Below are 136,778 nucleotides of genomic sequence, written 5' to 3' on the forward strand. Positions count from 1 at the left end.
TGAAGGCAGGGACCACATCACACACCTGTCTGTGGTACCCAGATCCTAGAACACGTGGTACCCAGGTTGTGACATGTGGTGGACTCAACACATAATTCCTGAAATGGCGGAACTGACCAGCAGCCTCTCAAGCGATCCTTTCACCGCTAAGGTTCTTCAATCCCTTCTTATGTGTGGCAACAACCAGCTTCTCTGATACATCACTGGGAGAAATCTGCCAAGGTCTACAGAGTATTCTTTATAAAGGGGAAGTTAATACAAGAATGAAGGTCTACCTTATCCTAGAACATGAACAGTAACAATACATTTATTGAAGGTGCCGTCCAAGGGTCCAAGGGGTAACTCCCCCAGCAGAAACTTTTACAAGGGTCAGTGATGACGCCGCTTCCCGAGTGGTCTAGTGGTTAAGAACCCACCTGCTAATACAGGGGACAGAGGTTCAATCCCTGGCCCGAGAAGATCCCACACACCTCGCAGTAACTAAGCCCACGTGCCGCAACTACTGATCCAGCGCTTTAGAGCCTGGGCTACTGACGCCCTCGAGCCTAGAGCCTGTGCTTGGAAATGAGAAGTTACCTCAGTGTGCGCTGCCTCTAGAGCAGCCCTTGATCGCCGCAAATAGAGAAAACCCGAGCGCAGCAACGAAGACCCAGCGCAGCCAAAAATAAATCAATGAATATTTAAACAAAAACAAGTCAGTGATGATGGTGCCCTTCTCAGGGCTAGGCTGGGCCCAAGGGTGCCCATCTTGAGGGATGCTCCTGGGACTCCCTGCTGATTCTTGTTCAAAACCAGTTTCCTGGCACATGAACAAGACAGGAAGCGAGCAGTCTTGTGGAAGAAGTACAAATGCCAGGAAGTGCTTGCATTGGCCAGCGGTCTCTTGCCGGGCTTCTACCCAGCCCTGCTCTACTTTTTCCGCATCCAGAACCTCCCACTTTGTCCTCCAGTCTCGCTTGGCTCCTTCCTCCTCTGGTCTCCATCTCCTCCATTTCCCTGCTGCCTCCCTGGATATGTGCCTGTTTTCACCTTTTAATAAGAAGCCCCCGGTGCTGCTGGAAAGAGCAGCCTTCATCTGGGCTTTATTCTTAGCAAGAATTGTGGTGAAGCTCACAGAAAACCCTGCCATGGCCTGTGGGGCCAGAAGCAGGCACAGGGAGGTGGCCTCATCCAATGGGGTGCTGGGTGGAGCAAGAAGCACCCAGCAGCCTCTGGGGGGAGTGATGGGGCTGGGTGGGAATTTTTTGGGTGACTGGGATTTTGATGGTGGGGGTTGTCATGGAGATCTCTGGGGATTCAGTTGTTTCTATAAAGTGACGCTTTCAAAAAAACCACAGGGAATCGAATCCATCCGAGATGACAGCAGGTCCCAGGCAGCCTGGTTAAACGTCTCAGGTGGAGGACAAGGGATTGAAAGTACAGATTCCTTCCTAAGAAAAGCTTTTCCCAGGGGATTAGATTGTGAAATAGAAGTGAGGTGGACTGGGCCGCTGCAGTTCCGAGTCAGTCGCCTGATGTGGCGGCTCTGGCCAGAATGGGGTGCGGTGGGGAGCGTGCTCCATCATGCCTCCCACGAGGAGGCAGTCGCTCCCACTGTGGGGGGAGTCTGTCCCCAGGGCCCTCCTCTGTCCTTCCCACTGGGCGTGGATGGTTGTCAAGGCAGAAGGGTGTTTGGAGGAGGTGGGCAGGGAAAGGGCTGCTCACTCACATGCACCAGGCAGTGCTGGGAGGGCTGGGGGCAAGCGAAGAGGAGGTCCGCAGGCCAGGCAGGACAGGGCCTCGTGGTGGAGCAGGGTCAGCAGGGGGGTGACGGCAGATGGGGGGGCCGGGTGTTTGTCCTGCGTCCTCCTCCCCTGCCTGGGCCCCCCACAGGTTGGGGAGGGGGGTGAAGGTGAGAGTAGCCGCTTGCGGGGGGGTGGGGGGAACCAGAGGGACAGAGGTGGTACAGGCAGGCTGAGCCCTGCCCCCCACCAAATGGGTGGCCGAGGGCCTCAGTGACTCCTGCCTTCTCCCCGAGGAGCCCCGGGTTCCTGTGAGGAGTTTGCCAGGGTTTGGGTGGCAGCCAGGCAACAACAGAGGCCTCAGGGTTAGGCCTCAGCTGGGCAGGGGTCTCCTGCAGCCCTGGGCTCGGGGGCTCAGCTTATGCCCGTAGACACATAATCTGCTATGGTCTGGGGATCAAGAAGCCTGGAAACAATAAAATGAGAGGAAGAAGAGGGGAGAGAGAGACTCCCCTTGTTTCTCCGTTCCCCCTAGCTCCCCTCCTTGGAGGCACCTTCTCTGTGAAGCTCTCCTTAACCACCCTGCAGTTTCCAGCGCTTCTTAATCACTCCGCACCATGTCTGGGACCCCTCCTGCAGGGACCGCTTGTCATTCATCCTCTAAGGACCAGAGCAATCTACCGCAGCGGTTCTGTACCCCGCCCCACACACCCCGTGCACATCAGACTGGACAAGGAGGGTCTCTCCTTGTACACATGCGGGCCCCACCTCACAAGGCCCTTTCTGAAGCAAGGTTGCATGGTTTGTAAGCAGCTGTCAGAGATCTGCACCACAATTTGTTAATTCCCCTCCTTTCCTCTGTATCTTGTCCTTCAACAAAAGTCAAGCTCCCTTTTGTATACTTGGTGTCTCACTCTGCCTCACCCACAGGTGCGGGCCAAACTGGGAGAGGCCGAAGGACTTGGGGCACTAGCCTAGGAGGTGGGAGGGACGGAACTGGCGTCTCCTGTACCGGCTTCGGCCCGTACTGGGGAAGAGAGGCGTCGGGTCCGGGCTGGGAGTCACTTTTTCTTTGTTGTGGGCAAGGAAGGTGTCCCTGGGGCGACAGCTCTGCGCGGCACTCACATGGAGTCATCAGAGAAGGGAGGCCTGTGAAGTTGTCTCAAGGGCGGGGGACGGCGAAGGAACGCGGCAGCAGGGCGGGCGAGGGGAGCGGGAGAGGCAGAGGGCGAGGGTGGGGCGGTGCGGCCTGGGGCCCGAGGAGGGAAGGGCCCGAGCAGCCCGCTGCGACTCCTGGGAGAAGCAAGAGGGCGGGGAGCAGGCTGCCGGGCTGGCTGGGAGTGGTGGGGGTAGGGGGTAGGGGTGGGGGGGCAGTCGCTCCAGGCAGCCCCTGGAACCAAAAAGAAGCTGGCTTCCTTCCAGATTCTTCGGCTCCCACCTCAGTACTCCCTCGACTGCTCCCCATCGGTTTCTCTCCTTTGAAACACCGGGAGAGACGTCGCCCTCATATCCCGGGGGCGTCTCCCCCCAGGATGCCTGAAGTAGGAGAGAAAGGGAGCCAGGATGGAGGCTCCAGGAGAGGGGAGAAGGGGCTCCTCCCTGGAGGGGGAAGCGGGTGTTGTCCGTTTCTGCAGGGTGAGCGGTTTCAGGGGTGGGCGCCCGGTCACCAGGGCTGCAGAGGACTCCCCGTGTCCGCCGCACAGAGGGTGGTGGGCACGAGAGGGTGTCATCGAGAAATGCTAAGTGTGCAGTGGGGTGCCCTTTGGGTCGGCAGGTCAGACCCCCAGGCTGACCCCTCCGCTAGGAGGGCCGAGGCTGAGCCAGCCACAGGAGTTGGGGGCGCATAAGGCGACGGAAACAGGAAGTGTGAGGGGCAGAGAGGTCGAAGCGCGGCCGGGGGGCAGCTTTGGTCCCTCCTGGAGAGGGACCCCTCCGCAGCCCGGCGCCACACTGCCCAGATGCAGCCCCTCTCGAGGTGGGCGGGCAGCGAGGGCTTCACCGAACACCCCCAGCCCTCTGCTCTCAACCGCCTCCGGGACGCTGCGGAGCTACAATCCTGGGTAGGGAGGCGGGGTCGCAGGACGTCTGCAGGCAGTTTCTCGCAGCCCTCCCCACCTCCGCGCCTTTTCTCCCCAGCTTCTCAGGCACGGTCAAGGAATCATCCCCCTTCCAAACATCAAGGCCCGCCATGTCTACAGACACACCTTCCTCTTAAGCTACTTTTCCTGTGGTACTGACACCCCTGATCCCAGCCTGGGCATTCAGGTCACAGGGGCAAGCTTGGGAACTGACTTCACACCTTCCACTCTTCCAGCTTCACAGATCGGTCCTATTTTCCTACGTATTTGCTGACTTGAAGATTCAGGAAAATGGGCCCTACACACCATGAATAGCCTTTGACATCTCCTCCCCATTTCCAAGACTGACTCTACATGATTTCTAGGGCTCTCTCCCCAATCTTTGTTTCCATCTCCTTCTAGTACACCCCTGATAAAGAGACACAGAACCGCAGGTTTCAAAGAGGAAAAAAAGCAAATTTGTTGTTGTTGGTAGGAGGGCACGGAGGGGAGGGCTTTTCACCCTCCCCAGCATCTTGTGGACGGGAGGTTGAGGGCAATAGAAAAGGCAGCAGACAGGGGCCAAGCCCCACTCTGTACAATATAGAAGAATCTGATATAGATACTTTGTATAAAAGCCACTTGTCCTGTTTGTGTCTCTTGCTGGCTGGTCAGGCTGGGGGGCTCTGGGGGACAAAGAAGCCAGGCAGGGGGTGGGCCAGGACTCCAGGACACCCCATGGCCCCATTCTCTGGCCGTCCCTGTGGGGTCACTTTGGATCCTTGGTGGGGGCATAGCAGAGCTCCAGTGGTCGGGACACCTTCCAGAACTTCTCATTCACCAGCTCCAGGGTCAGGGAGCCATTCAGCGTCTACAGAGGTGGCGGAAGGGGGAGCAGAAAAGTGAGTTGGAAAAGATGGTAAGATGAGAGGAAAAGCGACCAAACGGAGAGGAAAGACAAAGAAACAATAAACGGGGCACAGCGAGGACACGGGCAAGATGGGGAAGGACAGAAAGTAGACGGAGATGCACAGGAGAGGGCGGGCCGCTGAGGAGGTCGGGCCTGCGGCTGCGCACCCCCGCCCCCGACACTCAGCGGTGCTCACCGTGAAAGCCCCGCCCCCGGGAGCGATGTAGATGGTGTACTGCTTTTCGCTGACGCCCTCCAGACTGGGCAAGGCAGGCTCCTCAGGGCCGTCGGCTCCCCCGGCACCCCCGCCCTCCCCCCCACCCCCATCAGGTCCCGCGGTGGCATCAGAGGGGCCCCCTCCAGGCCCTCCCGGCTCCCCCGCCTCTTGCTGCTGCCTCCGCTCGAGAGCAATGCGCAGGGCCAAGTACTTGGAGAGATGGTCCACGGTGGCATTCCCAGTGGTCTTCACATACCTGGGTAGGAAAGGGGGCAGGCTGAGGGCACAGACGCCTCAAACGGAGCAGCCAAGTGGGAGGTGGGCACAGGGCCGCTGGGCTGGGGGCTCTTTCTGGGTCTGGGCGAGGCCCACTTGTGATGCAGACCATGACCCTTGGTTTCTCAGTGGTCTGGGGAGGACGAGGCTCTCACCTAGTCTGGCAGTATTCTCCCTTCTCCACGAGCAGGGGGTGCGGCCGGAACACGAGCTCGATTTCTCCACCTGGCTCTGGGGGGCTGGGAGCCCCGGGAGGGCTTGGGGGGCCCAGGGTCCCCCCTCCCAGGGTTCCTCCCCGGTCACCCGAGTCTTCAGAGCCGGCGCCCCCACCCACCCCACCAGTGCCACCCCCCCCTGTCCCTACACTGCTGCCCCCTGCGCCCCCTCCTCGGGGTCGCTTGGGAGCAGGGCCTGGGGCAGAGTCCGGGGCCGAGTCTGAGCTCACGTCCTCTCCATCCCCCTCTCCCTCCCCAGGCTCTCCTTCGCCCCCACTCATCGTCGTGGTCTGATCTGACCCGGGCATCGGCCGCCTCACACGCTGGGCCCTGTGGGAGCAAGTGGTCGAGATTAGAAAGCACCAAGGATAAGGGCTTTCGACTTTAAACTGCAGAGAATTAAGAAACCAGGGAAATCTCAACGATGATTCCTAATATTTATTCCATACTAATTATGTGCCAAGCACGTTGCTAAGTGTTTGCACTGATTGCCTCAAATTACACAAATCCTACAGATGCACGTAATTATACCATTTTTTTTATGGCTGACGAAACTGAGGCTTAGAGAGGTTAAATCATTAGTCTGAGATCATAGTCGCTTTGCCTCTCAAAGTGTGGTCTAAGACCCAGTAGCACAGGCTTGAAGAAACACAGAATCCGGGCCCAGCTCCTGACCTACCGAATTAGAATGTACATGTTAAGCAAAACTCAGGTAATTCAAATACACTTTGAAGACTGAGCGACGCTGCCCTAGGAGGTGATTTACTTCCGGCAGTGTGACCCCAAAGCTTGTGCTCAAAAGTCACTCTACTGCTCTAACTTCTAGAAAGTTAGAAGGCGAGGTATTCATCAAGAGTAACAGTGCCAGGGACTCTCTGGTGGCCCAGCGGCTAAGACTCTGCACTCTCACTGCAGGGGACCTGGGCTGATCCCTAGTCAGGGAACTAGATTCCACATGCTATAACTAAGACCCTCTGCAGCCAAATAAATAAGTATTAAGAAAAAAAACCAATAGTAGTGCTAGTTACTAACTAAAAAGCTATGTTCACATCCACGACCTCCAGACATGCAGTCAGATGGTGGTGGGCGCTCACGAGGCTGAGGCCTAGCAGCAGAGACCTCCAGGTGTCTGACCCGTGGCTCCATCCCATCGCCCCGTGTCCACCTCCCTGTGGCCCCCAAACCTGTGCATGGCCTGCATGCGCAGCCCCTCCTCAATGCTAGAGCTCAGCGCCTGCTGGTTGTGCAGGCGGCTGAGGCGGATGAGCACCCGGTCTTGGTGGGCCTCGTACTCCTCCCGGCTGGGGTAGATCTTAGAGATCAGAGCATCGAAGTTGGGGTCCGGCCGCAGAGACCGCTTGGATACCAGCTTCTTTCGGCAGGTAGGGCACTCCTTATTCCTGGGGTGGGAGAAAGGTGGCCCTGAGCCTTCAGTCACTGGGCACGGAGGGCCCGCTCTCTCCCCCTGCCCCCACCTCAAACACATCCCTCCTGTTACCCGCTGCGCAGGGCCGTGACGATGCAGTCAGAGCAGAACCGGTGGAGGCACTCCTTGGTTGTCATCGTGTTCTTCAGCATGTCCAGGCAGATGGGGCACATCAGCTCTGAGTGCAGCGACCGGGGGGAAACCGCAATCTCGGTGCCATCCATGATGGCTTCCTGGAGACGGTGACGAGTGGAAAGGCGGTGGTGGAAAGAGGTAAAAGGGATCTTAGAAACAAGCAGTCCATGAAACTGGAGTCTTGAGAAATGCAGTGAGATGGCAGAATCTGGGTACCCCATTTGGCCACTTGAGGAAGAGAGAAATCCTAAGAGTAGGTGCTTTGAAATAGGATGATCTGAGGTTTGGCGATAGGCCTGGAGATGGGCACGGCACAGATTTTCCTTCTGGGGAAGACTTTAGTCAACAGAATTTCTTCCAGTGCGGTCCTGGGACTGCCTATATCAGAATCCCTTATGGTGCATGCTAAAAATGCAGAGTCTGGGGTCCCATCCCATTACTGTTAGTGTGTGTGTGGGGACGGTGTGTGTGTGATATCCGGCCCAGAATTCCATTTTTAATGCACTCCCAAGGGGAGTCTTAAATGCACACACTTATGATGCGGAACTGAAGACCAGGGAAGTTCATTTCAGCCTGTTTACTATCTTTCAAGCGAAGACAATAATACTTGGCTCTACCTCTCTGGCACGTCAGTTTTGAGGATTAAACGAGCTAAATGTGAAAAGTGATTCCAAAGCAGGGTAGGGAGTGAGAAGCTGGGTAGAAAGGGGCCAAAAGTGGAAAAGCGGCTGTGAGAAGGGGGTCTGCGGATGGAGCCGTCTAGTGAAAGGCAGTTAAGTTGCAGTCGGAGAACCCCTGTCACCTGCGGGGTCCGGTGGAGCTCATACAGGCTCAGTTCCCACGTTTTGCTGGCGTTCTGGGCGTTCGCCGGCGTCGTCATGGTGACCGCACCACCGCTGCCCCGCCGCCGCGCCGGAGAGGTGGGCTGGCGGATGGGGGAAGGGTGTCAGGGGGCCCGGCCCTCGCGCGGACCCCGCCCTCCGGGGCTCCCCGCACCGCGCCCCCGCGCGGCCCCTCACCCGGGTCCCGCCGTCGGCGCCCCAGCCGCCGCAGCGCCGCTCCCGGGACCGGGCTCTCCGGCCGAGGCCGTCCGGTCCCCAGCCGCCGCTCAGACAGCAGCTCGCACCGCCGCCGCCGCCGCCGCCATGGCCCGGGCGCTGGGCCCTGCGTCACTTCCGCCCGCCCGCGCCCCCCCCGGCGGCGGGGACGTCACCCGGAGGCGCGCGCGGGTGGCAGCGCCGTGGACGCCGGTCCCCCGCCACCGCCGCCGCCATGGCCCGGGCGCTGGGCCCTGCGTCACTTCCGCCCGCCCGCGCCCCCCCTCCCCCGGCGGCGGGGACGTCACCCGGAGGCGCGCGCGGGTGGCAGCGCGGTAGACGCCGGTTCCCCGCCCCCGGGGCCCGCGCCGCGCGGGGGCCGCGCTCCTGTCCCCGGGCTGCCGCCGTCCCCTCCCCGAAGCCCCCGTGGGGTCCTCCGCTCCGCAGGGCGGGGCCCGGTGTCGCCGGACCCCGGGGAGGGGCCGCCTCCCCCCGGCCCGTGCCCCCGGCGGCTCTAGGGGCCTGCGTACCCGCTTCCCCCGCACGGCTTCTCCGCAGTCCCAGCCCGGGATCCCAGGGCGGAGGGGGGGAAAGCCGCAGAGGAGTCTCTGCCGCTGCCGTCCTCCGGCCCCGTGAACACGGCCCAGTCCCGACGTGCCCGGGATCCCCTCCCTACCCGGGGGACCTGCGCCGCCCTCCGCCTTGGCTCTCCCTACACCCTCCGACCCGCTCTCCCCCTCGAGGTTTTGGGGCTACGGCTCGGGACGTCCAGACTCAACTCTCGGCCAGAGCTAAAGACTCGAGAATTGCGTTTGGACAATCAGGAGCCGCGGCCCGGGGCGGGGGAGGGAGGCGCCCGGGAGGTACGGGGGGATGAAGGCACCACGCGGAAGCAGGGACACACACGCACCCGCACCAGGTGGGGCCCCTCTCGGGGACCGCGTGTGCGCGTGTCGTGGCGGGGGCGGGGGGCCCGCCAGGGGCCGAATGTCCGGAGCGGGAAGCGGGCTTAAGCCTCCTCCAGGACTTCCCAGTAAAGGAAGGGTCGGGGAAGGAAGAGAAGAGGAAGGGGCAGACCATCCCCATTGAGGGCAGGGGATGAGAGGGGTACGGGGGGCGGGGTGGAGGGAGAGATCCTGATGGGCGTCCTGTCTCCTCCAGCCTGAACTGGGGTGCCAGGACTTGGGTTGCAACTGCCAGGGGGTGGCCTGTCTCTGGGGCAATGCCGCAGTGGGTCCCCTCACCCCCTCCCCCGGTTCCCTCTACTTCCCTGTCCTCTCCTTCAGTCCGTGGCCAGTCCTTATGTGGGCTCCAGAGTCGATTAGCGCGGACCCCCTCCCCTTCTCCTCCTCCCAGCCCCCTCCCTTCCTTCTGCTCTCCTCCAGCCCTTTTCATCGGCTGGCCCACTCCCCTAATCCTGGCCCCCTCCCCTAATCCCCCCATCCGACCCCTGGCCGGCTGCAGCTATTGTAAGGTGGAGAGAAAGGGGAGGGGGGACTCAGAGAAAGGAGAGGGGTGGGGGAGGGCCACCTGTTCCAAGACCCCCTCTCAAGGCTAGACTGGACACCAGGATGGGACCATGAACAAATCACCCTTGGGGACTGTAAGGACCCAGGGAACTGGGGGGAAGGGACTAGGGCTACAGGATCAGTGGCAGGGGGTGGGGCAGAGACCCCTCCCTCCAAAAGACCCAGAGTGTCACGCACACACAGTGACACACACTCTCGCCTCTCACACCCGGCGGCGGGGGTTGCCCTGGGAGACCAGGCAGTGAAAGGGAACAATCCTTCGCAAAAGGGAAAGGAGGGGGAGGTGGGGAAGGGTCTGAGGACTTGGACACAAGAAGAACCGGAGGTGGCAGGGAAGAGGTTTTGGAATTTATTAGGGTCACAAGCACCCCTGCCTCCCATATTCAGCATTCCTGAGCCATACACAGCCACCCCTTTTGTAGCCTGGGAACTCCGAGTCCTCATCAGCAGGAGGCCAGCAGAGCAGCGGGGGAGTGAGCAGAGTCCAGGGTCCTTGAGGCAGTTACATGAAAAGACCTCCTGGGAGGGGCAGAAACATTTGGACAGATGTGTAGGTGGAGACAAACCGGCTGCAGGGGAGGCACCCACTTCTGTCCCTGGCCTCTGGGAACTCCTGCCCTTCCCTCGGTGGCTCCAGACTCCTCTCATTAGCTTTCTCCTATCGTCTGGGTTCGACTTCTCTGCCCTCTTCCTCCCCACGATGGCCTCATACCAGTGACTTCCACTGATGCCCCTGTGATGTATCCACTGTCTTCAGATGCCAAGAATGCGACGACATCTGCCACATCTATGGGAGAGGAGGGGAGAGAGCAGAATCCTCACTCTCACAGGCCCAAAGTAGCTGTCACCTCCCACCAGAATCCTCCCCACCCCCCACTACCAATCTTGGTGAGACCCCCCTCAGATACCATAGACTTTCAGGTCTCTTCATTCAGTGCTCACCCTCAGGGTTCCCCATATGTGCCATTGGGATCATTCCAATCACCTGTAAGGAAACACTCATATGACTGAAAGTTTCTTTTGTGGGTTCCCTGTGCAGTTGTTGACTCTCTGCTGTTTGCCTTGCACTGGGCCCAGCAGCCTCTCTCTGAAGCTGGGAGAGGCTGGCCTCTGAATCATTCTGCCCTCCACCCACAGTCTCCTACCTTGTCCAGCACTTTCTGTGGCACTTTCTGGGTCATGGGTGTTCGAATGAACCCTGGGAGGACACTGTTGCAGCGGATCCCGTGTCTGTGGAAAGGCGAGTGTCTGCTGACTCCAGAGACGACTGAACACTGACCCCTTCCCCTGATTTTTCACATGCCCCCAGGCGTCTGACCAACCGTCCAAGTTCCCGGGCTGCAGACTGGGTCAGCCCAATCACTCCAGCCTTGGATGCAGCATAGTTTGTCTGTCCCATGTTCCCCACCTATGGGTGCGCCGGAGACGTGGGATGAGTCAGGGGTCACAAGGAGGGGCTCTCCTCTCTGTGCCCACTTGACTGGCTCACCTCCTCCCAGCTCAGCCTGACCTTGCCTATGATGCTACTGATGTTGATGATGGAGCCAGGACAGCCGCTGGACACCAGGGTTTGGGCTGCAGCCTGAGTGACTAGAAAGATGCCCTGTGGGTGGAGCGGGAAAGTCACAAGGCAGGAAGGATCAGTTGGGGTGACGGTCCTCCAACTCTCTCCCCAGGCTAGAGGACCCAGAAGTCACGGGTTCAGAGGTCACCACCTTGAGGTTGACAGCTATGACTTTGTCCCAGTTGTCCTCAGACATGTGGAGTAGAAATTCATCCCTGGTGATGCCCGCACAGGACACAACGACAGACGGCGGGCGAGAAAAGCAGGCCTGTGGCGGGGGGTGGGGCGGGGGTTACACACCGAGAAACCGTGTAGAGCCGAGGGCAGTGGAGGCAACATTATAGGGCTTTAAAGGGGCGAGGGCGTCTGGCTTTCACCTGCACTTGCTCCAGCAGGCGCCTGGCGGCCCCTGCCTCGGACACGTCAGCCTGGAAGGCGGCGTGGACTCCGCGGGGCGCCCCCTCCTCGCTCCCCGGCCCTCCCAGCAGCTGCACCGTCTCCCGCGCCGCCGCCCCGTCCAGGTCGCAAGCGGCTACGGCGGCACCCTCGGCGGCGAAGCGCACGCTGACGGCGCGGCCGATGCCGCCGCCCGCACCTGGGACGGGAGAGGACAAGCGGGCGCGGGGTCAGAGGTCAGCGGAGCGCAGAGGTAGTAAGACCCGGGCCGGAGATCAGGGCGACTGCGCGGCCCGACGGCGCGCCCCGGACGTCACGGTGGCACCCCAATCCGCCCGGGAGAGGAGCCCCCCCACCTGTAACCAGGGCCAGCGCGGAGCGCAGTCGGAGCGGAGACGCCATGACAGCCGGCGGCCGGGCGGGGCCCCACGCTGGGCCACTCCGAGCGCAGAGGGGGCGCGGCTAGCGCGGAGCCGAGCCAATCGAAGCCCGGCCGGCGGCCACAGGCGGGGCCGGCCCCCAGCCGCGGGGGCGTGACCAGGCGCCGCTGCTGGGGGGCCTGGGGAGCCAAGGGAAGGGGGCCCCAACCCCCCGAAAAAGACAAAGACTGCGCGTAAAACGCAAGGTTCGAGGGTTTTATTTCCGGTCCTCACCCCTCCTCTATTCAAAGTAATATAAAAGAATAGAAACAAAAAAATCAGGCCATGAGATTAGCAACTAGCCATTCCCGCCCCACCCCCCAATCACTCCCAAATCAGGTCACACGATTGACGTTTATCCCCGACTTCTGCTACTCCCTTTATGGAGGTCTCTGGTCTTCCCTGGAGCCTCCACCAACAGGCGGGAGAGAGGGAGGTGGGCCCTGGAGAAGCCTGTGCGTGGCGGCTTGGTCCTCTGTGAACAGGCAGGGTGGGGGACGTGGGGTAGGCTGCCAGGACTCCTCTCTTCCGGCCTTCCGGCTTTAGTCCTCAAACCCAGCAACATGGTCAGCACGTGCCCAACACTAGGGCCCCTCTGGACTTCATCCTCACCTCTGCAGCCCCTGCATGACTGCCCGATCTTGACAGCCCTCAAGCCAAAGTCACCATTTCCCTAGGATACAACTCTCTCCTTTGGCAGATGTCCTAGGCCAGGACCCCCCAGCCTCCACAGACCCCTGACCTGGAGGGCTTAGAGGCTAGAGGTTTGGGGCTGGTTTACCCCATTTCTCACTCGAGGTGGGCAATCAACACCATCATGACAACTCCCCCCAACAGCCCCAGCACCTCCAGAAGTGACTGCAATGGTGATGCCTCCCTCAGCAGCTCAGGCAACACCGACACTGTTGCTACATAGATAAAGCCACCAGCAGTGAATGGCAGAATCCAGCCAGGACCCGCGCCGCCTGCAACTTCACTGCCCACTGCCCCTCCTTCAGTTAGAAGGGCACAGGCTGTGCCTGCCAGTGCCCCTACTGCCGTCAGTAGTTGTAGACGCATCGCCTGGTGGGCAGAAAAGAGAGAGAGGCACTCATCAACGTCTGAAGGTTATTGGTGGTTTAGACATTGCTGGAATGGTCTAGGAGTGCATGAATAGGGTGCATGTCCTTGGAAACTAAAGAGTAAAGCAAAAAGAGGGGGGGCTAGAATAGACACTTTCTGAAAGATCTTAGAGTTCCCTTTCCACAGACCTTCTGACTCAACAGGTCACGGTAGGGGGCACGGTGTGAATGACCCCTATACTATTCAGATGGTTTCTGGATCACAGCTCAAGAACTACTGAACTGCAAGACAAACATAACTTTTTCCTTTTCACTACTAGAGGATCCACTGTCACCAATACAGGCATACCTCAGAGATACTGTGAATTCAGTCCCAGACCATCACAATAAAGCAAGTCACATGAATTTTTTAGTTTCCCAGTGCATGTAAGTTATATTTACACTATCCTGTAAGTGTGCAGTAGCATTATACCTACAATGTAAGAGCTTAATTTAAAAATACCGATTAAAAAAGGCTAACCATCACCTAAGCCTTCAGCAAGTTGCAATCTTTTTGCTATAGTAACAGCAAAGATCACAGATCAAAGTAACAATAATGAAAATGCTTGAAATGTTGCAAGAACTACCAAACTGTGACTCAGACGTGAAGTAAACAGTGTTGGAAGAAAGGTATCAAAAGACTTGCTCAACAGAGTGTTGCTACAAATTTGTAAAAAATGCAGTATCTGCTAAGTGCAATACAGAAACACAATAAAACAAAGTATGCCTGTAGTACAATTTGTTTCAAACTCATGAGTGGCAGTCTGGTTTGGGGCTAGGTGAGCAGAGGGTAAAGGGCGTCAGGTAACCATGTTTGGTGTACACCATCACCAACCTGCTTTTTGCTGCAGCCAGACTGGACCAAGATGGCAAAGTCTCCGACTTCATGGGGCACCTCATGTAGCAGAACAGTCATTGTGGTCAGGATCCCCAGCCCCCGGCCCCCTCGAAATGAAGCACCAATGGCTAGACCATCCGTGAAGTTGTGTGCCAGGTCTGCAGCCAAGTTCAGGTACCCTGACACACGTAGGTCTTTTACAGGAGAAAGGGAAGATGAAACAGTTAGAGGCATTCATCACCCCTAGTCCCAGCCATGATCAGCCATTATCACATCTCCCCGAGAGACCACTTCATATCCAGCCCCAGTATTTCCCAGACACCTGCCATCACCCACAGCGCTATTTCCAGCAATTCACAACTATGTCTCTGGCCCAAGCCTATGGAACCCTGGCTCTCACCTGACCCTGCTTTCTCCTCTTCAGCGTTCTGAGGTCTCACTGGCCCATCTTTGGGCCTTGTACTCCCCCCCCTCCTCTTCCTCAATGCCCCTGCCTCCTTTTCTTCTTCCTCTGAGCTCTGTTTCTCCTTCGAAGAACGCTCTGTACGTGAAAAAAGGAATTGGTGTAAGCGGAGAACAAAGATCTGCCAATATATCCTCACAAGGCTAGTCTCCTCCCACTTCAGAACCTTAAAATGAGGAGATCCTAAGGTAGGCAATGTGGCTTTCAGAAAAATTGTTCCTGGGCTCACCCTGTCTTCCATGTTCATGACTTTCATGTGTGTGACCATGAGCATGTCCATGTCCGTGACTGTGTCCATGTCCTCCTTTTACATGTCTCACAAATTTCTCCACCACAAGAAAGGCGACAATTCCACTGAGGACCCACAGTCCTACAGAGAGAATGGGGCCCTGGCCTGGGAATAGATGCATTGAGACATTAAGGGAGATGTGGATTCTGGACTCTTCCTCCCCAAGCATAGGAGAAGAACAGGAGAGACAGACCTTCTCCAGCACCCCAACCCGTGTCTCCAGCCGCCCCTTCCTCACCACTGTGGGAATGTCCATGTCCTGGCTGCTCCAGAGGGTGGTGAGAATGAGGTTCTGGAAGAAGAGGGAGAAAAGGCCAGATGAGGGAACCAAGCAAGGGGTGTGTATTTGCAGGAACACTAGAAGGTCAGGGGTCACAAAGGGGAAAGAACAGTCTTGCTCAAAGACTAAAATTCATTAAGATTTGAGGTAGAAGCTAAAGATCACTTACCCAAAGCATGAGGAATGAGATGCAGGAAAGCATCTCCCAAGAGCCCACCAGAAGCAAAACTCAGCAAGATCTGGAGCAAAGAGCGGTGGCGAGCAGAGTTTGACTCCACAGGGATAAGAAAGAGGACGAAAAATGGAGCTGCAGAGATCAGCACCGTGGCCCCCAGTGCCTGGTGAGGGAGAGTCAGGGGTTAAGAGGTGTGGGGTTTCCCAACAATACAGCATCAGCCTCCCTCTGCCCCATCCCCAGGGGACTCACATAGGCCCAGAGAGTGACAGTGTCCAGGTCCTGCTTGACGCCTAGAGCCCCAGACTCCCCATAGCCTCCATGACTGTGCTCATGGTCATGTCCGTGTCCTCGGTGGTGGAGGCTCTCATGGGAGTGGCCGTGACTATGGCCATGGTGCAAATCCTCGTGTGCATGTCCGTGGTCGTGACCGTGGGTATGCCCATGCCAGATGCTCTCGTGAGTGTGGCCGTGGCCATGGGCATGGCTGTGTCCGTGGTGGAAATCCTCATGTGAGTGCCTGTGGCTGTGGCCGTGGAAGTCCTCGTGCAGGTCTTCGTAAAGGTCTCCATGACCCCCGTGTCCGGCCACTAGCAGCCCCAAGGCCGCCCAGGTCAGCAGTCCCACGGCCACCCAGCGGGGGGCCCCCAGGCCCCTGGCCATCACGCTGACCAGAGGGACAGAGACAGTGACTCCACTTGGCCCTCACTTCTACACCCATGCGGGGTCCGCTTTACTCCGTCCGCGCCCACCGTCCACTGCTATGGGCCGCTCCCCCATTCCGTTCTGTTCCCACCCACTGTTCCCGAGACTCTCTTTATCCCGAACCCCTTCCCTGATACAGGGCCCCCGGGACTCCGCTCTAGGCTTCGATCCTCCACTTTATGGACTCTCTGGGCTCTCGTCTCTATGACCCGCAAGGTGAGGAAAAGGGCCTGGAAAGGACAGTAGAGAAAAGCAGGGAATTCTCACCGGCTCCGGGATCCTCTCCTTTCCCGGTTTGCTCGGACGTGGCAGTCCCGCCCCTAGCTCCCGCGAGAACTTGGGAGTCCCGTTCTACCTCGGTCCCAGCACCTTTACCAATATGGCCGCACTCCGGGTGGCGGGGATGCGGACCAGCCCTGGCGCGCATGCGCGGATGTGGAGGTTATTTGAGGGGATGCCGGGCGAGACTGGCTAACAGGCGGGAGAAGACCGCCTCCTCCGTTTCCAACTAGACGAGGGGGCGGGAACTAGCGCGGAGACTTCCCGTCTATACCAAGATGGCTGCCACACTGGCGCTGTCATTTTGCTACAGGGCCGGGCGAAGCGCTTAGTTTGACCCGGTTGAAGCCAGAGTCGTTTTCTCTGGGGCTTCCTCGTGCTCGGCTCGTCCCCCCGAGCGGTCCTCGGGAACCCCTGGTGCCGCTCGGCGTCCCTACACTCAGCTGGGAGTCATGTCTTGGGCTGCGCGCCCGCCCTTCCTCCCCCAGCGGCATGCCGCAGGGCAGTGTGGGCCGGTGGGGGTGCGAAAAGAAATGCATTGTGGGGTCGCGTCCCGGTGGCGGCGGCGGCGGCCCTGGCTGGATCCCGCGGCGGCGGCGGCGGCGGCGGCGGCCGGAGGACAGCAGGTCCCGGAGCCGGAGCCGGGGGAGGCTGGACGGGACGGGATGGGCGACAGCGGGCGGGGTGAGTGAGCCCGCAGACGGGCCCGGGCGCCGAGACCCCGACACCGGCGGCCCTTTCCCCCTCCCGGGCGCTCTCCCGGGCGCCCCCGCCCCCTTGTTTGTAAACACGCGTCCCCTCCTCCCGGGGGCCGCAGTGCCCTGCCCTCGGGGCGGGGCGGCCAGGGGTCGCTTCCGCTCTCCCAGCGGCGGCCGCCGGAGGCCCGGCTGCCCCGCTGTCCCCGGCGCAGGGCCCCGGTCCTCGAGCCTGAGGACCCTGGACTTTGGGAGGCGAGTTCCGCGCCCTCGGCGGGGTCTCTCTCCCCTGCACGTTCGGGCGGCGAGCTGGGAGTGCAGAGGCTGGCGGGTTCCCCCCACGTGCTGCCCCACCCACACGAGACGCCTCCGGCCTGGAGTGGCCAAATTCACTATTTGGAGCTTGCCTCCCCTCAGCTCTCCTCCTCTTGTTTATCAGCCCCTCCTCCCACCACGATTAGGGGTTCAGCCCTTGTTTGGCAGTAGGCTGCCTCTGGACTTGGGAAGGGGTGGAATGGGGGCGCGGTGGGGAAATCAGAGAGAAAGAATGGAAGTCTCCCGTTGGGCGATCCAAGACTCATTTTCTCTTTTTGTCTCTCCTGTCTCTGTGTGTCTGTGCCTGTGTGTACCCTCCCTCACCCCCCAGACTCGCGAAGCCCAGACAGTTCCTCCCCAAATCCCCTTCCCCAGGGGGCCGCTCCCCCTTCTCCTCCCGGACCACCCTTGCCCCCTTCAGCAGCTGCGTCCCTTGGAGGTTCTGGGGCTCCACCCCCACCCTCGATGCCACCCCCACCACTGGGCTCCCCCTTCCCAGTTATCAGCTCTTCTATGGGGTCCCCCGGCCTGCCCCCTCCAGCTCCCCCAGGATTCTCCGGGCCTGTCAGCAGTCCCCAGGTGAGAGGTTGTGACCCACTTAACTGCCGCTCCACTTTCGTTTCCTTGTTTTCCTCCTGACTCCAGATCCTTGTATGAACTTCCCTGGTCCACTGAACTTCTAGTCTTGGCAGGCTTGTGGTCCTTGTGAAACCCCTGGCCCTTCCTGAGGTGCCACTGAACTTTCAGTGCACGCCTCCTCCCCAGTACTATAAAAGAACCTATTATTCTTGATGTCCCTTTTGTCTATCAGTGATTTTTTTGCCTTTTCGGTCCCATCTGCCCTTCTAAGATAAAAGCCCTTTGGGGCCACTGTGTTGCACAATTTCAGGGGACCGTTATGTCTCATCTCTTCGGGGTTGTGCTCCAGGGGTGGCCCTTCCCAGGCACTGCAGCGTAGTGTTCTTTGTAACGTGCAGTGCAGGGCCCAGCCTAGGTGGTAGAGAATGATGTCCGTCCCCTCTGAGAGATTATCCTTCCCAATGAGTCTCCCTGTGACTTCCCTATTTCCCCCATCCCAGATTAACTCAACAGTGTCGCTCCCTGGGGGTGGGTCTGGCCCCCCTGAAGATGTGAAGCCACCAGTCTTAGGGGTCCGGGGCCTGCACTGTCCACCCCCTCCAGGTGGCCCTGGGGCTGGCAAACGGCTATGTGCAATCTGCGGGGACCGAAGCTCAGGTATGGGGCTCAGAGGACTAGCAGGGAGGAAGAGAGTGTGTGTACCACGTATCGTCATCTGGGGGATTCCCAGGGGCTCGTGAGGTTTTGTTTGAGCTAGTGAACTGGGAGAGGCGTGATGAGAATTGAGGAACCTCCGGCTTAGATTTGGTGGGGGGTTGGTCAGAGGGGGGAGGGGACTGGTCTAGGGTTTTTGAACCCTGAGAAGAATGGAACTATATCATCCCTCATATCCTGGTTCGCTAAGTTTGCTGGGGGTCGGGTGGGCAGGAGGAGGTGGACAGGAGCCCTCGGGGCCCAGGGTGTACGTGCAGTCTCACGGCCCTTCCTCTTGTCTCACAGGCAAACACTACGGGGTTTACAGCTGCGAGGGCTGCAAAGGCTTCTTCAAGCGCACCATCCGTAAGGACCTGACCTACTCGTGCCGGGACAACAAGGACTGCACGGTGGACAAGCGCCAGCGGAACCGCTGTCAGTACTGCCGCTACCAGAAGTGCCTGGCTACTGGCATGAAGAGGGAGGGTAAGGGGCCTCCCCTTGTGCCTTGGGGGGGTGGGGGGGAGGGAGCAGTTCCGGGACCGCCCTCTCTGGAAGGCGGGGCCCCTCTCTCTCCCCCAGAGGGCGCTGTTTCATTCCTCTCTCCCATGCACGTCCGCTCTCCTCCCTGGTACCCTGATCTGGTCCCTTGAGTTTCCTTCTTAATGGTTCTGCCACTCGGGCCTGAACCTCTGACCACCACCCACCCCCTCACCCCGGGCTGGTGCTAGGATCACTTTTCCTTCCCCAGGATGGTTTCTCTAGCTCCCCCTCTCTAACCGGATTAGCTTTTCTTCTCTTTGAGCCTGCCTTCCACTCTGGCCTCTTGTCTCCGTGGTATCTGTGTTGGCTTCTCCAGACTCTGGGACTGTGCTCTCTTAAACTGCAGCCTTTACTAAAAGACCCCCAAAACATCCTTCCCTCTTTTTTCTCTCTGTTTTAAGTCTGATTCTGAAATCCTGAGAGAGATGCTTTAGGGAGCTTATATTGGTCACCTGCCTCATTTTAGAGAAGATGAGCCTGAAGCCTGGCTTTCCCAAGGTCATGCAACAAGAGAGTGACAGGCCTGGGATCAGAACCCATGTCCCTGAAGACCCAGGCCCAGTGCACCTTCTCCTGCCGCTTGGTTGAGTCAGAAGAACACCAGATTTGCAGTTAGGAACACTTAAGTTTAGATGTCTGATGTGCCATGTATCGTGTGAACTTGGACAAAGTGTTTTAATGAACTGCCTCAAAATCGTTCTCTTTAAAAATGGGGTCAAGAGCTCACAGGGTGGTTATAATACTGGAGTGAATGTTAAAGCACGCTTGGCATGTTTCTTCGTATGTAGTAGGCCTTCTGTTTGAATGTTAGCTTTCTGTCTAATTTCTCTGTCCACCTCTGTTACTTCTTGGAGTAGTCATCTGTTCTTTCATAACTCCTGTGTCTAGACTGCCACAAATATGCTGTGGTTTCAAGTGACTTCCCCAGTTTCTGTAAATATCTTCTGAGTTAGGCCAGGAGACCCCAGTATAGCCCTAAGGACACTTTGGAATCTCCTCATGGCTGGCTGCTGACTCTCCATTTCTCTCTTCTCCTTCCCCCTCCCCCTTAGCTGTACAGGAGGAGCGTCAGCGGGGGAAGGACAAAGACGGGGATGGGGAGGGTGCCGGGGGCGCCCCCGAGGAGATGCCTGTGGACAGGATCCTGGAGGCGGAGCTCGCTGTGGAGCAGAAGAGTGACCAGGGCGTGGAGGGCCCTGGGGGGACGGGGGGCAGCGGCAGCAGCGTGAGTGCTCTCCTTCCCGCTGGGCTGGGGGCGGGCCCCGGGCTAGGTCTGTGCTGCGCCCCATCCCCGTCCCTCCCCTCACCACCCTTCACACTGCCGGGGGCTGCAAGTGCCCCCAGACACGGTCTCGCATCTGAGGTGGGCACGGCAGCGTCCTCTGTCCTCACTCCCCAAACACCCACAGGCAAGTCCCAAATTAACAGTTGTCTTCCTGAATGCCAGAAGAGCAGGAGTGGGTTCAGATGGGGCCTGAAGAGACTGCAGATAAGGTGCTGGTCAACTTTGCGACCCCATGGGCTGTAGCCCACCAGGCTCTTCTGTCCATGGGATTTTCCAGGCGGGGACTGGAGTGGGTTGTCATTTCCTTCTCCAGAGGATCTTCCCCACCCAGGGATTGAACCTGGGTCTCCTGCTTTGCAGGTGGATTCTTTACTGAATGAGCCACCAGGGAATTGTCCAAAGTGTTTTATGATTGGGGGTTTCCCAGTGTGCTTCCAAACCTCCTGTAACTCTGAGCCCTCATCCCTGCAGCCAAATGACCCCGTGACCAACATCTGCCAGGCAGCTGACAAACAGCTCTTCACGCTTGTTGAGTGGGCGAAGAGGATCCCCCACTTTTCCTCCTTGCCTCTGGATGACCAGGTCATATTGCTACGGGCAGGTCAGTGACCTTGGACCCCTCGGACCTCTTGTCTTTGGACCCCTCTTGGACCTCCTGACCTTCAGGGACCCCAGTGACCTTACCTTACGTTTTCAGGGAGCCAGTCTCGTTGACCTCACCCCCTCTTCTCCCCTTCCTTCAATGTGCTCTCTACCCTGTGGCCTCGTCCCTGGCCCCTGACCCTTGTGGGCACCCCCCCGCCCCCCCCAGGCTGGAACGAGCTGCTTATCGCCTCCTTCTCTCACCGATCCATCGATGTCCGAGATGGCATCCTCCTCGCTACAGGTCTCCATGTGCACCGCAACTCGGCCCATTCCGCAGGCGTGGGAGCCATCTTTGATAGGTCAGTGGCCCTCAGCTGGCATGGCCTGGTGGTCGAGGGGGCGGGGCTGTAGGCTGGTCCGTGTCCAAGGCTGGCTGAGCTGTGACCTTTGAGTGACCTGCAGGTCCCTCTCCAGGGTGCTGACAGAGCTAGTGTCCAAAATGCGGGACATGAGGATGGACAAGACAGAACTTGGCTGCCTGCGGGCAATCATTCTGTTCAATCCAGGTAAGAGGAGGGCTGCCCCTGTTCCTCAAGACCCAGGCAGCCTTGCAGCCGCCTCTTCTTCGGAGACTCCTCAGTTACCCAGCTGCCCCCCTCAACCTAGAAATCTCCCAGCTGACCAAGAGGAACCCACATTCGTTGAAAAACGTTCCCTTTCCGATCCCATCCCCCAGACCCTTTGCGCCCCGCTTCCCTGGCCAGGCATTTGGTGAAGGGTGTGTAGGTGGTGCCCAGAAGGAACATCGTGTGGGCCATGTCTCCTCATTTGTCCTGGTTTGATTGGTCCTCCTTCCTCTTCCTCCTCTCTTCCTGCCATCCCAGATGCCAAGGGCCTCTCCAACCCCAGCGAGGTTGAGGTCCTGCGAGAGAAAGTATATGCATCCCTGGAGACCTACTGCAAACAGAAATACCCTGAGCAACAGGGCCGGTGAGACGGCGCTGAGGGGCCCCGGGCCCGCACCGGGGTGGGGGTGCCACCAGGGCGTGTTCAGGGCCCGCGTGGCCCCAGCTCTTACTCAGCATCTCCCATGCCCTCAGGTTTGCCAAGCTGCTGCTTCGTCTTCCTGCTCTCAGGTCCATAGGCCTTAAGTGTCTAGAGCATCTGTTTTTCTTCAAGCTCATCGGTGACACCCCCATCGACACCTTCCTCATGGAGATGCTTGAGGCTCCCCACCAGCTGGCCTGAGCCCACACGCAGACGTGCTGTTCCTCACGCTGGGGGAGGGCACAGCGGCAAGGGACTCTGGGCCTTGGGGCAGGGTGGGGAGGGACTGTGTTCCTAGAATCTTGATGGGATGGAGGAGCACAGGGCAGAACTGATGCCTCCAGGGGGTGTCCCTAAACCCTGTAAGGGTTTGCTTGAGGGCCCAAGTCAGAGGGACCCAGACCACTGGTGGGCCTCTCCCTGCGGCGGCCTCGAGTCTCCAAATTTGTCTGGCTCTGCCACGGTCTGGGGGGCTTTCAAAACTCCAGCCTGGAGTGGCCTCTCCTCCCCCAGCACAAAGCCCCGTCCTTGCTCCCAGGTCCTTGCTGCTCGTCTTGCCTCACTCGGCATCCCCATCCGAAGAATGGAAAGAGAACTCCCGCAGAGATGGATATTGGGGGGCAGGCCCCCCAAACTGATGGACATGGGAGGAAAGCTCTGCCAGGCCTTCCTCTAACCCAGCCTGGCAGATGGGGGCTTCTCTGGAAGGAGGGGACCCTGTCACTGTCTCCTGGCCAGAGTCCCGTCTCACACTTCCCCACCTCCGGCAGTCAGACTGAGAAGGTCCCAGGCTCTGCGGGGTGAGCCTGGGGCTGCAGAGAAAGGTGGTGGTGGTAGTGGTGAAGGGGTGGTGGGAACCCATCTGCTATTTTTAATTTCCTCGAGGACAGAGACTTGCAGTTAGACTCAAAGAAGTACTGTACTTCCCCAGGTTGACTAAGAGATGCCAGTGGTGGAGGTGGTGTCTGGGAAAGGCAGGGCCTGGGGTGCTCTGGGTTCTCTCCGGCTCTTCTGTCTGTGTTGGGGAAGGGGTCTGGGCTGAGGTCAGGGCCGGGGTGGTGAGTAGTCCTCAGGCCTTTCCCGTCTCAGCTCCCCCTGCAGCCCCGGGCTCACCCTGCAGAGCCTGGGACACTGTCCTGGCCTGATTGAGGGGAGATGGCCGGCCTGCGGAGGTGAGGTGCTGGGGCTGCATGACTTCTGCCCTGCGGCTCTTCTCTCCGGGGTTCCCTTCCCGTATCTTTCACTCACATAAAATTGCTTTCAAATTAAAATCGCTGTTTTCTGGACTGAGGTGACTGTCTTGGGGGTGGGGAGGAGCGCCGCCCCGGGCCGCGGGTGGGAGGGTATCCGGTGGGGCGCGCTCCCTGGACGCCGCGGCTGCCGCTGCAGTTCCTTAGGGCTGGGAGGCGGGCGAGGGGGGGCGGCGGGGGGGTGGACACAAGGGGCGCTTTGTGGTGAGGGAGGGGGCCGAGGGTGCGCCGGGCCGGGGCGGGGCGGCCGTGGAGGAGGGCGGCCGGCTCAAAGGCGCCTTGTTCGCCGGCGCCCTCCCAGCGCCAGCGGGCGGCGGCGCCTCGGCTCGCTCCGGGCGGCCCTTCGGCCGCGCCACGGGCTCCGGGCAGACCCGGCGCCGTGCCCGCCCGTGGGGGCGCCCTGGGCGCGGAGCGCCGCGGCCTTCTCCGGCGTTGCCCGCCTGGAGGCGGCCTCGTCCCCGAGTGACCCCGATTCCCGGACTGTGCCAACCCGCGTGGCCGCCCCCCGCCGCCCCCCTCCGCGACTGGATGCCTCTCCACCTGGGCTCCAGGACGCCCTTACGTGGTGGGCCCCCCTACATCCCCTGGGACCCGATCAGCCTGTATGTGCGTCTGTCCAGTCTCTGGCCTCCCCTCTAGGGCCCCCCGCCCCGCCTCAACCCCCCCCCCCCACCTCCACGCTCCCCTCGGCCGTCGGGTTGCAGGTCCCCAGTCGCTATCTATAGCGGTGTCTATAAATACCCCGCTCCGGGCTGGGCTCTGTAATTACAGCGGGCGGGCCGGGCCGAGGGGAAATAATTATGGAGATCCGATGGGGTGAGGGGAGGTAGCGACCCCCGGGCCCGCCTGTCCCCTCCCACTACATTCCGCCCTGGACTTTGATGAAAGGGGGCTCTGGGTCTCCAAGGGGGAGCAGCAGGGGAGGGGTCTTGTGACTGGACCTCTGGGTCCCCCCAAAATAGACTGGGGAAGAGATATTGGGGTTCCCCGAAAAGAGCATCCTAAGGTACAGGCCACTGAGTCCCTGCGAGAAGCAGAGGAGAGCAGCCCGAGGGCCGCGAGGGAGGGTTCCCGTTCGCGCCCCCCCCAACCAGGTGGAGATCGGGGGTGGGGTTTCCCTCGGTGGCTGTGGGCGGGCGGTTGGAGGCGGGGGCTGGGCCGGGGGCGGGAGCGAGCTGGGGGCTCTGGGCTGCTGGGGTGGCCGGGGACACACAGGAGCGGCGGCCACCGAGGAGGGAACAGCGCCGGAGCCCCGACGGCGCCCCACTGCATGGAGCTGGGTCCCTGAGAGCCGTCGCCACCCGGCAGCCTCCGACTTCCCCAGGAGCCCGGCGTCCTCGCTCTCTCTCGCAGCCTCGGGGTGCCCAGCGCCGCCGGCGTTCCCTGGTCCCCGGGACCGGGCGTTCCGGGCGCCAGCCATGGAGCGGTGCAGCCGCTGCCATCACCTCCTGCTGCTGGTGCCGCTGTTGCTGGGGCTGAGCACCGCCCCCGCCTGGGCAGGTAAGCGGAGTCCCAACGCCTGGGTCATCGGAATCAGGCTGGAGGTCCGCATGTCCTCGGTACAGGGGACAGCGGATACCTAGGGACGGGGGGGAGGCTTCTGGGTCTGAGAATGGGATTTGGGTTGGTCAAGGGTCCAGGCAGGAGGGCAGGACACCTGGGTTCCTTGGAGCCAGAATGGAGATTTGTTTTCTTCTCTGAAGTGACCAGGGGAGGGCAGATAAGGCTGAATGGTGGAAGGTCGCGTGAGTGGGGATGGATGCTGGGGTACTCCAGCAGGGCCAGTGTGGTCCAGCCAGGTGCTGGAGTCAGGGGCAGATGCGAGTGTTGATGGATGGAGGTGCATGTCTGTCTTCTTTCTGTCCATATCTTTGGGGTGAGAGGGCAAGCATCCTTGGGTCAGAACAGAGCCCGGTAGGTAGGTAGAGAAAGAAGGGATGCCTGGACTGTTTGTCTCACTGGCTCCCCCGACAGGATCCCCTTCCCCCTCCGTGCCCTCGATCTTGCCACGCGGCTGGCTCTGGGGAGCCGTGGGGCTGACTGCCAACAGGACGGCCTCTGGACAGGCCAGGATCAGGTGTCTGAGGCGGGAGCCAACTCTCTGCATTCCTGCCCCGCCCCTCCCCCTCTGCCCAGCCGGGCTCCCCTGGGACCCTGGCCTCCACAATCCCAACCTTTACCTTCTTTTCCCCAGGATCCAGAAGTACTGGCTCTGGGGAAAGGGGGTTTGATGTGGATGAGGAGGAGGCTGAGAGTACCTGGGTAGCAGGCAGGCTGGAATAAGCCCCCCCACCCCACCCCAAACCTTGGAGACTGATCTGTATATAACTTGACTATTTATTTCTTCTGGTCAGAAGAGCAGCACCAAGGATTTAGATTAGATTATGGAAGGAAGAACTTTCAAGACAGGGAGGAGCTGAGGGACAGAAAATTGAAGTACGGGATGTCTGTAGACGCTAGGAGTCTTTTTTAGGGAGAAAAGGGATCCTTTAACGTGGAGGCAGGGAGGTGGCTGAGATGACTGTCTCTTATTTGGGGGCTGAGTGGGTAGAGGTGGGACTCTGGAGGGAAGTGGGTTAGTGTGGAATTCATCAGAACCAGGCAGAGTGGTGGGGGTAATGGGGTCACCAGTGGGGAGACTGGGGCAGACTGAGGCCAGAGCCAGGGTCCCCCTATGTGACTTGAAGTAGAAAGCCGGGTGGGTAGACCTGTGGCTAGGCCGTCTATAGGGTTGAGCTGGACTCTCCTGGGGTTTGGTAGAGGGTGGGGGCCCCTGAGGTCTCCTTGGCCTGGGGTCTCTGTGAGTCTCTGTGTCAATGTCTTACTTACCCTTCGTCTCTCAAAGCGGCCCTTGTGTGTTGATGTTTGCGGAGCTGCCACACGCGGGGGCCGGGCTAGGGCAGGGAGGTGGGAGGGGGCAAGGCCGTGGTTTCCCGGCTTCTGGACTCAAAGGGCCTTTTCTCTGCCTGCCCGCCTCACCTCACCCACCCCACCCAGCTCTGCGCTCCTGATCTCTCTGGCCCCTGCCCTGCCCGACACTTCTCTGAAAGTTTTGCTGGAACTTTCTTTGGTTTTCTTCCAATCTGGAACTGATGGTGTGAGCAGCGTGTGTTTGGGGGAGTGAGGGAGAAAGAGGCAACCTCTGTCTCCTGGGGAGTTTGAGCCCTCGGAAGCCAAGTTCTAGGCAGACAGGGCTGGTGGCCTGGCTCTAGAATCTTTGGGCCACGGGTGGCGGGGGTGGTGGGGCAGGGCCGAAGTTCCAGGTGCGGGGAGCTTGCCCGGGTTTTGGGCAGAGGACTCTGATGGGATCTGCAGATGTCTGGCTCCGGGCCCTGGATCTGCTCCGGCTCTGCGTGGCAGCTTCAGGCTCCCCGCGTGCCCCCGCCCCCCAGCCCATCTCCCCAGCCAGGGGCACTGGCTCTGGGGCTGGCTCCTTCTTGTATCTCCTTTCTCTGCATGGTCAGAGTGGCCCCCGCCTCCCCCAAACACGGGGCCTTCAGCAGCTTGATGCCCCCTCTCCATAGAGCTGCCTGTCTACTCTCTCCCTGGTGGCCCCCATCCCCTCCTGTGCCCAGGAGGATGGCTTGCCCAGATGTTGTTTATGCTGGAGACACTGGACAGAGGCCAGAGACCCAGAGACCGAGAGGAAGGAAGAGCTGGAGAAAGGAAAAGACGGGTAGAGGGCGAGGGAAGCGGAGGAAGATGGAAGAGCCAGGGAGAGAGAGACCGACAGAGTCAGAGAGACAGCACGTGAAGGGGAGGCAGGTGGAGAGTTGGAAGACAGAGATGAATAGAGAGATTTCCCTGGTGATCCGTGGTTAAGGGGCATGGGTTTGATCCCCGCTGGGCAAATAGGGTCCTGCATGCCAAGCAGCACAGCCAGAAAGTAAATAATAAACTGATTAAAATAGTTACTCGGGCTTTCTTTAAAAAAAAAAAAGAAAGAGAATAGAGATTCATAGGCTGAGAGATGGAGACAGGGAGGGCGTGACAGAGGCCGAGGCTGGGAGGAGGGGTGGTGGTGGGCATGGAGCTGAGTACAGGCCCAACGATGCCTTTTTCCAGGTGACTTTTTTCCCATCCGTGCATGCTCTGTTCAGAAGCGTGGAAGGGCGAGGTGACTTATTTCCTGCAGGGAGTTTGAGCCCCAGGAACCTGATCTCTAGATTCCCAAAGTCCCCTGCGCATGCCCCCCTGGGAGTGCGTGCTGTCCCCTGACCCTCACAAACTCTCCCAGGTGCAGCCCCCGTGGACGTGCTTCGGGCCCTGAGGTTCCCTGCCCTCCCTGATGGTGTCCGGAGGGCGAGAGGCATCTGTCCAGCTGATGTGGCCTACCGAGTGTCCCGACCTGCCCAGCTCAGCGCACCCACCCGTCAGCTCTTTCCAGGTATGGGTGACCTGCCAGAGCAGGGAGAGCCGCGGGCAAGGCCATGGAGGGTGGGGTCAGGGGGGAAGGGGTTGATGGCTCACCTTGCCTCTCCCTCCCCCTGTGTGTCTGTGTCCCAGGAGGCTTTCCCAAAGATTTCTCTCTGCTGACTGTGGTCCGGACCCGCCCGGGCCTCCAGGCCCCCCTCCTGACCCTCTACAGTGCCCAGGGCGTCCGGCAGCTGGGCCTGGAGCTCGGCCGACCCGTCCGCTTCCTGTACGAGGACCAGACTGGGCGGCCGCAACCGCCGGCTCAGCCTGTCTTCAGAGGCCTCAGCCTGGCGGATGGCAAGTAAGTCAGTGTGCTCCTCTGGCCTGTCCGGCCTGTCTCTTAGGAGCTCCCCTCTGGTTCCTGCCCCCAGAACGCCCACCCCCTAATCCTTGTTGTTGTTGTTCAGTTGCTAAGTCATGTCTGACTCTTTGTGACCCCTTGACTGCAGCACGCTAGGCTTCTCTGTCCTTCACCATCTCCTGGAGCTTGCTCAAACTCATGTCCATTGAGTCGGTGATGCCATCCAACCATCTCATCCTCTGTCACCCCCTTCTCATCCTGCCTTCAATTTCCCCCCCTAATCTAGAAAATCCCTTTGGGCTACCACTTGCTTACCCACTGCCCAAACTTTAGTCAAGTCTCTTCTAGCCCAGAGTTTGGGCTTCAGAGATTAAATCCTTGTGCATAGGACTATCTTGTACCTTGGGCAAGTTACTTGAGTGTTTTTTTTTCCTTTTATTTATTTTTATTAATAGAAAAAAACTTTTGATTTTATATTGGAGTATAGCCAATTAACAATGTTGTGATAGTTTCAGGTGGACAGCAAAGGGACTCAGCCATACCTATCTGCTTGACTCTTTTGAGACTTGGTTTCTATGTCTGAAAAGTAGGGATACTAGAATTATGAGAATCAGATGGGAAAGTGATTGCGTGGTGCCTGGGGTATTGTGAGCACTCAGTGAATGGTAGCTACTGTGACTGCTACTGTGTTACCATTGGCTTGTCAGCCTGTTCGTCAACGGCTGCCCAGCCCTCGTGACTTTCCTCCCTGCAGTCGGTCACTGACCCTCTCCTGCTCCCATGACCAGGTGGCACCGTGTGGCTGTGGCTGTGAAGGGCCAGTCTGTCACCCTGGTAATTGACTGTAAGAAGCGAGTCACTCGGCCCCTCCCCCGGAGTGCCCGTCCAGTTCTGGACACCCGGGGCGTGATCATCTTCGGTGCTCGGATCCTGGATGAGGAAGTCTTTGAGGTAACCGCAGCCACGAGAGACAGGGTGCTGGTCCTGCATCTGTTGACTCCCCTCCTGATCTCAGCACTCCATCTTCCTGTGTCTTGACCCTTCACTTTTCCTTTCATAAATGTCTATTTCTACTTCCATCTTCAGGACTACATTTTTTTTTTTTTGTAGAAGAATTAAATGCCCGTTTATATGGCAGGATTGTCCATAGTCATTTATTCCGTCAGGCAGTTTTCATTAGTCCACCCATCCATCCACCCCCTCAACTGACCCATCCACCCATCCATCCACCCCCTCAACTGACCCATCCACCCATCCATCCACCCCCTCAACTGACCCATCCACCCATCCATCCACCCCCTCAACTGACCCATCCACCCATCCATCCACCCCCTCAACTGACCCATCCACCCATCCATCCACCCCCTCAACTGACCCATCCACCCATCCATCCACCCCCTCAACTGACCCATCCACCCATCCATCCACCCCCTCAACTGACCCATCCACCCATCCATCCACCCCCTCAACTGACCCATCCACCCATCCATCCACCCCCTCAACTGACCCATCCACCCATCCATCCACCCCCTCAACTGACCCATCCACCCATCCATCCACCGCCTCAACTGACCCATCCACCCATCCATCCACCCCCTCAACTGACCCATCCACCCATCCATCCACCGCCTCAACTGACCCATCCACCCATCCATCCACCCCCTCAACTGACCCATCCACCCATCCATCCACCGCCTCAACTGACCCATCCACCCATCCATCCACCGCCTCAACTGACCCATCCACCCATCCATCCACCGCCTCAACTGACCCATCCACCCATCCATCCACCGCCTCAACTGACCCATCCACCCATCCATCCACCCCCTCAACTGACCCATCCACCCATCCATCCACCGCCTCAACTGACCCATCCACCCATCCATCCACCGCCTCAACTGACCCATCCACCCATCCATCCACCGCCTCAACTGACCCATCCACCCATCCATCCACCGCCTCAACTGACCCATCCACCCATCCATCCACCCCCTCAACTGACCCATCCACCCATCCATCCACCCCCTCAACTGACCCATCCACCCATCCATCCACCCCCTCAACTGACCCATCCACCCATCCATCCACCCCCTCAACTGACCCATCCACCCATCCATCCACCCCCTCAACTGACCCATCCACCCATCCATCCACCCCCTCAACTGACCCATCCACCCATCCATCCACCCCCTCAACTGACCCATCCACCCATCCATCCACCGCCTCAACTGACCCATCCACCCATCCATCCACCCCCTCAACTGACCCATCCACCCATCCATCCACCCCCTCAACTGACCCATCCACCCATCCATCCACCCCCTCAACTGACCCATCCACCCATCCATCCACCCCCTCAACTGACCCATCCACCCATCCATCCACCCCCTCAACTGACCCATCCACCCATCCATCCACCCCCTCAACTGACCCATCCACCCATCCATCCACCCCCTCAACTGACCCATCCACCCATCCATCCACCCCCTCAACTGACCCATCCACCCATCCATCCACCCCCTCAACTGACCCATCCATCCATCCATCCACCCCCTCAACTGACCCATCCACCCATCCATCCACCCCCTCAACTGACCCATCCACCCATCCATCCACCCCCTCAACTGACCCATCCACCCATCCATCCACCCCCTCAACTGACCCATCCACCCATCCATCCACCCCCTCAACTGACCCATCCACCCATCCATCCACCCCCTCAACTGACCCATCCACCCATCCATCCACCCCCTCAACTGACCCATCCACCCATCCATCCACCCCTGTTCATTTACACACTCAGCCACCTACTCAAGCATTTGGGCTTGTGTTCTCCCACCTGCCTATTCTTCCCCTGCTTAGCCACTCCTTCCTTGAGACCACCCATCTGTTCATCTGTCCTTCCATCCATCCATCCATCCACCCTAAGTCATCCATCTGTCTGCCCATCCATCCAGCTGCTCCTCCACCCTGTCTGCGTGTGCATGGAAGGGTACGTGCATCCCGTTTACCCACCCATCTCTTCACCCCCCGACTCTCCATCCAGCCATTTCTCCATTTCTTCCATCTACTTCCATTTCTGTCTACTCTGTGCCTCTCATTTTCCTCTGTATCAGTCTACCCACACATACACTCACTCACTCATCATCCATCCACCCTCTCCTTCAGTCAAGCGTCTGAGCCCCCATTCACCCACCCAGCCATCTATCCATCTACCCATCCATCCGTCCATGCACCCACCCAGCCAGCCAATGTTTTCTGAATACCTGCTGGCTTAGAGCCAAGGGGAATGCCGAAGAATATCATCAGATCTCTATCATCCCAAGTTCTGCTCTGGAGTTGAGACAGTATTCCCAAGCTATAACCCACCCCATACAGGGGTTTGCTCAGTACCACATGTGGGCACAAGTATATGCCATTGGAAATCAGAATTGCCTTCGTCCCGTTTCCAGAGGTCCAGAGAATTCTTATCAACACTGCATTGGAAGGTCAAAGCAACTAAGGTTGGGTCTCCAACCTTAGGTCTCCAGAAGCCCCTGTAAACAGGCTCATGCACAATCACATGGGCAGGGTGTAGGCCAAGAGCTGAACTTGGGGTGGAAGGCTTGAATTCTAGTCCTGATTCTACCACTTGGCATGACCTTGGGCCAGTCACCGTCTCTTGGAACTTTCATGAATGCACTGTGCTTGGAAAATGAGCATGAAGACCCTTGTCCTGCTGACTCTCATCCTTGTCCAGCTGTCTAGTTGTTGGGAAGGTTCAATGGGGTTATGAAAGAGAAGGTCCTTTGAAACCTGCAAAGAAACTGTGTGTGTGGGCGGGCTGGTGCTGGCCGTCTCCATCATGTAGTCTAACCTCTGACCCATGTCCCAGACTCTATGCTGCATCTCTCTGAAGCCCTCTCCGCCTGCCTGCATTCCTGTCCCTTCCTTTTTGCAGGGTGATATTCAGGAGCTCTCCATCATCCCGGGAGTGCAAGCTGCCTACGAATCCTGTGACCAGAAGGAGCTGGAGTGTGAGGGGGGTTGGAAGGAGAGACCCCAGAGACAGCCATCTCACAGAACGCAGAGATCTCCGAAGCAGCAACCACCAAGACTTCACAGGCCACAAAACCAGGAACCCCAGGCACAGGTGAGGGAGCTGGGCATACCCCAAACTGCAGCACGCCCCGGGGAGGGAAGCCGCCACCGCAGTGCCCCAGGGGAATTCCCCCAATGGCCCGTCCAATGTTGGGCTCCTGTTCTCCCTCCCAGTACCCCCTCCCCAACCATCCCCTCTATTCCCATCACCCCGCCCTTCTCCCAGTCCTCATTCATCAACCTTTTTATTTTCATGTAAAAATAAAAAGTCATTATGAAGAATTCATGGCTGGGAACTGTGTCCCTGGCTTGTGTCTCCTCTGCTAGTCTTCCTGGAACTGTCCTTGGGTTTTCCATCTCTTCCTTGAATTAAGAGATTGGGAGGCCATGGAGGGTGGGGGTGAGAACTGGGGGGTGTGGGCAGAGGTTGGGAGAGCTGAGGAGGGAGAGACAAAGACAGGAGAAGTTGAACTGGGGAGACCCAGGAAGAGATGTGGGGAAGGAGTAGGAGGTACAGGCCTGTGCGGGTGAGCGTGCAGGGCCGTCTCTGGCCCCTGCTTGCCCTGGGAGGGGCAGGAGCGGGGGCTGTTGGTGGGGGTGGGGGGAAGGGCGGGGAGGCCCTGAGTGGGGTGGAGTCCTGACAGCTAGAGTGACAAGTGTGATCTGGGGTCAGTGGTCTGAAGGTTGGAGGCTCAATCTCTTAATCATGTCTGCTTCTGTCCCATGTTCGGGACTCACCCCCCTTCCCCACCCCCCTTCCCACCCCATCTCTCTCCTAACTCCTATCCCTCCATCATCCCCAACTCCCATCCACCTCCTCTTCCCCCTCCCCCTCCCCCACCCCCTTCCCACCTGTTCCCACCGCCCCTCCCCCAACCCCAGTCCACTGAGTCTCTCTACTATGACTACGAGCCCCCCTATTATGATGTGATGACTACGGGCACCACCCCTGATTATCAGGTAAACTTGAGGGACCCCTTCCCTTCCCCTGTTCTCCCCACCAACCCCTTGCAAACGTCTAAGACACTGTCCTCCCCTTCCCACTTTGGGGAGAGCCACGTTGTATCTAGATTAAGGGCGTGTGCTCACTGCCCCTCCCATGTCTCTCCACTGCAGCGACCTCCAAGCCCCAACCACAGGGCTCCCCCTCCCCCCAGGGGGCGTCGGACCCCTCCCCGAAAGCCTGCCCCTCCTGCCAAGAGGTCAGCGGCCCGGCAGGCGTCCCCCTCACCAGACCAGAGGCCCTCTCGAAGTGAAGGTTCCAGCCCAGCCCGGGGCCAGCCTCCCCTCTCCCGGCACCCGGCTCAGCAGGCAGCTCCCCCCACTGCCCAGGGCCCCCCCAGGACCAGAGGCAGCGGTTACCGGCAGGTAGAGCCGGGGCATCCAGATCTCTGCCCCCGAACCTCTCTGACCTCAGAGATTCACTATCCCTGAACTGTACCCCCTCCAAAGGGGCTGCAAGATCTGAGACTGCCCCCACCCCCAGCACAGACAGATGCTGCCCTCGGACGGGCCAGGACGGGCTGCTGCTTGGCCTCCTTTGCTAACCTCTCTCCTCCTTCCCGCCCTCTGCTCCTCTCCCCTCCCTTCCCCTTGGGGGTAGGAGCCCACCCCAGGTGAAGAGGAAGGAATCCTGGAGTCAAGCCCTTTGCCGCCCCCTGCGGAGGTAACTCCATCCCCACCCTTTCCCCAGTTAGGGCTGGTGGGCGTCTGTGGCCTGCCCCCCTTGCCCTAGGGCGTCTTGATGAACCAGCCCCTCTTCTGGCCGGAGGCTCTTTGCCTCTGGTCCGCGATGCTATCTCCTGGCTGCTCCGGATCTCTGGGTCTGCTATCTCTTGGGACAGCCGTTCTTCCGCAGTGTCCGTGTCCCTGCCTTTATTCTTTGGCTCTGGGGTCGTCCCCTTCCACGTTGTCAACGGTTGCACTTCTCTCACATTTCCGTTCCCAGGAGCCATTTTCTGTCCAACCCTGTCACTGTCTGTCTTTCCACCAATTTCTTTGGTTGTTCCTTGGACCCCTTCTTCCATCATTATGTCCATGGACTGTCCACTCTGTGTCCAGCCCTCTGGCCACCCTTCTCATTACCCCTCCCTTCTTCCAGCCACGCCCACTTTCTGGACCTCTCTCCTCGCTGGGGGCCTTTGGTGGCCGTCCCCCTTCTCTTCAATGGCTCCCCTTGCTCTTCTTGGGAGGAAAATTGGCCCCCATCACCCTCAGTACCCTTTGGGCTGGAAGTTATCACACCCTGGGGTGCAGGGGAGACCTCCTCTTAGCCCTAATGCCCTCATCTACCCCTCTCCCTCCCCACCCCCGGGAAGGAGCAGACAGATCTGCAGGTCCCCCCCACAGCCGACAGGTTCCTGACAGAGGAGTATGGGGAGGGTGGCGCAGAGCCCCCAGCAGGGCCCTACGATTACACCTATGCCTATGGGGACGATTACCGCGAGGAGACGGAGCTTGGCCCTGCCCTGTCTGCGGAGACAGCCCACTCGGGAGCCGTAAGTCCAGGAAGCTCCTCTTCCACTCTTGACCTCCAGCGGGAATCACTTCCTGTTGTCTTTGGTTGTTGTCTGTCGTCTGAGAGCTACTTCCCACCGGTGGTGATTTGCCATTTTTTGTTCACGTGGATTGTATCTGTTGCTTGAAAAGATTACTTCCTGCCTTCCCTTGTCAAATGTCTTACTCTGTGACTCCTTATGGTTCCTTCTGTCTGAAGCATTTGGTGTTTTTTCAATCCTCTGGCCACTTGCTGTCTTTCTCGGTCCCTTCCTATCTCCATCAAGCTGGATTTCATAGGCTTTCGGTCATAAGCCCCTGTCATATGTCCATTTTCAGTCTGTCTCCATCATTTCTTCTTGATCAAAACCATTTTTTATCCATGTTGCTGCCAAACAATCTGTCTTTCTCGGTCACATTTTCTAACCTACAGGCCACTTCCTGTCTGTCCCCTCTGGTCCCAGTCATGACATCCATTCAGGTGACTGTGGCAGATTGGACTGGAGGGGACTAATTCTGTGTGTTTCTGCTCTAGTTTTTCATGCTGTTTTATCCTCTGATAATAAGCCACTTCATATGTGTCTCCAGTCATCCAAATCACAAAGTTTCCATTGTGGGTCTAAATATTTATCATGGCCACTTGCTGTGTATCTGTTTTCTGAAAGATGTGTGTTTTCTGGAAGAATTGTCTTTCTTTGTCGTAATCCATTTCCCAGAGTCACTTTCTCACTTTCTGTCTTGTTTTGTGAATTTCTTTTCTTTCTTGGTTGTGGCAGCCATATTGTTATTGAAGGTCCACTTCCTGGATCCTCTTTCCTTGGCTGCTTCCTGTCTTTCCCACCACTTTCTGTTTATCTGGTTCATTTTCTAACCATCTTGGCCATGTTTGATTTTTTTTGGCCCTGGTATCATTCTTGCTTCCAAGAGTTTGTCCCTTTGTTCTGTCTCCCTTAATTGTGTCCTGTGTCTTCAGCCATTCCCTGTCAGTGGGTATTTCCCGTGCTCACTTCATCTTCTGCCTGCCTTGCCGTCAGAGCTCTCTCCCCAACCCTGCTGCCTCATTCCACCCTCTGTGCTCTAATATTGCCACCCTTGACCCTCTGCTGCCTTTCGCTTATGCCGGAAACTTAGGATTGACCTGGGATATGGGAGAGTTTGGAAAATGATCATTATTGTTTGGTCAGGATGGAGGTAGAGGGGATATTTTGAAGATCTTTGTGGAGAGAGTCGGGGGACGTGGTAAATAAATATCCCCCATTCTCCCTGTCCTTATCTTGGTTGTGGCCCCAGAGCTAGGGGTGGGCATTTGACTGGAAGTGTGGAAGAGAGGCTACTGGTAGGCTCGAAGTTTAAATGAGGGTTAGAGGAAGGGTCTAGCTTCCATGCTGGGAGCAGCGCTGGAAGGAGCTGAGGGGCTCTGTGCCGGGGCTTGAGTAACTGAGCCCAAGTTGTATTTTTTCAAAATCCAGTTATAAGCTCCAAGTTGGAAGTATCAGTGGGGACTGCTCTCCAAATATACTTAGAGTATGAATGTCTAATCTCTGGGGAGTTTTAAACTTGTGAACCCCTTGAAATTCTAAGTAAAATTATGTGCATAAGGGAATACCCTTTTTCTTTTCTGGAGAAAGACACTGTAGATTATGTCAGATTCTCATATGGATGCATGACCTTCCCCAAACCCAAGTAAAAATCTATCAAAATCTTAGAATCTTACTTGGTGAGTTGAGTTAAAGGTGAGGAAGTTGATGGTTTCTTAAGGTCCTAAGGAAGTGTGGGGGATAAGGTGCAGTCCTCCAGGAGAGTGTCTGGGAAGATTGGGGGTCTGGTGTCCCAGGAACTGTCTGGAGACCTTCCTGAGAGAGGTTCTCAGGGAGATGGGGAGGGTGTGTTTGCTGAGGTGGGGCAGGGAATTGAGGGGTGGGGAACCCCGAGATCTCCCTTGGCAGACCTGGGAGGTCTGTGAAGAGGGAGTCTTGGAGGAGGACCAGGGAGTTTGGGGGGTTAGGTCAGGGAGGTCTCCAGAGGACCTGTGACTGCACCAGGTTGAGGGCAGTCCTGGTGGGGGCAGTCCCAGTCGGGGCTGCTCACGGGCCCCACTGGGGGTTACATGTGTGTCTCCCTCAGGCTGCCCGTGGCCCCCGGGGGCTGAAGGGAGAGAAGGGGGAGCCTGCGGTGCTGGAACCTGTAAGTCACTCTGGTCACTGAGCAGAGGGCAGTGGGAAGAAGGGAAGGAGGTGGGGTGCTAGCCCTATAGCCTTTGACTTTTAACCTTTGGCTCCGCAGGGCATGCTAGTGGAGGGGCCCCCTGGTCCAGAAGGCCCTGCGGTGAGTTCTAGCTGTGACCCCCCCCCCCCAACCTCCATTCTTTTTGCAGAAATGCTTCCTACCTGCTCACCTGTGCCTTCCCAGCATTGGCCCAGGCCTCCTCCTTAGAACTTGGAGCATCCTTCAAATCAGAGCTTCCCAGATCCCCAGATTTCTTCTGCTGAGACCACCCCCAGCCACATACCCCTCTTCCATCTGACCGCCCACACCTGACCCCCTCTTCTTGTGTTCTTTAGGGATTTCCTGGTCCCCCTGGTATCCAAGGCAACCCAGGCCCAGTTGGAGACCCAGGCGAGAGGGTATGAGAGCATCCTGTGGGGCGGGGAGGGCTGCAAAGGAGCCGCTGGTATCCCGGGGGGTACCATTCTCGGTGATTTCTCATCAGCTGGTTGGTTACTGATGGAGGGGCTGCTGTGCCCTCAGCACCCAGAAAAGAAGGCAGCGTGTGGTTGGAGGGGGAGCAGTCTGGTGTCTCACTGTTGATTTTCTCCATGACATGTTTCTCCATGGGGTGTGGGGAGATCTAGGGAAGTCTGCACCTATTCCGTTGAGGAGGGTTTCAAGATGATGCCAGGGGCCTAACAACATGCTGTCACTCCGTCTTTCTCCAGGGCCCCCCAGGCAGAGCCGGGCTCCCTGGATCAGATGGCGCCCCTGGCCCTCCCGGAACATCCCTCATGCTCCCCGTGAGTGGTCTTCTGGGCTTTGTGGAACAGGCTGAGGAGAGGGCAGGGAACCAAAAGGGGAGGAAACCTAGGAGGAGTCTCTCGGGACAATCCACCCAAAGAATGTGATCATCGGGGTGGAGGGTTTAAGGCCTCATTGATGACCTAGAACCAAACATGGAGCATCTAGAATCAGGCAGAAAATCCTAGATTTCAGGGAATCTAGGAGGAAGAGGCTGAGAGTGAGGGAGGGAGACAGGAGCTAAATTTCTGAAAGCCTCTGAGTGATGACCTGGAGCCCGGGGGAGACACTGGAGGAGGGCTTAGGGTGTCTGGAACCTGGGAGATGGGGGCCCATGTGCTGGGTGATGCCTCTGGTTTCGGGGCTCTCATGGACTTCCTGGAAGAATCTAGACTTTCTTCTTCTTGCCCCACAGTTCCGGTTCGGCAGTGGTGGGGGTGACAAGGGCCCTGTGGTGGCAGCCCAGGAGGCCCAGGCCCAGGCGATTCTGCAGCAGGCGCGGGTGAGTAGGGCTGGGGGTCTTGCGAGGGGGGCGGGAGGGGTGTGGTAGGCGGAGGAAGGCACTAGGAGGGGTTGGAAATGTAGGTCGGTGTGACTGTAGGGCAGGGAGAGGTCTGGGTTGGCTTGGGGGCTGACAGGGAGGTTGACGACGATCAGGGCAGCGGAATGAAGGTAAGGGAAGAAGGGTGAATCTGGCAGGTGACCCGGGGTCTGGGGTGCTCCTGCTGCCTGTGCTCAGTTCTGCCGTCTGCTCTGCCCCCCTAGATGGCCCTCCGAGGACCCCCCGGCCCCATGGGATACACAGGTCGCCCTGGCCCCCTGGTGAGTGCGTGGGGTGTTATGATAGGGGGTCCTTTATCCATGTGTAGGGGTATGGACAGTCCTGGAAAAGGACCAAGTTGAGAGTTACTTTGCTGCATTGAGGGAAGGCTCTGCAGCCACCGATGGGCGTGTCCTTCAGCAAGCCCCCCTCTCTCCTCACAGGGACAACCCGGGAGCCCTGGCATGAAAGGAGAGTCTGGAGACCTGGGACCTCAGGTGGCAGCCTCCCCCGACCTGGTCCCCAGCTCAGTGCTGCCCCCCGCCAACCTGTACCCACTAACCCTGCCCCTGTCTCTCCCTCCTAGGGTCCCAGAGGACCTCAGGGCCTCATGGGCCCTCCTGGCAAGGCGGGGCGAAGGGTGAGTGACTGGGGTGGGATGGGAGGGGGTGGGGGATGGAGACAGGGTACAGGGGGTGGAGGGCTGGGCCCCTGCTTGCTCTGACACCTCCCCTGCATCCCCAGGGCCGAGCGGGTGCTGACGGAGCCCGAGGGATGCCTGGGGAACCTGGAGTGAAGGTAACAGGCCTGGGCCCCTCTCTGATGCCCACCCAAAACTCCCGAGCTCGTCTGTTTCCTGGGGATAGCCCCGCCCCACTCAGGACTTGATGGGAAAGGGGCTGGCACCTCACCTGGGCTGCCCCTCTCCTCCTTAGGGTGACCGAGGATTTGACGGCCTCCCAGGGCTGCCTGGGGAGAAGGGACACAGAGTGAGTATTGGGTCCATAGGGTGTCGTGATGGGGGCAGACCTTCCCTGGAGGGGAAGGGAGGGAGGGATCTCGAGGCCAGGGAAGGAGGCTGACGGTCCCAGCAGGAGCTGAGAGAAGGAACTTCCTTGGACCCTGAAGATGGTCTGTATCTGTCTGTGTTGGGGACTCTGTACCCCTCTTACCTGGTGGCCCATTTTTCAGGGTGATACTGGTGCCCAGGGCCTTCCTGGGCCCCCTGGTGAGGATGGAGAGAGGGTAAGTGTTGCAGCCTGCGTGGGCGGGCGGGGTGGGGGCCGGGGGGGGGGTGCTGGGGCTGGGGGTGGGGGGTTCTGGAAGGTGAGGCTGCTTCACATGTCCTCCTCCAGGGAGACGATGGAGAGATCGGGCCTCGGGGGCTGCCTGGGGAGTCGGTGAGTGTCGGAGGGCGGGGAGCGTGGCTCAGACCCCAGAGGAGGGGCGTGGGCATGAAAGGGACGCGCTCTCTCACCCACGTGGTCCTGTTTTCCCCTCACCTGAACGCAGGGACCTCGAGGTCTCCTTGGCCCCAAAGGCCCTCCTGGGATTCCTGGACCCCCGGTGAGTGACTGTCCCTGACTCTGACCCTGCCCTCTCCACCTTCCCTGAATGCCTCCCCGCCCCGCCCCCACTGCTCCTTGAGCCTGCACCCGAAGGTGACCACGTGGGCCCATATCCTGTAGTGCATCAAACACTTTGGGCATAGCAAAAAAAAAAAGTCCTCAAGAGAAACAAAACAAAGCCCCACAAACCCACAGACCAGAGCCCCATGCCCTGTGGATCCGGGCGGCCGTGTTTGCTTAGGTTTGGGATGAACTGGAGGGCGGCTCCCGCGCGCCTGCCCGGTCCTGTGGGGATGGCCTGGCTTCGGAAACCACAGGTCTTTCCCGGACTCACGCCCCTCTCATGTTTCAGGGAGTCCGAGGCATGGATGGCCCCCATGGTCCCAAAGGTAGCTTGGTAAGTGACGGGCATGGAGACCCCACCCGACCCTCCGCCCCCCGCATCTCTGCCGAGGCCCTCGTCCCTTCGCCCCTTTGACCCCCTCCTGCTTCCGGCGCTTGCCCCCTCGTCTGTCCCTCCTGGGACTCAGCTCCTCTGCCTAGTGTGTTCTGTCCCCATTTCCTTCTGACCCCTGCCTGGCTGCCTGTTTCCAGGGACCCCAGGGAGAACCAGGACCTCCCGGACAGCAGGGGACCCCCGGGACCCAGGTGAGTGGTCCTGTCTGCCCCCCCAACCTGAGGGGCTCCCCCTGCGCTCCCACAGTGGGTCAGACACTGCGTGGGGACTGGAAATGAAGGGCCTCAAGTCTTTGCCACTTGTGCTGTGAACTAGGGCTGCTGGCTGGGGGAGAAAGTGGGGCCCACCCCTGGGGGCCCCTGTGACGTCTGTCTCCGGTGTCTAGGGTCTCCCCGGGCCCCAGGGTGCCATCGGCCCTCATGGAGAGAAGGTAAGTGACTAAGGGATCTGGGGGACAGTGGGTGTGCTGAGGCGGGTTGCAGGGAGCCCCCAAATGTCTGGCTGGGACTGAGTGTCCTTGTCTCCCTGCAGGGTCCTCGAGGGAAACCAGGGCTGCCTGGCATGCCCGGCTCAGATGGACCCCCGGTGAGTGCCCCCACCTCTTCATACAAATCCCCCTTGACCCTCCACCCCAGGGAGTGACTTGCAGGCACCTCAGTGAGTATCCTTACGGAGTGTCCCTTGCCCTGGGAAGTCACTGGTGATGCTGCCAATGGTCAGTCAGCTTCATTAGGTCCCGGGGGCATTTGGGTCCAAGAAGTGTAGAGAGGGATGCAGGAAGTGTCAGGGACCAGTGGTCACGCTCTCCTTCCCCTACCCCCAGGGTCACCCGGGCAAGGAAGGCCCTCCTGGAACCAAAGGAAACCAGGTAAGCTCTTCCATGCCCCTCGCATCCCCTGGCGGGGTTGCCACCCAGACCCGGGCATCCAAGTCCTTGGGATCTCCTCGTATCTTCACGTGGCTCTGACAGTCCACCCCCTGCAACCCTCTCCAGACTCCGACTGCTCACTTCCCTTTCTCCCACCCTGGGGCGCCCTCAGTGACCCCAAGACCCTTTATCGACCCTCTCTGTCCTCTTGCAGGGGCCATCCGGACCTCAGGGTCCTCTGGGGTACCCCGGACCTCGGGGCATCAAGGTAAGAGACCAGCCGGCTGGGAGAGGAATGCTGAGGTCAGGGCAGCCAGCCGGGCCCCAGAGCTTGGTCCTGCCAGCCCCACCGCCCCTCCTGACCACTCCGTCTGTCCCCTCTCCAATTCCAGGGTGTGGATGGAATTCGGGGTCTGAAGGGTCACAAGGGTGAAAAGGTGAGCAATGCTTCTCAGCCCCAGCTCCCCGCTGCCTTCCGCCCCCTCTCCTGCCCGCCTCTGCCCACCCCTCCTTCCATCATCCGTGATGTCCTCTCACTCACTCATATTTCTCAGGGCGAGGATGGCTTTCCTGGCTTCAAAGGGGACATGGGTGTGAAAGGCGACAGGGTGAGTAGAGACCTCCTCATTGCCCCCCAACTCCAAGTGCTGGTGACCCTCCCCTTTGAGCCCCCAGTTACCAGCCTCACTCCACCCCTGGACTGCCCATCTCCAGGCTCCCTCGAGGATCTGACCTCCCTTTAGAGCCCGATCCAAGCAGGACCCAGCCCCGCGCTCTGTGACCCACCGGCTGGCTGATCGCCGCCCTCTCCCTGCCCCTTGGGGCTCCTCGTCTTGCAGGAACTCCAGGGACGTCCACCGACCCCACCAGCCTCACTGGGGCCCGCCCCCCATCTCGGGGCTCAGCTCCCACCCCGAGCCCCGACGTCTCACCTCTCTAATCCTCTCCCCCAGGGCGAGGTCGGAGTCCCCGGCGCCAGGGGCGAGGATGGCCCTGAGGGGCCGAAGGGGCGCACTGGACCCACGGGGGACCCCGGGCCCCCGGGGCTCATGGGCGAGAAGGTGACGGGGGCGAGGGGGCCAGTGTCTACACGCTCTGGGGCATGGCGGGGGTGAGGCCTGGGGTGCTGGGGTCAGAGCGGGTGCGGGGACACCAATGGCTGAAGCCGGAAAGTCAGTCACAGATGAGCGCGCATTAATCATGCTCCTCTCTGCGTCTGGCACCCCCCAGACACTGACGGGGGGCTACATAAGAAGCCTAGGAAAGTCCCCATCATAAAGAGTTCACAACAGATTCGTGGGGACATGCAGAGAGGCTGTCACAGGGTTCCTGGGGGTGCCAGGCAGAGGGAAAGTATGTGCAGACTCAGACCAGTAGGTACTCCGAGAAGGAACAGAGCTGGTGAGGCGGTGAGCTCTGCCATCTTCACGGCTAACCTGGCTACCGTGTCCTGTCAGCCCCACGGGGTGGGCACTACTACGGCCCTGAAGCACCAGGAGGTTTGGGGGCTTGTTCGTCACACAGCCAGTGCAGGGTAGAACCAGGGTTGGAGCCCCTGGAGTCAGGTGACCGGATCCCTGCTCCCCACATCCACTCTTCAGCAAGACAGGTCCTGAGGCCTGAGGGGGCAGGGCATGGGGGGCTGGTGGTGGGGGCTGCAGAGCTGAGCCTGCAGCAAGGCAGAGCGGGGGCTGCAAGAGGGCTGGTCTTGGAGGAGCGGTTGTGTGTGCTGGGGAGGAGGAAGCAGAGGTGCTGGGCAGGCAGGGGATCTCAGCGCCTGCAGGGCGTGAGCTGCTGATTTTAAGATACAGAGGAGACGAGATTCCAGCCCTGGAGTTTGGGTAACATCCACTCTCAGGAAGGAGAGTCCCCTTTTGTAAATGCCAGGCAGCCTGGGGTGGGGTTGGTGGGGGATGAGGGCGGTGGGGGTTGGGGGCACGCTAGATGTTTGCTGTTTGGGGGCTGGGTCTCCAGGATGGAGTGGGATCCGTGGTCCCACTTGCTCCTGATGGCCCCCTGTCTGTCCACAGGGCAAGCTGGGTGTTCCTGGTCTGCCTGGCTACCCCGGACGCCAGGGCCCTAAGGTGATTCGATGCCCCACTGAGCCCCTCCTCCTTCTCCCTTCCCGGACCTCTAATTGCGGGAAGCACAGACGGACAGAGCAGTGAGGGGACCCTAGACAGAATTTAGTCCACGCCCATTCTACAGATGGAGAAACGGAGGCCCAGAAAGTACCAGGGCTTGTCTAAGGCCACCAAGCTATTGGCAGAGCCCGAGTCTCCACCCGCTGCTTCCATCACCTCTCCTGATCCCCCTTGGCCTTTCCCCAGCCTGCCCTCTTCTTGACTTCTCGGTTTTCCCCCTTTTCCATCCTCACCAGGGGTCGCTGGGATTTCCGGGTTTTCCTGGAGCCAGTGGAGAGAAGGGAGCCCGGGTAAGCTGGGGAAGGGGGGGCTGTGGGGGGAGGGGTGGCTCTGGGGGGCTCAGGGCTGATGCGTTGTCTTCACTTTGCCCCCACCAGGGCCTGTCAGGGAAATCAGGGCCTCGGGGAGAGCGCGGCCCCACGGTGAGTGCAGCGGAAGAGGCTTGTGGCTCGGGAGCCCAAGGGGGTGCTCTGGGGGTCTTTCTGATAACTCCCCTGTCCTCTCTCTAGGGTCCGCGTGGTCAGCGGGGACCTCGAGGCGCCACCGGGAAGTCTGGAGCCAAGGTTGGTGGTCTCAGCGGGGCTCCGTCTCCCCTCCGCCCCGGCGCCCAGCTGCGTCCCCTTCTCTGACCTTGGAGTTGGCTAGAAGTCAGCCTCTCTTCCTCTCTGTCTCCCCCACAGGGAACCTCGGGCGGAGACGGCCCCCACGGGCCTCCCGGAGAGAGGGTGAGTGCGGTCGAGTCCCCTGCGCCCTGGCGCTGTCCAGGGGCCAGTGGTGCCGGCTCCCTCTCCACGGGGCAGGTCCCCTGCCCAGCCCGCTCCCCGTTCTCCTGACAACCAGCTCCGTCTCTAGGGTCTCCCTGGGCCTCAGGGCCCCAACGGATTTCCTGGCCCCAAAGGACCTCCGGTAAGCTGCCCTCTGACCTGCCTTGGCTCTGAGTGCCCCTCCTCCTCACCCCCTGCCCAGTCTAGAGCTCACCTGACCTCTGAACCCCTTCCAGGGCCCCCCCGGGAAGGACGGGCTGCCGGGACACCCAGGCCAGAGAGGAGAAGTGGTGAGTGGTGCCCCAGCGCCCACAGAGCGCCGCCACCCTGCCGTCCTGTCTGGAAGGCGCCCAAGGAAGGGTCTCCTGGGAGTGCCCCCCATCCCAATGCTGCTCAGACCGCAGCGAAGGACTCGGTGGTGACCCGGGAGCCTGGGGTCTGTGCCGTGTCCAGGCCAGACTGTGTGCTCTGACCCCCTCTCCTCTCTTTCTCTCTCAGGGCTTCCAAGGGAAGACCGGGCCCCCTGGCCCCCCAGGAGTGGTGGGACCCCAGGTACGCTTGCCCCCCACCCCCCGCAGAGACAAAGCATCCCAGACCCTGAGGGTTGGAACGTCTGCCTCTCTTCTCCCTTCTCCTGATCCCGGGCCCCTGACCCTGCTTTGCCTGCGGGGCCCCTGACGCTGCTTTGCCTGCGGGGCCCCTGGGACTGGGGTGCGTGGTGGGGGCTGGGTTTGGAGCAGGGATCCCAGAGTTCCATCTGTTTCCGGGACCAGTTCTCCTCTTCGTGCATCTTGGAGCAGAGGAAGGGCCCCGACAGGGACACCGGGCGGTGGGGGCACCCCACACCGGGGAAGGGGGGCCAGCGTGGAGGCCTAGGGGAACCCTGGGGCAGACAGGAAGGGGTCCTCGGGGCACCGCAAGGTGACCAGAGTGAGGCGGGGGCTGAGACTGGGGTCTGTCTGCCTGCTTCCCAGGGAGCCGCGGGGGAAACCGGGCCCATGGGGGAGCGAGGCCACCCAGGCCCCCCCGGCCCCCCTGGAGAGCAGGGACTGACTGGAACAGCTGGAAAAGAAGGCACGAAGGTCAGCAGAGGGCCCGGGAGGGGGCGCTGGGGAGAACGGGGTTCGGGTGCCTAAGGGGGCAGCCCGTTGGGGGTTTGAAGGGGCAAAGGTCTCTGCCCAACTGGGGAGCCTGGCAGTGGTTCATCACCTTCGTTTCCTTTTAGGGTGATCCCGGACCCCCTGGGGCCCCGGGGAAGGATGGTCCCGCTGGTCTGAGGGGCTTTCCAGGAGAGAGAGGCCTCCCTGGCACTGCTGTGAGTGTGACCCCGACCCGGATGCCCGTAACGAGGCCCCGCACCTCTTGGCACCCAGCGTCACCCCACGCCCACGTCCCAGCCCCCATCCTTCCCCGTGTGTCTCCTAAGCTCCCGGCCTGTGAGGTTCGCCTCTCCCATCTCACATCTGTTGTCCCCAATCTCTGGCTCACAGGGCGGGCCTGGTCTGAAGGGGAATGAAGGCCCGGCTGGTCCCCCTGGCCCTGCGGTGAGTCTGGGGCCCTTGGGGGGTGGTGGGAGAAAGGGTGCGGGGCAGCATCTGGATTCTGGTGGGGCTGCGGGACCTGGCAGAGGGATGCTGGGCTTTTCTCCTGGGAACCGTGGCTGGGTGTGCTCTGGTGTCAGGGGCTGTGGTCCCCCCTTTAGTGGGTCTGACGCTTGCTCCTGTCACAGGGATCCCCTGGTGAGCGAGGTTCGGCAGGATCTGGGGGACCCATTGGCCCCCCAGGGCGCCCGGGACCACAGGGTCCACCTGGAGCAGCGGGAGAGAAAGGGGTCCCGGTGAGTGCGGGGTCCCTGGGAAGCACTGCGGGGGGTCTGGGAGCTGCTGGGCCTCGAGGGGCCTCCAGGGTAACAGCATCTGTGGGTCACGATGCCTGCCTTCCTCTCCCACAGGGCGAGAAGGGCCCCATTGGTCCGACCGGCCGCGATGGGGTGCAGGGTCCCGTGGGGCTTCCCGGCCCTGCCGGGCCCCCGGGTGGGGCAGGAGAGGATGGAGACAAGGTGAGAGAGCCCCAGGCCCCGGACTCAGCTTCTGCGCGAGAGCTCGCTGGGCTGGGGGTGGCCCCCGGGCCCGTGGCTCCTTCTGCCCTCCTGCCCTCCTGCCCTCTGCTTCCTCTAACGTTCCCCTTGCCCTCCCCCAGGGCGAGGTGGGAGACCCTGGACAGAAGGGCGCCAAAGGCAACAAGGGGGAGCACGTGAGTGTTCATCCCTCTGACTTCTCTCTGCCCCTGAACCTCAGCCCCTCCGGGCCCCGCCCCTTGTCTTGGCATCTCTGACTCTGCTTTCTCCCCCAGGGCCCCCCTGGGCCCCCCGGACCCATTGGGCCTGTGGGGCAGCCTGGCGCTGCGGTGAGTGACCGGTGCTCTGATTCTGCCCTTGGAGTTGGGGGTGGGGATGGGGGGCTCTGGGCCTGCTGCCCAGTTCTGGGCAGGGCTAGAAAACCCCGGACCCAGGACGATCTCTGAGTCCTCGTCCCTGCCCTCCCCGACCTCAGGGGGCGGATGGGGAGCCTGGAGCTCGGGGTCCCCAGGGACATTTCGGAGCCAAAGGTGACGAAGGAACAAGAGGATTCAATGGACCCCCGGGACCCATTGGTCTGCAGGTGAGCTGGGGAGAGGAGGCAGGGACTGAGAGGTGGGGGGTTCACAGCGGGGCTGGTGTCTGCCCCAGACCCTCGCAAGCCCCTGCTTGGGAAGGAGGGCTGGGGGGTGGGGGTCTGGGGTCTGGGGGGAGGGGCCGGGGGAGGGCATGCTCCAGGTGGGTTGGTCACCTGGGTCTGTGTTGTGTACACCTGCGCAGGGTCTACCAGGCCCCTCGGGGGAGAAGGGAGAAACAGGAGACGTGGGCCCGATGGTGAGTGTGGCCCCCTTGACGGGGTGGGCCCCTCCTGACCCCAGCCTCACCTGCTAGTCCCTCCGGCTTCCAGCGCCCACCCTGCCCTGGCCCGCCGCCTCCCTCCGCGCCCGCTTCCCTGGCCCCGCCGCTCCGGGCATCCTTGGCTCGCCTTCTCTCACCTCCCGGCCCGTCTCTGGGCGTCTGCTTCTCTCCAGGGACCACCTGGCCCCCCAGGACCTCGAGGCCCAGCTGGACCCAACGGAGCGGATGTGAGTCCTCCGGCCCTGGTGTAGCCCGTGCCCTGCCTCCCTAGGCTGTAACCTCTGGTCTCGTCTCAGATGCCGAGAGACGCCGCTGGCCCCGGGAAGGCCTCCCGCCGTCTCGCGACTCACGGCGGTGACCTCAGGCCTCGTCCAGGCTCTGAGCCCACGGGGCAACCCCTCCCCTTTATTTCTGGTTCTCTTTCAGGGTCCACAAGGCCCCCCAGGAGGCGTTGGGAACTTGGGTCCCCCTGGAGAGAAGGTACTGGGAAAGGGTGCAGGGAGGGCCTTGGGGGGTGAGTTTCCGCCATTTCTGGTGGGGGCCTCAAAGGAGAGCGATGGGGACGGGGACGCCGGTGGTCCCATGCCAGGAGTCAGTGCTTTCACTGCCGCGGCCTGTGCTCAGTCGTCAGAGGAACTGTGCAGTGTGACCGAGAGACGGAGAGAAAGACGGGGAGTATCAGGATGTTGGAGGCGCGGGGGAATGAAGGCTCTTGACCCCCGTCTCCTTGCAGGGGGAGCCAGGAGAGTCAGGATCTCCGGGAGTCCAGGGCGAGCCCGGGGTCAAGGTGAGTGGTGGCTCTGGAGCTGGCTCCCCAAGCCCCTCCACACCCTCATTCCCACCCCCACCTTTTCTGTGACCTCCTGGAGCTGCAGCTCCCAGCCGTTCTCAGGGGGCCTGGTCCCTGGATCCGAGGGGGCTCCACCCCCCTTTCCTCGAAAGGAAGAGGGGCCCCGACTCCCTCCATGGGCTCGACTTCCATGTGCACCCTGACATCAGTGGGGGCGGGGGGATGAGGGGGAGGCTGAAGGCGTCTTGGAAGCCGGGGGCTGAATCCTCCTTTGGGACCATCTGTAACCTCCACCCATCCTTCAGGGTCCACGTGGGGAGCGCGGGGAGAAAGGAGAGACTGGGCAGGCGGGAGAGGCGGGACCACCGGGGCCTAAGGGCCCCACCGGCGACGACGGTCCCAAAGGGAACCCCGTGAGTTTGGGGAGGGGGCTTGGAGGAGGGCCCTGTGCGTGGAGACCTAGGAATGCATGAGGATCTTGGAGTGGGGGGGGGGGGCAAGAGTGTGGGGGACTTGTTGGGGGGATCAGGGTCTCCTGGGAGGGATTATGGAGTTTGGGATCCAGAGAGAAAATGAAACTTAACCTGAAAGCCTTGGAGGGCAGGCCGTGCATGAGGTGGGGAGAAGGGCTACTGGAGGCCCTCTTCCTAGGGCCGTGCGGGTGGGCATTGCCTGTAGAGAGAGAGCGTGCGCCCTGTACCAATGGGGGTCGTGTTGGCGCTGGGTGGGCTTAGGAGCTGTGACCCTGACCCTTGGATTCCCTCTGGATCAGGGTCCTGTTGGTTTTCCTGGTGACCCTGGCCCTCCTGGAGAAGTTGGCCCTCGGGTGAGTCTTACCCAGGGAGGGTGGGAGAGGAGGGTGGTCTGCTCTGGAGGCACTCTGCGTGGCAGGTGGGAACTGGGGGTGTGGGGGGCAGATGGAAGAATGGGAGGATTGGTGGGTTTGGGGGTGAGGTCAGCCAGGCCGGGGGCCCCCTCTGACAGTGCTGCGTCTCTGCAGGGCCAGGATGGTGCCAAGGGTGACCGTGGAGAGGACGGGGAGCCAGGACAGCCTGTGAGTAGCTGTGACCCCCCACCCGCAGGCCCAGTCCCCTGTGCTGTGCCCACACCCGAGGGGCTCCCTCACCACCACTCTCCCTCCCTCCACAGGGGTCCCCCGGTCCCACGGGGGAGAATGGACCTCCTGGACCACTTGGAAAGAGGGTAAGTGAGGTGGACCTTGCGGGCAGTCCTGGGGGAGGCTGGATGGCCGCTGGGGCGATGGGGGGCAGGATGTGGAGAGGCCTGGTGTCCCAGCTGTCCTTGGGGGAGGTGTGTGTGATCACGTGTGTTTGTGAGTGTGCTGTGCAGATTTGGGTATCTTTGCTCCTGTATGTCCTGTCTGATCTTGCCAGGGGTGGTGGTGTGTGTACCAACCAATCAGAATAGATGTGGGGGGAGATTTCCTGGTGGCCCAGTGGTTGCGGCTCTTTGATCCCACTGCAGAGGGCAGGCACAAGTTTGATCCTTGGTCTGGGGGTTAGGAGGAAAAGGGCTGGCAGGGGATGAACCCTTTGTTTACTGGTGGTATGTGGGCAAGAGGCTTTTCACCTAATGCACAGTATTTTGACAACTGGTACCGTTGTAGCAGCTCTCACATCGGTGAGTGAGCCTCTGTGATTGTGTCTGTGTGTGCGCAGGTGTCTGTGTGTGTACCGGGAGGATTGCTTTGGGAGGATGAGTCAGCCTCTGTGACTGTGTGTGTGAAGGTGTGCACACGCACAGGTGTGTGTGTGTGTACCAGGAGGATGCTCAGGGGTGGGAGGTGAGCCTGGCTGCTCATGGCTGCCTGCACCCCCTCCCCTCCTCCACCTGCAGGGACCTGCAGGCACACCTGGTCCTGAAGGGCGACAAGGAGAGAAGGGCGCCAAGGTGGGGAGAGCCTCCTGGATGCTGGGACGCCCATTGCACCGCCCCCCTCCCCGTCCTCACCCTCTGGTCCCCAGATGCCTCCCCCACGCCCCCTCCTCCAGGCGGCGTTCCCTGTCCTCCCTACCCCAGGGGTCTCGGGTTCGACCCCTCCCCTCTGTCTCACCCCACCCACCTTGGATCCGCTGCCCCTACCACACCGTCCTCTGCCATTCGGGACACTTCTTTGGTGTGTTTCAGGGGGACCCTGGCGCTGTGGGCGCCCCAGGGAAGACAGGCCCTGTGGGTCCTGCAGGCCCAGCAGGAAAGCCTGGTCCTGATGGCCTGAGAGGTCTCCCTGGCTCAGTGGTAAGTCGTGATGCAGAGGCTTGGCCGGGCTGGGAGGGGTGTGGTGCGGGGGACACGGCTCCTGATTCCTGCGGTCCCCTCAAATCTGCAGGGTCAGCAAGGCCGTCCCGGGGCCACAGGCCAGGCTGGGCCTCCAGGCCCTGTGGTGAGTGACTGTGGGTGGGGTGGGGTGGGGTGGGGTGGGGCCCCCGGGGCAGTGGGCATCCAGCCTTGGAGGAAGTTGGAGTGGTGGTCCCACCTCCCGCAGGAGAGAGTGACTTCCTGTCTCCCCACAGGGACCCCCGGGGCTACCTGGCCTCCGGGGCGACGCTGGGGCCAAGGGCGAGAAGGTGAGTGACCACGTGCAACTGGGAATCTCAGCCTCCTCCCTGAGGCCTGTGGGGACCCCACGTTCTCGGGGGTCCGTCCTCAGTCAGGGCTGTGGCAGCCCTGGGCTTCCCGCAGCCCGGCCTGAGTCCCTCCTGCCGTCTGTGCTCCGACCCCTGTGGTCCTCCTCCTCCCCATTTCGGGTCTCTTCTGTGGCTCCCCCTCACCACCTGTCCGCTTTTCCAGGGTCACCCAGGTCTCATTGGACTCATCGGCCCCCCTGGGGAGCAGGGGGAGAAGGGTGATCGCGGGCTTCCCGGTCCTCAGGGCTCCACAGGGCAAAAGGGAGAGACGGTGAGTGCGGGGCATGGTGCTGGGAGGTCTGGGCAGATGGAGGTTGGGGATTCAGGGGGCGTGCTGCGGGCGGGGTGGCGGTGGGCGGTGGGGCTTTGAGGAGGACGCAGCTGAACCAGGCCCCCCCTTCCTAGGGCATTCCGGGAGCATCTGGCCCCATTGGTCCTGGAGGGCCCCCCGGCCTCCCTGTGAGTATCCCATCTGTTCCTCCCCTCAATCCTCTAAACCCCGCGGCCCCCATAATCCCCCCTGGTTTCCACGGCAACCGCCAGCCTAACACGCAGAGGCCCCCATGTCCCCCATATGTTCCTGCACCTGCAGAGTTTCCAACCTGTCCTTCCAGCGCCTCCCCAGTGTCCCCTTGTCTCCCCCGCCTGCCTCTCCTGGGTGGCCCCAGGGTCCTGTGGACTCGTGACCTCACCTCTGCAGTTCTCCATGTCCCGACCCTCCCTTGTGGTGACCGCCTCTTTCTCGATCCTCATTTCACAGGGACCTGCTGGGCCCAAAGGAGCCAAAGGAGCCACAGTGAGTGACCCCAGCAGCTCTGACCGCCCCCTCGGCGCACACACAGCTGAACTTGACACTGTCTCTCCAGGACGGACATCCCACCCATCCCCCCATCCCCAGGCCCTGACCGATTTCATCCTCTGCAACCTTAATCGCCTACTTGACCTCTTGACCCCTCCATGACCTCATTGCCTCCTTTTTCAGGGCCCTGCCGGACCTAAGGGAGAGAAGGGCGCCCAGGGCCCTCCGGGACACCCGGTGAGTCACGAGGCAGGGCCCGCGTCTCTGTTGGCCTGCTCTGTCTGGGTGTTTCTCTGCATCTCCCTCACCCTGACCTCGTCTCTCACCCAGGGGCCCCCGGGAGAGGTGATCCAGCCCCTGCCCATCCAGATGCCCAAGAAGACGCGGCGCTCGGTGGATGGGAGCCGCCTGATGCAGGAAGATGAAGCTGTGCCGACTGGGGGTGCCCCGGGCAGTCCTGGGGGACTGGAGGAGATCTTTGGCTCCCTGGACTCCCTGCGGGAGGAGATCGAGCAAATGAGGCGGCCCACGGGGACCCAGGACAGCCCTGCTCGCACCTGCCAGGACCTGAAGCTCTGCCACCCGGAGCTGCCCGATGGTCAGTGCCAGCCTCAGGAGCTCAGCTTGTGAACCACAGCGCCGATGTGAACAAGCAGGATGGATGTCGAGGAGGCCTGGGGAAGCTGTCGGGGTGGGGATGAGGCCAGCGGGGGGCAGCTTGGGCGGCAGCTCTTACCAACCAGATCAGAAGCATTTCAGTATTAGCAACTGGTGTGATGGCTCAGTGGGTAAAGAATCTGCCTGCAAGGCAGGCGATACAAGAGACACAGGCTTGATCCCTGGGTCAGGGAGATCCCCTGGAGGAAGAAATGGCAGCCCACTCCAGTATTCTCGCCTGGAAAATTTCACAGACAGAGGAACCTGGCAGGCCACAGTCCACGGGGTCACAGAATCAGACACGACTGAGTGCACGCGCACACACACACACACTCTCTCTCTCTCTCCCCCCCTTCCCGGGGTCATCAGCTCACCATCTGCCCAATGTCTACAGGAATAGATAAACATACACCCGTGGAACATGCTGGCATTCACACACACAGACACGTGTGCAAGCCTGTGGCCACACATGGTGCCAGAGTGCGGATGTCAGCGCTCCTGCCAACCCCAGCCGCCAGCCTGGGGTGCTGCCCGGGGGAGGGGTGGCAGCGGCGGGAAGGGGCGTAAAGTGAGGAGGGAGACTGAAGTGGGGCCGGCTATGCTCTGGGGGCCTGGGGGTGGAACAGAGGCCTGGGGGCGGCCGGTGGGAGCCGCAGGGGGACCTGTGGGGCAGAGCCCTCTTGGGTACAAGGCCCAGGTGCCCTGACCGCCCCTCCTCGCTTGACAGGAGAGTACTGGGTCGACCCCAACCAGGGCTGTGCTCGGGATGCCTTCCGGGTTTTCTGCAACTTTACGGCTGGAGGGGAAACCTGTGTGACTCCCAGGGACGATGTCACGCAGGTGAGAGCTGGCCCCTGGCCGCCCTGACCCTGTGCAGTCCCCCTCTGGGCCTAGAGGCTCCCGGGTTTCTGACGTCCCCTGGCCTTTGACCTCGTGGAGCCGGCTGACGCTTCTGTTCTTTCTCAGCAGTCTCCTGCTGCTAACTTCGTCTCCTGCCCCTGACCACCTGCGCAAACGTTTGCCCTGTTTGATCCCTGCTCCCCATGTCTCTCCCGGCCCTTCCCTGTTCACTCCGCTCTCGTGACCCTGGCCCCGGCCCTGCCTGTGACTGTAGCCCCCCGCTCTCCCCTAGTTCTCCTACGTGGACTCCGAGGGCGCCCCGGTGGGCGTGGTGCAGCTCACCTTCCTGCGGCTGCTCAGCGTCTCAGCCCGCCAGAACATCTCCTACCCGTGCTCTGGGGAGGCCCAGGACGGCCCCCTGAAGCTCCGTGGGGCCAATGAGGACGAGCTGAGCCCGGAGACCAGCCCCTACGTCAAGCAGATCCGGGACGGCTGCCAGGTGGGCACCAGGGAGAGCTGGGTGGGGGCAGGCCCTGGACTCAGGCTGGAGGAGGCAGGAAGACCCCCGGGCAGGGGCGCTGGGCTGAGCAGGAGGAAGCCTGCTTCTGGTGTCGGGAAGGGCAGGAAGGCTGGATGGTGGAGGACGGGTCCACTCAAAGCCCGGCATGCAGGCTCATAAGCATATTTACATGGGTTCCCCTTTGCACACACGGGGCTGTTAACACTGCTCGCTCCCCAGGGAGGACACACACACACACACACACACACACACACACACACACCCCCCCACACCCACACCCACACCCACACACCCACCCACCCACACACCCACCCCCCCCACACACCCCCACACCCACACCCCCAAACCCACCCACCCACACACACACACACACACACCCACACACCCACACACACCCACACCCACACCCACACCCCCACCCACACACACACCCACCCACACACACACCCACACCCACACCCACACACCCACCCACCCACACACCCATCCACACACACACCCACCCACCCACCCACCCACCCCCACACACACACACACCCACCCCACCCACCCACACACACACACCCACACCCACCCACCCCACCCACCCACACACCCCACCCACCCACACACCCACACCCACACCCACACCCACACACACACCCACCCACCCCCCCACCCACATACCCACACCCACACCCACCCACACACCCACCCACACACACACCCACACCCACACAAACACCCACCCACCCCCCCACCCACATACCCACACCCACACACACCCACACACACACCCACACCCACACCCACACCCACCCACCCCCCCACCCACATACCCACACCCACACCCACCCACACACCCACCCCCACACACACACACCCCCCCACACACACACCCCCACACCGACACCCACACACCCACCCCCACACACACCCCCACACCCACCCACACCCACCCACACCCACCCACACACCCACCCACCCCACCCACCCACGCACACCCACACACACACACCCACCCACCCCACCCACCCACACACCCACACCCACACCCACCCACACCCACCCACCCACACACCCACACCCACACACCCACGCACACCCACACCCACACCCACACACCCACACCCACACCCACACACCCACACACCCACCCACCCACACACCCACCCCCACACACACACACCCCCACACCCACACCCCCACACCCACCCACCCACCCACCCACACACACCCACACACACACACACACCCACCCACACACCCACACACACCCACACCCCCACCCACACCCCCACCCCCACCCACACACACACCCACCCACACACACACCCACACCCACACCCACACCCACACCCACACACCCACCCACCCCCACACCCATCCACACACACACACACACACACACCCACACACCCACACACACACCCACACCCACACACACACCCACTCACCCCCCCACCCACATACCCACACCCACCCCCACACACACACACCCCCCCACACACACACCCCCACACCGACACCCACACACCCACCCCCACACACACCCCCACACACACCCACCCACCCACCCACACACCCACCCCCACACACACACACCCCCACACCCACACCCACACACCCACCCACCCCCACACCGACCCCCACATACACACACACCCCCACCCCCACACACCCACCCCCCCACACACACACACCCACACACACACACCCACCCCCCCACCCACACACCCACCCCCCCCACCCACACACCCACACCCACACCCACCCACACCCACCCACCCACCCACCCACACCCACACCCACACACACACACACACACACACACAGCTTTCCCAGTCCTGGCTCTCTGGAAGAAACTTTAGATAGGAAATTTAGCACAGTTTGAACTTGTGAAGCAGATGAGGGGATCAGCGTCTCACGGTGCTCAAAGGAGCGGGCATCTGGGCCTGCGGTTGGGTGGCCCAAGGCTCCCGCGTGCCTTTCCCACACTCACTCCTCTTGCTCTTGTGTCTCTCCCCCTCCTCAAGACCCAGCAAGGCCGGACGGTGCTGGAGGTTCGCACGCCTGTGCTGGAGCAGCTGCCGGTGCTGGACGCCTCCTTCTCAGACCTGGGGGCCCCTCCGAGGCGGGGCGGGGTGCTGCTGGGGCCTGTCTGCTTCATGGGCTAGGACCTTCTCCTCCGTCTGACCCTGTCCGTCGACGCCAGGCCCACCTGGAGTCCCACAGCATCGGCTCTGTGCCACCTCAAAGGAGGGCTTCTCGCCATCTATGGGGCCTCCGGCCAGGGCACTGAGAGTCCCCCGTCACGGGCAAAGCAGGGGAGGGGGGGCCCTGGGGCCTCGCGGCGCCCCTCCCCCTGGGCCCGCCCCCTCCCCCTGGGCCCTGCTCAACAGCTGAGACCCTTATTTAAAATTTACCTCCCAGTGACCCCAAACACGTGGAAGAGAAGAGAAAGGACACTGTGTATTTTGTATTTAAAAGTAATTATATTAATTATTTAAAGCATGGAAAGCAAAATGACAAAAAAGATAAAGAGAGAAATCCCAACAAAAATCAGCGGACTTTGGAGACGGGCTCTCCAGGGGCGAGCCCCAGCACCCTCCTCCTCGCCTCAGGGCTTTCCTCAGTGACTGTGCGGGGCTGGGGGCCGACCCCTGCCTCCCTCACACCCACCCACAGCACCCACTGTGAACGCTGGAATACACGGTCTCCTTTGTCTCAGGGCTCTGCCTCTCTCTGCCCAGGTGGGGCTTGCTCATCTCCACCTACTGGCTGTTTGGCTCCCTGACCTGCCTGCCTGCTGTCTTTCACTCAGTCTGGGGTCTTGCAGGAACGCCTGTTACTTGGGGACCTGGCTACTCCCCCAGGGGAGACGTGGAATAGTGAGGGGCGTGTGCAGGGCCAGTGGTCAGCAGACGGTTGAAATATTGAGATTCTTCCACATTAGTTGGGAAACCACGGTGGCCCTGAGTCCCTTGAGTATCCCACGGACATCCTGGCCAACCCCATCCTTGCCCTGGATGCCCCACCCTCCCTGACCCTTCAGTTATCGTGTGATCTGGATGGAAGGGACTCCCAGGACCTCGTCCAGCACTAAGACCTGAGTCCACTCTGACTGGTGGTTAAAAAATGTGATTGTCTCCTCCTGGGGTGTGTGTGCCTGCTGCTTGTGTTGTTATTTCAATCCTCACCGGACCCCCCTCCCACCATCCCCCTGACTCCTGGCTGAGCTGTTACCAGAAATGGATGGCTTAATCCGTTTCCTGGAGGACTTGTCCTGTTGAGGTGCTAGGGTGCAGAGAGAGTTCATAACAGACACTGAGCGGTTCAGGGTGAGGGCGCCTGACCCTCCCTGGTTTTAACTGACACCCCTTCCAGACCTTTAGGGCCCTCGAGGCTGGAAGGGGCCTTAGATGCCTGGTCTGAGCTCCCTGCGAAAGAGGAGACCGAGGCTGACTTTCACGACGGCGTTTACTGCCCCTGCCTTTGGTGCAGGCTTGCCTGCCCCGTCATCATAGCCAGGGCTGCGGCAGGGGCTCCCCAGGCTCTTGGGTATCAGCGTCCACACTCCTCCAAGTTTCCTGACGCGGCAAGATGCACAGGGCTCTGCCGGAGTCTCCTCCGACTCCGGGGCGTCCCCCAGCGCCCTCCCCCCTATCCCGGGGCTTGTTCAGCAGCTCCGAGCCTTCCGGGCCAGGTGTCCCCTCTGCTCAGGGCTGGCCGCACCGCTGGGCATCGCTGGCGGCTCCCGGGATGCGCATCCCGCCTCCCGCGCGTCTGGGCAGGAGAGACGAATGCTTCTTCCGGGGCCTCCGGGTCGCGAGGCCGCTTTCCTCGCCGGACGCCCGGCTGCGGGCGCGGGAGGGGCACGCGTGTACGAGCGTCTGCACATGTGTGTGCACGTGTGTGCGCGTCCTGGCTTCGGGTCCGCAGACCCCAGGGAGCCAGCGGGAGAGGGGCCGCCTTGCACCCCCGAGCTGGAGTCCCAGGAGGTAGCGCCCTCTCCCCTCCTTCCGGGGATCCCCGACACGGCCCGGATCCCTGAAACCCTGCAGTGCCGGAGCTGACTCGGTCTCAGCCCCAGGGCGCCCCCCATGCGGAAGCCCAGCCTTGCCGCGGCGGCGGGCGCTCGGGAAAACCGGGCGCAGGTGTAGACCCCTTTCGGCGCGGGCGCCCTGGAGGCGCGCGTCTCTGCTTCCGCTGCCCCCTGGTGCCGGCGCCCAGGGCGCCCCCGGTTAATGCGCAAGCGCAGCCCCGAAAACATCCCTGCCCGCTGCCCCTCCGGAGTCACCAGGGGAGCCCTCACTCCCACAGCACGAGGGCGGAAGCCCTTGAACGTCGTCTGTCTGGGGTCAGGCGATGGATGTGGGTTCTGGGATCACCCACGCCCTCGTCTCCATCTCAACGGCTTCAGACACCCTTCTTCCCCCGCCCCCACCCCCCGAACCCCAGGCTGAAGAGGCGATCAGACTTAAATAGACACTCCCCACGCTGCCCGCCCGCACCCACTCCCAGCCAAGCCGGGGCCAGAGCCGAGGTTTCTCCAGAGCTTTCTCTGCAGCTGGAGCCAAACCGCAGAGGTCGCCCTCGGAGCACAAAGGGGAGTGTCCCCAAAGGTCACTTTTGGTCAGATGCTCTGAGCTCAGAGGGCTTTTCTCGAGGAAACAAAGCTATGCATTTACTCCAATAACATTTATTCACGGCGGTTAGGTCCCCAAGCCAATCCACAAAAGCCTATTTTCACTAGTATGCCAAGCAACCCGTATAACAGTTTTATGAGCGATTCCGTGCCAAGCTGCAGGCGAGGACGCCAGGACCACAGCCCCCTGCTCGCGGTGGGGCTTCTCCTGCCCCTGCAGCAAGCTGGGGCCTGGCTCTAAAGAAGGATGAGGGGAGTTCAAGGGCAGAGTTCAGAGGTGGAAGTTTCGGGGTGGGGCTGGGCGTGGGTGGGGCAAGTGTCCCCGCATCTGGACATGTGGGATCTGGCGGCACCTCCAGTGGCTTGTGGGCAGTGGAGGCTTCTAGATGGGGTGGTGAGGTGATATATGGAGGGAAACAGAACCTGGGGAGTGAATTTGGGTTTGGTGGAGTCAGAACGTAAATTCTTGTAGGAGGGCCTGGGTTCTGAAATGTCTTGGCTGCCTCTCAAAAGGGTTTAACTTGAACCTAACAAGGAAGAGGAAGTCACTGATGGCCTTTGGAACAGTACGTGCTTTGATGGAGTTGTCTGCAGGCAACTCCCCTCATCCCCCAGGTTGGAGAAGGGTGTGAGGGGTCCAGACACAGGCACACAGCCAACAACAGGTTGGCAGGCTTAGGAGGGGCGGGCTTGAAGTAGGGAAGTCAGTAAGACTACAGTATGAATGCTGTGGGTGGGTCCTCTAGTCTGCCGCACTTTGGACTGCTTCTTAGCCTTAAGCTGATATTTGTGGCGTCTGTGAAAGTGAAAGTCGCTCAGTCGTGTCCAACTCTGTGACCTCATGGACTATACAGTCCATGGAATTCTCCAGGCCAGAATACTGGAGTGGGCAGCCTTCCCCTTCTCCAGGGGATCTTCCCAACGGGTATCGAACCCAGGTCTCCCACATTGCAGGCAGATTCTTTACTACCAGCTGATCCACAGGGAAGCTCAAGAACAGTGGAGTGGGCAGCCTACCCCTTCTCCAGGGGATCTTCCCAACCCAGGAATTGAACTGGGGTCTCCTGCATTGCAGGCAGATTCTTTACCAACTGAGCTACCAGGGGCTTATGGTCTAAAAACAATCTGTAAAATTTGGACCACTTAGATAACTGTACTTGGGAGCATACCTATCCCAGAAGGCTGTGGGCTCCATGTCTCTGCTCTGCTTGGTCATCAAGTCAACGAGAGGTGGCGTCACTGGGCGAGTTTCTTTGGCGAGTATAACACATGTTTTGGTGATAGCTGTTGTGCTTTTGTTAATATCACTGTCAAACATGACATTAGGCAAAAAAAGCTGCATTAGCACTTCCCTGGTGGTCCAGAGGTTAAGAATCTACCTTCCGATGCAAGGGACACCAGTTCAATCTCTGGCCCAGGAAGATCCCACATGCTGTGGAGCAACTAAGCCCATGCGCCACAACTACTGAGCCCAGTGCTGCCACTACTGAGCCCAGTGCTGCCACTACTGAGCCCAGTGCTGTAACTACTGAGCCCAGTGCTGCCACTACTGAGCCCAGTGCTGCCACTACTGAAGCCCTGCACTGAGGGCTGGTGCTCCGCAACAAGAGAAGCCCCCTAGCTGCAAGGAGAGGAAGCCCATGGGCAGCAACAAAGACCCCCCACAGCCAAAACAAACAGCTGAATGAAAGAAAAGCTGCCTTAGACATGCCTGACACCACTTAGCGGTAGAAATAACGAGTTCCACCTGTTATGTTTTTAAAGATTGATTTTATGCTTTGACGATACTAAGTCTCCTATTTGGCAGATGAGGATGCAACATGGAATACTGGAAAGCCTAACAGTTGCTGAATGGTCTTATTGATTTATTACCACAAAGAAATCTACACCAGGTCCTTTCTGAAATCCTTTGAGATGGCACCAAGCTCAATAGATGCGCACAGACCCACACAACAGCATCTGAGATTCACTCCCCATCCGGCCAGCTGCAGTTTCAGGGCTCACAGACCCTCCCTTGCTCTTTACTGACAAGCACCGTGGAGGGTGTCATGCTGACAAGGCACCAAGTGAGGTGTGATTACCGCGCAGATAAGCTGCTGAGACAGACGTTCGTCAGGGTTCTGCCTTGGGACTGTATCTGATTATTGGGGGTAATACATACATCGAGAGCTCCGTTTTATATTTCCATGAGTTATTCTTGTTATGTTTTCATTGTGAACCAGAGATGCTGGATATATTGGTTCGGATTGACTGAGCTGTGAGAAGCAGCAAACTCTGAGAACAATTGCGGTTTCACTAAGACAAACTTTTATTTCTCTTTTGCGTTGAAACCCAGAGCTGATATGGTATTTAACTGTGTCAGAGATTCAGACTTTTCCCATCTTGTTGCAGTAGCCTCAACATGGTTCTTACCTCTCAGGTCCAATATGACTGCTGGAGTTCCAGCTTTCATGTTTGCCTTCCATCAATAGGAAAGAGGAAGCAGAAAGAAGGATCCAAGACCACCTTCTAGAAGCTGCACACAGCAGTTCTGCTTACAATGCGTTGGCCGGAGCTCACACGTGGCCACAGGTCATGGAAAGGAGGATGGAAAACTAGGACTCATTCTCGAAGTCTATGAGCCCAAATAAAATGGAAATTTCTATCAGGGAATTGTGGTTTAAAGATACGGGGGCAGCACAACTCTCTGCATGCCGTGTCTCTAAATAATTTCTTGAGAAAATCTAGAAAGGGAGAACTGTGAGGTGGCTACTTTTACCAGTGAAGCAGTCTCACAATTACATCTATGTAGAATCTAGAAAAATGGTACAGGTGATCTTATTTGCAAAAGAGAAATAGAGACACAGACATAGAGAACAAACATATAGACGCTAAGGGGGCAAAGGGAGGGGTGGGACGACCCGGGAGACTGGGATGGACGTACGCATATACTATTGATACTATGGATAAAATAGGTGAGTATTGAGGACCTCCTGTGGAGCACAGGGAACTCTACTCTGTGCTTTGCGGTGACCTAAATGGGAAGGAAATCCAAAATATAGCTGTTTCGCTTTGTTGTAGAGACTAGCACAACATTGTAAAACAACTATACACTCATAAAATTTAATTCAAAAATAAAGAATTTTAAAAAAGCAGTCCCTCAACTTCCTTAAAAATCAACTGTTTAATAGTTAACTTTTGCCTCCTTGGGAGGGGGTTCCAATGTAACCTACCCATGAGTGGTGGCCTAAAAACCAACAGCTTTAGGCGATGCATTAAGCAGAAATTTAAATATAAATAGGCTATTCATCCTGTTTTGCTGGCAAATCTCCCTCTAGGGATTGCTCACAGTTCTGCAGGCGCGTGTCACACTTTCTCTGCGACTCCGCCTTGAGTTATCTCTACTGGTGTGCTTGCCTCTGAGTGTCCGAGAAGGTCATTGACTTTGTTGGAGTACCAGTGGAATAGCTATAATATGTATCATCTCAAGATGATTGATTTTTAATTTATTTATGTTTATTTCTGGCTGTGCTGGGCCTTCGCTGCTCTAGAGCACAGGCTCCGTAGTGGTGGTGCATGGGCGCAGTCGCCCCGTGGCATCTTCCTGGAGTAGGGATCGAACCCGTGTCCCCTCTATTGGTAGGCTGACAATGTGCCACCAGGGAACTCCTCAAGATGATTTCAATCAGAAATGGCAGCCAAACCGAATTTTCAGAGACCGGTGCCGCACAGTTACGTATTCAGCACCCAGTCCTTAAACTCCAGTGGTCTGTACACCTGTTTGGCTGCCCACTAGACCCTTCTTTGATGACAGATGCATTCTACATCTGTGCAATCCAGTACGGGGGCCACTAGCCACATGTGGCTATCAAGCACTTGAAAGAACAGGTTAGTGCACCCAAAGAGCTTTATTTTTAGTTTTATTAAATTTTAATTAATCTCAATGGCCGCATGTAGCTAGAGGCTACCATAATCAGACAGCGTAGCCCTAAGGCATCTTACTGTTTGAAGACCCATATCAGCACTGAAACATGTGTGACCAGTGCAAGTTCGATGCATGAAGCAGGGCACTCAAAGCCGGTGCACTGGGACAACCCAGAGGGGAGGGGTGGGGAGGGAGGTGGGGGGGAGTTCGGGATGGGGTGGGGGGGGACACATGGAGACCCGTGGATGATTCATGTCAGTGCATGGCAAAACCACCACAACATTGTAATTAGCCTCCAATTCACATAAATAAATTAATTTTTAAAAATCCACATGAATTTGGATCCATTCTTAGTAATACGATGAAGAGATCGCAGTTTAATACAGATGTGTGAGATTCAGATTTCAGAATTCAAACAGGCCAATTAATTTCTGCTCTTCTTTCGGGGGGTAGGGAATTTCAAGGGCCTGATCTTAGGCAAAATTTTCTTCCCCCCAAATTTACTGAAAATTTTGTGGTTTTATGGTTCATTCTCTTTTCATAATAAAATCAATATGGGAAGACAGAGTTTTGGGGTGCAGTTTTTTTTTAAAAAAAAAACAGGTTTACTGAGATATTGTTTATGTATAATCATTTCATCCTTTTTAACTATCCTGTCCTGTGAGTTTTGACAAGGATATCCATTGTGTAATCGTCACCTCTATCAAAATAAAGGCTATCACATAATTGTTTTCAAGTCACCCCTGGTTAATGTGTCGTAAATTTAATGAACAGTTTTAATCCTTGCACTGGGTTTAGGTCATCTCTTTAACTTCTGCTTTATTGGATTGAGCCTCAGGGTGAAAATATCTACTGTGGTCCTATAGTGAATGTGATTCGCTGGGGCAGTCAAGGGAAAATAACCTGGTGGTGGGCATAGTTCATCGGTTTCAAGAAGAGTATCAGCCAGATGAGTGCCTACATGCTAATCAAGGATTGATTTAGAGAGATCTTTCACTAAGGAAATAATACCAGGTACGGTGCTAACCACATTTCATTCACTATGAGTGAAATATTTGAAAAGTACTTAGGGACTTCCCTGGTGGTCCAGGCTAAGATTTTAAATTCCCAATAGACGGGGCCTGGGTTCGAGCCCTAGTCCGGGAACAAGATCCCATATGCTCCAGCTGAAGATCCTGCATGCTATTGGGAAGATCCCTTGGAAGAGGAAATGGCAACCCACTCCAGTATTCTGGCCTGGAAAATCCCATGGACAGAGGAGCCTGGTGGGCTGTGTAGGGTCCATGGGCTCGGAAAGAGTTGGACATGACTAAGTGACCGAGCATGCACGCTGCAACTAAGACCTGGCAGAGCCAAGTAAATGAATAAAATAAATATGTTTCAAAAAGTACTTAACAGTCTTTGGCATCTAGCAAGCACGATTTACGAATTACTTATTTAGAAGAGAATTTGCTATTATTCTTTAAAAAAATGTGATAGTTGATTTATATTATTGTGTTTATTTCAACTGTACAAAAAAGTGACTCAGTTATATATATATTTCAGATTAAATTGTATTATAGATTATTACAAGATATTGAATATAACTCCATGACCTATACAGTAAATCCCTCTTGCTTATCGACTTTATGAATAGTAGTTTGTATCTGTTAATTCCCTTCTCCTAATTTGTCCCTTCCTCCCCCTCCCCTTTGGGAACCATAAATTTGTTTTTGTGTCTGTGGGTCTGTTTTGCATACAGATTCATCTATGTTATTTTTCGTTTCCACATAGAAGTGTGTGTCTTTCTCTGACATCACTAGGCATAATATTCTCTAAGTCCATCCATGTTGCTGAAAATGGCAATATTTCATTCTTTTTTATTTTTTAATTAAAATTTTTTTCACTTTCTAAGCATTTAAAATTGAAGTATAGTTGGTTTACAGTGTTGTGTTAATTTCTACAGTACAGTACAGTGACTCAGTTATTACATATATATACATAATTTTTATATTCTGTTCCATTATAGTTTTTTCCAGGATATTAAATATAGTTCCATGTGCCATAAAATAGGACCTTGTTGTCCAACAATTCATTCTTTTTTTCTTATCACTGAGTAATATTAATAATTGGGCTTCCCAGGTGGCTCAATGGTAAAGAATCTGCCTGCCAGTGCAGAAGATCCCTGGGAAAGGGAAGATCCCCTGGAGGAGGGCATGGCAACCCACTCCAGTGTTCTTGCCTGGAGAATCCCATGGACAGAGGAGCCTGGCTGGCTACAGTCCATGGGGTCACAAAAGAGTCAGACACGACTTAGCAACTAAACAACAATATTAAGAATTAGCTATTGCTGGAGACGCTCACAGAAAAGTCTGGGTCAGTCTCTTGTGGGGTCACTGCTCCTTTCTCTGGGGTCCTGGTGCACACAAGTTTCTGTTTGTACCCTCGAAGAGTCTATTTCCCAGTCCTATGTAAATTCTGGCAGCTCTATGGTGGGGTTAATGGCGACCTCCTCCTAGAGGGCTTATGCCATACCCAGGTCTGCTGGACCCAGAGCCCCTGCCCCTGCGGCAGGCCACTGCTGACCCGAACCTCCACAGGAGATGCTCAAACACAGCCTGTCTCAGTCTCTGTGGGGTCCCTGGGTCCTGGTACCAGACCACCTGACCTGCCTTGTGAGAAATCTGTATGCAGGTCAGGAAGCAACAGTTAGAACTGGACATGGAACAACAGACTGGTTCCAAATAGGAAAAGGAGTACGTCAAGGCTGTATATTGTCACCCTGCTTATTTAACTTCTATGCAGAGTACTTCATGAGAAACGCTGGGCTGGAAGAAGCACAAGCTGGAATCAAGATTGCTGGGAGAAATATCAATAACCTCAGATATGCAGATGACACCACCCTTATGGCAGAAAGTGAAGAGGAACTAAAAAGCCTCTTGATGAAAGAGAAAGAGGAGAGTGAAAAAGTTGGCTTAAAGCTCAGCATTCAGAAAACGAAGATCATGGCATTTGGCCCCATCATTTCATAGCAAATAGATGGGGAAACAGTGGAAACAGTGTCAGACTTTATTTTTGGGGCTCCAAAATCACTGCAGATGGTGACTGCAGCCATGAAATTGAAAGACGTTTATTCCTTGGAAGAAAAGTTATGACCAACCTAGACAGCATATTCAAAAGCAGAGACATTACTTTGCTAACAAAGGTCTGTCTAGTCAAGGCTATGGTTTTTCCAGTAGTCATGTATGGATGTGAGAGTTGGACTGTGAAGAAAGCTGAGTGCCAAATTGATGCTTTTGAACTGTGGTATTGAAGAAGACTCTTGAGAGTCCCTTGGACTGCAAGGAGATCCAACCAGTCAATTCTAAAGGAAATCAGTCCTGAGTGTTCATTGGAGGGACTGATGTTGAAGCTGAAACTCCAATACTTTGGCCACCTGATGTGAAGAACTGACTCATTTGAAAGGACCCTGATGATGGGAAAGATTGAAGGTGGGAGGAGAAGGGGACGACAGAGGATGAGATGGTTGGATGGCATCACCAACTCAGTGGACATGGGTTTGGGTGGACTCTGGGAGTTGGTGATGGACAGGGAGGCCTGGCGTGCTGCAGTCCATGGGGTCGCAGAGTCAGGCACGACTGAGCGACTGAACTGAACTGACTGCTGGAGAAGGATAAATTGGGTGATTGGGATTGACATATACACACTACTGTAATAAAATAGATGACTAATAGCAACATATTGTATAGTACCGGAAACTTTACTCAAGACTCTGAAATAGGCTGCATGGGAAAAGAATCTAAAAAGGAAAAAAATGGATATATGTATATGTATAACTGACTCACTTCACTGTAAACCTGAAACTCACTCTGGCATGGAATTCTCCAGGCCAGAATACTGGAGTGGGTAGCCTTTCCCTTCTCCAGGGGATCTTCCCAACCCAGGGATCGAACCTGGGTCTCCTGCATTGTGGGCAGATTCTTTACCAGCTGAGCCACAAGGGAAGCCCAAGAATATCGGAGTGCCAGGGACGGCGCAGCCTGGTGGGCTGCTGTCTATGGGGTCGCACAGAGTCGGACACGACTGAAGCGACTTAGCAGCAGCAGCAGCAGCAGCAGCCTATCCCTTCTCCAGCAGATCTGCCCCACCCAGGAATCGAACTGGGGTCTCCTGCATTGAAGGTGGTTTCTTTACCAACTGAGCTATCTGGGAAGCCCCATGAAACTACCCAACGTTGTAAATCAACTGTATTTCAATAAAAACTTTTAAAAGAATTAGCTGCTATTCTTAATATTGCTATAATTCGCAATTAACTTCCAAGATTCATCTGTCTTTCGACTGAACAAAATGAGATTTTAAGAGTTCTGTTTGGGACTTTCCTGGGAGTTCAGTGGTTAAGACTCCACATTCCAGTGCAGGGGGCGTGGTTCCATCCCTCATCAGGGAATGAGGAATTAAGATCCCACACTGGCGGGTAGCAGGGGGAAAGGGGGATCTTAAGGTGTGGCAAAAAAAAAAAAAAAAACAAGAGAGAGAGAGTTGGTGGGATGGATTACTTCAAGTTTCTCCAACTATTTTGTCATAATTGTTTTTTGCATACTCTTCTAGAGACCTGACCCTATTTCTTATTGACATGTTTTTCTGGGAACGTGGAATTTCAAGTGTTCAAAGTGGAAGCTTTTCTATTTCCCAAAATTTCAGTAATAAATTCAAAGAACATATGCAGGGACAGGTGAAATCACCATAGAAACGTTTTGTTTCTCTGTAACCCCGTTTGGAGAAGGCAATGGCATCCCACTCCAGTACTCTTGCCTGGAAAATCCCATGGACGGAGGAGCCTGGTAGGCTGCAGTCCATGGGGTCGCCAAGAGTTGGACACGACTGAGCGACTTCACTTTCACTTTTCACTTTCATACACTGGAGAAGGAAATGGCAGCCCACTCCAGTGTTCTTGCCTGGAGAATCCCAGGGACGGGGGAGCCTGGTGGGCTGCCGTCTGTGGGGTCGTACAGAGTTGGACACGACTGAAGCGACTTAGCAGCAGCAGTGTTTCCAGACAGAACTAACCCTGTTACACACAGATCCGGAGGGAAGGACATTGGAGTCATTTGTGTGTCCTGGGAGAGGGTCTGGCTTGATCTTCAGGGCAAAGCTCTTTAGACTCAGAAGGTGAATCAGAGGAGGTGTTGGAAATGCCCCCTTTCCATATGTACTGTGTTCTCAAAGTTTGTGAGCTTTTTGTCTTGGTAATTTCCTTTGGCTTCATTCCCAGCATTTTCCAACTACATGAATTGAGGGTTTGCCAAGATTCCTTCTGTGGCTGTAGCTTCTGTATCTGCCAGAACTGGACTGTCCCTTCATCTCTTTTGTAAAGATATTAGGTTGCTAGTGGGCCTCTTGGGTTTTGAGATTCTGCTCTCCTCATATCTAACGATCCAATGGTCAGAGAAGACTTCACCTTCACCTTCCCTGGCTTACTCAGATTCTTCTCCATTTTTCAGCTTTCTAGCAACTTACCTTACAGATGGTCCTGCCTCCATTAAAGGCTACAAGAGAAGGCCTTCATTCATTTGTTTGTTTTATTTATATTTTTTGGCTGTGCCGCGTGGGATCTTAGTTCCCTGACTGGGGGTTGAAGACACAGCCTCAGCAGTGAAAGTGCCAAGTCCTAACCACTGAACCACCAGGAAATTCCAAGAGGGCCTATTTTCTTTAAGAGAATGATTGTAAACTCAACTCTGCCCGTCCAATATGGTAGTCACTAGTCACATGTGGCTATAATAATTGAATTTAACTAATTTAGAATTAAATGAAAAATTGAACCCACCTGTTGCACCAGCTGCTGGCATTTTCAGTACTCAAGAGTACTTGCGGCTGGCAGCACCCTACCGGGCAGCTCAGATGTAAATATCTCCATCAGGAAAGCTCTACCGGGCAGTGCTGCTGCTGATTCCACTCGCTTTATGGGCACTAGAACTCTACTTACATAGACCTCCTTCTTTCTAAAGTTGATTTTGAAGGGTTGCCTTCTGTCGGTATGTTTCTTTATATGCAATTATTTAAAAATATAAATAGGGACTTCCCTGGCGATCTAGGGGTTAAGACTCCATGCTTCCAAATGCAGAGAGTGCAGGTTCAATCCCTGGTCAGGAAACTAAGATTCCCACATACCATGCTGCCAAAAAAAAAAAAAAAAAGAAAAGATTAAAAAAATATAAATATTGCAAAGAGCAATGATTAGCTTATTTCCATGGGGGGTGTCAAAGCCACAGCCAAACCACAGAAGTGCTGGTGCTGCCAAAGCCTCTACATTTGGTCATATTTATTCTAACTTTTTATACGTCCAACCTTTCCATTGTGAATGTAGGATTACTCCAACAAATTGTGCACAAATCCCTTGGTTTCTTGTTCCAAGTTTAAATTCCACTATTGGCCACGAGGGGGCGATGGTAGCCTATTGAATATTCTCTAAAGACCATCTAAAATCAGATTCTTGGCAATGGATAATTTTACCTTTTCTCTCAAAAATCTTAGACTATTTCTCATAAAATTACAAGCATCCCACAGTTTTATTTGTCTTTTTTTAAGTTTTATGTTTATTTGTTTTTAAAATTTTATTTTAATTGCAGTATACTTGATTTACAGTATTGTGTCAATTTCTGCTATACAGCGGAGTGACTTAATTATACACATAGACACATTCTTTTTTAAACTATCTTTTCCGTCATGCTGTATCATAGGATGTTGAATATGGTTCCTTTGAGCTGTAAGGTAGGACTTTGCTTTTTATCCATCCTGTATGTAATACTTTACATCTGCGAATCCCAAATTCCCAATCTTTCCCTCCCCCATCCACAGGTTTAATTTCCTATAGTTGCCCAATAAAAACAGGAAAGGAAAAGAAGCATTTAATAATTTATCTTCCATGTTTCCTTGTGATAATTTTCTACCCCCAAGAGGGCAAATTTCAAAACCTGATTTGATCCTTAAAATCCTGAGTTGACTTGCAACTTTATGACTGTGTTCTGATGATAGCACATTAGAATGAATTCTTGGTCAAACAGAAAGTCAAAATGCTGAAGAATTGATGCTTTCAAGCTGTGGTGCTGGAGAAGACTCTTGAGAGTCCCTTGGAGAGCAAGGAGATCAAACCAGTCAATCCTAAAGGAAATCAACCCCGAATATTCATTAGAAGCACTGATGCTGAAGCTGAAGCTCCAGTACTTTGGTCACCTGATGAGAAGAGCTGACACATTAGAAAAGACTGTTATCCTGGGAAAGATTGAAGGCAGGAGAAGGGGACGACAGAGGATGACATGGTTGAATGGCATCACCAACTCAACGGACATGAGTTTGAGCAAGCTCCGGGAGTTGGTGATGGACAGGGAGGCCTGGCGTGCCGCAGTCCATGGGGTCGCACAGAGTCGGACACGACTGAGCGACTGAACAGCAACGTAAGCAGAGGGTGGGATGTTCAGGACTCTAAGGTAACAACCAGAATGATTTTTAAACTAAGATTAAAAACTATGATTACGAAGTAGTTACAAAGTCACAGATACAGAGAAGAAACTTGCGGTTACCAAGAGGGAAAGGACAGGAGGAGGGCTAAGCTGGAAGACTGGAATTGACATAAACTCATTGTTGTTCAGTCTCTCAGTCGTGACCGACTCTGTGACCCCAAGGACTGCAGCTTCCCTGTTCTTCACTATCTCCTGGAGTTTACTCAGACCCATGTCCATTGAGCTGGTGATGCCATCCAACCATCTCACCCTCTGTTGTCCCCTTCTCTTCCCACCTTCAATCTTTCCCAGCATCAGGGTCTTTTTTGAGTTGGCACTTCGCATCAGGTGGCCAAAATATTGAAGCTTCAGCATCAGTCCTCCCAATGAATATTCAGTGTTGATTTCCTCTAGGATTGACTGGTTTGATCTCCTTGAAGTCCAAGGGACTCTCAAGAGTCTTCTCCAACACCAAAGCTCAAAAGCATCAATTCTTCAGTGCTCAGCCTTCTTTATGGTCTATCTCTTTACATCCATACATGACATGGAAAAATCATAGCTTTGACTAGACAGACCTTTGTCTGCAAAGTAATGTCTGCTTTTTAATATGCTGTCTAGGTTAAGAGAAGACTCTACACATGGCCATCACCAGACGGTCAGCACCAAAATCAGACTGACTATATCCTTTGCAGCCAAAGACGGAGAAGCTCTGTGCAGTCAGCAAAACCAAGACTGCACGTCGGCTGTGGCTCAGATCGTGAACTCCTTATTGCCAAACCCAGACTTAAACTGAAGAAAGTGGGGAAAACCACTAGACCATTCAGCTATGACCTAAATCAAATCCCTTATGACTATACAGTGGAAGTGAGAAATAGATTTAAGGGACTAGATCTGATAGACAGAGTGCCGGATGAACTATGGACAGAGGTTCGTGACGTATAGGAGACAGGGAGCAAGACCATCCCCAAGAAAAAAAATGCAAAAAAGCAAAATGGCTGTCTGAGGAGGCCTTTCAAATAGCTGTGAAAAGAAGAGAAGTGAAAAGCAAAGGAGAAAAGGAAAGATATACCCATTTGAATGCACAGTTCCAAAGAACAGCAAGGAGAGATAAGAAAGCCTTCCTCAGAGATCAGTGCAAAGAAATAGAGGAAAACAATAGAATGGGAAAGACTAGAGATCTCTTCAAGAAAATTAGAGATACCAAGGGAACATTTCATGCAAAGATGGGCTTGATAAAGGACAGAAATGTTATGGACCTAACAGAAGCAGAAGATATTAAGAAGAAGTAGCAAAAATACACAGAAGAACTGTACAAAAAAGATCTTCATGACCCGGATAATCATGAAGGTGTGATCACTCACACTCACCTAGAGCCGGATATCCTGGAATGTGAAGTCAGGTGGGCCTTAGGAAGCATCACTACGAACAAAGCTAGTGGAGGTGATGGAATTCCAGTTGAGCTGTTTCAAATCCTGAAAGATGATGCTGTGAAAGTGCTGCACTAAATATGTCAGCAAATTTGGAAAAATCAGCAGTGGCCACAGGACTGGAAAAAGTCAGTTTTCATTCCAGTCCCAAAAAGGGTCATGCCAAAGAATGCTCAAACTACCCTACAATTGTACTCATCTCACACGCTAGTAAAGTAATGCTCAAGATTCTCCAAGCCAGGCTTCAGCCATATGTGAACCGTGAACTTCCAGATGTTCAAGCTGGTTTTAGAAAAGGCAGAGGAACCAGAGATACACTGGATCTCTGAGAACATCCACTGGATCATTGAGAAAGCAAGAGAGCTCCAGAAAAACATCTCTTTCTGCTTTATTGACTATGCCAAAGCCTTTGACTGTGTGGATCACAATAAACTGTGGAAAATTCTGAAAGAGATGGGAATATCAGACCACCTGACCTGCCTCTTGGGAAACCTGCATGCAGGTCAGGAAGCAACAGTTAGAACTGGACATGGAACAACAGACTGGTTCCAAATAGGAAAAGGAGTAGGTCAAGGCTGTATATTGTCAGCCTGCTTATTTAACTCATATTCAGAATACATCATGAGAAACGCTGGGCCAGAGGAAGTACAAGTTGGAATAAAGATTGACCGGAGAAATAACAATAACCTCAGATATGCAGATGACACCACCCTTATGGCAGAAAGCAAAGAAGAACTAAAGGGCCTCTTGATGAAAGTGAAAGAGGAGAGTGAAAAAATTGGCTTAAAGCTCAGCATTCAGAAAACTAAGATCATGGCATTTGGTCCCATCACTTCATGGGAAATAGATGGGGAAACAGTGGAAACAGTGTCAGACTTTATTTGGGGGCTCCAAAATCACTGCAGATGGTGATTGCAGCCATGAAACTAAAAGACGCTTGGTCCTTGGAAGGAAAGTTATGACCAACCTAAACAGCATATTGAAAAGCAGAGACATTACTTTGCCAACAAAGGTCTGTCTAGTCAAGGCTATGGTTTTTCCAGTAGTCATGTATGGATGAGAGTTGGACTATAAAGAAAGCTGAGTGCCGAAGAATTGATGCTTTTGAAGTGTGGTGTTTGAGAAGACCCTTGAGAGTCCCTTGGACTGCAAGGAGATCCAACCAGTCCATTCTAAAGGAGATCAGCCATGGGTGTTCACTGGAGGGACTGATGTTGAAGCTGAAACTTCAGTACTTTGGCCACCTGATGCAGAGATCTGACTCATTTGAAAAGACCCTGATGCTGGGAAAGATTGAGGGCAGGAGGAGAATGGGACAGAGGATGAGATGGTTGGATGGCATCACTGACTCAGTGGACATGGGTTTGGGTGGACTCTGGGAGCTGGTGATGGAGAGGGAGGCCTAGTGTGCTGTGGTTCATGGGGTTGCAAAGAGTTGGACACGACTGAGCGACTGAACTGAACTGAACTGAACTGAACTAGGTTAAAGACCTACTATATAGCACAAGGAATTCTTCTCAATATTCTGCCATGATCTGCCTATATGGGAAAATAATCTAAAAAAGAGTTGATATATGTATGTGTACAACTGATTCACTTTGCTGTACAGCAGAGATGAACACAACATTGTAAATCAGCTACAGTCCAATAAAAATTCAGTTTAAAATGTGGCAGTCACCCCAAAGATCTGAATCTCGGAGTGGAGACTTCATGGGAAGCAATGCCAGACGGTCAGGTCCCAGCTTCAGGGGCTGAAGGGAGACTGAGGGCCAGGCACGAAGGGGATACTTTTCTGAGGTTTTCTAACAAGGACAGGCTCTCTCAGGACAGGGATAAACGTATGCTAGAATCTCCAGATCTAGCATGAATCTGCCAGCCCAGACCACAGTCAGGGGGTTGAGGAGAAAAAGCACGGCGTGGTGTGACCTCAACACATGGTGAGTGGACCCCAGAGCTTGGAGTCCACAAGGTCATCAGGGAGTAACTCACTGCACCCCAAGGTGACAGTCTGTCCAGGTTGGGGTGCTCCACTGGCAAGTGTAGACACCTCCCTGCTGATGGGCCGTTTTCAGCATCACGAGGAGCTGGGCGGCCCAGGCCCCATGATGGACCAGGTGGTGGACACAATCCCAGTGGGCTTGAATGAGGCCCAGATAGAAATCGGTCACGTGTTAGACGAGCAGATTGTGTTCCTGCAGGGTCTCCAGCTTGGAGGGGCGACACTCACTTTAGCCTGGACTAGGAGTGTGGGAAAGAATCCTGTTATGACAAAGGAGACAGATAAAGTGCACGTTAAGTGATTTTCTTGCCAAACTGACTTTTACTTAAAAAAAAATTAAATTGAAGTATAGTTGATGCACATGATTATATAAGTTACAGGTGTACATTACAGTGACTCACTATTTTTAAGCCAAATTGACATTTAGATGCTAAAGATAAATATATCATCCAGTGAGCTACTTGAAGGCAGAAGGTGGGGAAAAGAGTTGGAAAAACAGAAGAAACATTCAAATTTCCCCAGAAAGACCTTGTCAGACATAATAGAGAGCAGAGAGGACCAGGAGAGGGTCAAAGCTGCCGCCCTGTAACACTTTATAACACTTTTGCCAGAAACGTCTAGGCTGGTAAGTAATATTCTTTGAACAGAAATGTTGAACCTGTTATGAAGCTACCTAAATTGACATTTCCCCATTTTGCTCAAAAGGATGTATCATCCTGCCAGATACGATCTTGGCATTAGACTATTATCAGCCCAACAGCCTTCTTTTGATCTCATTAGAAAAAGAAGGAGAAAAGAAGTAGCTTGATTCATTCTTCTTACAGTGTGGTTCCTAGTTTCCTCCTGCAACTCCAAAACAACAACAAAAGATTGTAGCAAGAGTCAGGAACCCGGTGTTCCTTCTGTGTTTAATGAGCAGGAAGTCTGATCCTTTCTCCTGCTGGTCTCCCCCACCGCCCTGTGATGCCTTCTGGGTTCAGGCCGCTCAGCCTGGGACCTCCTGGGGCGTGGAGATGGGGCAGAGAGCCCGCCCCTCCTGTGACGCCGAGCCCACGCCTCCCGGGACTCCCCTTCCCCACCCTCCTCTCGGCTCTGCGCTGCAGGGTGGGCCCCTTGTCCAGGGGTCTGTGCATTCTGACCATCCTGCTCTGTCTCAGTCCCAGGAACTCACTCTGGATATTCCAATTTGGGGCAGTTTTTCTTTTTTTAAAAAAACATTTTTAAAGATTTTAAGTATAGTTGATTTATAATGTGTTAATTTCTGCTGCATAGCAAAGTGACTTAGTTATACATATACATCCGTTTTCATATTCTTTTCCATTATGGTTCTTTTTTTCATAGCATGCTATGCTATGCTATGCTAAGTCCCTTCAGTCGTATCCGACTCTGTGTGACCCCATAGACGGCAGCCCACCAGGCTTCCCTGTCCCTGGGAATCTCCAGGCAAGAACCCTGGAGTGGGTTGCCATTTCCTTCTCCAATGCATGAAAGTGAAAAGTGAAAGTGAAGTCGCTCAGTTGTGTCTGACTCTTAGCGACCCCGTGGACTGTAGCCCACCAGGCTCCTCCATCCATGGGATTCTCCAGGGAAGAGTACTGGAGTGCGGTGCCATTGCCTTCTCCGAGTTATACATATACATGTATCTATTACTTTTCAAATTCTTGTCTCAGATTATTATAGAATATTGAGCAGAGTCCCCTGTGCTATTCATTAAGTCCTTGTGGTCATCTATTTTATTTTGTTATTTGCTTAGGCTGTGCCATGTAATTTGCAGGGTCTAAGCCCCTTGACCACGGATGGAAGCTGTGCCCCCTGTCGTGAAAGTCCGTGGTCTTAACCACTGGCCTGCCGGTGAAGTCCATTGGCTATTTTAAATATAGCCATGTGTACGTGTCCATCCCAAACTCCCACTCTATCCCTTCCCTCCACCACCCTTCCCCCCGGTAACCATAAATTAGTTCTCTAAGTCTGTGAGTCTGTTTCTGTTTTGTAAGTAAGTTCATTTCTATCAGGGTATTTGTCTTTCTGTGTTATTCTGCAGGTCCAGCCACGTTGCTGCGGATGGCATGATTCCGTTCTTTTCGATGGCTGAGTAATATCCTGTTGCATATGTGCACCACCTCTGTCGGCAGACACTTAGGTTGCTTCCATGCCTTGGCTACCATACAAAGCACTGCGATGAACACGCACTGATGCGGCCTTCTTGGTCACAGCTAGAAACACCCCCATGGCACTGTCACACTGGATGCAAATTTCTGCCGTAAAAGTATCGCTTTTAGTGATCCATCTTGTCGGACTCAGCAGTCACTCCTCTGCACGTGTATTGCTCTGCGGGAGACAGAGACCAGTGCAGGGCTGCCCTGGGAGAGACCCCCACGCCCCCGAGACACTCTGCCCGCTTTCTTTATGATGCTGAGTGGCTGCACCCAGGGCCGTGTGGGTCCTGTCTTTTGCCTCTTTCCTTGAGTCTCCATCCTCCTTCCCGCAGAACGTCTGGATGGAGAACTCAAGGGCTGCCTCTGCCCTGTGTCCAGGGAGCGCTGAGAGAGCAGAGCTACAATTATAACTTTGTGTTTTCTTCCTATCTCCTCACCTCATCTCCAGCCTTTTTGCAGTCCCCCTCAAAGCATCGACACCTCAACAGAGTATTGGTTATTCCTGGTGATGTAAAGTGTTTTGATGACTACCCCTGAACCCATCACTTTCCAGGGCAAAATGATGGAATATTCAGAGTTTTTAGACTCAGTTGTATGATATTGGAGAAATCACAGACCCTCCCTGGTCCAAAGTTCCCCTTCTCCACAGATGGGGGATTTAGCTAAATCATCTCTGCGGTCCTTTCCAGCATTAACTATAAAGAGCCCTGCCTTAGGGAACCTTCAGGTCTAAGAGGAAACCAAGCATGTGGGCAGCTGGAGAGCTGGAGAGAGTGGTGTGACCTCTCCTTAGGGTGCTTCTTGACCTCTCACTGGTCTCCACCGGCTGGAAAGATCACCTTCTTCTTAGGGGCCTGCGAGGGGAGACACTGGAGGGAAGAGGTGTGAAGGGATGAAGGGGAGTCCTAACTCCTCTAAGTTTGTCCTACTGTGGGTGACAACCTTTCTGTGACAGAAGAGTTCAGAAGGGAGTCCAGCATCAAATCTACTTTATTTATTTATTGGCTGCACTGCCTGGCTTGCAGGATCTTAGTTCCCCAACCAGGGCTCACCACAGTGAAATGGCTGAGTCCTAGCACTGAGCCACTAGGAAATCCCGCTTTTTTTTTTTTTTTCTTTGCATCAGATCTTTAAAGCTCCAGTCTCTTTGAATCTCTGTGCTCCTCAGCACCAGTGATGGATGTCCCCAAACACCCCTCCAATTCCTGCCCATCTGTGATTCCTCTCTACTTGTCTCCCTGCAGAGGTCCTGACACAAAGAAAGCACTTAATGCAGGTCAGAAACTGAAGTATGATGACACAGTGAGCCCCACACTGATCTGTAAGCCCCAGTCTCCTCTGGGACTTCTCCCTACACAGCATCCTTCCTGAGAAATCCCAAGACCAGTAAATACCTGTGTGTCAGAGCTGGACATGTCTGGGGCCTTCCTGGCGACTCCAGGGCCTGTCCAGGGTCTCTCTAAACGTTCAAGTTCCTGGAGCACATATCGTACACCCGGAATGTGGGTGCAGGTATCGCGGCTGGTCTAGACAATGTTGGCTCCACCCTGGGGGCTTCCTGACTGAGAGCATGGGGTAGAGGGAATAAGGATGGTTGCTGTTCACTATGGGGCTGATTTACTCTGAACAAATGTAACTGCTTTACATTTCTGTGTTAGTTTCAGGTATATAGCAAAGTGATTCCGGAGAAGGCAATGACACCCCAATCCAGTACTTTTGTCTGGAAAATCCCATGGATGGAGGAGCCTGGTAGGCTGCAGTCCATGGGGTTGCTAAGAGTCGGACACTACTGAGCGACTTCCCTTTCACTTTTCACTTTTCACTTTCATGCATTGGAGAAGGAAATGGCAACCCACTCCAGTGTTCTTGCCTGGAGAATCCCAGAGACGGGGGAGCCTGGTGGGCTGCTGTCTACGGGGTTGCACAGAGTCGGACACGACTGAAGTGACTTAGCAGCAGGCTTCTCACTGAGTGGCTTCTCTTGTTGGAGAGCACGGGCTCTGGGTGAGCAGGCTTCGGTAGCTTTGGCTCTGAGGCTCTAGAACACAGCTCAGTAGTTGTGGCGCATGGGCTTCGTCGCTCTGTGGCATGTGGGATCCTCCTGGGCCAGGGATCGAAACCATGCCTCCTACATTGGCAGGCAGATTCCTTACCACTGGACCACCAGGAAAGTCCCTATCTGTTTTATGTATAATAGTGTAAACTATTATATATTAGGATAAACTCCTAATTTATCCCTCTTCCCTCCCCTTTGGTAGCCATAAGTTTATTTTCTATGTCTGCTACTGCTAAATCACGTCAGTCATGTCCAACTCTGTGTGACCCCACAGACGGCAGCCCACCAGGCTCCCCCGTCCCTGGGATTCTCCAGGCAAGAACACTGGAGTGGGTTGCCATTTCCTTCTCCAGTGCATGAAAGTGAAAAGTGAAAGTGAAGTCGCTCAGTCGTATCCGACTCTTAGCGACCCCATGGACTGCAGCCCACCAGGCTCCTCCGCCCGCGGGATTTCCCAGGCAAGAGGACTGGAGTGGGGTGCCATCGCCTTCTCCATTTCTATGTCTATGAGTCTCTAAATTCATTTGTGTCTTTTCTTTAGGTCCCACATATAAGCGATATCGTGGGACATTTATCTTCCTCTACAGTAGGCCTACTGTTTCACAGGAGTTTCCCATAGAAATGTTGTTAAGCCCTCAGTGATTCAGTGTCATTTTGATGCCACTTTGTACGGGAGTCACTACTCCCGCCCACTCCCCCGGCTTGACTTTCTTCTCCCCACTTCTTTCAGGGGCGTCTGTGAGCGCCTTTGGAGACCCCAGTATGTTAACTGGCTTTCGCGTGTCTGAATCACAGATGTGGATCAAGGTCGTGTCTCTCCCACAGGGTCCAGAGCAAGATGTGGGGATATGAATGAGTGTCTGTCTCGGTTTGGGGAATTTTCACATAGACTAGTTGGTTCACTGTTCTCTTACTCATGGTCTTGGCGGTGAGTTGGAACCAGAAATTAGGAGGTGTTATGAGGATTTGATACAGGAACCTGAAAGTCAGAACATCACGTTACGGATCCGGGCGCCTGGAGTGGGAGGCCACGTCCTGTTTCCCACGTCTTCTCTGGCCTGCCCTGGTTCACAGGCCAGAATAACAACCCCCTCCCTTCAAGGAAGCACCACTGCCTTCAAAGGAAAACAGCAAACAGGCCTGTGGTGTCCTTAAAAGAAGAAGTATTAGTAAATACAGACTAACTGCTTCAAATGAGCGTAAGCAATGTGTTTACGAAAGCAAGAAAAGTTACTACATGAAAACAAAAAACCTAGGGGATATGGGGAAAACTGTATAGACGTTCTAGGTGTAAAAAATATAGTGGTCAAATGGAAAACCATGTTAACAAGAATAACTGGTGGGAGAGATGCAGCTGGAAACCAGTTAGTAAGCTGGAGGACTAAAGAACTCTCCTAGAGTAAAAGATGGAAGGATAAGGAACCTGAAAATAGAAAAGCCAAAAGGCGAAATGAGAGAAGTGCCCAATATGGATAATACAAATTTCATAAAAATAAAGATTGAGGGACTTCCCTGGTAGTCCAGGGACTGAGACTCCAAGCACCCAGTGTAGCGGGCCCGAGTGGGATCCTTGGTTAGGGAACTGGGTCTCACAGGTCACAACAAAGATGATAGATCCTGTGGGCCGTTACCACGGCTTGGCACAGCCAACTAAATAAATGAACCAATTAAATATAAATAAATATTTTAAAAATTGATAAAAATAGAGAGGAGAAAAGAGTTACAGAAATAAAAGGGAAGAATTCTCAGGATTGATAGAGAAAGGGGCTCCATAATGTCCTGCAGGAAGATTAGGACAAGCCCATGTTAGATGCATAAAATGATATTTTAAAATAGCAGGCAGTGAAGGCTTCACTGGTTGCTCAGTGATGAAGAATCCACTTGCTGATGCAGGAGATACAGGTTCGATCCCTGGTCAGGGAGGATCCCACATGCCTTGGAGCAGCTCGGCCCACGAGCCACAGCTACTGAGCCTGTGCTCTAGAGCCCGAGAGCTGCGACTATGGGGCCCGTGTGCCTCAGCTGCTGAAGCCTGTGTGCCCCAGGGCCTGCGCCCTGCAACAAGAGAAGCCCCCGCAACGGGAAGGCCACAGACTGCAAGCAGAGAGCAGCCTCCACTCGCAGCAACTGGAGAAGAGCCTGTGCACCCAGGAAAACTCAGCACAGCCAGCAATAAAAATAAAGAAATGAAGACAGTAATTTTAAAAGTCGCAGAAAAATGAGAAAATTCTAAAAGATTCTAGACAGACGGGCATGAGATTTCCTAACATCAACACTGGATGCAGAAAGACATTGGGATAATAGTACTTAAAATAGTAAAGGAAAAAAGTCAGACAGGATTTTATACATCAGCTAAATGTTATGTAGCTGTATTTTTTTTATTATAATAAAATGTTATAATAAAAAATGTTCTCAGGTATACAAAGCTTCAGAAGGTTTGCCACACAAGCACTCATGTTTAAAATACTTTGGGAGGAAGTATTACAAGATAAAATGTTAGGAGGTGCCAAAAAGGTATGGGATGTAAGGCTGATCAAAAACCTTGGTGAAGGAGAAGTATTTGAATGTATTTGGAAGTATGCTAAGGTGCTTATCTGGTTAGAGGGAAGAAGGCAGAGGTATAGAGAACACTTAAAAAAAAGAGATGGAATGTATGTACCCTGATGCTCATCGCCTCACTGTTTACAATAGTGAGGACATGGAAGCAGCTTGAATGTCCACCAACGGGTAAATGGATAAAGAGGATGTGATGTGTGTGTGTGTGTGCGTGTGTGTGTGTGTGTGTATGCATAATGGAATAATACTCAGCTATAAAAAATGAAATTATGCCGTTTGCTGCAACATGGATGGATCTAGAGATGATCATATGGAGTAAAGTAAGTCAGACAAAGACAAATATCGTGTGATATTGCTTGTATGTGGAATCTTAAAAAAGTGGTACAAAAGAACTTATTTATAAAGCAGAAGTAGTCACAGATGTAGAAAACAAACTTACAGATACCAAGGGAGAGAAAGGGAGGATAAATTGGGAAATTGAGACTGATATACACACACTACTATACACAAAATATATAACTAATCAGGCCCCACTGGATAGCACAGGGAACTCTGTTCAATACTCTGTAACGACCTAGATGCGAAAAGAATCTAAAAGGAGTGAATATATCTACATGTGTAACTGATTCACTTTGCTTTACAGCAGAAATGAACACAACGTTGTAAATCAACTATACTTCAATAAAATTAATTTACAAGTAAAGACGATGAAGACTAGAAAAGGAAAAACTAGAATATTGAAATAAATATAGTATTAGAAACAAGTCAAAACACAGCAATAATCACAATAAGTATGGCTGAAATGGAGCCAAGACAGTGCCTGTATTCACCAAACCATTGTATTTTCCGGAACACACGGCTGAACTGCATTTCCCAGCCCCCTTGCACCCTGGCAGGGTCATGGTCTAATTCTTGCCAATGGAATGTGAGCAGACGCAACGCGGGGTTTCTGGTCCAGAGCGACAAAAGCAGATGCACCTTCCTGAGGCCCTCTCCTGTCTGCAAAGCTGGAAGCAAAGGGCTTTTCGACAGTGAGACGCGAGAGGAAGCCAGCCTGGGCTCATGAGGCACTTTTTAAGAAACGCTATAGATGTAGAGGGCTTCCCCTGGGGCTCAGACAGTGAAGAATCTGCCTGCAATGCGGGAGACCCAGGTTCAATTCCTGGGTCTGGATGATCCCCTGGAGAAGGGAATAGCAATCCACTCCAGTATTCTTGCCTGGAGAATTCCACGGACAGAGAAGCCTGGGAGGCTACAGTCCATGGGGTCGGAAAGAGTTGGACACGATTGAGCGACTACACTTTCACTTTCATAGGTACAGAATGTCTCACCTGCCTTGAACAGCAAGCACATGGGTTAAAAAATAAACCCATATTTTGTCAAACCACGGAAGTTTCTGTGTTTTTCTGTCGCAAAAGTAAGTTTGCTCACTTTGACTAATAATACATGAATTGAATCACCAATTAGAAGACAGAGACCGTCAGAGTGGAAAACCCAAAACCTATACGATATTTAGGACAGCTACATCGGAAAGGGTAAAAACTGAAGGTTAGAAAGAGATATATCAAACAAATGCTGACAAAAAGAAAGCTGTGTAGTGTATCAGTATCAGACAGGGCAGACTGTAAGACAGAAAGGTTGCCAGTACGTATCGGGAAACAGCTCAATTCACTGAGAACACGATAAATCCCCAAAGTAAGCATTTAATAGTCTAAACATAAACAGGGCAGAAATGATTCTCCAAATAGAAACACATAGAAAAATCTACAGCCACAGTTAGAGATTTAAATACGTCACTCTTAGTTATTAACAGATCAGCCCCCAGATAAGGAAAGATATGATAGATTAGAACAACAAAATCAACACTCTTGGTCCAATAACATTTACAAAATTTTTCACCCAACAAGTAGAGTGTATGTGGAGCGCTGACAAGAAGTGATTACGCTGCAAGCTGTAAGCAAGTTTCAGTAAATTCCTAAGACCCATCAGAGTGACAAGATTCTTGGATTATGAAGTCATTAAATTAGAAAATAACAGCAAAAACAAAACTCTTAATGCTTGTCAATCTTCATATATTTAGAAATAAAAAGCATTCAACACCCAACTGCTATAAAATAAAGAAGCAGCATTCCTCATCACAAGCGTTCCTGGGTTTGACAGTCTACCATCTCACTGTTTCAAGGTTCTAACTCTTCAAAGGAGAAAGGTAGGGCAGGACCACTGTTCACACAAAAATATCTGTTGCTCATCACTCTGTGCCAGGCATTGGTCTAGATCCTGGGGAATGGAAACAAAAAGAACTAAGGCTAGGGTTCCGCATAAACTGTGTCGCCAAAATCCATCAGTACTCATAATTTGGTTAGTTTGAAGTCAGAAGTCTCTATCTACTCCACTTGGTGTAGAAAAGAACACCAGAGCAGGCATTTGTTTGTGCCAGAAAGCAGTCCATAGACCTGTTGCCCAAGAATCACCTAGGGAGCACGCTAAACACACAGGTCCCCTGGCCCTACCTGTGGAAAGGCTACTTTAACTCAGGTCAGGATGGAACCCAAGAATTTGTGTTTTTAACACACTCCACGGCTGATTCTCCTGTGTGGTCAGGTTTGGAAACAGACGATTTCTCAGATCACTTCCAAGTGGAAAATTATTTCTTTCATCATTTTTGACACATTGCCTTCAGATATTTGGCTAGACTTCTGTTTACCAGGACAGAGAATTAACTTTATATATGTTTTACATTAGACTAAATTCTGCCAGTGCCTCCCATTGAGTGTGTGTGTATGCTTAGTCGTGTCTGACTCTTTGCAACCCCATGGATTGTAGCCTGCCAGGCTCCTCTGTCCATGGAATTTTCCAGACAAGGATACTGGAGTGTGTTGCCATTTCCTTCTCCAGGGGATGTTCCCCACCCAGGGATTGAACTCGAGTCTCTTGCGTCTCCTGAACTGGCAGGCAGAGTCTTTACTAATGTGCCACCTGGGCACCCCATGCCTCCCGTTGGCTTAGCCCAATTAGAAGCCAAAAATAAGGGTGATCTGGTCCATACAGGTCAACCTTCAGTCTGAGATGGGGGCACAGGGGACCTGGATGAACTCATGGAGGCCACCCAGCACTCTCTGCCCTCCTCAGAACAGCCGGCTGGAGTTCTTTTGTACTCTAAACATCTCTAACAATGATACGTTTTCCCTCACATAATGAAATAAAGTAATAATTTTAAACATGATTTAAAGCCTCTAAATATTTTTTTCAACTGTGTATCCAACATATCCCTTTTAAATTTCCTTAGTAATTTTTTTTTCTTGGCTGTGCCAGGTGGCTTGTGGGATCTTAGTTCCCCTGCCAGGGACTGGACCCATGTCCCCTACAGTGGAAGCTTGGAGTCCTAACAACTGGACCATCAAGGTACCCCCATATTTATTCTATTTTTTGACTCCAAATTGGTCCACAAAAACTTCCAAAATAAGTAGGAGCCCCTACCCCGCAGATCAAAGAGGATTTGCACTCAGATGGCCTTTTCTCTGCCTTCAGAGGGTCCCCCTTGGAGGATGTAAGAACCCTGGGCCTAAGGCCCTCTCACCCCTCCTGACTTTCCTGTGGATAAGCCTCCCTGGGGCAGGTGGGCCCAGTGACCTCTTCCATCTTCTCATCCAGGCGCTTTCCTTTGAATCTTCCCCCAGCAACAGCTACCCCAACTGAGAGAATTTCTCTGATTGGCTGAACACAGCAGGGGGCTCCCCACCCCCCCCACCCCAGAATCTGTTTGCTTCCTCTTTACCTCCACCTTCTTCCTTTACCCCCACACCAAGTGGGACTTATCTGGTTAAAGCATCAGAGGGCAATGGTCCTCAGGGGGAGGCTGGTCCTGGGACTGCACACCTTGATGACCCTCCTGAGCCCCCAGGAAGTTGGGGCCATCAAGGGTGAGTGCTGAGGGCGCTGGGCGAGGAGAGGAGATTACAGGCGTGGGGTTACCCTTGTGATGGTACAGAGTGTGAGCGGTTCCTCGCTGCTGGTTTACGGCAACTTCCGTTGCGAAGAGACTCCGCATCCCTCTCACCTCGATCAGGTCTGTCCTGGACCTAAAATACAGGCTCAGCCTGGCCACACCAGCCATGTTCTGGTGCCTCCTCTTCCTCCCTCCTTCCTTTCGTTTTTTAGCTTTTTTTTTTTAACTGTGGACCATTTTTAAAGTCTTCATTGAATTTGTTACAACATTGCTTCTGTTCTATGTTTTGGTTTTTTGGATGTATGGCATTGTAGGATCTTTGCCTGGAGAATCCCAGGAACGGTGGAGCCTGATGGGCTGCCATCTATGGGGTCGCACAGAGTCGGACATGACTGAAGCGACTTAGCAGCAGCAGCAGCAGCTACCCCCTGGCCAGGGATCGAACTTGTAACCCCTGCATTGAAAGGTGAAGTCTTAACCACTGGACCACCAAGAGAGTCCCCTTACCCCCCTCTCTGAGACCCAAACCTCCATCTTGCTGCCCAGCGTCCTGATTTTTTAAAAACAACTTTCATGCATTTATTTCCTTTTGGTTGTGCTGGGTCTTCACTGCTGTGCATAGACTTTCTCTAGCTGCAGCAAGCCAGGTGGCTCTCTAGCTGCGGTGCCCCGGCTTCCCTCGTTGTGGGGCGCAGGCTCAAGGGGGCCAGGGCTCAGTAGCTGCAGTGCACCAGCTTAGCTGCTTCACGGTGTGTGGAATTTCCCCAGGCCAGGGATCGGACCCGTGTCCCCTGCACTGGCAGGTGGATTCTTATCCACTGTACAGCCAAGGAACTCCATCTCTTTTTCTTTAATTTATATTTTTAAAATTCTGTGGCCAAGATGCATAGCATGTGCTATCCTAGTTCCCTGCCTAAGGATCAAACCCGCCTCCCCTGCATTGGAAGCATGGAGTCTTAGCCACTGGACTGCCAAGGGAGTCCCAGCATCCTGATTTCTGTAGAATTCCTGGTTTGAAATGTGCCCATGCACCTCCAGCTCTGGTACCATATTTTTTACCAGGTCAATAGAGAGTTGTTTATGTCTTTATCCTGCTCTGTGCATGAGCTCCTTGTCTGCAGGGCCCACAGCTGGTTTGTCTATACTCCCCTGGGGCCTGTATCGTGCTGCCCACACGGTGGTTTCTCATGACTTCTGTGCAATTAACTTCATAGGACTATCAAGCCATCTTATCCACAGTCACCTAAACCCTAATTTCTAGAAAGCTGAGCCTCCTTCATGTTAAGAGACACATTTAGTCATAATGCTCTGAGCAGAAGAGATGGGACGTGAACTTTGAACTTTGAATCCCCTTTCCATTGCTCTCTGCAATACCTTGGGCTGCCTTTTTCTGCCCTTCTTAGTTCTTACTCCTACAGCCATCTCCTGTTTTCCCTCACACCCGCTTACACTGCATCTCTGTGCCCACAGTTCCATGGATGCTCTTCTTTTTTTTTTTTTTTGGCCTTTTTTCAAAAATTGAAGGATAATTCAGTTCAGTTCAGTTGCTCAGTTGAAGGATAATTGCTTTACAGAATTTTGTGGTTTTCTGTCATTCATCAACAAGAATCGGCCATGGGTACACCCATGTCCCCTCCCTCCCAAAACTCCCCCCCGTCTCCCTCCCCACCCCACCCTTCTAGATTGTCACAGGGCCCCTGTTTGAGTTCCCTGAGTCATAGAGCAGATTCCCACTGGCCATGTATTGTACATATGCTATTGTAAGTTTCCATGTTACTCTCCATGCATCTCACCTCTCCCTCCTCCCCTCCCCCCTTGTCCATAGGTCTGCTCTCTATGTCTGTTTCTCCACTGCTGCCCTGAAAATTAAGTTATCAGGACCATCTTTTAGATTCCATATATATGCATCAATATACAAGATTTATCTTTCTCTTTCTGACTTACTTCACTCTGCATAAGAGGCTCTAGGTTCGTCCACCTCTTTAGAACTGACTCAAATCTGTTCCTTTTCATGGCTGAGTAATATTCCATTGTGTGTAGGTACCACAACTTCTTTATCCATTCGTCTGTCGATGGGCATCTAGGTCGTGTCCATGCTCTAGCTATTGTAAATAGTGCTGCAATGAACAATGGGGTACATGTGTCTTTTTCAATTTCGGTTTCCTCAGGGTATGTGCCTAGGAGTGGAGTTGATGGTCATATGGTGGCTTTATTTCTAGCTTTTTAAGGAATCTCCATACCATCTTCCATAGTGGCTGTATCAATTTACATTCCCACCAACAGTGCAAGAGTGTTCCTTTTTCTCCACATCCTCTCCAGCATTTATCTTTTGTAGACTTTTTGATGATGGCCATTCTGACTGGTGTGAGGTGGTATCTCACTGTAGTTTTGATTTGCATTTCTCCAATAATGAGCGATGTTGAGCATCTTTTCATGTGTTTGTTAGCCATCTGTATGTCTTCTTTGGAGAAAGGTCTGTTTAGGTCTTTTTCCCACTTGTTGATTGGGTTGTTTGTTTGTTTTTCTGGTGTTGAGTTGTATGAGCTGCTTGTATATTTTGGAAATTCATCCTTTGTCAGCTGTTTCACTTGCTATTATTTTCTCCCATTCTGAGGGCTGTCTTTTCACCTTGTTTGTAGTTTCCTTTGCTGTGCAAAAGCTTTTATGTTTAATTAGGTCTCACTTGTTTATTTTTATTTTCATTACTCTGGGAGGTGGGTCATAGAAGATCTTGCTTTGATTTATGTCATCAAGTGTTCTGCCTATGTTTTCCTCTAAGAGTTTTATAGCTTCTGGTCTTACATTTAGGCTTTTAATCCATTTTGAGTTTCTCTTTGTGTATGGCATTAGGAAACATTCTAATTTCATTCATTTTGCATGTAGCTGTCCAGTTTTCCCAGAACCACTTATTGAAGAGGCTATCTTTGCCCCATTGTATATTCTTGCCTCCTTTGTCAAAAATAAGGTACCCATAGGTCCGTGGGTTTATTTCTGAGCTTTCTATCTTGTTCCATCGGTCTATATTTCTGTTTTTGTGGCAGTACCATACTGTCTTGATGACTGTAGCTTTGTAGTATAGTCTGAAGTCAGAAAGATTGATTCTACCAACTCCATTCTTCTTTCTCAAGAGTACTTTGGCTCTTTGGGGTCTTTTGTGTCTCTATACAAGTTTTGAGATGTCTTTTTGTTCTAGTTCTGTGAAAAATGCCATTGGTGATTTGATAGGCATTGGACTAAATCTGTAGATTGCAGTTGGTAGTATAGTCACTTTCACAATATTGATTCTTCCTACCCAGGAACATGGGGTATCTCTCCATCTGTTTATGGCATCTTTGATTTCTTTCATCAGAGTCTTATACTTTTTCATATACAGTTCTTTTGTCTCCTTAGGTAGGTTTATTCCTAGATATTTTGTTCTTTTTGTTACAACGGTGAATGGGATTGATTCCTTAATTTTCTTTCTGATTTTTTCATTGTTTGTTGGTATATAGAAATGCAAGTGATTTCTGTGCACTGACCTTGTACCGTGACTTTGCTGAATTCACTGATCAGCTCTAATAGTTTCTTTGGGGGTTTCTATGTATAGTATCATGTCATCTGCAAACAGTGAGAGTTTTACTTGTCTTCTGATCTGGATTCCTTTCATTTCTTTTTCTTCTCCAACTGATGTAGCTAGGACTTCCAAAACTATGTTCAATAATAGTGGTGAGAATGGACACCCTTGTCTTATTCCTGATCTTAGAGGGAATGCTTTCAGTTTTTCACCACTGAGAATAATGTTTGCTGTGGGCTTATCATATATGGCCTTTGCTATGTTGAGGTAGGTTCCTTCTATGCCATTTTTTGAAGCATTTTTATGATAAATGGGTGCTGGATTTTGTCAGAGGCTTTTTCTGCATCTATTGAGATGAGCGTATGGTTTTTATCTTTCAATTTGTTAATATGGTGCATCACACTGATCGATTTGCATATATTGAAGAATCCTTGCATTCCATGGGTGCTTTTAGCCTCAGTTAGTTTCTCCTCGTCCCACCCCTACTCTTCTCATCTCGCGCACAGGACCCCACTGGGACTGGAGGTCAGAGTCAGGATTTAGCTCTGGGACCACAAGCCTGAGTTTAGGTGGCCTCTCTTCTTCCAGCGCAGTGTGCTGGGCTGAACCCTTGCCTGTGCGCTGGCCAGCCCCTCCATCCTCTCCTTTCCAACCCTCAGCAACTCCTCTGCTCTCCAGGGACCAACTCAGTGTCAGAACAGGACTCTTCCCCTACACAGAACCCAGGATGGGGCATAGCTCAGAACTCAACCCATCACACCTGATGGATGAGAGCTGATACCTTTTCTTTTCTCCCCCTGACCCTGAACTCACCCAACACAGCTGACCACATGGGTTCCTACGGACCAGCCTTCTACCAGTCCTATGACGGTGCAGGTCAGTTCACCTATGATTTTGATGGAGAACAGCTGTTCTCTGTGGACCTGAAGAAGAGGGAGGCTGTGTGGCGTCTGCCTGAATTTGGCAACTTCGCCTACTTTGACCCGCAGAACGGGCTGGTCAGTATCGCGATGATCAAAGTGCATCTGGAGGTCTTGGTGGAGCGCTCCAATGGCACCAGAGCCCCCAACGGTACTGGGCCCTTCCCCTGTCCACCCCCCCAGGCCCCCAGCAAGCAGGGGAGGTCCAGAGAAGCCTCTGCCCCACCCCTCAGGCCTCTGTTGGCTCCCTGGCCCCACTCTCAAAATCTGAGACTGTTGTTCTCAACCCCTTTCTTTCCTGGGAGGTTCTAGATCTCCTCAGATTCCTTCCACAGCCCCTTCCTATAGGAATGACCCCTCCTGCCTGGCAGATACGGCACCCCCTGGGCACCCCCTGTCCCTTCATTCTCTTGTCCCTCTGTTCCCCGCTTCTGCCCCAGTGTCACCAGCCCAGAGCCTCCACTGCTCTCAGAAGGCTAATACCAGGAAGCACCCCTCAATCCATCCCTGATGAGGCCCCAGCTGGAGGCTGCTCCTGTGGGATTCAAGGCCTGCTTCTTCCTAGTGCCCCCCAGAGTGGCTGTGCTGCCCAAGTCTCGTGTGCAGCTGGGCGAGCCCAATGTCCTCATCTGCATCGTGGACAACATCTTCCCCCCGGTCATCAACGTCACCTGGCTGCGCAACGGCCAGCCCGTCACCCAGGGCGTGACCCAGACCAGCTTCTACGCCCAGCCTGACCACTCGTTCCGGAAGTTCCACTACTTGACCTTTGTGCCCTTGGCGGACGACTTCTATGACTGCAAGGTGGAGCACTGGGGCCTGGACCAGCCGCTCTTTCAGCACTGGGGTACGGAGCCCCTCCCTGCTGCCCACCTCAGACCCATGCATCCTTCACCCTGAATCTCTTTGCAGGACCCCCTGACCTTCCCTTTCTCTCCCAGAGCCCCAGGTGCCCACCGTGCTGCCTGACACCACAGGGACTCTGGTCTGTGCCCTCGGCCTGATCCTCGGCCTGGGGGGCTTCCTCGGGGGCATCACCCTCATCATCACAGGCACGTGCCTGTCCAGCGCCCCCAGGTGCATTGGGGGTCTCGGGGGAGGAAGGTGGGGACTCTGCACAGGATGGGGGTGGAGGATGAGAGATTCTGGGAGGGGAGCAGGGACAAGCAGAGGGGAGGCGAGGGGGTCAGGTTGGAGGGAGGTGGGCAGAGAAGGACCCAAAATTGTGAGCTTGAAGCTTGATCACGTGGTTTTTGCTACTTTAGGTGATGACCCTTCTGAGAGAAGCAAGTGTGAGACACCATTCAGCTTCCTGGCAAGTTTCTGACAGCCCTTGCCTGCTCATTGTGACTCCACCAAGTTCATCATGCTGACTTTGAATGGGATCAACCCCTGTCCCATAAGTCTCCTTTCTGGCCCCCATACTCATGGCAGGGACTTGTGGGGAACCAACGCGCTCCCTTTCCCAGGCCCAACACACACACACACACATACACACACAGACACACAGACACACACACACTCACACACACAAAAGCCCTGGTTTATTGGTTTACCCAAAGCCCTGGCCAGCAGCAGTAAAATTTTAAACAATGTTTGCACAGTGTCCATCTTCCCAGGCCTTAGCCAATTCTCTAAGGGTGTAAGGGACACTAGGGGGCCTCCCAGGTGGCTCAGTGGGTAAAGAATCTGCCTGTCATGCAGGAGATATGGGTTTGATTCCTGAATTGGGAAGATCCCCTGGAGAAGGGCGTGGCAACCCACTTCAGTATTCATGCCTGGAGAACCCCATGGGCAGAGGAGCCTGGTGGGCTACAGTCCGTGGGGTCCCAAAGAGTTGGATATGACTGAAGGGACTGAGCATGTGTGCAAAGGACTCTAGGGTCTGGAACAGGGGATTTCTGGTGATGGCCGTTGAGCATGATGTGCTACTGGGGACTGGCATTCATTCACGGGCCAATCTAGCTATGTCTTGCTTCATTTAACTTGTCAGTGTGGGGCCCCTTGTGTGTCACTTGTGAACGGACCACTTCACATGGACGACATGAAATTTATATCCTGAATTCAGACTTGCCCCCAAAGGGATGCAGAATATTCTGTTCATTGCAACTCCTCTAGCTGATGACAGTTCTGAAGGACACCAGGCAAGGGAACATTCATGGAAGCTTCCAGATTTATCATCATGAGGAGGCCATCGGTATCCAGCTGTGACCCAGATACTGTCTCCTTTTTCTGCATTCACGAGAGTTCCATGCCTGGCAAACAGAGGCCAAGGCTTGGGTAGGATGGCCACATCCTCCGTCTGAGGTCCATTGCATGAGGTAGGGGGGTAGAGAGTACTTCTCAAGGGACCTGTGAGAAGGGAGGTCTAGGAGATATCTGTCTGAATCCTCTTTAAATCTGTGCCCTAGGGCTTCCCAGGTGGTGCTAGTGATAAAGAACGTGCCTGCCTAGTGCAGGAGACATAAGAGATGCAGGTTCAGCTCCTGGCTCCAGAAGATCCCCTGGAGGAGGGCATGGCAACCCACTCCAGTGTTCTTGCCTGGAGAATCCCATGGACAGAGGAGCTTGGCAGGCTATGGTCCACAGGGTCACAAAGAGTTGGATACAACTGAAGCGACTGCACACACGCGGAAGGTTTTAGCTTACTGTGAACAAAATTTAAAATACACCCAAAGCAATAACCAAATCTACAAAGTAGTTTATGAAGTGAAGTGAAAGTTGCTCAGTTGTGAGCAAAAAGTTGCTCTCTTTGCCACTCCAGGGACTATACAATCCATGGAATTCTCCAGGCCAGAATACTGGAGTGGGTAGCCTTTCCATTCTCCAGGGGATCTTCCCAACCCAAGAATCGAACCGGGGTCTCCTACATTGCAGGCGGATTCTTTACCAACTGAGCTATTATATCAGGTACCAGATGAGTGGTACAGATGGGTGGTTTTCAAACTGAATACACAGAAGAACCACTTGGGAGCCTTTTGATGAGTACAGGCTACTCTAAGATCTACTGAATGAGTATCTCTGGGGTGGAGAGAGTGGTGACAGGGACGTTGTAATTTTTAACACGCTCCAGATGGTGCTGATGAAGTCGTTCTGGCCCCAGGCTGGGGTCTGGGAACAGAGACTGGCTGGTGCCATCGGAGGTCATTGGAAGAGCGGATCCCTGAGTTCTGAGTGATTTGGGAAGACCTTCTGGAAACCCTGGGCCGTTTAGGGTGTAGAAGTTAAGCAAGGGACTTCCCTGGTGGTCTTGTGGTTAAGACTCTGCCCTTCCAATGCAGGGGATGTGGGTTTGATCCCTGGTTGGGGAACTAAGCTCTCATGTGCCAGGTGGCACAGCACCCCCCGACCAAAAAAAAGAAGCTGAGCATAATACAGGTATGTAGGGGTAAGATAGGTATGTAGCGGTTTGGAATTTGAGCGTTTTGTCCTGGAAAAAAAAAAGAAACCAAGAGATTATGGGGGCTCTGTGGGCTTCCCGGGAGAGACTGTGGTGGGGAGTCGCAGGCCAGAAGTGGACTTGGGTGGGAGCGAGGCAGGGTTGTCCTAGGTGTGATTTTTGTTTGTCTGTCAGTTACGGAAACACTATTAGAATAATCACAGACACAAGAGAGGGTATTTACCATAACGACGCCAGAGTGGTACCCAGAACCCAAGTTTGAGTCAGGCGCGCAGGGAGCAGGACTCAGAGCTGAAGCGCCAGCAGAGCCCATCGCCCAGCCCTCTCCGGGCCGCAGACCCCTTGCTCTCTAGGTTCCTGAGCGCGTCAGCCGTGTTCTCTCTGTGTGGACTGACGGTCCTTTTCAGCCGACCTGTCAGTCTTGTGGGTCCTGTGTGTGTATGTCACCTCAGCCCTAGCCACCCACGGAGACTGTCTCAGTCACAATTTAAACAGTTTGAAACAACAAACGATTCCCCAGACTTAGGGAAAGTGTCCACCCCGGCCCACGGGGATCAGATCCCACGGTACAAACACGATGCCTGGCGCCCACCCCCGAGGTGAGGAGTCAGGTTGTCCTCAGAGAAAGAAGAGGGTCTCGGAAGACACCATGAGAGATGTCTGGCTCCACTGTGCCCTGATCTCTGTTTTACTTAAAACTTAACTTGATGCATCCTTGGAAAAGTGTTTCCCTGATCTCTGTCCTAATGTTTAATAAAGTTGTCAAAACTGTCCTCTTTTGAACAGACAGGTGGCCACCAAGGGGGCAGGTGGTTGGGGAAGGGATGGAGTGGGAGATTGGGGTCAGCAGATGTAAGCTTTTGTATATGGAATAGACAACAAGGTCCTACTTACTGTATGGCACAAGCAGCGATACTCAATTTTTGTTGTTGCTGAGTCGCTTAGTTGTGTCTGACTCTTCACTATGCCTATATTACCCAGGAGTCACTAGAAGCAATTTGGAAGGAATATGGAGCAATTCCAAAGGTTTATGTATTTTGGCCTTACACTCACATTATTTTCTTCTAGTCTCAAAGTCTTTCTCTTCGGGTCTCTGAAAAAAAAATATTGTTATGCATTCTTGATCTGGCTTCTTTCAGTCTCTTTTAGAGTAGATAGTCAACTTCTTTTCTGTATTTTCAAACTCTGCTCCTTCGCAGGGTTCCCCTCCACACATAATAAAACTACCGTCGCTTTCATATATTGAGAACAGGAAGCCTCCTCTCTCTCCCGTAACCCCCACCCCACCCTGCAAGCTCCTCCCAGCCACTCTCTCTGAAGGAGAATTCTGCACCAGCTGCCTCCATAGCTCCTCTTCTGATGGATTTTCTTTCTTAAAATTTTAATTTTTAACTAAGTTTACCACACAGTTTAGAGAGTCCAATAGTTCTGCCAGATTTGCTTTAAAAAGTTCTAGTCACTGTCTCCCTTCCGATCCTGTCCTTGCCCCCAGAGTTGATTAGTGAAAGTGAGAGTCATTCAGTCATGTCCAACTCTTTGCGACCCCATGGACTACACAGTCCAGGGAATTCTCCAGGCCAGGATACTGGAGTGGATAGCCTATCCCTTCTCCAGCGGATCTTCCCAACCCAGGAATTGAACTGGGGTCTCCTGCATTGCAGGCGGATTCTTTACCAACTGAGCTATGAAGGAAGCCCAGAGTTGAAAACTTTCAACTTAAAAAATTTTTTTTCTTTACTTCTTTATTTATTTGGCTTCATTGGATCTCATATGTGGTATGCAGGCTCAGCAGCTGTGGCCTGTGGGCTCAGTGGCCTTGTGGAATGTGGGATATTAGTTCCCGCACCAGGGATCCAACCTGCATTCCCCACACTGAAAGGAGATTCTCAACCACTGGACCACCTGGGAATTCCTTTTCAACTGTTTTTAACTAATTCTGTTGGTACTGACCTTCTGTCTGTAAATAGCACGTTTGTTTAGCTCCATCTTGATTTTTCAGCTTTAGGCCTTTTTACTTCTCGCTATGGAAGAAGACTTTTTTTTTTTCATCTTCACACCACACACATGCACTCCTTCCTTTAAAATAGTTATATTGTAACTTTTCACCAGGTTGGTGTTCAGTGTTTGTTATTATTAATTTGTAAAGGCTGTTCACAGCCAAACTTCCTTTCTTATACAGCTTTTTGTTTTCCCTAGGATAAATAATTGCTTTACTTTCTCTTTGCTTGGTTTTCTTGGTACCTAGCATTAGTGAATCACAAGTTTCACTAATACAACCAGCTGCTTCAGGTATTCTGTCCATTTTATTGTCAGATAAAAACTTCCAGAACCGCCCCTGATCCATGCTTTTGCTGACGAGGGCCCCGGGCTCAATCCTTATGCACAGAATTAAGATCCTGCAAGGCGTGGCAAAGAAAAACAAAAATCCACCCCCCCAAAAAACACCTCCAAGAACCTTCTGTTGGCTTCAGTCTTAACTAATGTCTTCAGTGAGACAGCTGTCATCCGGGGAACACCCTTTACCATCCTTGTCTTTTGGGTTGGACCTTGACTTCCCTGGTGGCTCAGACTGCAAAGAATCTCCCTGCAATGCAGGAGACCCAGATTTGAAGATCCCGGGAGAAAGAAATGGCTACGCTCCAGTATTCTTGCCTGGAGAATTCCATGGGCAGAGGAGCCTGGCAGCCTGTAGTCTATGCGGTCGCAGAGTCTGACATGACTGAGCGACTAACACTTGTATTTCCTGTTTCTTGTATCCAGCTCACAAAAAGACCACGTTTAGAAATTACTGCAGAGCTGTCACTTCTGCCAACCATTCACGTAGATCCCCTTGATCAGAGTTTCTTTCTCACTTAGACTCTCGATTCCTTCCTGGCCAAGGTTCTCCAACCTCACCTCCTTGCAGATGTCCTTTTTTCATGATGCTACAGCCACACTCTCTTGCCTGAGAATCCTCCTGCCTGTGACCTTAACATCAGTGCTTCCAACTTACCATCCATTCATAAGTCCCGTGGTAAAAATTCAGTCTGATGAACTTTGCTGAATAAACCACCCATTTCCGCCCTTCTCGATCACGTGACTTGTTGCTCTCCATAGACAGACGTTTCTCCTAGCATGCAGCCTCTCCTCTCAGGCTTCCTTTCCTCTTCTGAGTGGCCAGGCCTGCAGAGGAGCTGCCACTTCCTCCCCCCTCTCCTCCCCTCCCCTGTCTCTGGCTATTGCCACTAATTCTGTGATTTGACTGTGTCTTGTGGCTGGATCCCAGTTCCAGTGGAGGCTCTGAATTTGAGTCAACTTCCTCTTCCCAAGAGAAGACCCCCTGGCCTTTCTGCCCCCTGGAAACTTTCTGCTGCCTCGCCCCTGGGTCCTCAGTGCCATTCCCGAGACCTGGTTTGACTCCCTGTAGTCCTTTGTTCCTTCCCACAGGCCGGCACTGTATGCTCTGGCTCCAGGTACGAGTTCTTACCCTATCGCCCTGAATGCAACGCAGCAGTTACTCAAGCCGTGTTGCTCAAATGACTGACCTAAGAGTAAGACGTAGCCCACTCAGCTCTCAGATTCCTTGATGACATGCCCAAACAAAGGAAACATTTAAAAGCTTTTTGCTGTTATCAATACTATTGCTTTTCTGAATACTATTAGCTTTATGTATTGTTAGTCACTGTCATGTCCAACTTTGCGACCCCGTGGAGCCTGCCAGACTCCTCTGTCCTTGGGGATTCTCCAGGCGAGAGTACCGGAGTGGGTACCCATTTTCTTTTCCAGAGGATCTTCCCAACCCAGGGATCAAACGCATGTCTCCCACATTGCAGGCAGACTCTTGACCGTCTGAGCTACCAGGGAAGATTTTCACATATTGATCACTTGCAGTGTGCCAAGCAGTAGTCTAAACACTTATATCCGTCAGAGCTATGAGTCTGCACACCTACCACGGTGTTTCCTAAACTGTTCCATGAAACTCAAATGTTCTGAAGGATGTTAATAACGTAAATCAATGTAAGTAATCTTTTTCTTCTAAAGCATATTTTAATATGGGTAAGGAAATGCCAAACATGTAGCTGTTAGTTTATAGTACTCTGCCTTTCAAAAAGGACATGTCATGTTTGCTAATAGCAAAACACTGGAAACACGTCCAGTAAGAATGTCCTAGATGAAAGAGTTACGGTACATCCATGCAGTGGAGAAACACAAAGCTGTTAAAAAGAATGGGGAAGGTCTCTTTGAGCTGATATGGAGGGATCCCTAGGATGTAGTGGAAAAATTGCAAGATATCGATACAAAAGAAGGCATACAGTATGTGCTACCCTTGGGGTAAGAAAGAGGGGATATGTTTGCAAAAAACCACACTGAAAGGATAAACCAGAAATTGTTAAAAATGGGGAGGGGAAGGAAGAAAAGAGGGAATGCGCTTGAGGAAAGAGGGATAAAACTGGATACTGACTTTGGAAATAAAGAAGTACTTTATAATTTTTATAAACATGAAACAAAACCCCCTAAAATTTAAAACAGACATAAACGACTGAACCAGAGAGACAAGAATTATTTTAACTCCCATTAGAAAACAATACTGTATATTCCCAGTGGACTATATTCCCAGGACAAAAAGAACTACTAAAAACACTGAAAGTCGTTCAGTAGTTTTATCGTTAGTAATAATATTGTATTATTATTTTGAAACTATGTTTATATATATTATAGGATAAAGTAATGCAGGAATGACTGATGTAATGTATTTGGGAAGCATGATTTTTAGTGTATAAAAGGAAATTAAAAAGTAGCTAAATTAAAACACTAATATTAAATTTGAACTGGAAATGGCCAATTTAAACTAATGATTTACAAGTATGTATATTTTCTAGCTCTAGCAAGTGATAGAACTTGGAGGCAATGGTCCTTCAGGAGTGATGGTTGTTCCTAGAACGTGGATTGTGATTTCTTAATATCATCACCCAATAAAAGGAACTGGAGCGTCTCAGAGAAGTGACTTATTTCAGGCCTGGATTAGGGAATATGCAAAGCAAGCTTGTTTCAGAAAGCAAGAAAGTACTCAAAGACTACTGGAATCACATCCAAAGAAAAGAGTAGGGACTTCTCTGGTGGCCCAGAGGTAAAGAATCTGCCTTCCAACGTAGGGGATGTAGGTTCGATCCCTGGTTGGGGAACTAAGATCCCACATGCCACAGGGCAACTCAGCTGCATGCCACATGAAAACCCAGTCCAACCAAAATAAAAATAAATATGTTTAAAAAATAAAAATATATATGTTTAAAAATAAAAATATATTTATAAAAAATGAAAGAAAAGAGCAGCCAGCTTGAAGGAGCTCCAACTGGCCAAATTTGGGGCAATTTGACGATTTTAAAAAAGTTTTTCTGTAACCAACATAAGCACACCAAATGGATAAAAATGCACAAGTCCCTAATAATAATCAAAATAAAGATAAAGCAAGCAACAACAACAGAACTTTTCTGTGACCACTGGAGGTGATATTCTATTCCTAAAAAAGATAAGTGATACTTAAAGGAAGCTAGCTGATTTCCTGATTTTTTCAGAAATAACCATATAGTTCACTGGATGAGAAAATGTCTTCCTTTCAGATGAAGGCCAGCTAGGAAATAATAGAATGATTAAATAAGCATTTTGTAACCCTAATGTGAGAACTGACTCAGGGAAGGTGTCTAAATGTTAAGAAACAGAGGCCTGAAAAGGGAGAGTCCCCTCTCGCCAAAGTGTCGAGCCTGCAGCTTGCTTGCTGCGGATGGAAATGTATGTTCATAGCGGAGACATCTGGCAGCCACTGCCTCGGCTCGCCAGTCTAGCGTGACTTCACCAATAATGAGAAAAGAGCACCGTCATCACACGCGTCTTGATGAGAGGAAAAGTACACAGCATCACGTATGCAGAATTACTGTGAAAAATCTTTAATCGGAATCTAATAAAGCCTTTTGCTCAAAGTTCTAGTTTACAGAAAATACACTGGATACAGGAATAAGTCAAATGAAGCCAGGAAGAAAACCGCCATACAAACACAGAATATGAGATATTCTATAAGGCAACTGGCCTGACCTCTTGAAAAATCATATAAAAAAGAAGCGGGGATTAAGAGAGACGGCATAGACATTACAATCAAATTTAGAGGGTGATTTTTGGCAACACTTTTGGGGGAAAACAGATATAAAGATACTTTCGAGATAGATGAAGAAATAGACCGGATAATCAATGATATTAGGAAATTATTTTCAACTTTGTTCAGCACGATTACTTTCCTGTGGTTATGTAGCAAGACAGTTTTAAGTATTTAAAGGTAAAATGCCATGATGTCTTTATTCTGAATAGGATGTAGATACACACACACACACAGTTGCAATAAATATGGGAAAATCTTAATAGTTGTTAAACCAGTGCACAGGTAGTCAAGTAATCTTTGTGCTTTTTCTGGATTTTCTTATTTGGGATTTGCATCATAAAGTGTGTGTGTTTGTGAGTGTGTATATGTTTGCACGCTGTTCTTGAAAATATCAGGAAATTAAAGGCGAGATCGTTGGATTTCTCAATGCATGAGTTACTATATTGCCACTTATTGAATAATTACTCCTCTCGCAAAGAGCTGGACACGACTTAGTGACTGAACGATAATAATTGATATTTTATAATTTACATATAAATAATTTTAATCTATTGTTTTTTCTTTAACATTAAAATAAAGACGGAAGATGTAATGCCTTGTTGGGGTTCCATTACCTGGTTATTAAATACATACGTCAAGTTTGACCATTTCTTCCAGCAACTTTTTCACCTTCAGGTTCAAAGCACACTCTCCATTTTGTCATGGGAGCTCTACAATTGCTTCCTCATTTTTTCCTTTGGAAAAATGCTCTGTGGTCAAAAGTTATTATCACACTGCATCTCGGGAACACCAAGAATAAGTTCAACTGTGAAAATATCAAGATGGTTTGAAATTTTGTAGTTTTATCCATGTTTGAGATTTTTATTTTCAATCCCAACCAGAAAAGAGAGAAGATTAATAAACATAGGAAGAAAAATTATGCAAAATTTTCAAAATCTTACAAAGTTCATGTAATTTTTATTCTTACTTATTTTTGTTTTTTAAATTTTGGAGAGGCTTGGGGGGCTTGTTTTTGCTTTTTCTGGTCTATATTTTTGTCATGCCTTTACTTCTTACACGGTCAAAAGGAGGTGAGCTATACCCCTCCCCACTTTCTTCTCATGGACCCTGTCCATCTGGCCACAGCTTCACCCCCTCACATCCATCGCCTATTCCCTGGGAGCCTTTTTCCTTCAAGAAGCTCCCAGTCTCTAAGTCAAGCCTGAAGGAATGGTTAGGAGGGATAGTGGGTATGAACAGTCATCACTCAGATATTAGTCAGTGACATCACTGGGTAAATAGCACTCAAAGTGAGTAATTTCCACTCAGCCCGGTTCCTTTCCACACAGCAAAAGTCAGCGTTGGGGATTCCCTCGGCTGCACTGTTGGAACCAAGTTGTTTGACTTCTCTTGTGTTTTCACACGTCCTAGCATTTCTTCTGCTAAGCTCAGTATAGTTGGGGTTGGTGAAAAAAAATTAATTTTCTACTGCATGGTGGAATCTTGGGCAGGAGCTACGTTTAAAAAATGTTGATACATCAGTAGATGTAGCAGATAGACAGATAGCCAGCCAGACAGATGTGTGTGTGTATGTCCAGCCTTGTCCTTCCATTCTGGTTGGCGGAGTTAACAATATCTGAATTTTTTTTTCAAACTTTCACTTCTGAATTCCTTTTTTGCTTATATCTATAATATAGCCAGAAACAATGGGCATAGAAAAAAGGGTATAAAATGCTGTCTTTGAAATCAGCATTTCCCTGTCTCACCAATTCCATGATCTTACACACATCAAGTCAGTATTTCCTCTAAAACATATATAATAGGGATGTTCTGTGGACTAAAGAGATCACTACAATAAGGTTGACAGCATTGTCTCAGCTAAGCGTCAGTTCCTTTCCCCTGGTTTTCTCCTTCTCTTTCAGCTTGCCCAGACTTGGCAGAAACAAGGCCCTTTGTGCTTGGTTTTCCACGTTGCTCTGAAGTAAGGCCGAACCGCCATTCCCACTCACAGCTGCTCTCTGAACCTGCTTCTCGACCCCAAGCTGCTGCCTCGGTTGCTCATCATTCTTTATTTCACTCGATTTTTCTTCCTGGCTAAATCATGGCTTAAATCACGGTGGGGCTTGGTGGGGTCTATTTGTGAGATCAAAGGCAGTGATGGAAGAGCCTAATCCTGGGACCAGCCTGAGGGGTGGGAGGTGGGCTTGAGCATGTCTGGGGGTCGGGTCATTGTGGTTGGGGTCAGATCCGGAATGGGGTGCAGAATTTTAAGTGGAGATATAAGCAAAGGTTCACAGCCAGTATCAGCACCAAGTCACTGACCACACCTCAGGGACCTAGGGGCCAAGTCAGGGGAATTCCTTATGGAAGGCAGAAGGTGCAGCAAGGGATCCAGTATAGGAACCAAGAGACGTGTGTGTGAGTGTGTGTGTGTGTGTGTGTGTGTGTGAGTGTGAGAGTGTGTGTGAGTGTGTGTGAGTGTGTGTATGTGTGTGAGTGTGTGAGTGTGTGTATGTGTGAGTGTGAGTGTGTGTATGTGTGTGTGTGAGAGTGTGTGTGAGTGTGTATGTGTGTGTATGTGTGTGAGTGTGTGTGTGAGTGTGTGTGTGTGTATGTGTGAGAGTGTGTGTGAGTGAGTGTGAGAGTGTGTGTGTGAGTGTGTGTGTATGTGTGAGTGTGTGTGAGTGTGTGTAGGTGTGAGTGTGTGTGAGTGTGAGAGAGTGTGTGTGAGAGAGTGTGTGTGTGAGTGTGTATGTGTGAGAGTGTGTGTGTGTGTGTATGTGTGTGTGTGTGAGTGTGAGAGTGTGTGAGTGTGAGAGAGTGTGTGTGAGAGTGTGTGTATGTGTGTGTGAGTGTGAGTGTGTGTATGTGTGTGTGTGTGAGTGTGAGAGAGTGTGTGTGTATGTGTGTGAGTGTGTGTGTATGTGTGAGAGTGTGTGTGAGAGTGTGAGAGTGTGTGTGAGTGTGTGTGTATGTGTGTGTATGTGTGTGAGTGTGTGTGTGTGTGAGTGTGTGTATGTGTGAGAGTGTGTGTGTGTGAGTGTGAGTGTGTGTGAGAGTGTGAGTGTGTGAGTGTGTGTGTGTGTGAGTGTGTGTGTGAGTGTGTATGAGTGTGTGTATGTGAGTGTGTCGGGGTGGGGCATGTTGGACGGCACTTGCTCTCTCTCAAGTCAAGAATATAAAACGGCAGGTCGTGGTGGCCAGGAACCCAGGAGAACAGCCACCCCCACTTCCCATCACAGAGCAGGAAGTTTCACTCCGATGGAGATACAGGGCTTTCTGACCACTTAGAACTATCATCCTGTTAGTAACTTTTCAGCTTTCGTTTCCCTGGGGTTACTTAGAGTTAGAAACATACAAGCAGGCTTAAAAAACCATTGTTTTGTTTGGTTGGTTGGTTTTAAGAAAGAGAAGAAAAGGATGAGAGAAAATATGAAACTGTCTCCTTTTGTTCTGTAGCCAAGTCTGAAAAGCAAAGTCTAGTCAGGAAGACAGGAAATCATCATTTTGGGAGGAACTCAGTGTCTCTACAACCTGCCTTTCTGGGGAAGCCCATTGCAGAGGCAGAAGCGAAGAAAGTGTTGGTGGCTAGCCAGTGTTGTGTTCTCATAGTTTCAGAAATTATAAGAGCAATGATTCTGTGAGTACGGCTGATAGCATTTTAGTAATTCTGGTTTTTCAAACGAACACCCAGCACAAAAATGTTATTACTGGAGACATAAATCCCTTTTCTCCTCTAACTTCTAATCAAACATTAGCTTGCTGCTGCTGCTGCTGCCAAGTCGCTTCAGTCATGTCTGACTCTGTGCGACCCCACAGACGGCAACCCACCGGGCTCCCCCGTCCCTGGGATTCTCCAGGCAAGAACACTGGAGTGGGTTGCCATTTCCTTCTCCAATGCGTGAAAGTGAAAGTGACTTGACAAGAATAGCTCTGTCCTCATCTGGCAGACACAAATGAGAAATATTTTATTGCATATCAACATTTACTTGCTATACAAGGACACACAAATAATTGAAGTTTGGCAAGGACAGTGGGTTCCTCTTGCTTTGACAAGAAGCTAGTCTTATCTTGGCCATCTTATGTTGAGGTGAGGCCCCCCTGGGGGTGACCGGCCCGGTACCCCACCAGGGGAGGCCACTGTTGTGGAGAGGAGGGTGCAGGCACCAGGGAAGGAGTCGGTTGAAGGACCCCGGAGACAACACGTCTAGCAGAAGGACATGGTCTACGGAACCAGTGGTTTAGGCCACGTTAATAGGCCTCTCTGAACCTGTTTTCTCTTCTACGAAGTGGGTATAATAGACTCTAACGACCAGGAGTCGAATGCTAGGCACATCATGAGATGGAGTCTGTAAGGGACGAGCGCAGAACCTGGACAGTGGTCCAGCCTGGTGTCTACCAGGTCTGTCTCCTTCACTTCCGAGTGATGATTACGTCTCCCATTCCTGACGTGATCACCCATCCCAGTTTGTCCAGAGGACTTTCTCAGTTTTATTGCTAAAAGTTCCATGTCCAGCAAAACTCCTCAACCCTGGGCAAACCCAGGAGGGTTGTCTACCCTACCTTTACCCCATCTTAATGATGAGCCCATCCTGACGTCAGCTCCCCACCTGCCAGCCCGAAGGCAGGGCCGGGGAGACTGGGGATCTATGCTGTGGCACAGGGATGGATGCGGATACCAAGGTGGTCTCACAACCGTTATTATTTGTTTAATATTTGTATATTTGACTGCACTGGGTCTTCATTGCAGCATGCGGGATCTTTAGTTGCCAAGTGCAAACTCTTAGTTGCTGAATGTGGGATCCAGCTCCCTGACCTGGGGTCGAACCCGGGCCCCCTGCATGGGCAGCTCGGAGTCTTAGGTACTGGACCACAAGGGGAGTTCCCTATGGTTTGTTCATGCTTCAAGTCTTTCCCCAGGCACTGGGCAGGTTAAAGATCTAAAGAATAAGACATAGTTCCTACTTCACAAAGGAGCTGTGGGAAACATGTCCAAGGGGGCAAAATTAAGGGGGAAGGAAGCTAGGTGTGAAGTGAAAGAGGAAGTGGCCGTCTGTGCACCGAGAGAGCCCTCGAAGGCTGGTGGGAACAACCACATAGACACTGTGTGAGGAGCCGCAGAGCTCGACGCTGCTGCTGGGGTCTGCGAAGTGCGTGAAGGAGGGGCCTGGACGTGGCTGCAAGCTCAGCGGGGCCCCTTGGAAGGCGTGTGCGGACGGACGTGTCATGGGGGATGGACAGGCAGCGTTACCTTCACAGTGGAGGTGACGAGCTGTTTGTGGAGATTGTGTAGGACTTGCTGATGGTGGAAAGAGCATCTTCTGGGCAGAGAGAACAGCATGTGCCAAGATCCAGTGGCAGTAAAAAGCTGGGGAGAATCTGGGAAGGTCTCTCTTTGGCTGAGTTGAGCACAGGGTTCAGAGGAGGGTGGATGAGGGACATAAATTTCTGGATGTAGCAAGGGCTGGAGCGAGGCCTTGCAAAGGAGTTTAAACCTTAGAGGTAATAAGCAACATGACCGGATTTCTTTCCTCAGCGATCTCCCTGGCAGCAGCAGGGCGGGCAGGTGGGGGCCCACGCGGGGTGGACTCAGTGGCAACAGGACTGAGACTGCAGACTAGAAAGAAGGGACTTCCCTGGTGGTCCAGCGGTCAGAACTCGGCACTCACACTGCCAAGGGCCGAGATTCCATCCTTGGTCCAGGAACTGAGATCCTGCAAACCGTGGAGCACCGCCCCCCCCCAAAAATAATAACTAGGAAAGAGAGAGTTGTGGCAGTCCAGCAGGAGGAGCACCGAAAGGGGAGAAGTGACAGAGGGAGGCTCGGGAGGCCTCGCTGGCTGAGCAGAGCAGGGCGGCGGCAGGCCGCTCACCAGGCTCGGTCTGGCTGGAGCGTCCCGGGGAGTGCAGTGCGTTAGTGACACTGACTCGGCTATTGACCTGCTGCGGGATGGCTACTCAATGGCTCTGAGCCTCAGATTCCTCATTTGTAAAAGGCTGATGCATATCAGTTTGTGGGGTTATTGTGAGGACTTCATTTTGTTTACGTATTTTTTAAAGACTGACTGTATAGTTGATGGACATGTTCTGTACAGCAGAGTGAATCAGGTGCTCATATGCATACATCCACTCTTTTCTAGACTGTTTTCCTATGCAGGTCTTTACATTGATTAAAGTGGAGGACTTCATTTTTATTTTTAAATTTATTTTTTAATTGACGTATATAGTTGATTTACAGTGTTGTGTTACTTTCGGGAGGTGCACAGCAAAGGGTTTCACTTATTACATGAATCTACTCTTCAAATTCTTTTCCCACTTAGGTTATTGCAGAATATTGAGCAGTTCCCCATGCTATGTGGTAGGTCCTTGTTGGTTATCTCTGGCTATCTCTTTTATTTGTTTTTAAATATTTATTTATTTTTGGCTGTGCTGGGTCTTCATTGCTGCACGTGGGCTTTCTCGTATTGCCGCGATTGGGGGTACCCTAGTGATGGTGTGCAGGCTTCTCATTGCAGAGGTTTGTCTTGTTAGGGAGCACGGGCTCTAGGGCAGGCTCAGCGGTGTGGGGCACGGGCCTGGCTGCCCCTCGGCATGCGGGATCCCTCTGGATCAGGGATTGAACAGGTGTCCCCCGTGTTGCAAAACAGATTCTTAACCACTGGACCACCAGGGAAGGCCGGTTACCTATTTTAAATATAACATATGTGTACCTGTCAATCCCAAACTCTGAATCTATCCCTTCCCCCCTCCCCTTAGGACTTCATTTTAAAGGGATTTTAAGTGTCTGGCACATTAACAAGGGGCTTCTGTACAAAGTGCTTGTTACATAAATGGGTAACTCACAGAGACACGTTTGGGGAAAAGACAGGATCTTTTCTGGATGTGTGTAGAGTGCCAGGAACCTACGGGACATTGAAAAACAGACTTGGAACTCGGGAACAAGGTCTAGGCAGAGATAGACTTCATGAGTGGGAGTTGCCTCCAGAGGAATGGAGGAAATCGCTTAGAAATACTGCACCAGTAAGAAGAGGGAAAGGGAAGTAACAGGATGGACAACAACATGTGGAAGCTGAAGCAGAGACTCTGGAGAAAACGACCAAGAATGGCTGACTACCGAGGATGCGTGCTGAGAACCCGGGACCAGGGAGGCTGAGAGCTCGTAAAGGGAGACAAGGATCTCTGGGTCAGAAAAGAGAAGGCTCATGTTTCAAGAGTTGAAGTAGAGGAGGTGAGCAGGAAAGACAGACCTAAAGCTGGAAGGGTGGACACAAAAGTACCTAGCATGGAAATTCAGGAGGACGTCATGGGCAACATGCTCACCAGGTGGCGCCAAAGACCCTCCGCGGAGATTAACACGTGTTAAGAAACAGTGTCAGACTTTATTTTGGGGGCTCCCAAATCACTGCAGATGGTGACTGCAGCCATGAAATTAAAAGATGCTTACTCCTTGGAAGGACAGTTATGACCAACCTAAATGGTATATTCAAAAGCAGAGACATTACTTTGCCAACAAAGGTCCGTCTAGTCAAGGCTATGGTTTTTCCAGTAGTCATGTATGGATGTGAGTTGGACTGTGAAGAAAGCTGAGTGCAGAATTGATGCTTTTGAAGTGTGGCGTTGGAGAAGACTCTTGAGAGTCCCTTGGACTGCAAGGGGATCCAACCAGTCCATTCTAAAGGAGATCTGTCCTGGGTGTTCTTTGGAAGGAATGATGCTGAAGCTGAAACTCCAGAAATTTGGCCACCTCATGTGAAGAGCTGACTCATTGGAAAAGACTCTGATGCTGGGAGGGATTGGGGGCAGGAGGAGAAGGGGATGACAGAGGATGAGATGGCTTCATGGCATCACTGACTTGATGGACGTGAGTCTGAGTGAACTCCAGGAGATGGTGATGGACAGGGAGGCCTGGCGTGCTACGATTCATGGGGTCGCAAAGAGTCGGACACGACTGAGCGACTGAATTGAACTGAACTGAAGCATCCTTTCCAGATGTGATAGTCGCTCAGCCATGTCCAACTCTTTGTGACCCCATAGACTGTGGCCCGCCGGGCTCTTCTGTCCATGGAATTCTCTAGGCAAGAATACTGGAGTGGATAGCCATTCTCTTGGAGAGGGTAGGCATGGCTACTGGAATGGGATCTTCCCAACCCAGGGACCGAACTCTGGTCTCCTGCACTGCAGGTGGATTCTCTTCCATCTGAGCCACCAGGGAAGCCTAAATAGTCATTGGAAGGACTGATGCTGAAGCTGAAGCTCCAGTACTTTGGCCTCCTGACAGGACGAGCTGATTCACTGGAAAAGACCCTGATGGGAAGGATTGAAGGCGGGAGGAGAAGGGGACGACAGAGGATGAGATGGCTGGATGGCATCACTGACTCAGTGGACATGGGTCTGAGCAAATTCCGGGAGACAGTGAAGGACAGGTAAGTCTGGCATCCACGGGGTCGCAAAGAGTCAGACATGACTGCAGAACAACATCGCTGCTCCTTAGGCGAGCCTCCCGGACTTGGCGTTCAAACCTGACAGTCAGCTGAAGGCCTTCCTTCAGTAAGGAGCCATCAGGCTTCCACTGCTGAAGGGCTCTGAGGGGTACGGGTACACACACTCTTTCTTTGGCATGTGGAGGTCAAATAAGAACCTTCAGAAAATAGTCCTGTCCATTTTGTCTCTTGCGTAGTTTTCTAAGCCATCTGTGCCTCTTCATGCTCATTTCTCTTCCAAACCGCTGTCCTTAGGCGGGGGCCCACATTGCCTCGGCTTTCTAAATGCCGCCCTGCCTCCATTCTCACTGCCCTGCTAACCCGACGTGACTCTCCTCACTGCAGTTTCTCCGGAGGAAGTGTGTCTCCCAGCTCCCCACCGACCCGTGGAATTGGGATTCCTAGCCAGGTTGTGAAAGTGAAAAATGTTTGTCACCCAGTCGGGCTGGCTTCAAATCCGCCCCCTCCAACTCACTGGCTGTGTTTAGGTAAGAAAGGCTTACCTCACAGAACTAGAATGAGGTCGAATGAGCTTACAGTTTGCTTCCAGCACAGTGCTTGGTACACCGTAATTGCTTGATAAATGAGAGTTGTTACGAAAACCTTCAGGATAAACATTCAAACTTTGACGGCAGCCTTTGGTCCAGCTCTGCGCGACTTTCTGACCTTATCTGGAAGCCCACACCCTTTCCTGCTGCCTCAGCATGGCCTGCTCTCAGGCAGTTCTCATCGCGGTTTCTTTTCTTGCTTTCCTTTTGGCTGCTTGGCTTGCAGGACTTCGCCACTGCAGTGAAAGCGTGGCGTCCTAACCTCTGGACCCTAGGAAACTCCCATTGCTGTTTCCTCCGCTGGCACCACTCACTCCCATCCTTCCTGACACAGTTTCCAGATCTGTATGAACAGTTCTCAAAAGTCTCTCAGATCAGAACCCTCTCTTCTACATTCTTTGCAGACCTTTGCCTATGGTGCTGCTACCACTTACAATTTTTATTAAAAACTGGGACTGGTTGCCTAATATCACCCTGTCCCTATTCCCAGCATGTGAAGTATGGGAACAGAAAGACCTGCTGTCTTGCTAGTGGGATTCTGCCGAGATGGCACTGGGGCGATGATCCAGGGAAGGGGAAGAGGCGTGGACGGCGGTCACTGCGTCATCAGGTCGGATTCGCCCACCCTTTCCAGCCCCTCTCCCAGCTCGCTGTTGCGGTTTGTCAGTCCCTTAGCCGTGTCTCTCTTTGTGCCACCCCATGGACTGCAGCACGCCAGGCTGCCCTGCCCTTCACCATCTCCTGATGTTTTCTCAGACTCATGTCCGTTGAGTTGGTGATGCCATCCCACTATTTCATTCTCCGTCGCCCCTTTCTCCTTCTGCCCTCAATCTTTCCCAGCATCAGGTGGTCAAAGTATCGGAGCTTCAAACTTCAGTTTTTCCAATGAATATTCAGGGTGATTTCCTTTAGAATTGGCTCGTTTGGCCTCTTTGCTGTCCAAGGGGCTCTCAAAATAGTCTTCTGTGCTATCACTTCAGTCATGTCCGACTCTGTGACTCCATGGGTGGCCCACCAGGCTCCTCTGCTTATGGAATTCTCCAGGCAAGAATACTGGAGTGGGTTCCCATTCCCTTCTCCAGGGGATCTTCCTGACCCAGGGATTGAACTCGGGTCTCCTGCACTGCAGGCAGATCCTCTACCATCTAAGCCACCAGGAAGCCCCAAGAGTCTTCTCCAGAACAATTCGAGAGCATCAGTTCTTTAGTGCTCAGCCTTCCCAGCTCTCTGAGTCCCTTTCTCATTGCTCAGGGAGCCCTCCCCCACCTTACTCTTGGCAAGTCTCAGTGAGTAACTCCAACCAGCTTTGGTGCTTATCCTAGGAGCCCCTCAGGGAAGTGAGGCTTTTTAGTCAGGATAGTCCTGAGAGAACGCAAGAGCAAGGCAGGCAGGGCTTGGACTTGTGTGCACACTGGGATTCAATTAGGAGGAATCATCTGGAAGAACAAGTCACGCCTTCATTTCCAAGCAGATCAGTTCAATAACTGCACCACGAAAGTTAACTGCACTGATAAACCTTCAAAGACAAGGTAAGGGCCTTGTATCTTCACTCTCACACCTCCTGACTTAACAGTTAGGCAACATCTAGGTGTATTGCTGTAATGCTATTTGTTGAAAAATAAAGACAATCAAAGGAACTCAATAAAATGTGGTGATTGAATAAATGGAAGCATTAAAGATGAGTAAATGGCATGAGATAGGGAAAAATAAAAGCAGAAGCAGTGGAACTGATGCTTACAGAAGGAGCTGGAAATTAAGAGCATGGGAGGAAATACTGCCCACAGTCGGACCCCACAGTTGTTTCTCCCCCAGTTGAGCTGGGGACTGTACTTGTTAAAGTGAAAGTGAAGTCGATCAGTCGTGTCCAACTCTTTGGGACCCCATGGACTGTAGCCTAGGGCTCTTCCATCCATGGGATTTTCCAGGCAAGAATACTGCAGTGGGTTGCCATTTCCTTCTCTAGGAGATCTTCCTGACCCAGGGATTGAACCCGGGTCTCCCACATTGTAGGCAGATGCTTTACTGTCTGAGCCACTGGGGAAGTGGCTTGTTATTCTGGAAGGCAGTAATTTCAATCAAGATGGGGATCAGACTCCTGAAACCATTACAATGCCTCAAGCAGATGGGATGGGGGGGTAGAGCTAAGGTTTGGACCAGTAAACTTGATTAAGGGAAAAAGTAAGTTGAAGGGCCATATGGCAACCTCAAAGGTCAGGGACCAAGACAAGGACTCTACCAACAGACTTATGCTCGGGAAATCCACAAACACTGGTAAGCTGCCTACTTAAGGTGGCAAGGTGGGAAGTGCAAACCAGGTCCAGAGGCACCTCTCCCAGCCTCAGCCTGTCTACACTCAAGGGGATACGCCAGGCTGCTTTCTCTTCAGTTCAGTTCAGTCGCTCAGTCGTGTTCAACTCTTTGCGACCCCATGAATCGCAGCACGCTAGGCCTCCCTGTCCATCACCAACTCCTGGAGTTCACTCAAACTCAAGTCCATCGAGTCCATGATGCCATCCAGCCATCTCATCCTCTGTCGTCCCCTTCTCCTCCTGCCCCCAATCCCTCCCAGCATCAGAGTCTTTCCCAGTGAGCCAACTCTTCACATGAGGTGGCCAAAGTACTGGAGTTTCAGCCTCAGCATCATTCCTTCCAAAGAACACCCAGGACAGATCTCCTTTAGAATGGACTGGTTGGATCCCCTTGCAGTCCAAGGGACTCTCAAGAGTCTTCTCCAACACCACAGCTCAAAAGCATCAATTCTTCAGCACTCAGCTTTCTTCACAGTCCAAATTTCACATCCATACATGACCACTGGAAAAACCATAGCTTGATTAGATGGACCTTTGTTGGCAAAGTAATGTCTCTGCTTTTGAATATGCTGTTTAGGTGGGTCATAACTTTCCTTCCAAGGAGTAAGCATCTTTTAATTTCATGGCTGCAGTCACCATCTGCAGTGATTTGGGAGCCCCCCTCAAAAATAAAGTCTGACACTGTTTCCACATCTATTTCCCATGAAGTGATGAGACCAGATGCCATGATCTTTGTTTTCTGAATGCTGAACTTTAAGCCAACTTTTTCACTCTCCTCTTTCACTTTCATCAAGAGGCTTTTTAGCTCCTCTTCACTTTCTGCCATAAGGGTGGTGTCATCTGCATATCTGAGGTTATTGATATTTCTCCTGGCAATCTTGATTCCAGCTTGTGCTTCTCCCAGCCCAGCGTTTCTCATGATGTACTCTGCATTTGAGTTAAATAAGCAGGGTGACAATATACAGCCTTGACGTACTCCTTTTCCTATTTGGAACCAGTCTGTTGTTCCATGTCCAGTTCTAACTGTTGCTTTCTGACCTGCATACAGGTCTGCCTCTCTCAAGAGGCAGATCCGGTGGTCTGGTATTTCCATCTCTTTCAGAAGTTTCCAGTTTATTGTGATCCACACAGTCAAAGGCTTTGGCATAGTCAATAAAGCAGAAATAGATGTTTTTCTGGAACTCTCTTGCTTTTTCCATGATCCAGCAGATGTTGGCAATTTGATCTCTGGTTCCTCTGCCTTTTCTAAAACCAGCTTGAACATCTAAAAGTTCATGGTTCACGTATTGCTGAAGCCTGGCTTGGAGAATGTTGAGCATTACTTTACTAGTATGTGAGATGAGTGCAATTGTGCGGTCATTTGAGCATTCTTTGGCATTGCCTTTCTTTGGAATTGGAATGAAAACTGACCTTTTCCAGTCCTGTGGCCACTGCTGAGTCTTCCAAATTTGCTGGCATATTGAGTGCAGCACTTTCACAGCATCATCTTTTAGGATTTGAAATAGCTCCACTGGAATGCCATCACCTCCACTAGCTTTGTTCGCAGTGATGCTTTCTAAGGCCCACTTGACTTCACATTCCAGGAGGTGTAAACCAGGTCCAGAGGCACTCTCGCCCAGTCTCAGCCTGTTTTGCAGTCAAGGGGATAAGCCAGGCTGCTTTCTCTTACCAGGTATCAAATTGCCAACATCTGTTGGATCACAGGAAAAGAGAAGTCCAGGAAAAAACCTACCTCTGCTTCAATGACAATGCTAAAGCCTTTGACTGTGTGGATCACAACAGTGGAAACTGTGGAAAATTCTTAAGGGATGGGGATACCAGACAACCTTACCTGCCTCCAGAGAAACCTGTATGTAGGTCAAGAGGCAAGTTAGAGCAAGACATGGAACAACTGACTGGTTCAAAATTGGGAAAGGAATACATCAAGGCTATTTATTGTCACCCTGCTCACTTAACTTCTGTGCAGAGTACATCACGCAAAATGCCCAGCTGGATGAAGCACAAGCTGGAATCATGATTGCCAGGAGAAATATCAGGTATGCAGATGCCACCATTCTAATGGCAGAAAGAGGAACTACAGAGCTTCTTGATGAAGGTGAAAGAGGGAAGTGAAAAAGCTGAAAACTCAACATTCAAAAAACTTAAGAGCATGGCATTCAGTCCCATCACTTCAAGGCAAATGTTAGTCACTCAGCTGTGTTTGACTCTGTGATCCCATGGACTGTAGCCCACCAGGCTCCTATGCCCATCAGATTTTCCAGGCAAATTCTGGGGTGGGTTCCCATCTCCTTCTTTAGGGGATCTTCCTAGGAATCCTCTCTAGGGATTGAACCTGGGTCTCCTGCATTGGGGGCAGATTCTTTACTATCTGTGCCACCCGGAGAAGGCAATGGCACCCCACTCCAGTACTCTTGCCTGGAAAATCCCAAGGACCGAGGAGCCTGGTGGGCTGCAGTCCATGGGGTCGCTGAGTCAGGAGTGAGCGACTTCACTTTCACTTTCATGCATTGGAGAAGGAAATGGCAACCCACTCCCCAGTGTTCTTGCCTGGAGAATCCCAGGGACGGGGGAGCCTGGTGGGCTGAAGTGACTTAGCAGCAGCAGCAGCAGCAGGGAAGCCATGGCAAATAGGAAAAAAAAGACTGGCAGATTTTCTTGGGCTCCAAAATCACCGCAGTGACTGCAGCCATGAAATTAACAAGATGCTTGCTCCTCGGAAGAAAAGCTATGACCAACCTAGATAGCATATTATAAAGCAGAGACATCACTGTGCTACCAAATCTGTATAGTCAAAGCTATGGTTTTTCTAACAGTAACGTACGGCTCTGAGAGTTGGACCATAAAGAAGGATGAGTGTCAAAGAACTGATGCTTTTGAACTGGTGTTGGAGAAGACTGAGTCCCTTGGACTGAGAGGAAATCAATCCTGAATATTCACTGGAAGGACTGACGCTGAAGCTATACTTTGGCCACCTGAGGCAAAGAGCTGACTCATTGGAAAAGACCAATACTGGGAAAGATTGAGGGCAGAAGAGGGTGACAGACGATGGGATTGTTGGATGTCCTCAATGGACGAGTTGCAGGAAACTCCAGATGGTGAATGGCAGGGAAGCCTGGCGTGCTGCAGTCCACTGGGTCAGAGAGTCAGACAGGACTTAGCAACTGAACAGGTAAAGTCACTTAGCTTCTGAGAGTTGAAATCTTTATATTCCCAAACCACAATTTAGAAATACTTGAAGGGGATACAGCCATAGACGTTAAGATTCTAACTGGTCTCCTTTCCAAACTAACTCAAACCTTCAGTTCCCTTTTAAATGTGACATAGTGCTAGGCAAACAGACACACATCTAATTGAAACCATTTATCCTTCTAGATTTAAATTCTATCCCACTCCAATTAAGTATTTCTGGCTTCCCTGGGGCCTCAGAGGTTAAAGCGTCTGCCTGCAATGCAGGAGACCTGGGTTCGATCCCTGGGTTGGGAAGATACTCTGGAGAAGGAAATGGCAACCCACTCCAGTATTCTTGCCTGGAGAATCCCATGGACAGAAGAGCCGGGTGGGCTACAGTCCACAGGGTCACAGAGTCAGACACGACTGAGCGACTTCACTTTCACCTAAGTACTTCTGAACTTTCAGGACAAGAATTTAAATGCAGTTGGGAAAAAAAAAATAAACGCAGTTGGTTCACTCACTGAGCCTCACAAGTTGGCTCAAAACCCCCTCAAGATCTCATTTAAAAAGCTAAGGCCCTTGCACAAGTATAACAAACAAGCGATCTCAACCCTGCCTGTTACTCTTTGAGCTGTTGCCCAGGCCTCAATTTAAGACTTTAGGTAATTCCCTGGGGGCCCAGCAGTTAGACCTCATCAGTACTTTCACTGCCAGCATGGGTTCAATCCCTGGCCAGGGAATTAAGATCACACGAACCACAGGGTGTGGCCAAAACAATTTTCAGATATAATTTCAAGTTACTAGCTTTCAGTGGCTCTGGAGACTAAAGATTCAAGAGTTGAGACTCTGCTAGAACCCAACCTTTTGCAATTTCCAAAATCACCACCACCATTTCTGTATGTTTCTGGCAACATACCGAATAAGCCAGCCTTCACTTAGAAAATTAAAGATTTTCTACCATACCTGTTACACTGAAGGCTCTTGCTTTTGTGTGGTCTAAGGCCCCAAATTCTGGTACCCAAATGTTTCATCGTTCTTAACTATACAGCCCTTCTGTCTTTAGCAGAAGGGCTAGACTTGTGCAGTTTTCGTGATTTCCATTTGGTAGACTGCCGGAATCCTGTAAATTAGGCAACTTTGCAAAGCTCCACAAACACGCAATTTGAAGCCAAACCAGCAAATTATAAAAACAGGCACACCCGCCTCTTAAGGCAGACGCCCAGTGCAAAAAAGTACCCATTGTTGGCTACTCTCATCCCTTTCACATCTAATTGGTAACTTCCAAGTGTTCAGGGGACAATCTACACATCCAGGACCAGCGAAAAATCTGAGCCTATTCAAAGTCCTGAGTTTGAAACTCTTGGCCAAATGAGCCAGGTATTGGCTTCATCTAAATCAGAGCAGATTGTGAACCTTGTTATTCTGGAGGATTGACTTTACAAAGGGCAGATGCACTTTTTATCACAGCAACTGCCTACTGATTTATTTAAAACAGGATGATCCTTCTTCCCGCCCAACCCCCAATACATTCCTCAAAACTCTCAAACGTATTCCATTGGTTTTGAAGCAACTACAAAAACAACCGTCATTAAGGTAATGAACTCAGAACATGAATAGTATTTCTTTATTTACAAGTTAGAATCAACAGACAAAAAAAAAAGACAATCCAGGGGACCAACTGGGGAGATGACTGAAACCCCTGGGGGCCCCAAATGGAGCAGAAGGAAAAGGGAAAACTGAGTAGAAAAAAAAAGTCAACGTAAAAAAAGAGCTCCCCCTTCCTCCCTCCCCATGGAAGCTGAGGGACCACGGCCCCACCCCTCTGCAGCCTTACCTAGCTTAAAATAAATTAGAACGAACAATCTCAAAACAGGGCCCTTCTAAGTGAACAGGGCAGCTGTGGCCTCAGGTAAGCCCGTATCAGGGCCTCTGCCCATTCCCACCCGATACCCCTGCCTGCCCCAGCCATTTTGAATGGGGGCTCTATGCCTAAGGGGGCACTCTTCACAGGGCTGGGAGCTCAGTCCTCTTTTGTCCATTTTCCCGTCCCTCCTTTAGTCTTGTCCCTGCGCCCCTCCCCCCTGCAGAGCCAGCTCTCTCACAGAGGGGGGAGGGGGTGAGATGAGAAGCGTCACAGCACAGGGAGCGGGCGGGGCAGGGCGGTCTAGGGGTCCGGTCCTGCGGAGCCTCCTGCCCCATCTGGCCTGGCCCTTTAGCCTGAGTCCGAATCACTGGTGTCTGAAGAGGAGGAAGAGGAGGAGGAGGAGCTGGAACCCGAGCTGGAGCTGGAAGCACTGAGGCGGGACACCGCGACCTGCTGCGCCGCGGAGGTCTCCGTTTTCTCGCTCGCTGAGGAACAGAGGTGAAGTTTAAGCATGTGTACGCCTATATTCCACTTTGGAAGATCCAAGAGGGCAGGATGTAATGAACTCACAGTGGCTTACGGGACACTCACCTTTCTTGGGGGGCTTTTTGGTAGAATTGAGCTGCCCACTAACATCTTGTAACCGCTTTTCTAGTTCCCGCTTCTTCTCCAAAGCCAGTTCCTCCTTTGTCTTTCCCACAGGTTTTTTAATAGCTAGAAAAGAAACAAACCAGGACTAACATAGCCAGGGGCACTCCGGTTTCCCTGTCCCATGCGTGTCGTTGCCAAATGCCTTTCTTGAACTTAAGCAGGCAACTAATGCAACCCATCATCCCAGGAACTAATGATTCCAAGTGCATCAAGCATAACCCCCACCTCCTTCTCTAAACTGTCCTCAGAATCACACAAGAATTTGCCAGGGTAACTTGGGGATCTCATTTCATACTCACTATACGGCTTCCGGGGTTTCTTTCGCAGGCAGGAAAGAACGTAACGTTCGAGCTCTCTAAGTGTGGACGGCTTGAGTGTTTCAAAGTCAATCTCAATTTCTTCTGGGTTTGAGTCACGTAAAGAGGGCTCCCTGGCTTGGATTATGTGCACAACACGACCCAGTTTCTCCCCGGGCAGCTTGTTGATGTCCAGGCTCAACTGCCGCTTCTCGTCGTAACTCATGGGCCTGCTTTCTTCCTCCTCCTCTGAGTCGTAGCCAGCAGGCAGGGCAGGTGGGGCTGTCTTTGTGGCCTTTTTGGGGAGCCTGAACAAAAGAAAATTATCACTTGGGGGAACACATTATCTCAACACATTCTCACTGTTCCATCCAGTGATCTGCATTTCACACGTGAAGAACTGTTTCCATTAAGGCAAATGAGCGAGTGAGTCAGAGATGGGCTACAGGGCACTTGTCTATCAGGGGAGCAGAGCTTCTTTACACACCAAATATCTTAATCTCGGCTGGGCTTTGAGAAATAAATACAAGTACGTCAGCACAGGTCTATTGTTTTTGTACCTGAAGCACTAACCCATCCCCGACTACAGAAAAAAAGAACATACAAAAAGGCTGAGAGAAAAGGTAGGCAGATTGCACTGTCAAGAGTTAAGCAGCTTCAGAAGACCCTATGCTCTTCAAGGTCTATTTCATCATCTGGACACTTGTCAGAGGGGGAAAAAACCCAATCACTGCCGCCCCCACCCCCCATTTAGAGAAAACTGCAAGCAACGGGAGAAATCTCTGCTTCCGTTCCTGTTGGAACTCACTTGGTGCCCCCTCCTCCAGAGGGTCCAAAGCCAGGAGGGCCCAGCGTGGCAGCGCCACTGCTCCCACCGCTACCGGCCTTCTTGGACTTCTTGGGCTGAGACGGGCGGGGTGCCCGAGGCCCTTTGTCATCTTCATCAGCCCCAGCTCGGCCTCGATGCTTCTCTGCCTTCCGTTTCTTCTTTTTCTCTTTTTTCTCTCTCTTTCGCTTGGGCTTGGATATTGGGCCTTGGGACAAGGCAGCCAGTTGTTCATGTACTGCTCTAAGCTTGAGAGGAAAAAAAACAATTTGAAAAAAAAATACATAGGTAAAGCAATGAAAAAAAAAAAATTAAGCCAAAAGACGGCATGAGCCTCATCCAGTAAACTCAACAGTGACAAAATACCTGCTCCTGTAGTTCAGCCAAGCGATGAGCCCTTTCTTCCTCGGAGTCAGAGCTCTCACTCTCTTCTTCCTCCTCCTCGTCCTCATCTTCCTCCTCCTCTTCCTCAGAAGAACTCTCACTGCTACTTTCCTCGCTGGAGGACTCTGAAGATGACTTGGCCAAGCCAGGGGGCAAGGCAGTAGAGACTGGTAAAGGCCCCGGTTCCAGTGGTTCATCTGGCATTTTGGCATAACGGAACTCAAATACATCCTAGAAAGAGACAGCAGACTCAAAACCAGGCTAAGAGATATGCCCTGATCATACCCAGCCATTTGGCAGCTCCAACGTACAACTGCATAAACTGGGAGAGCCTCATGTTCAGGCTATGCAGCACAGATGGCAAAATTCCTTCCCCCAGCTTCATTTATCCTTCAGACTCCGACCTTGACACTCACCTGTAACTTTCGCGCCATGGCCACAACATCATGGTCTGGAGGATTATATTTATAGCAGTTGGAGAACATAAGCCGCACGTCAGCAGCAAACTCCTGTGCGTCCCGATAATCGCGATTCTCCATCTTCCGCTGCAGAAGGAGGCAGCATCAGAAGCTGCACAGGCAGGGAGACTCACCTTTCCCTGCCAGGCCCAGACACTGCCAAGAACAGCCCTCTAGACAGCACAGTGGGGGGTGGGATGTATGTGATGGGAAGGACCTATACCCTGGGGCTCAAGTTTGAAGTCAAAAGAATTTGGGTGGGCTGAACAAATGTCTATGTGTAAGAAAAAAAAAATTATTTGTAAGTGAAAGTTGGGGGGGTGTGTGGCCTCCAACTATTGGGCTACCCCCTTTACTCCCCTACCCTAACCCAACATCTCCAATAGACAGGACTTGAGTATAAGCAGTGACGCTCTGAACGTAAAACCCACCACACTGTTTCCAATTCCAGAAAATACAGACTCATTAGAGTATGTGACCTTTTGCCTCACTATTTTGTAAAAGTAAAACGCCAAGATAACTGCATGCCCATAAAAAGTGACTGTTTTATTGATCCTTAGGCTCCGATCACTGCCTGAGTATCCCATCTGCCCCATGCAGTGGGTACCTTGACAGTGCTGAGGTCCATGGGGTGCTTAATGATGTCATGGTAGTCATGCAGGCCAAGAGCAGAAGCGTCCACTGGTTTATAGAAAGGCCAGGCATAGGCAGCGTGCTTCTTAGACAGTAACTCCTTCAAAATGCCATTGCAATGTTTTAACTGTTCCGACAGCTTTCCTTTCTTGGAGCTCTGGTGTTGTTGCTGAGAGTCAGGCAAGTCTTTGCGTGGGGGCTTGATAGGGCGGCCACTTTCTCTACGCACAGGGGGGAGCCGGGCTGCCTTAGGCTCCAGACCCCCTGGAGGGCTAGCTGGGGACCCAGGAGCCAGGATAGCTGTAGGTGTAGGGGTGGTAGTATCTGCTTTCCGCTTTACCCCTTTTTTCTGTGGAGAAAAGACAGGTGCCTTTTACTCTGGGGATCCACCCCATTTAAGACCTTCCCCTCCTCATTACCCCAAAGATATCCACAGATGTATACCTTGGCAAGGGGCTGTGCTGGGGGAGCTGCAGAGACAGCAAGGAGTGGGGGTCCAGCGGAGTGCAAGGACTTGAGAAGGGGAGAAGAGATGACCGACGGATGGGGAATGTTGAGGACAGTGGTAGGTATCTCAGGCGGTGGAGTATACAGGGCAGTGTGAGACACAGAAGAGACAGCGGGCACCTGATGGGCACTGGTGATGCTGCCCTGGAGCGCTGCAGGGGAGACAAAGAGTCTAGTTTGATTACCACTCCCATCTCTTGGTCTCCATTAGCAAAACACCTTCTCTTCCTACCTGCCAATTTGGCCCCTTTCTTGTGGCTGTTCTTAGGGATAGTAACCACAAGTTCTTGTTCTTCTTGTGGCATTGATGCCACTTTCTGCAGAAAGATCTTTTCCAGCGTTTGTGCCATCAGAACAATATCATCAGTGGGCTACAGGAAACACAAACAAAAAGTTCAAATGCTAGGAAGAGAGGTAAAACCATTTTCTCTGGGAAATACCTAGCCCCAGGCATCATCACTACTTCCTTACACAACTCCATCAAAGTACTAAAAATTACCTATACTGGGCCACTCATTTCCCTTTTATCTCTTCCAACTTTGCCCCTCAGAATGCAACAAAGATAAAAAGTGAGCAAAGTGTTGTATTTAAACATCTCTTAATCCTGGATCTCTGAAGCCACATCAGTTTTCAGTGGCACCTTTGCAAACAGAGTTTCTAGATACCAAACTGCTGAGAACACCTTCAGTAAAAGATTTAAACTTTACAATGATAAAGTAGTGATAAGAAACGCACTCTCTCTCCTCAACTAATAACACACAAGAACTCACCTTGTTGTAGATGTAGCAGTTGGTGAACATGGTGTTGAAATCCTGCATACACTCTGAGGCAGCCCAATAGTAGTTGTTTTCAAGTCTCCTCTTGATAGTACCCATATCCATAGGCTGCTTTATAATTTTGTGATAATCCTAAAGAAAAATTGGTAGGTCAGACCACAGAAAGAAAAATGCCTGTTCTCAGGCAAACTACCAACCCCTACACACACACACACACACACACACCCACACACCCACACCCACCCAAGTCTGCCAGAGGAGTACATAGTCTCCTCAACTGCGGCCCCAATCAAAACTATGGGATAGGGTTAAAAAATGGGAACAGGACTCTGATCACCCATAAGACCCCTATCGCCTTGCTCTAACCACCCATCTCCCACCCACTCTGGAAAGTTTCCCATCCTGTGACATTACCTCTGGGGCTGGCTATCCATGGGCTGCATGAGGGAAAGGAAGAAGCTAAGAATTTTGGCCACCGTGGTCCTCTCCCAACCTGGGGTGGGAATCTGTAAAATGGAGCCAGGGCACAAAAGTTAAGGACACATGGAGGGCACAATGAGAGATCCTAGATAGCAAGCGGTTGGATCAATCACAAAGGACCAAAAATCTAGAATTCTGGTGGCTATCTGCCCTATAGGGTAGAAATGGGAACTCCCTAGGGGCCGCAGCACCTACCTACACTAGGCAGCCCACCTCCATGCACACGCATTCTTTTTCATTTCCACACCTCCCCACTCCAACCTCTCTACTCACCGGCAGACCCAGTTTGACAGCATCCACAGGCTGCCGGAAGGGCCATGCAAACTGATGTTTCCATAGAGCCTTCATCACCACCTTGTGCAGATATTGCAACTGGTTGGTAACCCGTCCTGGCTTTTTGGGATTGGACACCTCGGGAGGTGGTGGGTTGGCAGGGGTTAGTTGCAAAGCCGGCACTGAAGCCATTGTGGGGCTCTCGAATCCCTCATACAATAGAGAGGGCTTTCGAATCCTTTTCCCAGGCGCTGCTGCTTCTGGGCCCAGGCCCAGTAACCCTGCATTCCCCTCCCCAGGGAGCCTGTGAAGATAGGAAACAAAATCAGATGTGGTAATCTGGTGGAGTTTAGTAGAATTCCACAATTCACAGATTTGCACTATGTACCCTCAGCACATCTAGGCTTGGAATCGAGCGAAAACAGTGGTAAAGATTGTGAAAACGAATCCAGCATCCAAACAATCCGTGGAGCTTTTGTTCTTGTACCTCTTATTACCTTTTCTATACCCACAGAAGCCCTATCTTCTGAGTTCTTAAAATCTAATAGGCTTCTTCACCTGTTTTAAACTGAAAAAGAAGCCCAAGTAGCTTCTCATAGGGCCCAGCCATTTAAGAATCACAGCCTTGCAGGGACAGAACTTAAGTAAAATGGGTGGAGCCAAGAAACTCAAGCCCCAAGTTTCTTCCTCACTAGGGGCTTGGTGGTTGCCATGGTGGTTGAGCCTGAGGGGAACGGATGAAAAGAAACAAAATAGAAAAAGACACCTAAGAATCCACCTGTGCAAAAGGAATTAGCATTCTCCACAAAGCTCGGAATAGTTAACTCCAAACAACGGGCAAGCAATCTAACGGATCCGTACCAAAAAAAGAACCAGACAAGGGAGTATTTGTCAGACTTCACAGCCTGGAATACCTCAAGCTACCAGCCTCCAGGAATTAACTATTCGAAAATTCAGTCTCCTCCCTCGAAGGGACTCAAAAAAGAGCTGTCCAAACAGTCAAGGTCAGCAAATTCCCCCATAAAAGTGATACAGACCTCCCCCTACCCAACCTCTGCCAAAAACTGCGATGCCATTAACTGGTTCCACTGTGGCATCACCTTTAGAGATCAGAGGCCAACAGTGCATCAAGTTTACATTCTCTCAGGGGCTCCTCAAGACCAGGTGTTACCCAAGGCCCAAGATCTCGTTGTTTACATCCCCAGAGCAGGACTAAAGAGTGCTTAGCTCCACCTCTCTACCCTGAAGGAAACTCTCAACTCTCATACACACACACACAAGAGAAGAAATCCAATCTTCAGCAACACAACACACACCTCAACACAAAACCAAACCACTCACCGAAAATGAAGAATTTAAAGACCTGTCCCCGACATTAGGAACCCACAGTAAGAGTGGTCCTTGTACCCTACTCAGGGAATCCCCGTTTCCAGTCCCCGAAGCTCTATCACCATGGCAACCTTGTAAAGCACAAGATGTGAACACGAACCCCCGCCCCAGAAGGCCCGACAAACGGTCGCTTAGACAGCAGACTTACTACCCTCAGGACCCGCTGCCCAACCCAAGTCCTCCCCCGGTACATATTCCGCCGCCACCTCGCTCTGCCCGACTCAGCTAAGATCTGACCACAGCGGGAAAGTAACCTGTAGACTGACTACCTGGGCTCCCTCCATACGCAGGATCTGGGGCCGCTACCACGGTCCCCAAACCGCCGCTCACCCCTGCGCGAGCCTCGACAACCAACAGTTGCGCCACGAAACAGCAACGCGCCCGAGTCGGTTCCACACTCCTTCCGAACCCGACACCTCACACCCGCGCGCCGCAGCCCCCCAACGCCCCCTTCCCACACGCGGCTCGCAGGGACGTACTTGTTGTGGGGAGTCACGTTTTGCAGCATCTTGATCACGGGGAACCGGCGCTGCCCTCAGCCGCGGGAAATCCGGGTGGCCTCGGTTCCCCTTACCTCCCGGTCCAGCATAACCTGGGAAGTGGGGGGAGGGCGGGGGCCGCTGCCCTCGGCCCTCCAGGCGACAACCCACCCCGCCGGGCTGGCACGAAAGCAATCTCCTCCGCTGTTCCTCGGAGAACTCCCAGCAGCTTGGCGCGCTCCGCAGGAGGCGGACAGCGAGAAAATGGCGGCGGCCTCAGCTGAGGCGGGCGAACGAAAGGGGACGGGCTCTTCAAGCCCCAGGATGGCCCCCGATCCCAGACACCGTCGCCAATACTGCCCGCCGTTGGTCTGCAAGGATCCCCTCTTCCTGCCGGGACCGTCCGGGGCGGACGAGGTCCCGTTTCGATCTCGGATGGAGGCGGATGAACACGAAAAGTGGTTTAGGGAGCCGCCGCCTCCATCTTTGAAATCCTCTTGAGGGCGGAGTAGAGGGGGTGGACAGACTCCGACAACTGGGCGGGGCCCGAAAAAGGGGAGCTTCGGGGGCTTCTATGGGGTCTGTACTGTCCGCCGGGGCCGGTCATAGGCCGAGACGAAGGCCATTTCCAAGCGGATGGACGTGGATTGTAATGGCGGCCCCAGACGACTCGAAGGCTCTGTGTAGATACGCAGAATCCTCCAGCTCGTTCTAGAGGCTGCTCCACTCCAGCGCGAAATGGCGCCTCCGAGCCCCGCGCCAGCCCTTTATATATAGGCAAGGGGGAGGAGCCTCGCCGCTCATGCGCGCCACCGTGCTCGCGATTTCCCCCACCCCCTTCGCGCGCGCTCGCTCGTTCACGCGCGTGAAGAAGCAGAGTCGAAGGGGGAGGAACACCTCTCCGCGGGAGCGTTTTCTATTGGTCGGCGGAAGCGATGACGTCATAAACCTCATTTCCAAAGCGTCAGTCACCAGGCAGAAGAGTGCCGCATAGACCCCCAGGGAAGCGGCAACCCGCCACATCTCTGAGCCAATTGGCTGCGCTGTGGTTCGGCAACTCCAGGGAAAGAGGGAGGCTGGCAGGGGTGCAGCACCCTCTCCCTGCCTCCCCTTCCAACAAAGTCTTTCCAGCCGTCCAAGCCCAGTGCGACTGGCGACTGCCAAGCTTGGGCAGGTCGTGCCATTCGTAGCTCCTCCATTGGCCAGGCCGGCAGGATTGGAGGGGGCCGCGTGGGCGTAGCCAGGATCGGCCCGCCGGGGTGTGGCCACAGGACGCCGGCGGTGGTGGTTCTCGCGACTGAGGCGGCCGCCGCAGTGAAGAACCTGAAATGAGGAAGAAGACGCCATCTTAGAAGCCGCGGCCTGCCACTGTGGCAAACGGCCGAGGGCTCCCAAACACAGCGAGGAAGGAACCTAACGTTCCTCTGCTTCGCAATCAAAAGTGCAGAATTACCAGAGCCTTCAAATCCTCCTCTTCCTTTCCCAGGCCAAGCAGTCGAAATCAAAAACGCTCCCCAGAATCTACCCTCTGTGAACTCAAAGGCTTCTCTCCAAGGAACTAAACAGAGACCATGTTCTAAATACTTGCACCCCAAGCACCTCTTCAATCCCTCCCTCTGATACCTTCAGTTACCAATACAAATATCTACCTGGTCGACAAAACCTCGGCAACCCTTTAGTGGGAGCAAAATCTCCAACAAAAGCACCCGTATACCCTGTAAAATGAAACCCACCTCCTCCCCAAACTTCTCTCCAGTGTCTGGCTCAGAGCGGAAAAAACAAGGCCTTCGAGGGGCGAATCAGGGTGCGCACCCTCCCCCTCCTGGCGAGCTCAGACCTCTCCCCACGCTCCCCGCCCTTCCCCCCACTCCGAAGGCGGGCCCGCACCCCCTCTCAGGGTCCTGGCGTCGGGGGGGCGGAAGGGCTCCCCCATCCCCCCCACGAGGGTCCGGAGTCCTCCCCACGGAGCGGCTGGTCTATCGGTCAGCGCCAGGGAGGAGGGCGAGCGGAGGCGGCGGCGGCTGCGGCTCCGACTAGCCCTCCCCCTCCTCCGCTCCCCTCCCCCCTCCCCCCGGGCCGTCCGCCTCCGAGGAGGGGCAGGAGCCATTTTGGGAGCTCAATTTCGTCCCCTCCCCCCAGCCCACTCAAATCTTTCCCACCACCTAGTAACCCGAATGAGGTTACAGACTACGTGTGAATAGAGCCGCAGCGCAAGGTTAGGATCGCTAAAGCCATCTCTTGGACTCCCCCGGTCCCCTTCACCGGAGAGGGAAAGAATTTCCCCCGCCCAGCCTTTAGTTGGGGGCCCTCCCCCCTCCTCCTTGTCCCCTTTTCTGGCTACCAAGTAAGAAAACAGTCTATGCGTATCTGAATAAGGAAATTAATCACGAAAGTCAACGAATATAAGAGCCCCCCCACCCCCCAACCGCAGGGCTTCGTGAAGGCATAAGTCCTCGAACTGTTACCCTCTTTCCTTCGTAGCAGCCCTGGAGCCTTAACCTCGGTTACTGCGTCTAAAATGGCCGTCAACCTTTAGTCTTCTAGACCACCAACTCGGGCAAACCCTGCGGGGGTGGGGGGAAGCACGCACAGGGACGGCAGTCTCTCCTCTCCTCCCCCCCTCCGATCAGGCCTCGGCCTCAAAAGTACCAGCGGGCCCGCCCGGGTGGCTGCAGCAAGGAGAGCAATGACACAGCAACTTTCGCCCAGAGGCCTTCTCCCCTCCCCCTCGTGGCCCAGCCTCCCCAATCTGCCATTCTTCCATGAGGGGCCTTGCAAGTCTGCACCGAGGCCTATCTGAGGGCCAGTCAGGGAAGAAAAACAGGTCGAGAGACCACAGGGCCTTGTTAGAAAGTAGAAGGGCAGCCAGACATTCTGGCTTATTTCCCTGCATCCCGGAAAATCACTGTTTTCCTCTGCCTCCCAATCGTCCCTTCCCCCAAATGAGTCACACGGGAGGCTACTGGTACTCAGTAATTTGGAAAAGTAACTCTTCCCTCCTTTCCGCTCCCTCCCCCGCAATACACAAGGAGAGACTGTTCAGGAATGGGGGAGGGGATGAAGGAGGCAAAAGACACCACCCAGGAGAACACTGAAACTTTGGGCGCTGTGAAATCATTCCAGGTCCCAAGACTCACTCTCCTGTGTCTCAAGCCACGATTTTCAACCTCTCCCGAGACCCTCGTTGGGCCTGGTTCCTGATCCAAAGAAGACCCCAAGCTTCTAGCCTGCAAACTCTCCTCAGTCGGTGACAGACACATGCTCAGCTAAGACCCCGCCGGGGCAACCAAGGTTTATTCAGAAGGCTCCGCAGGCCAGGTCCACGTGAATGCACACAAATTCGATAACCCACTCGAAGCGTAACCTCCACCATGCCATGTGATGACTGCCAGGTTCCTACCGCTGACACAAAAGCAGCACAGAAAGGCTCCTTCTAGAGCCTCTGGGGAGAAAGGGAGTGGGCGCCTGGGAACAATTTCAGTTCACAGCCTGGGTTGCCAACTCTCAGTATTCCCCTCTAGGAGTAGGAATTACAGTCACCACTCCCACTCCTCAGCCCACTAGATCACCCCACCCTCCGGCCGCCAAAAGGATCCCTTCTCACCTGGTTCCAAGCTCCTGTACCCCTAAGGGACGAATGGAATCGGGGGGACACACCGCCCCCACGCCCCTTTGCCCTCCAATTGGTAAGAGGACAGAGGTTGGCCATTCCCCTCCCCCACCCGAGGAGCCCTCGCCTGCTCGCCCCCTCCCCGCTCCTATTAGTTGTAAACTGTTTGAAGGACAAGTGCTCCCACCCTCACAGTTCTTCTCTGCACCCCAAGAATCTCCCTTTCCGACTCCCCACATTGGTTAGGCATTTAAATGACTGTCAACATGCCCGCCCGGCAAGGGCCCCTTCTCACCTGGATCCCGGAACCTTCCAGGGGGGCTCCACTGTTCCCCTTGGCTTGGTGCGGGGGGAGGATGTAATCCGGGGTGTCACCCCCCCCGGAAACTGAGGTTGCGTTGGGGGAGGGGGCGTAGCCCCCAGCCCCTCCCTTCCCGGCCGAGCTGGGGGGTGGGGAGAGCATCGGGACCGCGCGGCCACGTCAGCGTCACCCAGATTGGCTGATCCGGGTCACGTGCCAGCCACCCCCCTTCCCCACCGCCACGGGGGGCCGGTTTTTCCGCAGGTTCTCGGGGGTCGCGCAAGGGGCCAAGGGGGCCGCATGGCCCAGGCCTTTCTCTACAGACCCAAAGCACCCTAACGCCGCCGCTTCACATCCTCAGCTGCCTATCCCGCTGTCCTCAACCCTATCCCCCCCACTAGTCGCGCTGTACGGGTTCAGCATGGCTGCCGCAGCCCGGGAACGGGCACAGCGCAGGCGCAAGGGTGCGACCGGCTTGGGGGAGGGGAAAGAAGAGTGGGAGGTGGCGGGGAGAGCGGCAGTGCGCAGGCGTCAGCCGTGGCACCGGCGGCTGGGCTCGGAGCGCGCGCAGTGGGTGGGGCGGAAGCGGGCGCGGCGCGCGCCTCCCGCCTCAGCAGCCCCTCCCCCACCGCAGGCGGCCTCGCGGGGCGTCCTGAGGTGGCCCAACTCGGTTCCTTTTCCGCAGGTGTGAGGGGTGGCTTGGGACGCCCGGGCCCCGAGTCCAGCGGGAGCGCGCGCTGCTGAGCTGTAGTCAGTGGAGGAGGATGGGGCCTGGACCTGGAGTTGTGAGGGTTTGCAGGGTGGGGTCCCTCCGCGGTGTAGTGTGGTTCCACAGCGGGAGTGTTGTCACCACCCTCGTCGTGCCTGCGGCGGGGAGCGGAGGTGTGGGCTTTGTGTTCGGCCTCTTTGTCTTAGGCCCGTAACCTCTCAATCGCCTGAGTCTACCTAGACTTCCTTCATTGAATGCTGCGGGGCGAGAGGGAGAGGGAAGGTGTCTGGACTCTGCATGCTGCAAAACTTAACAGCCTTCTGATCGCTTCCTTTTGCTTTGAGCAACTTTGGGATTCTTAGGGCAGGAGCCACCCAGGCATGAATTTGTAATGAACCTTGCCCTGTTACAAACTCTGATGTTTAGATTGATGAGCCTCACTGTGCAGGAGGCACAGGGGCTTCCGAATTCGGTAACAGGGATGGTTGGCACCTAAAGCTTTGTTCCTGGGCAGTAATCCGACCCATGACCCTCAGTGTGGTTCAGTCTGTAGTTCACTACCCCACTCCCCTCCCACACACCGGAGCAGAAAGGCCAACTTGCCCGACAATTCTGGCTTTCCGTTTCCCACCTGTAAACGGCCTGTATGTGTCTCTTTACCATTTTATCAGTACTAGAAGTCCTCTTTTCGGATTAAAGACACGTATTTTCCTTTCGACCTGTCAACTCGATCTGTTACTCTGAAGCTTTCCATTTTCTACCAATTGGCGTTTTAAACTCCCTTCTAGGGGTTTTTCCCCTTCTGAAAATAAGGAAAGAAAGAAAATAACCTTAATCAATATCATATCCCTTTATGGACTCTCTTAAGTACTTGTCAGCTCCTCTTCCCAGTCAAGACCTGAAATTGTGTTAATTTTCCTCTCTCTGCCTCATTTCCCATTCTTTAGCCCATTTCTTCCACTACTGACACTGTCTTGGCAAATGTCACCAAGGACCTTCTAATTGGCAAAATCAGGAAGCACTTTTCAGCTCTCACCTTATTTGACCTCACTGAAGTATTTGACATTTGATCAGGCTTCCTTCCTGAGATTCTCTACACCCTTGATTTCTGTGACTACTTCTCACTTGATTCTTTTCCTGCTTGTCCTACTGTTCCTCTGGTGTCCTTTGTGGACTCTTCTTTAGCCTGTGTTGATGTTTGCCTGGATTTTGCCTCAGTTTGCTTCTAATTCTGTTCATCTTTTCTAAGTAATCTCACTCAGTGGCTCAGAGCCTCTCAAATCTGTATCTTTAGTTCAGTCAACTCTCCTGAGCAAAACTCAGTACTTAATTTTACCACTTAGATAGCCCTCAGACACTTCAACGCGTTCAAAACGGTGCAACCTATATGCAGCCTAGACCTGCTCCTATTAATGTATTATCCTGGCTGATAGCAGAAATTCAGCCAAAAAACCTAGAATCTGGGAGCCGTTCTTGATTTATTTTTCTCACAGTTTTGTATCCCCTTGATTTATCATTGTGCCTCTGATACAGCTATTGACTCACCCTCTGCCCTAGTCGGATCACCTGAGCTATATCAACAGCTTCCTAACTGATTTGCTTGTCTCTAAAGCTGCACTGTTCATTATGGTAGCCACTAGCCATACGTGGCTGTTTAACACTAAATACTGTTTTAAATTTAGTTCCTCAGGTGCCCTAGCCACATTTTAAGTTCTCATTAGCCCTGTGTGGCTACCAGCTGTTGCATTGGACAGGACAAATTACAGAGCATTTCCATCACTGGAGAAAGTTCTCTGGGACACGGCTGCTCTAGATTTTCGTCTCTGCCTCTGCCACAACACTGCCAGAAATGAGCTTTCCAAAATACAACTGGAGCCATATGCTGCTGTTAAGCCCTGTATTAATTCCTCATTGCCTGTGTGATAAAGTTCAAATTCCTGTGCTGGCCAGAAAGGTCTGCCTACCTCTCCAGCATCATGTCTAGCCACTTGTTTGTGGGCCCTATACTCCAGCCATATTGAACTGTTCCCCAACACACCATTTTGTTTTACACTATATTTTACACACGCTGCTCTCACTACGTGAAATAGGCTTTTTTGCTCAGTCCATGTAAGCCCAAATACCATCATCCAAAAAGCCTACTCTTGCCTTCCAAATTGAGATGGTGTCTCTTTCTCATAATTGTACCTTTCACTGCGAATGGCATTTATGTGAGCCACGTTTCCCTCCCTTACTTGATTTTGATCCTGAGTACAGGTCCATGCTATAGTCTTTAAAACAACAACAGCAGCAAACTTCCAGCTTCTGGCTCAGGATCTGGCCAATAAGAGGTGCTCACAGAGTATGCAAATGTTGAAGCAAGTTGATGTTTAAGTAAGTACGTGACTTAGGCAAGATTGTAATGTTTGTGGTTGGGGGGCTCCATGCGTAGTGTGGGAGAAGTAATTGTAGTGAGACAAAATTATTGTTATCAGATAAACATTTGAGACACTGGGGTTGTGTGAGAAAAGACAGAACAGAGCAGGTCATTTTCACAGAGCATTGCAGTTCAGTCTGGCCAGACAGAATAAGTTACAAGAAGTAGAGCTGGAGGAGACTGGAAGGTACATTTATTGGAGGCAACATGATGAATTCCAGTGCTGTTAAGTTTGGACCTAATAGGGAACCACTGAAAGTTATTGAGCAACAGCTTGATCAGGATTATATCATTGGATAGGAATTCTGTCTTCATATCTGTGGTGGCTATCACTGTACCTGTTAATAAACACCAAATAAAAATGTCAGGTGTTGGAAGGAGATGAGGCTAGTGGTAGCTAACATTTATTGAGTTGAAATGTCTCGGACCCTATTAAAAGTGCTTTATGTGTATGAACTCTTCTAATCCTTGTAACCCTGTAAAGTAGATTCTATTGTTATCACTCCCAGTTTTCAAATGAAGCAACTAAAGCAAGAGATATTAAATAAACGGTTACATGTTTAATAAGTGTCTGGAGTTGGGATTTGAACCCAGGAAGTCTGCCACTGAATGGTATGTTATTCTGGTTGTTAGGCTAAGGGATCGAACCAGGTAGGGGAAGCACCAAGTCCTAACCTAAAGTCTAAGGTTGAGGTTTGAGGAAAAAAGATTGGTAGAGGTAGATCTGGGAGTCACCTTTGAGGTATAGTTTGAATCTGTCATGCAGGTAGGTGAGATTTGTCAGGGAGGAAGTATGGAACAATTTAGTTGTAGGTTAAACATCGAGATCTGGGTTACATCCTCACACAGGCAGCAAGAATAGGAAGTGGAACCAGTGGAAGAGCATCAAACAAGAAGGAAAAGCAGAACAATGTAATATGAGCAACCCAGAACAAGAGAGGGCTCCAGTGAGGACCTCATGTTTACAGAATGTATGACTAATCAGGAGTTTTTTAAGCTTGTCTGTGCTATGGACTTGGGCAGTTTGGTGGAGCCTTTGGACCTTGTCTGATGATAATATTTGTAAGGGCATAAATAAAATATGCAGTTCTCAAAGTATTTAAAGAACAGGGTGATCATCTAGTAATATGTATTCCCTTACTAATAGAATGCTAATACATTAAGTTAAATGATTTATTTCAAGTCTGACAACTCATAATTGTAGAGATATCCATTTTGAGACTGTGATATGAAAATTTAATTGATGGTGATCTCTATTGATGACAACATTACTGGTACTGTTGATACTACAAAGACTTATTCTTTTCATTGATAAAGTTAAGTTTCAGTTAGTTAGATGTTCTTAAAAATAAAGGTGGCTCTTTTTATTCCATCCAGGTTCATGGACCCCTGAATTTTATGGCATGTGGACTGCAGGTTAAGAACCCGTGTTCTTTTCTTTTCTTTTTTGATTTGTGCTGTACAGCTTGTGAATCTTAGTTCCCCAACCAGGGATCGAACCAGATAGGGGAAGCACCAAGCCCTAATCACTGGTCTGCCAGGGAATTCCCAAGAACCCCTATTCTGACTGAAAGAGGAGACAAGATCCTGCACAGGGTGTGAGAGCATGAAGAAAGGGGGAAAACTCATTAGGTTGGTAATTGGGGATTGTTACTGACAGTGGAGAGCAGTTTCTGTCATCTAGGGATAGAGGTCAAAGTACAGGGGATCTGAAAACCCAGGCCAGGTAATTCAGACTGAATCTTGTAGAAAGGGAGGAGCTGCTTAACTTTTCTGAAAGGAGAAGCTAGAGTTACTTTTATAGGAAGTCTTACTTAATAGCGTGCACCATGGATTGGCTTTGGAGAGACTGGAGGCAGATCAGGAACCACAGCATACATTCACACATGAAATGAAAAGGAATAAAGTTGTCACAGCATTAGAACTAATTGCACTTAGAAACCTCACTGTGGTTCAGGAGGCCCTGTGTGGTCTTGCTTCTTCCTGCCTCTTGCCTCATATCTGTCTGTTGTCTCTTAATCACTAATTACTATACGCCAGCCACACAGGTCTCCTCCATGAAGGAACCAGCCCCTCGCCTGCCTCAGCGCCTTCTTTCCTTCCCACCGCTTCGCTAACCCCTACTCACACTTCATATCCCATCACAACATCACTAGGTTCCATTTCAGTTAGTCTTTCTATGGGATCTCAGTTCTTTTCCTTTATGCTGCCTTTTACAATTTGCTTTTGTAGGTTTGTGTGTTTACTTATTTAATGTCTCTAGACATTAGAGATAAGTTTTCATTAGATTACAAGTTTGAGCATGTAGGTGCCTGGTGCCCAGCATACTATCAAGTACATAGAGGACAGTCTGTAAATATTTGCTAAATAAATGAATGAACCTCTTTGAGCCCAGGATTTCTTATTTATGTAATGGTAATAGTAAATTCCAACCTTGTAGAGTAGTTGACAGCATTACTATATTCTAATAATGCAGCCAAAAAGGAAGAGTGAATATGGATGTGAAGAGATACCCGGAGCAGGAAATGAAGGGGAGGGTGAGAGCTGGGTGGCCAGGTTTACTCTGGGCTGTGGCAGAGGGGAAGAAGAAAATGGGAAGAGGGGTGGTATGCATGGGGAAGGCAGTGGGAGTGAAGATGTTCGTAGAGTGGCCCATAGACATGCCTGGTGAGATTTACTGTTGAAATACCAGTATTAGAAGAAACTCATTCATTTAAGGCTTGAAGGTTCTTCCAGGCCCAATTTTGCACCTTCAGTAACCTACAGCCCATTTATTCATACAGTGAGCAGTCACTTGCTGGTGGGCTTTCTTGGTACATGCTGAGAGTGTTAAAAAAAACAGGATAAGATCCCTTGAGACCCTGCAGTGGGAGTGAGGTGACTAAAGCAGACATTAACAGAATGATAAAATACAGATGGAAGGGCAGGCCAGTGCTATGGACACATACTGAGGAGGTCCCTCGTCTCCACTCGGTTCCAAGGCTTTCTGAGGGAGCTGAAGTTTCAAAGGACTAATACAGAGATAGATTAAGAGGGTCCCGATCATTTAAGTATCATGTCAAGGAAAGCAGACTGCAGAGAACTAGTGAAGGTTTTCATATAAATATGATGTGATCAAATGTACTAGTAAAAAGATTCCCATGGCAGTACTGGTAAATGAGAGATTGGAGGCAGAGAGATCAATTCTAAGAAAACTGCAGTAATCCAGGAAAAAAATCTAACCACCGAGGGCCTGAACCAGTAGGAATGGAGGACAGACTCAGGAGATGCGGAAGAGGTAGGATCGATAGTGAACGACTGGGCAAGATGGTTTGAGGAAGATGAAGTTGTCAAACTTGACTCCCACATTTGTGACTCATCTGATTGGGTAGACAGCCAGCCTACACACTGAGCTCTTGAATACGGGAGCTGGATCATGCTGGGAAGGGAAGCTGGTGAGGTTAGTTTTGTAGATTTTGAGATAGAAGTACATTCAGTGTAGTAATTCCTGAACTTAATTTGCCTAAAAATTCATTACTGAACATTTAACAGGTTTATGAGACATCATGTAAAATAGGAAAGTAATTTTAAAAAATAAAAGCACAATTTGAAAACCACAAGAGTGCTTTCTATTTCAAACTTTCTCTTAGACATTTTTGAGATAGGCAGGGGGCAAAAATGAACACAAGACTGGGTTAAGTTAAGCAATCATTTTTAATTTTGTTACTTGTAGTGATAGTATGGCAGTTAAAGAAAATTTATTATAGATACTCTTAGAAATGTTTCCTTATGAAATATAATGATAGCATTTAACCACTCTAGGAGAATAGATGTTACAAGAATGGAAGACTTCTAGCATGTTTAAATTATTGAAACTGCAAGCATATAGGGGGAGACTTCTGGTGAGCCAGTGCTTCTGGGAGACTGGTGAGCCAGTGCTCAAGGATCTGTCCTGCAATGCAGGGGAGCAGGGTCAGACCCCTGGATGGAGAACTAAGATCCCACATGCTGTGGAGCAGCTAAGCCTATGTGCTGCAGCTACTGAGCCTGTGAAGTTGCTCGGTCGTGTACGACTCTTCACAGTCCCATGGACAGTAGCCTGCCAGGCTCCTCAGTCCATGGCATTTTCCAGGCAAGAGTACTAGAGTGGGTCTCCGTTTCCTTCTCCTGGGGATCTTCCTGACCTGGGGATCGAACCCAGGTCTCCTGCCTTGTGAGAGATGCTTTACCATCTGAACCACAAGGGAAGCCCAACTGAGTCAAGAGTCTGTTCAGTGAAGACCTGATGCAGCCAAATTAATAAAAAAAAAAAAAAAGTGTGTATGGGTTTACTGTTCTTTTGTGTTTGTTTGAAAATTTCCATGATAAAAAAAAAAATTTCAGGGACTTTCCTGGTGGTCCAGTGGCTAAGGCTCTGAGCTCCCAATGCAGGGAGCCAGGGTTCGAACCCTGGTCAGGGAACTAGAGCCCACATCCTGCAACTAAGGCCCAGAGCAGCCAAATAAATAAAAAAAATTCAAACTTGGTCATAGATCCAAAGGAAATCATTTAGTGGAATATAAATATTATAATTAGTTAATCAACATTGAGTCAAGTCATAAAGTATATTTTGAATTTGTGGCAAGACCTGTGATAGACCAGAAGTCATCAAGTAGATGATAGATATCATTTGGGAGTTGACTGGGAAATGCTGTCTGAATATTTATACGCAGATTTCATGTTATGTTTATGCCTCAGGTGATCTCATGCCATTGTCTGGGATGCCGTATGTTCAAGATAGCTATGTTGAGGTGGTTGTTTGGTTTGTGATAATTCTCTTTTCTTCAGGAATAGCTCTAAGACATAGAGATGATATTCTGCCTGGCCACCACTAATTGATCCAGAGGTCCATACCTAATACAAGCTGAGACAGTCAGATTGTCTCTTGTAGCAACATGAAACTTGAAAGATAAGATGCTGGAGGCATTTGAAGATGAGGTATATTAATGGCAACTCAACCCCTGCTGCTAAGGCCCCTGTGACTCCCCTTCCTGAGACTAGCTGATTTATCCCTTTTGATTTTGTGAGCTAGCTCTATATCCGTCCAATAAATCTCCCCTTTAAGGGGTTCCATGGTGGCTGAGAATCTGCAGGGCTGAATCTGCCTGCAATGCGAGAGACCTGGGTTCGATCCCTAGGTCAGGAAGATCCCCTGGAGCAGGAAATGGCAGTCTACTCTGGTACTTTTGCTTGGAGAATTCCATGGACACAGGGGCCTGGTGGACTATAGTCTCTGGGGCTACAAAGAGTTGGACAGAACTGAGCGACTAATGGGCTTAGCTGATAAAGAATCCACCGGCAATTCAGGAGACCCCAGTTCAATTCCTGGGTCAGGAAGTTCCCCTGGAGCAGGAACAGGCTGCCCACTCCAGTATTCTTGGGCTTCCCTGGTGGCTCAGATGGTAAAGAATCCACCTGCAATGCAGGAGACTTGGGTTCGATCCCTGGGTTGGGAAGATCCCCTGGAGGAGGGCATAGCAACCCACTCCAGTATTCTTGCCTGGAGAATCCCACAGACAGAGGAACTTGGTGGGCTACAGTCCATGGGGTCACAAAGAGTCGGATGTGACTGAGCGACTAAGCATAGCACAGAGTGACTAACGCTTTGACTTTTCGCTTAGAAGTTAAGTTAGCTAGGATTGGTTTCTGTTGCTTAAAATCAAAATAACCTGATTAAATATAATTTTTGCATAATAAAAATTACTGTATAAACATCTTTGTTGTCTTATTACCTCTGTGTTGGAATACATTTAAAAATAAAAACTCCTACTATCAAATTTACATTTACAAAAATTTCTTGTGGGACCCTATTTTGTGGTGGGTACAATTTGAGAACCGCTGTGTACAACATCCAAGTGGAGATGCCTAAAGGCATCTCCTTTAGGTTTGGTGTAAGGATGGTAGAATCAGCAAGGTCTCAGCCAAAGAAGGGAATTTGGAAAATGTCAGCAAATAGGTGCTAATGGAAGATAAGTGAGGGTAAATGCCATCGAGAGCAGGTGTAGAGTATAAGAGAAGAGGGTGAGGACAGAACTCCAGGGACTTAAGGGTTAGCCGAAAGGAGTCCATAAAGGTGACAGGATGCCAGAGAAGTTGGAGGAAAAACTAGGAGAGAGTGCTGTCAGGGATGCCGAAAAATAAACCGTTTCAGGAAGCAGGGCATGGCCAACGGTGTCAAATGTTGCTGAGACTGCAAAGAGTCCATTTGATTTAGCAACACAAAGATGTTGAACTGTTTCATTGTTTAGGGTTAAGGATTAAATGGCAAATATGAAAGAGAGATGGTTGGCCACAACTTTTTCAGGAAACTTGGCTCTGTCAAGAAATAGAAAATGGGGCAGGAGTACAGACACATGAAGGGCTGGGTGTTAGAGAGCCGGGACCTGTTGGGTTCAGAGGTATGAGGGCTCTATTTTCAGAGGCGTTCATATCGTCAAAGACAGTGAGTTACTGGGACACACAACTGGCCACCTCCTCTTGCCTGCAATTCCCACTTCCCTGAATTGATGACATACTATTTTTGAGATATCTGTTAATGGAGGTTGTTGCACGGTCCTGGGAGGAAGGAGAATTACATAGAGGGAAGGGTAGTTAGAAATGTTTTAACTTGTTCCCATTTGTACAGGGAAAGAATAGTTAACCACAGCCTTGCCTCCATCTTAATGATGGACGGTTGACTTTCTCTGCATGCTGGACTTGTCTACACTGTACTCTTGGTGGGGAGCTTGGATCCTCTTGGCCTTGTCTCTCCACCCAGTGTATTGCAGTGTCTGCCCCCATGTGTTCCTAGACCTCCCACTAATCCTTGTGCTCCTCCCCCAGACTTCCCCCTGAACAGTGTTAATCTGGGACACATTAATGAATTGCCATCCCCAAGGAGGACTGGGGCTCTTGGGAGGGTGGGTTTATTTTGGTTCCCCTACCCCATTTCTGACCACACAGAACCGTGTGCAGCAAACTATGGTCTGAGTAATATTCAGCCCATCTGCTTTTATATGGCCCGGGAACTCAGAATGGTTTTTTGTTTATAAATGATTGAAAAAAAAAGTGAAAGAATTGGGGACATCCCTGGCTGTCCAGTGGTTAAGACTCCACTTCCAATGCAGGGGACTCAAGTTTGATCCCTGGTCAGGGAACTAAGGTCCCACATGCCTTGTGGTACGACCAATAAATAAATGATTTGAAGACTCTGCCTGACTACCCTTGCTCTCTCCCGCCACCCCCCATAAAAAAAGGATTATATTTTGTGACTCATCAAAATTATATGAAATTTAATTTTCAGTGATTTACTATCTGGTCCTTTATAGAAAAAGGTTGCTCACTCCTGGTGTAGAACTGTAGGTGGCCATGTGCCATCTGTCTCCACCGATAGTTTTGGTGATGTTAGTATGACAGAGACGGTGAAAGCTGCTGTCGTATCCAACTCTTTGCGACCCCATGGACGGTAGCCTGCCAGGCTCCTCTGTCCGTGGAATTCTCCAGGCCAGAATACTGGAGTGGGTAGCTGTTCCCTTCTCCAGGAATCTTCCAAACCCAGGGATCAAACCCAGGTCTCCCTCATTGCAGATGGATTCTTTACTGTCTGAGTCACCTCCTCTCTAATTTCCTAGGGCTTTCCTAGTGGCTCAGATGGTAAAGAATCTGCCTGCAATGCAGGAGACGTGGGTTCTATCCCTGGGTTGGGGAGATCCCCTGGAGAAAAGAGTGGTTACCCACTTCAATATTTTTACCTGGAAAATCCCATGGACAGAGGAGCCTGATGGGCTTAGTCCATGTTGCAGAGTCCGGTTGCAGAGTCGGACACGACTGAATGACTAACACTACTTTCCGAAGGGGTGAATCTTCCCCACCATGGGAATTACTGATGGATTAATCCACAAAGGAAGCCTACCCCAACCCTGGCATTCTACCCACCACCACACACACACTCACACACATGTATGTACCCTTTAGTGTTTGGGGATATGCAGAAAGTCATGGGGGAGTGTTTGGGACTGTTAACGACTGCTATTGTTTGTTTCTCAGAAGGGAGTATGGATTTTGAAAGGACCGTGTTCACATAGATTGATTTTTAAGATTACTACTTAATTGCCACAGTAGATTTTTCTCACTGCCTCCCCCTCAAACCCCTTCTGTCTTTCTTTTTCTTCTCTATCATACTTGCAGCATATACACTGACAGTTTCTTCCTCGTCTCCCACTTCCCAGCCCACCACAATCTGGAGTCCACTCCCGCTACAGTGCTGAAACTGCTCCCAGCACGTTTATCACACATCTCATAACTGCCAAACCTGAGGACGCTTTCCAGTGCTCCCTCGACTTCCGAGCAGCATCCGACAGTGCTGACCTCGCCCCTCGTCGTGGAGCGCCTCTGTTTCTCTGAGTGCTCGTCGTCCTTTATTCCCTTCGCTCCCGGGGCGCTCCTCCTGCCACGGGCTTCATACAAGTCAGTGTGTTTCGGTGGCCTGGCTAACGCGCGGTGTCGGCGCCAAGCCTTGTCTCCTGAATTGTGTTCTAGACTGTTCTGTCTAGGAGTCTGCGAGGTGTGCGTTTCCCAGCCTTCCTGGGAGGTTGGCTTCCTGTTAGATTCTCTCAGTAGGAGGCATGGGCTCATGTTTATGCCTTAGGCAGGAGTTTCAAACTCAGGACTTGGACTAGGCTCAGGTTTTCCTCTGGTGCTGGATATATGGATTGTCTTGGACACTTAGTCATCAAGAGGTGGAAAGGATGGGAGTAGCCGACGGTGCGTCCTTCTTTGCGTTGGGCATCTGCCTTAAAACTAGGATCCTGCATGCCGTGTGGTGCAGCAGGAAGCAAAGAAACAAAAACCCCACCTGCCTTCTGGTGTAACAGAGCCTATATGATCTAGCTCTTGCCTAAGTTTTTAGCTCAATTTAAATCAACTATACCCCAATAATCTTTAAAAAAAAAAAAAAGATAAAAAAGTAACTCCTAAAAAAAAAATTCTAGCTCCTCTTGATATTCCACCTTCATCCCCTGCCTGTTACCAAACAGGAACACGTGAACAACCTCCAACTATTACTGTCCAACTATACAGAGGTCTCCAAAGAAAGGAGCTCTGAATGCCTTTGACCTTCACCCCTTTGCCTGCTCCTTGCCCTGGGTGTTTTTTCTCTCCTCACATTCTGCTGGCCTGTTTTTCCTTCAGGACTCTTATCAGCCTTCCTAATTACATCCCACCTATTCCTCCATCCTC

The 136,778-nt window shown here is 52.7% G+C and overlaps 7 protein-coding genes across 11 annotated transcripts; 3 read left to right on the forward strand and 4 right to left on the reverse strand.

Moving 5' to 3' along the window:
- Positions 1 to 4,243: 4,243 nt before the first annotated feature.
- Positions 4,244 to 8,052, reverse strand: RING1 (ring finger protein 1). Its single transcript, XM_052648145.1, has 7 exons — positions 7,977 to 8,052; positions 7,760 to 7,882; positions 6,895 to 7,055; positions 6,581 to 6,796; positions 5,337 to 5,726; positions 4,885 to 5,161; positions 4,244 to 4,649 (listed from the first exon to the last, which is right to left on the reverse strand). The coding sequence occupies exons 2-7, from the start codon at positions 7,835 to 7,837 to the stop codon at positions 4,548 to 4,550; spliced, it is 1,224 nt and encodes a 407-aa protein (XP_052504105.1). The 5' UTR covers positions 7,838 to 7,882; positions 7,977 to 8,052; the 3' UTR covers positions 4,244 to 4,547.
- A 1,797-nt stretch (positions 8,053 to 9,849) lies between these two features.
- HSD17B8 (hydroxysteroid 17-beta dehydrogenase 8) lies at positions 9,850 to 11,906 on the reverse strand. Of its 2 annotated transcripts, none has more exons than XM_052648148.1 (9): positions 11,840 to 11,906; positions 11,465 to 11,682; positions 11,239 to 11,355; positions 11,034 to 11,126; positions 10,846 to 10,931; positions 10,669 to 10,753; positions 10,466 to 10,508; positions 10,236 to 10,310; positions 9,850 to 10,042 (listed from the first exon to the last, which is right to left on the reverse strand). In XM_052648148.1, exons 1-9 carry the CDS (start codon positions 11,883 to 11,885, stop codon positions 10,026 to 10,028), a joined length of 780 nt encoding a protein of 259 aa, XP_052504108.1. In that variant the 5' UTR covers positions 11,886 to 11,906; the 3' UTR covers positions 9,850 to 10,025. The 2 variants fall into 2 exon arrangements, with proteins under 2 accessions (XP_052504108.1, XP_052504107.1); XM_052648147.1 differs by having other exon boundaries at positions 11,013 to 11,126.
- A 191-nt stretch (positions 11,907 to 12,097) lies between these two features.
- Positions 12,098 to 16,144, reverse strand: SLC39A7 (solute carrier family 39 member 7). Its single transcript, XM_052648140.1, has 8 exons — positions 16,020 to 16,144; positions 15,300 to 15,714; positions 15,042 to 15,210; positions 14,831 to 14,884; positions 14,533 to 14,697; positions 14,241 to 14,381; positions 13,838 to 14,034; positions 12,098 to 12,964 (listed from the first exon to the last, which is right to left on the reverse strand). The coding sequence occupies exons 2-8, from the start codon at positions 15,708 to 15,710 to the stop codon at positions 12,692 to 12,694; spliced, it is 1,410 nt and encodes a 469-aa protein (XP_052504100.1). The 5' UTR covers positions 15,711 to 15,714; positions 16,020 to 16,144; the 3' UTR covers positions 12,098 to 12,691.
- Positions 16,145 to 16,315: 171 nt separating this feature from the next.
- RXRB (retinoid X receptor beta) lies at positions 16,316 to 23,059 on the forward strand. 2 transcript variants are annotated; one of them, XM_052648138.1, is made up of 10 exons: positions 16,316 to 16,715; positions 17,373 to 17,620; positions 18,121 to 18,277; positions 18,620 to 18,799; positions 19,909 to 20,081; positions 20,613 to 20,742; positions 20,953 to 21,085; positions 21,189 to 21,292; positions 21,611 to 21,716; positions 21,827 to 23,059. In XM_052648138.1, exons 1-10 carry the CDS (start codon positions 16,484 to 16,486, stop codon positions 21,972 to 21,974), a joined length of 1,611 nt encoding a protein of 536 aa, XP_052504098.1. In that variant the 5' UTR covers positions 16,316 to 16,483; the 3' UTR covers positions 21,975 to 23,059. The 2 variants fall into 2 exon arrangements, with proteins under 2 accessions (XP_052504098.1, XP_052504099.1); XM_052648139.1 differs by having other exon boundaries at positions 21,201 to 21,292.
- A 1,382-nt stretch (positions 23,060 to 24,441) lies between these two features.
- COL11A2 (collagen type XI alpha 2 chain) lies at positions 24,442 to 55,012 on the forward strand. The gene is made up of 66 exons (XM_052648115.1): positions 24,442 to 24,523; positions 27,261 to 27,410; positions 27,530 to 27,740; positions 28,529 to 28,691; positions 31,681 to 31,872; positions 32,703 to 32,780; positions 33,424 to 33,486; positions 34,139 to 34,318; positions 36,441 to 36,500; positions 36,600 to 36,641; positions 36,878 to 36,940; positions 37,253 to 37,327; positions 37,744 to 37,830; positions 38,094 to 38,150; positions 38,313 to 38,366; positions 38,456 to 38,509; positions 38,614 to 38,667; positions 38,805 to 38,858; positions 39,061 to 39,114; positions 39,225 to 39,269; positions 39,382 to 39,435; positions 39,790 to 39,834; positions 40,032 to 40,085; positions 40,280 to 40,324; positions 40,426 to 40,479; positions 40,718 to 40,762; positions 40,977 to 41,030; positions 41,155 to 41,199; positions 41,317 to 41,370; positions 41,716 to 41,823; positions 42,793 to 42,846; positions 43,143 to 43,196; positions 43,284 to 43,328; positions 43,416 to 43,469; positions 43,587 to 43,631; positions 43,759 to 43,812; positions 43,907 to 43,960; positions 44,169 to 44,222; positions 44,645 to 44,752; positions 44,896 to 44,985; positions 45,161 to 45,214; positions 45,400 to 45,507; positions 45,622 to 45,729; positions 45,870 to 45,923; positions 46,023 to 46,076; positions 46,223 to 46,330; positions 46,528 to 46,581; positions 46,779 to 46,832; positions 47,032 to 47,085; positions 47,339 to 47,392; positions 47,701 to 47,808; positions 48,168 to 48,221; positions 48,396 to 48,449; positions 48,545 to 48,598; positions 49,253 to 49,306; positions 49,544 to 49,651; positions 49,743 to 49,796; positions 49,927 to 49,980; positions 50,204 to 50,311; positions 50,446 to 50,499; positions 50,801 to 50,836; positions 51,023 to 51,076; positions 51,170 to 51,437; positions 52,224 to 52,336; positions 52,629 to 52,835; positions 54,872 to 55,012. The coding sequence occupies exons 1-66, from the start codon at positions 24,442 to 24,444 to the stop codon at positions 55,010 to 55,012; spliced, it is 5,211 nt and encodes a 1,736-aa protein (XP_052504075.1).
- A 27,860-nt stretch (positions 55,013 to 82,872) lies between these two features.
- LOC128055541 (HLA class II histocompatibility antigen, DO alpha chain-like) lies at positions 82,873 to 88,790 on the forward strand. Its single transcript, XM_052648150.1, has 5 exons — positions 82,873 to 82,979; positions 87,381 to 87,629; positions 88,044 to 88,325; positions 88,420 to 88,555; positions 88,744 to 88,790. Exons 1-5 carry the CDS (start codon positions 82,898 to 82,900, stop codon positions 88,745 to 88,747), a joined length of 753 nt encoding a protein of 250 aa, XP_052504110.1. The 5' UTR covers positions 82,873 to 82,897; the 3' UTR covers positions 88,748 to 88,790.
- Positions 88,791 to 113,102: 24,312 nt separating this feature from the next.
- On the reverse strand, positions 113,103 to 124,818 carry BRD2 (bromodomain containing 2). 3 transcript variants are annotated; one of them, XM_052648118.1, is made up of 13 exons: positions 124,414 to 124,818; positions 120,509 to 121,831; positions 118,641 to 118,944; positions 117,882 to 118,019; positions 117,344 to 117,482; positions 117,049 to 117,263; positions 116,579 to 116,953; positions 115,930 to 116,058; positions 115,496 to 115,744; positions 115,112 to 115,377; positions 114,307 to 114,611; positions 113,948 to 114,070; positions 113,103 to 113,841 (listed from the first exon to the last, which is right to left on the reverse strand). In XM_052648118.1, the coding sequence occupies exons 2-13, from the start codon at positions 120,535 to 120,537 to the stop codon at positions 113,705 to 113,707; spliced, it is 2,409 nt and encodes an 802-aa protein (XP_052504078.1). In that variant the 5' UTR covers positions 120,538 to 121,831; positions 124,414 to 124,818; the 3' UTR covers positions 113,103 to 113,704. The 3 variants fall into 3 exon arrangements, with proteins under 3 accessions (XP_052504078.1, XP_052504079.1, XP_052504080.1); XM_052648119.1 differs by lacking the exon at positions 118,641 to 118,944 and adding an exon at positions 118,302 to 118,393 and having other exon boundaries at positions 124,414 to 124,817; XM_052648120.1 differs by lacking the exons at positions 120,509 to 121,831; positions 124,414 to 124,818 and adding an exon at positions 118,302 to 118,393 and having other exon boundaries at positions 118,641 to 118,773.
- Positions 124,819 to 136,778: the final 11,960 nt, after the last annotated feature.

This window comes from Budorcas taxicolor, chromosome 11 (assembly GCF_023091745.1).
Source record: "Budorcas taxicolor isolate Tak-1 chromosome 11, Takin1.1, whole genome shotgun sequence".
In the NCBI taxonomy this organism is placed as follows: Eukaryota; Metazoa; Chordata; class Mammalia; order Artiodactyla; family Bovidae; genus Budorcas; species Budorcas taxicolor.

Coding starts and splice junctions, on each gene's coding strand:
- HSD17B8 (XM_052648147.1), bottom strand. CDS start 11,885: ATGGCGTCTCCGCTCCGACTGCGCTCCGCGCTGGCCCTGGTTACAG. Junction 10,932..11,012: donor TCAGGCTGAGCTGGGAGGAG/GTGAGCCAGTCA, acceptor GCGCACCCATAG/GTGGGGAACATGGGACAGAC. Junction 10,509..10,668: donor CACAGAAAGTGCTGGACAAG/GTAGGAGACTGT, acceptor GTTTCCTTACAG/GTGATTGGAATGATCCCAAT.
- RXRB (XM_052648138.1), top strand. CDS start 16,484: ATGTCTTGGGCTGCGCGCCCGCCCTTCCTCCCCCAGCGGCATGCCGCA. Junction 16,716..17,372: donor GATGGGCGACAGCGGGCGGG/GTGAGTGAGCCC, acceptor CTCACCCCCCAG/ACTCGCGAAGCCCAGACAGT. Junction 21,717..21,826: donor TACCCTGAGCAACAGGGCCG/GTGAGACGGCGC, acceptor CCATGCCCTCAG/GTTTGCCAAGCTGCTGCTTC.
- BRD2 (XM_052648118.1), bottom strand. CDS start 120,537: ATGCTGCAAAACGTGACTCCCCACAACAA. Junction 118,945..120,508: donor AACGTGACTCCCCACAACAA/GTACGTCCCTGC, acceptor CTATCTTCACAG/GCTCCCTGGGGAGGGGAATG. Junction 118,020..118,640: donor CTGTCAAACTGGGTCTGCCG/GTGAGTAGAGAG, acceptor ATTTTTCTTTAG/GATTATCACAAAATTATAAA.
- SLC39A7 (XM_052648140.1), bottom strand. CDS start 15,710: ATGGCCAGGGGCCTGGGGGCCCCCCGCTGGGTGGCCGTGGGACTGCTG. Junction 14,382..14,532: donor TCATGAACATGGAAGACAGG/GTGAGCCCAGGA, acceptor TTTCACGTACAG/AGCGTTCTTCGAAGGAGAAA. Junction 14,035..14,240: donor AGAGGAGAAAGCAGGGTCAG/GTGAGAGCCAGG, acceptor CTCCTGTAAAAG/ACCTACGTGTGTCAGGGTAC.
- RING1 (XM_052648145.1), bottom strand. CDS start 7,837: ATGACGACGCCGGCGAACGCCCAGAACGCCAGCAAAACGTGGGAACTG. Junction 5,727..6,580: donor CGCATGCAGGCCATGCACAG/GTTTGGGGGCCA, acceptor TTGCTCCCACAG/GGCCCAGCGTGTGAGGCGGC. Junction 4,650..4,884: donor CCGGGGGCGGGGCTTTCACG/GTGAGCACCGCT, acceptor CCACCTCTGTAG/ACGCTGAATGGCTCCCTGAC.
- COL11A2 (XM_052648115.1), top strand. CDS start 24,442: ATGGAGCGGTGCAGCCGCTGCCATCACCTCCTGCTGCTGGTGCCGCTG. Junction 39,270..39,381: donor GGGGGCTGCCTGGGGAGTCG/GTGAGTGTCGGA, acceptor ACCTGAACGCAG/GGACCTCGAGGTCTCCTTGG. Junction 39,835..40,031: donor ATGGTCCCAAAGGTAGCTTG/GTAAGTGACGGG, acceptor GCCTGTTTCCAG/GGACCCCAGGGAGAACCAGG.
- LOC128055541 (XM_052648150.1), top strand. CDS start 82,898: ATGGTCCTCAGGGGGAGGCTGGTCCTGGGACTGCACACCTTGATGACC. Junction 82,980..87,380: donor GGAAGTTGGGGCCATCAAGG/GTGAGTGCTGAG, acceptor CACCCAACACAG/CTGACCACATGGGTTCCTAC. Junction 88,326..88,419: donor GCCGCTCTTTCAGCACTGGG/GTACGGAGCCCC, acceptor TTTCTCTCCCAG/AGCCCCAGGTGCCCACCGTG.